Source organism: Acartia tonsa, chromosome 11 (assembly GCF_053477335.1).
Source record: "Acartia tonsa isolate MP-2025a chromosome 11, ASM5347733v1, whole genome shotgun sequence".
Classification (NCBI taxonomy): domain Eukaryota; kingdom Metazoa; phylum Arthropoda; class Copepoda; order Calanoida; family Acartiidae; genus Acartia; species Acartia tonsa.
This window is the reverse complement of record NC_137270.1, coordinates 8923320-9067498: the sequence shown is the minus strand read 5'-3', so window position 1 is coordinate 9067498 and position 144179 is coordinate 8923320. Positions and strand designations below refer to the sequence as shown.

The following is a 144179-nucleotide window of genomic DNA, read 5'->3' as shown; positions in this document are numbered from 1 at the left end:
ATACATTTAATTTTTAAAAGAAAACAAACTTTTTTGAGAAGGGGTTTATTTTTTAATAGGTACGATTTATGTTGGGAGGGTGGAGGTACCAACCCGACAAAGTATTTATAAACCTTTCCAGGTCCTATATGAAATTATACTTTAACCCTTACAGATCGGGGGGGGGGTCATATTGACCCCCCCCTCTAGTTTTTTCAATGTCATTTTTTTTGTAGGTAAGATGGAGAGCTGTGACTTCATGACTTTTTAAGTTTAGTAATTATACGTCGGCAAGAGTTGATTTTATTAGGATATCTGGTCTGTGTCGGTCGTGGTGTCCGGTCAAAGTCGGTTGGGTAGCACCAAAATTAAAAAAATATTCTAAATAAATCTTAATTTCTACATTATGACTTTTGTGTATAAGGTAGAAACCTAAATTTTTTTTGGTGAATACTGAAATATCAATGACCTTATGAGAAATGTGGTGTTATGACCGTTTGACCGCACCCTGACCGACTTTATGACCGATTTTTGTCCGGCTTTTACTACAGACATATATCATGAATATCGTGGCTTCTGTTACAGCTAGAGACCTAAAAATTTTTTTGGTAAATCCTTGAGCAACAATAAACAGATAAAAATATTAATTGGCGCCGCCAACCGCCGTTTTACCGCCGTAACCGCCGAAAATGGCGGTTTCCGTTATTTGCCGTTTTTCGTCGATGATCAGAAAAAGTAATTTTTTTGTTATGAAAAATAAAAGTTCGTCCTAAAATTTGGTCATCCTAGCTGCAAAATTGGCCGCTCTACAGCTGTTTTAAAATTTAGCAGCTGGCCGCTAAAAAGCGGCTAAGGAGCGGCCTGACCGCTATGACTAGAAAAAGTAATTTTCTCTAAAAATACACATGAACCACCAGAAAAAAATTTTACGTCTTTATCTGTAACAGAAGCCGAGATAGAGGGGGGGGTCAATATGACCCCCCCCCCCCCCCCCGATCTATTAAGGTGGGAATAGGGGCCCGATCTGTAAGGGTTAAAGGAGAACCATATCGGTTTAACGGTCAGCGAGATCCTTCAAACAGATAGACACACACACACATATTATGTTGCTTTTATATTGGGATATAGGATACATGTCTTTTTTCCCTCATGACCCTACAAACTATAATGTTTTAGAGTAGCTCCGCTACTAAAAACAGATATTTTCCTCAATAAATAAAATTATGTCTAGCATCGAATTATATCCAGCTTTCTACGAATATAAAAATGTACAATCATAGGATTAAAACCAGTTTTTAAGCCGGTGCCTTCGGCACCTCGGGGGCTTAAAAAATGTTTTTAATCTTATAATTGTACATTCTATATCCGCGGAAAGCTGTTTATAATACGATGCGAGAAATAACTATTAAAATCTTAAAAAGTTTCTAAAGATCTAAAAGACAAATTTTACTCTTTTTTCAAGTAATAAAATAAATATGTAATGTATTTTGTGTAATATTAAATGTCTAAAGTAAATATCTAATCTAGTTAGAGAGATGAAAGAAAGATTTGCAAATATGACATAAGAACAAAAATATAGAAATATGTATTTTAGGCACTTGGGTGAAGGTTTAGCTAAACTGATGGAAAATTGGTGCTTAAACTCAAACCTATTTTTGAACCACCCGAAATCTCTCCCCCCCCCCCCCCCCCTAAATTTTATATTATGTAAAAACCATTTCTAGCAAATGCGGGAGAAACACTCTTTACTTAAGACTACCCCTGCGGGACTTTTCTAACTTTTACTAACCTTGCCTAAAATAAGCACCAAATAAGTTCACTTTTGGTTCATTGTGATATGAGGGGAACCGCCTGAAAGCATATAATAGTGACATAATACAGTGACATTTACTTTGAAAGGGTTGCAAAGATATTTTAATTAATTCAACAAATACAAAATACATGTCGATTATATGTCTTAAGCATTATGGGTAGAAGGGAGGAAGTAAACATTGAAATGTAAATTACGCTGGTATCCAAAATTTGGGTATAGTCCCTTTTGTGGTAACGCTCCTTAAGGGGCGATTCTTCGTATTTTAAGAGTATCTTTTCTCCTATTGCTATCCTCTGCGGGGGGCTCTAACCCTGCGGGGCAATCACCTAACCCGTTATAACCTAGCCTAACCTAAAATAACCTATTAAAGCCATTTTTAAAATACGACGAAACGCCCTTAATGAGCATTGCCACGAAAGGGACTATTCCCCGAAGTTTTATCACCACATTATCTTATTCGTCGGCTCAAAAACTTTCAGTTTTGAAGGGCTGGCATGTATTGTCCAAACTTTTTACCCAATTTTAATCTATAGCAATATTTTTGTCTTTAATGAGTGTTACACCTTTTTTATCGTTCATTGTCTTATCCTTTATCTTTTTCCGTACCTTTTTATTTTTGAAGAAAACCTTTTACTAAAAGTCTGCTAAATTGATACTTAATTAATTTAAACAAGGATGATAATATCCATAAATAACTGTAAAAATTATGTTAAATTTTCTCGTAAAATCCACTGTACTTTGACATATGGTTCAATAAGCTTACAATGTGCAAGCAGTGGCAATTTATCTTTAAAACGCCCAGGATATTAGATAAAGTAACACCTAACAGACAATTAACTTTTCCTTTTAGGAATCTTAGCCTTACAGTGTGTTTAAGTCATAAGACATCTACTACCTCAACAATCAATGTCACACATCTGTTAAAGCAGATTGCAAAGAATAGAGTAAATAGGGACCAACTTAAACTATTTTTTTGAACTTGTAAATAATGTAGCAAAAGTTTCTAAAAACGAAATTATTAAAATTATTGCTTTTCTTTTATTAGTGTCGGTCTGTACGACCTTAATAACTGCTAGCTCATATAGTTTATTTTGGCATGTTAGAATTGACATGTTGATTTGATTATCCTGTTTACCTAGTTTTTGGAACAATAATTCTTGGGACAACAGGGTACACTAAATTATAAAAATGTCCTTAAAAAGTAACAAAATGCAGGCAACAAATTATGGAATTCTTTTCACACCTACTAACATTCTGCTTATTAACTTCTGGCTCTCTACAAGTGTTAATGTTTGTTCAGATCTTCACTTTTATGGATGTTGTTTTATTATGTTTATGTTCATTTTCAATTGATTTAATTTGTCAAAACAGACTTTTCCACTTTAAAACTAAAAGACCTAATTTTGAAAACAAAATGAAAACAAGATGAATAAATAAAAATTAACAAGGATGCAAATAGTCAGAGATCTAAAGGGATAAGACAGTAGCCGATAAATGGATGTAAATCCCCAACGCTTATACACAAATTTACCTCTTCTGTAGATTACAATATGTGGTCGAAACGTTTGGACACTCAACTCAATGAACCAACCAATTAATAACCCAAGATTATGGGCAAACGAATAAGAAGACGTTATCATAAGACTTTGGGGACTAGTTAAACATCCCAATGCCCCCTCCCTCCATGGTAAATAGTACTGCTCAGGGTTTAGGGGTGTGTATTGGGGCGTAGGGCTAACTCCCTTAAATTTTACCACGGAGATGGATATATTCCCGTAAACCTATGCACGGTGCTGGATATATATATTGCAAAACAAGGACATTTAATATGTTTAGCAAGAGTTTCAATAAATAACTTTAAAAAGTAAATGAAGACTCAAAACACTCTAGTTATATGGTATCCGCGCTATTAACAAGTGCTAGAAAAATTGCACTGGGCCTGAAATAAAAGTTTGCATTATAATTTTGATAATTTTGTGTTGCTGCTTGTTTACATTCAACCTGGGACACAGATATGGATTTTAAGAATTTGAGATTTGGATCATTTTGTAACTTGTCCTTTACATTTAATTTCCTAACTAACTAAAAACACAATTGTTACTTAAGCCAATATAAAGTAGTAATTTTTTGACCAATATCATCTGAAATTGAAGCCAATGAAAATACTGCTAAATAAACTAAGCCAATAAAAAAGTGCTGGAATGTGATACAATCAGTAAGGAATAGATTCTGTATAATTGAAATATTGGAATTGTTTTAAAGCAATTTATATACCTATAGCATTCCATTCATTATAGAAAATATTTACCGGAGTCAAATCTAAAACCAAATTTTCAAACTTTATACCACTTTTATTATTTGTTTGTTTTTCAAAGTCTTTATACTAAATGGATGAATACAGCATTAACTAATTGCAAGCCAAGTACAATAATTGAATATTCCTCAACAGATTACTAGGAGCAGCAGCTTCATTGTGGCACAGCTTATTTAGGATAAAAATAAATTTTCTTATCTTTTTAACCTAACATTTGTTTTTTTTTAAATTGTATTCTTATCCAAGGATCTGATTTACAAAAAAAAATTACTTGATGTATTATCTTTATAATCCTATTTTTAAGGCTTATTAAATCATTAAATTTCTTATCATGTATAATACTCAACAATTTCAAATAACAGTTTTTGGAAATTTTAGTTTAATATCATCAATATCATATAAGTTGATTACTGCTCTTTGAGTAGCTTCATTGCAAAAAAAAGTTTTTACCGCGGCAAAGGTAAGTTAATACTTGTTATTCAAGCAAAAATTGATTCATTAAAAATACAGGGTATTCAGTTATTTTGAAATTTTAACAAATTAATCATTTGAAATAATTTGGTTTTATTTTAAGCAATATTGTTGTATACTGCATTAACATGTACCTCACATAATTTATTAATTTCATCCCTTTTATGTTACCATTTTCTTGAAGCATTTCTGATTTTATTATTTAGGGTGCAATTTTACCAGAATAAAAATAAAAAATAAAATTTTTTTATAAATCTCTTTTTAAAGGATTGTTCTTGATTTGAAAAAGTTATTGAACTGCAAAAAGGGGGAAGAGGGAAATTAGCTAATGAACAAATTTTGAAACTTTGTAAATCTATTTGTGCTTATTCTAACTAGACTTCCAGTTTCAAATCATGCAATCTTTCATGATGAATTTATAGAGAGAAATAGAGAAAAAGGGAGAAAGAATTTGAATTTATTTTTTTCTATTTTAAAAAGAAGCAAGATATTTTTAAATGAGGCATGAGAGCTTTAAAGAGATGCAGGTTTGATAGTATAAAAAATAGTATAAAAAAAACACACATTCAATATTTTTTTTGGAATATAAAAATATTCCCTCCCATTATCTTTTTTATGAAGAAAAAAGTTGAAATCGAAAAAAGGTCAAAATCATTTATTTCAATTTACATGAGTTTGGTAGGTATAGAAAGGTTTAAAAGTAGACTTTTAATAACAATAATGTTGTCTCTGACACAAATCAGCAGGAACAATTCCCTTCTCCAGGAGGGAAAGGTAATCCCATTCTGGACTACCATGGTTTTCCATCTTTGCATTCCAGAACACCCAACCTCTACCTGTAAACAAATGTCATTTATACTAGAAAACAATAGAAGTGTATGGAAAAGCTTGATTTCCAGCAAATAAACAGTTCTCAAAGAATTTAGCTTTCTTAGGTAAGGAAAATGTTATATTTTGATAATTTTGAAAATTGTATCATCAATTAAATAAACCACACCTGATTCAAAACCATCTATTTGCGCTAGGAACCAGTTCTTGTAGAAATCAGTGAAGTCAGGATTAAATCCAGTGTTGGACAGGCCCAGGGAGAACTCTCCTACCCAAACAGGTATAGGACTTCCAGGAAGTTTACCCTTAAAATCAATTTACCAAATCTAAGCCATATATTTACATTACAACAATTAATAAAATATATATTTTTTGACTGTCACATTATGTTTGAGATGGCATGTAATAAACAAAATACACATAGTTTTGATTACTTGTTTTGTAATTTTTTTTTCAGATTCAAAATGAGCTGGAAGCTTTACCATTTGTTCACAAGAGTAATCCAAATGTGTCTTGAATCCTTCCTGGTTATTTGGTATACCTCCCCAGTATCCACCAAAACACTGAATTTTTTAAGTTTAGGTACAAATACAATTGAAAAATAATAACATCAGAAGAAAAAAAGGGACACACAATTGCAAAAAAATATGTTTCAAAAAAGTAAATTGTTAGATCTAAACACCTGATAAATGTGATGATCAATTTCAACTTCATTTGGATTTTCAAACACATTATTAAACTCCTGATATATAGATGTTGTATATTATTATCATAAATTCTATCAGATACACCCCTAAAGTTTTCTGAGGGCACTTGAGGAGTGAGGAATATTAACCTTACCCAGTGTCAATAGAATTTAAGGGGGGGGGGGGGTTAATTTAGCAAGATCCTTTGGTAGAAACTGACAGACACAGACAGATATCCTGTTACTTTTATATCAGGATAAGAAATGTAGATATTCTTATTTTTGAAGTATTTAGTATAGGGTTTTCACTTATTTTAATTTGATCATGTTATAACAAGAAGGCAAAAGCTATACACTTACATAATATTCTCTGCCAGTAACATCAACAATAACTTTAGCCTCTTCAGGCTTAAAGTACTGTCTTACAGTATCTAATGCTTTTGGGTAGAAATCATCTCTACAAACAATTGAAATGTCAAACAATTTGAAGTTATGAAGATAAGAACCTGAATATATCCATTTTCAATCTTCCCTACAATTTACACAATATCTTGTTTGTCAGACTTAAGCCTGTCCTATCAGTTTGTCTCTTGGTGTATCTGTTATTGTAATTTTCCCTTGTCTAAATATATCTCTATATCTGTAAATTAAATTTTGGTTAAACAATTGAACTGAGGTGAATTCTCAAAAAACTTTTGCCCCACTAAAATCAGTAAAGCAAACTAAAAATTTAGAGGGGATAATTTTGCCCCACTAAAAATTTTAGTGAGGCAAACTGATTTTAGTGGGGCAAACGTTTTTTTAAGAATTCACCTCTGTTTTGTTTGCTGGTTTGTCTGTCTTACTGTTTGTATGATATAACTTTATCTGTCAGTTGGTCTCCCTGGTAGAAAGTCCTGTTATATGTCTGTTTGTTTGATTTTAATTTTGTCAATCATTAATCTGAATATTCAACTTTTGAAACTAATAATGAATCTGACAATTTCAAAGATTCCTAATATGATTCCAGATCTCATTACCATTGGTATTCCAACTAGCACCAACATGTGGCTCATTCATGATACCAATCCCATAAATGGTATCAATCCTAAAAATAATAAATTTCTTTAAAGATGATATTTTTTATAAGGTTTCAATCCAATATATATTTGAAGATATTAACATAAAACCTGAATTGTTTATTCTACATTTGTAAAAAAATGTTTCAATGAATAATCCTACCTCAATTCACCATTATCTATTAAGCCTCTGAAGTATTTCGAAAAGTCATCCAGAATCCTAGATAGTCATAATTTTAGAAAAGTGGATCAAAAATTACTTAAATTTCATATATAATTAATAAACCTAAACTTACCAAAGAGATCTTACCAAGTTATGTATGTCTTTTGGATAGTCTTTTGTAATCCATTCTGTATCATCTACAGAAGGATACCTAAATTTATTAAAATAATGACTTTTTGCATTACTAACTATATATTAATTTTAATTCATATATAAATGTATTTTTACGATTGCTTTGAATGTCCTTTTTTGAACTTGATACTATCCTTATATTAAAGTAACAGGAGGTCAGTCTATGTGTCTGCTTGTCCAGTAGGATCTTGCTAACTGCTGATATGGTTCTCCTTTACAATGGTGCTTCTCATAGGTCCTGGGAAGGTTCATATCTTTTTGATTTGTTTTAGGGAGGGTGCCACCAACCCCTTAAGAGAAATAGCCCCTAAAAAAAATTAATCATTCCCCCCATAAAAAAATTATGTTTCTTTACAGAGCTAAAATTGTATAGAGGAGTCGACTTTCACCCCTACCAAAAGTGCACCCATTAGAAAAAGAAAGATAGAGAGTAATTTTTTACATACTGATGTCCACTGTTGTCATAACCATTCTGTGAGCCAGGTCCAGTATGTAGCTGCAGGATTACTTGAACTCCAAGTTCCTCCATCCATTTCAGTCCACGTTTTAGGTAAAACAGAGCACTGAAAATTTTATACTGTTCATATGAGAATTTATATCAGCTAGAGAATTAAAATTGAAATATAGCTGAGTTGTATTTTTTCTAAACCTGGTAAACAAATTTTGAATCAAACCAACCTTTCGGGATTGTTATCATCCTGAACAGACTGAGGGAAAGGTTCTCCAGCTTCTACCTGGAAGTACCAGTAGGCCAGAGGAATACGCATATGACTGATTCCAGCTAAAACGAGAATAAGTATTGATTTATTTGAATAATTTGGAATTTTTAAAAAAAAGTACATATCACAAATACAAATATGTGATTTAATCTTATTGTAAACAAACAGTACTTACAGTTTACTAATGTAACAAGTTCATCTCTTGTAATCCAGGTATCCCAATGGTGCTTTAGTCTATCCTATTAAAAAAAATCAATTTAAAGCATTATTAATTACATAAATATTTAAAGCATTATACTTAAATTAGAGTAAAGTCAAAAAGGTTATGATCTTGTTGCCTGTAAAGAACAAAATGTTAATTAGGAACATTACAGGAAAGTTACTTTGATAGGGATTGAGGAGTACTTGACATTTCACCTTGTAAGTTTGTTCATCAGTGTATTTAGCCAGAGTCCACTCATCAACAACCTTATAAGAATGAAATATTTATACACACAAGTCTGAAGTCACAGTAGTTAAACAAGCTGAAGAATATAAACAGATTGTAGTTTTACCAGGTTCTATCACACATAAAAATTCTCAATAGCATGGGGATGCTTCACAAAAAATGTTTAGTCATCAATCTTGAATAGAAGCCAAGAAATGCCCATTTTTCCCCAAAACAGTTTATTTTGCTTTTCTATTTGAACCAATACCTTGTTATCTAAACCATCAAAGAAACTTGGACTCATCCATGGTTCCAGAACAAACCAGTTGCCAAGATTTACTCCCCTTACCTTGTCATCTCCACAACCTTGAAAAATTTTCTCCAAAATTCATAACTAATTTCAAAACTTTTACAGCACATAAGTAATTTAGAAAACTTAATAACCTGCTTTGGTGTAGTTTTGTTTAATGCCTGCTCCATCAATTACTTGAATGCCTGTAGTAACAGAAAACAATGTAGAAAATGTTGTGGATGATAAAGTTTTAAAATAATGCGAGTAAGAGCCCCTATTATTAATGACCCCAAATTATAACCACTTGGTTTCTATGGTTTTAAGTTTTCCATTTTTTTTACATTATTTTGAAATATGAAATAAATAAGATATTACTTATTCACTTTACTAATAATGAATATAAATCTAAATTAACAAAAAAGATGCTAAGTATTTTAAATAAATATTTTTCTTCAAAACTATGAATCTCTCAACTTTTTGAGTGTCATGTTTACAGAGAAGAGACACATTTTTGTTTGTCATTGAACAATAAGGAAGATAGTTGTCTGTATTATACATCTAAACTTTATATAAGATCATATTTATAAAATTATTCTTTTACCTAAGATCAGGTAGAAAATAACTTGAATTAACATCTTTAGCTAAACTAAATATATTAAATATTAGTTCACTGTCTTTTTTGTTTATATTTTGTATGTTTTTTTTATAAAGCTTATCTCTACATACATAACATTACAGGTTGTCTGACTAGAGAAGTTTATTATTATATTATGAGTTTGTATATAAAAAAGTGTTTTATTAAATCGATTTTTAAAAATCCTTTGATATTTTATGTATTACTTTTTAGATCTTGTGCCCGAATTTTTAACCTGCCAACCATCTAAAACATAATTTTAGTACGAACTGATTTACAAATCCATATCCATTTACATTGCAGTAAAATGTTTTTTTTTTCTAAGCTTTTATTTACATCTATTGCATTGAGTGTTTAAAAAATCCACCAATCAATTATTTACTTTATTGATAAACCTCTTTTTTGCAAAACACAGAACATTACATGTACACTGTACAGTATACAATCATTATACAATCACAAATTTTCATGCCTTAGAATTAAATATCTGATTTGAGATTTTATAGCAAAACTACTCATTCTGTCTGTCTTTCCATATATCAGTCCGTCTGTAGCACTGTAAAGGATTTTTTAATTAACTTAGATGTTATCTAAAATCTCAATATACATCCATTAATTTTTATTTTACAGAGGATGTTTAGTTTTTTTTCGACTGTTATCAGTATGTATAGATGGATACTTATTTTTACCAATGAGCATCCTCAAAAAAAACTTACTCGGTCCAATTGATTGTCTGTAATGCTTAGAAGGACATAAAGTATCTATTGGGGAAATCTGTTTATCTCATTTAATACTGAAGATATATAGCTGAATTTTGTTGAAAGATTATTTTAACATCTACATCTTTTGTATATCAATTTCTCTTTTATACAAGTAAATTGTGTAATAAAATTGGTTATCGCTATCCTTCTTTTTTTTATACCTTTAATACAAATTTATCTATCTATACATCTATATCTGATAAATTCACATGGGGGATGACTTTTACTATGACACGTACACAACAACTTTAGTGTGGTGGTAATTTTTAAAATAAACCAAAATTGCACCCAAACAAAGCTGAAACAAGAATTGCAACATCCATGTATTGAAGCTCTTGAAAATTAAAAAAAATATGAAAAGCAAAGAAAATGATAGACCAAATAGTGCTTTACAGACGGACGGACATAGTAATATATGATAGAATGACGGACAATATGATTTATATACACAGTAGACGTGCATTGGTCAGCAAAATTTTCACCAAAAAAGAAAGCCATATATCTTAAATAGCAAAAGAGAAAAACTAATTTTCCCTATAAAAATAATAGGATGTTTGTGAGTCTGTAGTTCTGTGTAAACCGAAGGATCTCGCTAACCATCTAACCGATAGTTTTGTAATTTACAATGTAGCTTTACATAGATATAAAGAGATATAGTCCCTAGATGAAAGGACCCAAGGATTTTTTACTTCAAAGCTGAAACTGAAAGGGAGTAGCGGCTCCCTCTACCCACCCAAATGTCCGTAGAGGCCTCTAAGGAACAGCAGCAGTACATGGATATAATAAGATGGATAAAACAAGGAGGTTTTTTGGTTTTACAACATAACTAAACTTCTGATTATGATTAGAGCCAAAGAACTAAATACAAGAGGAGGATTTCACCAGGAACCATGTTTGTAAATTTGGTTAACAACACCTAGATCTAATTTCAACTTTTGCAATAAAGTCTTTTCCTGTTCTCTTTCATTCTACATTAATAAAACAGCCATTGTAGAGAGTACAAACAAATAGTTGGTTTAATCTCAATGTACCATCAATAGGTTATAAACAACTGAGGGTGAAAGCTGAAGGAGCCAAAATTAGATTCCTATATACATATTTTAAAAACACAATAATAGATGGCTTGAACCATTATCTTTAAAAGGAACCTAAACAGTTCAATCATTAATTATATATTACCTTCAAGTTCTTTGAATATATTTGGTCAAGGGATATTACAAGTGATTAAATAGCTGGATGAAAGCATTTTTTATTAATCTTACCTGGAATGTATTTAATCATAAGAGAAATATACAGGGAATTACACCTATTTACAATTAATTTCAAGTCTTTAGTGTTGGCGAATTTTTTGCAAATATGTTATTGCCACTGCTTATCATCGCTTAATGTTACAGTACATCAAAGAACATGTTTAAAATAATGTTGAAATTTTTTGTTTTTTTATTTCAAGGCAAAACAAATGTCCATTGCAATTTAATTTGTGTATAAAAAAACACATATTTCTCTGAGTATCTGTAGTCAAATTAGAAATAATGCGACCCAGTTTTTTCCCCTGTTGCATTTGTGTTAAAATAATGAAGACAATTTTAAACCATATAAGGCTGGTTATAATTATGTGGCTAAGAATAAGACATTGCATAAGGAATACAAACATAAACATAGGTTTATTTATTCAGAGAGGTTAGTTAAAACACTAGAGTAAAACTTCTAGAGTATTTAATTATTTGGAAAAATTTTTAGCTTCATACACCAATAATTTTGATTGAATTGAACATTGCTTTGTCCTCAAATTGGAATATTAGATAACTTTACATTAATTCTGAAAAGATCAATTGGAAATAAACCTCTCAGATGTTATATCTTGCAGTTGAATTTACTCATGGCTGGAAAGTCTGTATTTTTATAATTATAACAGTGGCGTGCAGTAGGGGGTATCAACAATCAACATCCATCATCAAATTTAAATTTGGAAGGCATACCTTACCCTTTTTGAATCCCAAATAGTTTCACACTCTGCTGGTGAATCACTGGGCAGTGTGCACGCCCCTGGCTAACCATAGTATTTTTTAAAATGCCTAAAATACAGTCAAATCAAATAACTAGTTGTTAAAAGTACTTTATCGGAGAAAAAAATATATTTAAAGACATAACTCTAGTATATGTTTAGAAGAAATGGATGCAGTTGTGGAAAAATAGGGTGCTTAAGAAGTTAAGATTTCAAAAATCTTATTTATTAACATACAGAAACTTTGATAAAACCTTTAAGAATATTGATAAGTCTAAAAAATAATCCTTTTCTAGAAAAATATTATAATTTGACTTTTCTAGAAATATTTGGGGCTACCTACTACATATTCCTTTGTAAATATGTAAAGGGAAATGCAACATGTCAAAGCCACAACCAAAGTACAATAAACAAGAACTTTGCAGTAGATTTAAAAAAAATATATTTATGGAATTCTTGTGATAATATTAATCTATATTTTCAAATGTTGATTATTCAAAACTTTTTAGTTTTCAAATAGATGAAATTGAAATGAATTCTAGAAGTCTGATATGTTTCTGAATAATCATATTTACAGACAATAAAATTTATATATCAGCATTTTTTCTTGTGAGAAATATAATTAAATTTAAAAAAAAAATTTAGGGATCTACTGCAGTTCACGGTAAAATATTGCTGGTAAGCAATATTTCCAAAAATCTATGAATTTTAAAGGCTGCTAGCTGCCACACGGCTGAACGTACAAATCATACCCGCACACCATTTTAAGCGGCATAAGAAGGCCTACAAATAATCTGGAATAGCCAAGATCCAATTATGCACAGGGAAAGCTTCACTGAAGAAAAAACGCGTAAAATAGGCCTTTTCGCGCATTTCTATGCACTGCGAGATAATTATGCATTATTTATTTATGGCTATTCCAGATTATTTGTATGCCTTCTTATGCCGCTTAAAACAGTGTGCGGGCATGATCTGTACGTTCAGCTGTTTGGCAGCTAGGAGCCTCTAAAATTAATAGATTTTTGGAAATATTGCTTACCAGCAATATTTTACCGTGAACTGCAGTAGATCCAAATTTAGAATTTAAAATGGAATTTTTATGATTTATAAAATTTTTTTTTAATTTTGATAATATCAGCTCTTTTATAATCTATTTTTTAATTTCAAAATCAAATCTTTTTTATTTCTCCATAATGCAAATTTCAACAATAGTGAGGTCTATTACAAAGGTCTTTAGGAAGAATATCATGTTTCAGAAGAAAGAGATAATCCCATTCAGGAGCACAATGATCCTCTGTCTTTCCTGTCCAAAACACCCATCCTGCCCCTGAAAAGCACTGATAGCAAAATTCTTAGTAGAAAACATGTCTTAACAGATGATCACATTTGTGTAAGACATACAACTTCAGTTCTGTTTAGAGAGAAAAATTCGAGAAAATCACATTATTTAAGAAAATTTTAATTAGCCTTCCATTTTTACTCTCATCTTATGCTTTCCAATCAATCATATAATTGTCATTGATTTAAATTTGAATTCTTACCAACTTCAAAGCTGTCTATCTGAGCAAGAAAAAAGTTTTGAAGAAACTCTTTGTAATCCCAGCTGTAACCATCAAAATTGCTGTTGTAGTAACTAAATAAAGATTTATTTAAAATTTGTGTCCTAAATTTCATGCTGATGTTTAAAAATTTACTTGCAAACAGAAGGATCAAAGTCAGGTGGGACATAGTTGATTTGATATCCTCCTTGAAGGTACTTCTGACATTCTGTGATGGCTAGAGAAAATTCTCCAGCCCAGACTGGTAGTGGACTCTCGGGTATTGGATCCTACAAACAAAAAATATTTTTTAATTTTATTAAATATCCTTTAGTTATGTTTTAAAGTATTAAAGTAAATAGATTATCATCCATCGTCAGACATTACCTTGTTGTTACAAGATATTTCCAAATGTTGTTGCCAACCATCCCAAGCCTGGGCAACATCATTCCATTGTTTACCAAAGCACTGAATTGAGATAATATATTGAAATTGACAATGCATATTAGTATATTATGAGTCTTATTGTAATAAAACAAACCTGATAATTGTGAGCATCAATCTCAATTCCACTTGGGTCAGCAAAGATGTCATCAAAATCTGTGAAAGCTCTGCCAGCAACATCAATTATGATTTTAGGACCATAATTGTGGAACACACTGCGAACTGTCTCTACTGCTTTTGGATAGAAGTCATCCCTGTTTAATCATAGATTCATTAAATCTTACAGAACAACATGACTGTAAATTTGATAATTCATCAATGTTATATAATCATCACCTACAAATGTCCCATTTTTCTCCATTAAAATTCCAGCCAGCACATATGTGAGGTTCATTAAGAATTCCTATTCCATAAATTGTCTGCTTTCTAAAGGCAGGTATTTTTCAATTTGAATATAGTTCAAAATGGATCGGATATATCAAAATTTATCTTTTACCTTATTACACCAGTATCCATCCAATTCTTAACAAATGCTGAATACTTCTTGATTATTCTAATAATATAAATTACATTTTAATATGTATAAGTTGCTGTTTTAGAAAATATATATTATGATTTTGTATAAGCTTACCTCAGAGTTCTTGCTATGTTGTGGATGGTAACTGGATAATTAGAACCTGTCCACTGAGCTTCTTCAATTCTAGGGAATCTATAAAACATATACAATTTATGTTTATGAGAAAAATGTTGTTTGTAGGTTCATTTTACTTTTGTAAAACTTATAATATACATATATTCTAAGAACTTTTACCTTCTACCACTATTATCATAACCATTTTGAGAACCAGGAGCGGTGTGAAGATCCAAGATGGCTTGGGCTCCTAATTCTTCAATCCACTGAAGACATCTTTTCAGATAAAATAAAGGACTGAAATATAATATATTTTTTCAATACAATTAAATTATATCAAATTGATAATTTTATAATTAGTTTTATTCATAATTTGTTTTTTAAACAACCAAACCATAAAAGCATAAATTAGATTCAGCTTGAAACTTGATTGTATTTCAAGAAGTTCTCGCCTTTGAAAATCGTTATCATTCATATTAGGCTGGGGAAATGGTTCTCCATCCTCTATATCCCAATACCAGTATGCAACAGGTATGCGGAAGTGACTGATGCCAGCTGAAAAATGTGTAATAATTGAATTAGATGCTAAATCAATCTGACTTTAATAAAATAAAAATAGGTTCAATAAAGTACATTTAATAAAAAAGATATATTCATAAATTATTGATTTAAATGATATTTTCACTATTGACTAAGGTTTGTAGGTCTTCCTTGGAGTAGAATGATTCCCAATGTCTGATCATTCTTTCCTAAAATTATGATAAAAATTATAATTAGAATCTATAACTTTTAAATAGTAGTATGTTTGGTAAGGGTAACATTCAAAATATTTGTATGTTGTAAAACTCCCTTGTGTTTTTCAGGGTAGGGGGTGAGGAGCTGTTAAATATTTGTTTAAACCATCAAAGGATGGTCAAGTAAAATCTCTAAAATTACAAATAATCAGTCCAGCAATTAGTAGAATTACAAGGAATGGACCAATAGGATAATCAATACACAATTTTAAATAACAATTTAGTACCTTATATATTTGAGGATCTAAATATTGAGCATAAGTATATTCATCAACAATCTAAGTTTTAAATAATTGTATTACAAGATATTTTGATTTTAAAATACCTTTTAAAAAATGACAGGCATTTTTATCTTAAAAAAATATTTGATAAAACAAATATTTTTTTCAAATAAAATACAGGAAAATAAACTGAAAATTAACTTTTGAAATTATTTTAACCTTGTCCCCTCCGTTGTTGACTTCTTCAAAAAGTTTGGGGGTTATCCAAGGTTCCATAACAAACCAACCACCAAGATTGACCCCTCTAACTTTTCCATCACTACATCCTGAACAAGTATTAACCTATGAGCAGCATAACATTTGAAGAATTAAAATGAATCATTGTATGTAGATTAAAATTATTGGTAAGAACTGACCACCAAAGTTAGATATTAAATATTCTTAAAGGGATAGTTGCACGAAGTGCATTTTAAAATAGTGAACTGTAAGATCTTTTTATATTAAATAAAGTAGTAATGCATAGGCTAAGTTATTTAATAAAATTAAAAGATTTGACCAGGGATTTTCCTCAAAAATTAGTTTTTCATCTTAATTTTTAACTTTATTACATGTTATATATGGCGAAAACTTTTTTGTCAAAAATACAACTTTAGATAGCATTTACTAGTTAATAGAACTTCAAACTTTTTATTCAACAAAATACACATTATATAACAAAGGATGACCAGTACTCAGAGTAATGAACTGTTATATGTCTTAGTAGAATATATAAGGCATTGGATAGATATGATTATGATTAATAGAATTTTAACATTGACCTGAATGAACTTTTTTTATTTGACAATATCTAAAAAAGTTAAAGTGATTTGCCACATAAATTACACAAGAATGGTCTATTTTTTTCCTAATATGTATACCCAAAACACCAGTATTAGAGAATTATTTGCCTTACATAATTGAACAAGAGTTACTTAAAACTTGCCCCAATATATATATATGTATATGTATGTTGTAAGGTTAGTATTTCCGTGTGAGATAATGTGTATATCGTAAGTAAATCGGACGGTTTTCTTTATTTTTAAAAAAGTATCTATAGAAAACCTATCCTATGAAGAACTTGATGTTATTTTTTATGTTTTTTGAGGATCCTGCCCAAAGGGGAACCTCTGTTCAATATTTTTAAAACTCTTGTAAAATATGCGGCAATTCATTCTCTAATACTGGTGTTTTGGGTATGCATATTAGGAAAAAAATAGACCATTCTCGTGTAATTTATGTGGCAAATCACTTTAACTTTTTTAGATATTGTCAAATAAAAAAAGTTTGGTAAGGTCAATGTTAAAAATTCTTTAACACATAATCAATGCCTAATATATTCTACTTAGACATATAAAAGTTCACTACTCTATGTACCTTAACTCTTTAAATACTCTTCTTGGAACTATTCCTTTACCTGTTTTTGGTCTTGTATTATTTACTGAAGCACTTTCACCCACAGAAAGTCCTTAAAATGTGATATATTACTAGATTTCTCTATAATTATGCTAAATATAGAGAAAGAATATATTTTGTTTTACCTAGTGTAACTAGCAATAAAATTTTAAGGTTAGCCATAAATTAGCACAAGAAGAGAATTGTTTAAATTAAGTTAATCAACTACTGTACTGTACTGTTTATTATTATTATGATTAAACTTTATCTTTCTCTAGATAATGATTTTAAAAATATTTTTATTATTAAAAAAATCATACATTTTGTACCTTACTCTTATTTTAAATGTTATATTTTTTTAATGAATGAAGTATAAATACTAAGATTATAAGAATTAATAGATAGACCATTAGAGTCCACTTTTTTAGAGTCGGATTGAATAAAATTAAAGACATAGGCATAATTTTAATGTATTTTTGTGGGGATGCATATTTATTTTTGCAAAATGATAAGTTTGATTTAAAAAACAAAGTTTTCTTATTTACCTTAAAAGATAGAACAATTTTTTATGGGAATGTGTCTATATTGTATATGAATATAAATCTCTTAATCTGTAATATTGCAAATGTATTGTATTTGTAACCTAAAGTGTATACTAATTAAATAGAAGATTTAAAAACCTGATGAAACATGTCCCTTACAAACAAATAACTGATCTAAATGTTCTGAGGTTTTTTCACAAATTTTTTGTCATTGCTATTTTGCCATAAATCTAAAATTTTCAAGAATACTTAAATTCTTAAATATGTAAACCAATAAACTCTCCCTTATTACAGAATTATTTTGATGTTTCTTGACAATGACATGAGTGAGAAGAATTAAGATAAAGTTTATTTATCTTTCATTTATCCCTACCTCCCTGAAAATGATATAAATCCTAAGGCTGCCAATTTTAGGCAATGTTAACAACACCTTTCCTTTTCTTACAACAATAAAAATATTAGAATATAGAGGAACAGAGCCTTAATATAGCATAATGTGATATAACAAAGATCTCATCTCTTTTTCTCCTAAACTAAAATTCTTAGATTCTTAGACTATTTAGAGGGATAACAATTTTTGCTCGTATAAGTTTTAGCAATGTATGTTGTTTTTCTTCAGGCCTAATTTTAAAGTACAGAAAATAATAGGTATAAATTGTTAAAGTTAATACATTGACAAGTTCAAAAGTTAAGAATCCATAAAGACATGTTACAAACACAAAAAATGAGTTTTACGTTCAGAAATAATCTAAATAGATATGTACAAATGTAATATTTTAATCTTTTAACTTTATTTTTGACAACTTTAGATCCATTTAGTTGTTTTTATTGGCAATTTGTTGCCTATTATTGTGCGCTCAAACTGTTTTCTATAACATAAGAGATGGGAGTTACAGAACTAAATTACGTTTTCTAACGCCTAGTTTAGCCAGGCAGATGATCTTTTTTATATATTTATCTCTACTTAGTAGGTAAGTTATATAAGGTATCATTTTCATATAAACATATTTTTAAAAAAACCTTCATAGCGACTTCCTTTTTTTAATGTATCTCATAACTTCCGAGATAGCTTAAGAGAGGAGGGGAAGGGGGGTATAATAACCAATTTTAGATAAGGAATGTAAACCTCTTAAAGTTTTTTTTTTCTTGTTGATTATTCTCGTTTTAACTCTATGTATTATTTATTCCATGAAATAAAATATAGTGAGATATTTATAGACAACTAACATTTTCATCTGCCCATCTTTACATTTCAAATTACGCATACTTTTTTTTATGTTTTCTGACCATGAAATTTTAGAAAAATGCCCCGGTGAAATTTCCAAACTTAAATTTTTTTTAATAACAAAAGTAAATATTGATGCTTTTTTCAACAATCACATCCTCCTTCCTTCCTTAATGTTTCAACTCTTTCAATGTAAGCTTAATCCTTATAATAAGATAACATGATCTGTGTCTGTGTGTGTACCTAAGGATCTAGCTAACCACTGAACAGATATGGTTCTGCTTCTCATAGGTCCTAAGAAAGTTTGTAATCTTTTTTTTGATAGTTAACAAAAGCTCAAGTGCCTCTAGAGGCCTCTAGGTGGTGTAGCTGCTAGCATCAATATATTGTTAATTTGTATTAAAGCTAAAAAGGTCGTAGGAATGTGTTCCAGTTCTTTTAAAAAATACCTGGAGTTTTTGCATTGCTCCTGGATGCACCTCATAATAGTGGATTAAAGTTTAAAGGTAGAGGTGATAAGTTCAAATCTCAACTTTAAGGACGTAAAAATGTATTCCTACTGCTGCCATGTCATGTGTGCAACAATAATAGTTAGAAGAGGGGGAATGCCACCTAAACATACGCAACTCATTACTATGGACAGTTGGATCTTTCTGGAAAAGGTCTTGCAATCAAAGAGTTGGTTGTCTGTTGGGTGTTATTTAACTTATTACCCCAGGTGTTTGGAAAGAAAAGGAGAGATTTGGCTGGCTTCCCTTAGTTATCCTTGGTTGTTCATTGGACCTGACGTTGAAGTGTCTTGGACAGCAAGGTAATTGAGGTAGGTTAAAAAATATGTACATTAGGGTGGGTCGATTTTGGACATTTTTTTTCTGAGGCCAAAGCGGGGATCTGCAAATGATTTGTATGAATATAATGCACCTCTAGATGATTTAAATTCATCCTAAGTCTTAAAACCGCTGACGACCAGACATTCAATTGTATAGTTATTTGTAAATGGGAGTCAAAAATTTATTGAATCAGAACTATGGCTTCATGGTGCTCCCAGGAAAGGCATTGAGGAGTAGAATCAGGAACTTTTGACCGTTTCAAAAAATCTCGTTCCTAGCCTGAGAAAATCTAAAAAAAAACCTACAAATTGGACAATTCTCAATAAACCTTTAAGAAATGTGGTTTTTTAGTGATTTCTAAGGCTAGGAACGAGATATTTTGAAACGGACAAAAGTTCCTGATTCAGCTCCTCAAGGCCTTTCTAGGGAGCACCATAAAGCCATAGTTCTGATTCAAAAAAAAAATTTGAATGTCGTCTTTGCATATTAATAAGTAATCAAATATATTTTTTAGTGGTCGCGTTCTAAAACTCAATTTTTTAAAATTCTTTTTCGGTCAGAAATGTTTTAAAGGTTAATTTTATCTGTTGCATATCCCCTCTTTGTCTAATTCCGATATGAACCCACCCTAATGTACATATATACCTACAGTTCACATTTTCAAATTTCTTTATCTTTATGACGTTAAATATGCAAGAAATCAATTATGTAAACACAATATTAAATTTTAACTGCTTAAATTTATGTAAATGAGATTATTTTATTTATTAATTTACTTTTAAAAATTTAAATAAAGAAAACTTCCAACATTAATAGCTCTTTTAAGCAAAATATATAAAAGTTTTCAAAGAAGAATTTGAATTGAATATTTATTCAAAATATTAATCCTAATTTGTTGATTTAATTTAAGGTTTAAAATGGCCATTTATTACTTATTCTAAGATACGTGATTAATAACTTTCTTACACAAATAACTGTTTACATAAGTTTAATATGAAATAGATTTCAATAATTAAAAGCAGATAGCCTCCTTATTTGTTGTCCATATACTCTAATTGTTATTAATGATTAAGTTATTAGAATATCTTTACAATATATATAGATTAAATATCTAAAAACGATCAGCTGAAAATGGATTTCCTATTCGAGCCCTAGTTTCCTAAAGTGTAAAGCAGATAATCCAATTATTGCAGACCCTATTTTCAGCTACTCCGGTCAAAGAGAAAACAAAGCAATATATACGTTATACATTTAAAATTTTAATTTTTGGAATTTTATTTTTTTTAAGTTTGAAGCTTTTTAAGCTAGTAGCAAATTTTGATATAGGACGCGGACGCTAGGTACACTTTCGGAAACTAAATTTCATTTCATCCTAAAAACACTTAACCCTTGAGGCCATTCCCCCCCCCCTTCCCTTCATTTTTTTCTATCTCACATTTTTTATCTTATAAAAGGTCTATAACTATTTCTATCTTTTTAAAATCTGGTCATCAAAGCATCATTAAGAATTTTTTCGATTATATAAAGAATTTATAGGGCAAAAGTACTAATATTTTCATATAACAAAATGATATCAAAAACTTATAGGTGTGAAGGTCCGGAAATCAAATATTATTAAAATGTACATTATTATTTTGACTATTAACATATCAATAATCTAAATTATTTATTAAATTCTGAAGAATAATTCTATCCCTGAAAGATAAGAATGAATAAAAATGTCATAACTCAAAGATTAGCTTGGTCAGTTAAATCTCAAGCATCGCAATGCTGCGATCTTTGGCTATTTTGGCTCTAGGTAACCTTTTTTAACTTTAACGTTTTTATGTACTCAAAATTGTTCAGCTTTGCTTTTATGGCTGTTGCCATTATTGTTTATTTTTCAAATTAGGTTAATTTAAAAGTTTGATACTTTTTTGAAATATGTTTTAGTTTCTAAAAAGTTATAAAGTTAGATTAATAAGGAAAATCATAAGAAATTTAAACAACAAAACATATTTTTTTTTTAAATTTATGTAATACACTCATTCTTTATCTAATTAATGAGTTTTAGAGTATGTCAAAGTAAAAGAGATCTATGTAAGTACAAATAGAATTTATTTATATTTTCTAAAAATTTTCACTAAGTTGTCATTAATTATTGTTTTTACAACCTAACCCTTCTTTTCTTAATTTACTTTTGTTTTATAAATGGTTTGAGCCATAACTCTCTAACACACAATGATTGACCTACAATAAGATGCAGAACAGCTTTGCTTTTAAATGTTATACAATAATTAGAGATTAGAAGTAAAATAAGTGAAAAAAATCATTTAATTAAATTGAAACAGGATGTCATAATATTAACTTGAAATTAATAATCCTGATTTAAGACTTTACATTTAAATTAATCATGATTATAAGATTTCTGTATTAATCATTTTAGGAGAATAAGTTATTTTTTAAAGACTAATAAAATACTTTGTATCAAAGAAAAAATCTCTTCTCCTTTCACTTCTTTTTTAACACAAAGTTGTTACAGATTTTTACATTTTACATTTTACTACCTTTTTTCTTTGTCATAGCTAAACCTTAAGAGAATATTCAAAATTATTTAAATTTTTTAGCCACAGCTATAGTAAGTGGGGCTAACATCAGAAGTAACAAAACCAGATTAGGTAATTCATTTTTTAATTATTCTAAAAGTGTATGTATCTGTCTATTATAATCTCAGGATTGCTAGGCAATTTTTATTATTAACCCTCTAATATATTAATATCTTTTAAAGAAAAAATATAGACAGGTGTGCTGAAAACTCCACTTTGTAAAATTGTGTTCTTGATTATAATTAATATACTTAGATACTTAAAATACTAAAATAAGGTGCTATAAGGATATTTTGTAATAGGTTGTAGTGATGGTAAGATCAGAGGAGTGAATCTTGGTGGATGGTTGGTCCTAGAACCATGGATCACACCAAAATTCTTTGAGGAGGTCAATGATGGAGGCGATAAGGTATAAAAACTTTACATGATTTCTTTGTATTATTATACTTATACATTATAATGGCCTGAAATAGGTGTTTCAATTAAATCAATTAGAATACTTTAATAGTTGGTATATTATAATCTTATGATTTAGATTGTTGATGAATACACATATGCTCAGTACTTAGATCCTGCTGTTTACATGGTAATATTTAACTTCTAATATTTAAAATCACAATTGAAAAATCTGACAAAATGGGAAGTAATGTTTCATTTTTAAAGGAAAGAATGGTTGGACATTGGGATACTTTTTACACATTTGAAGATTTTGAGAAGCTTGCTAATGGTAAGCATTTTAAAAGATAATTTCTATTAATAAATTTGTTTTTAGAGAATACTCAAGAGGATTACTTATCCATTATACTTTCTAGACTTGAAATTTTAAATTCTATTTAGCTGGCTTGAGCCACTTCAGAATCCCCATTGCTTACTGGTACTGGGATGTCATTGAGGGAGAACCTTTCCCTGAACCTAATATGGATGATACTGACCCAATGAGGTAAATTTTCATTACTTAAACTATTAACTTAGAATAAAACCAAAATTCTCAATGATAATTTTCAGCCCATTGTTCTACCTGAAGAGAGGACTTCAGTGGATGGATCAACTTGGACTTCAAGCTGTTCTTGATCTCCACACTGGTCCAGGATCTCAGAATGGTTATGACAACAGTGGAAGAAGGTGGAGTTTACTTCCCTAACATTGTCATAACTTCTTATTTACGTCTTTCAATGGACTAATTGAAATAAAACTGTATTTCAATAACACCTTATTTAAATTTTTAAATTCTAAGAAATAAAAAATCAATCATTGATTATTCAGAGGTGAGATTCACTGGGTTGATTTTGACTACCCTGGTAAGAGAGACAACATTGACAGAACTCTTCAAATCATTGAGAAGTTTTCCAACACTGCAAAGCAATGGATTACTGATGGAGTAATCAGGTAACTTCTTAAAAGATAACTCTAGAACATTGCTATATTATTCTGAAGTTGTAGAAGTAAACTTTATATGAAATCATTTATATTTAGTGCTGAAACTGTGTATGGTATTGGAGTATTAAATGAACCTCATGCTTGTGGTGGATGGAACTTTAATGGAGAGATGTGGACTGCCTGCAAAGATGACTTCTTCCCCAAGGTATGATGAAATCATTGAATATTTACTAATAATTAAGCCAATTCTTATTTCAATTTAAAACCTAACATGTTATTAACCTTTAGGCTGTTGAAGTTGTAAGAAAAGTGTTTAGCCCAGAAGAAGCAGTTGCTGTAGTTGACATTGCTGGCCATGGATACAATGAATTTGAAGGAGTCTTTGCTGATACCAATGGTGTAGAAGTTGATGCTCACAATTATCAGGTAATGAGAGGCAATGTTTTCTGATATAAAATTAATCAAAATTTAATTCATTAATGTATTTATTGGAATAATTCTCATGAATAATTATATTTTCAGTGCTTTGGAGGTTACTGGAATGATGTAGCTCATTGGCCAGATGGCTGAGGATGGCATTTAGAAGTGTCTTGCACCATCAAGGTAGTTTAACATTTTAACTAATTAATTTGTAATAATATTTAAAGAACTTACAGTGGAAAAACATGCATTCGTAGGAACTATGTTAGCTTATGAAAACTTCTACTGATTACAGGATGAGATTGCTCAGTGTCCATTGAGTACCTACCTTGGAGAATTCTCTCTGGCTGTCACTGAGTGCCAGAAGTACCTGTCTGGCGGCTACATGATTGAGTACATCCCACCTGACAATGATCCTGAACTCTGCAAGTAAGCCAGATATTTTAAGATCTAAAATTGTTATATTTCCATTTTGTTCAATAACCTAATTTCATGATAAAGATATACATCTACAAAACTTTTCAGAAAATAATTGCTTTTTTCTTCAGTTACTACAACTCAGATCCTTCTACCTTCTCTGATGATTACAAACAGTTCTTGGCCAACTTTTTCCTGGCCCAAATTGACAGCTTTGAACATGGTATAAGTCATTTTCTTAGATCAAATATATTGTTTAATGTTGGTAAAGACTCTATTTAACTTTGTCATCTGTTTCTGTTAATAACAACTTTTATTTTGGTTAACTATGTATATTTAAACAAAGTTTGAATACCATTACTTATGAGGCATATATCTTACTATTTTTAGGTAATGGCTGGTTCTTCTGGACCGGTAAGACAGAGGACCACTGTGCTCCAGAATGGGATTACATGTGGTTGTTGGAGAATGACCTTGCCCCCCAAGATATCTGTAACAGAACAACTTATTGTTAATTTAAACATTTTTGTAAAATAAATTTTCTGATAAAACACCTTGTCATAATATTTAAGTAAAGTGTTGACAAAAACTAAACTAATCTGAATTTTTATATACATGCTTTGTTTTTTACATATCATATTATCTATTTGGGTCAAATTAGATGTCTACAGATACAATTTTTTTATGTCTACCTGTATTTCTTTTAATATCATTTATAGTAAAATGTAAACATTTAATAGATATATTTCTAAATACAGAATAGATAATTGAATATTTCAGTTAGCAATGGAGGGGGATTTTAAAAAAAATAAGATAAAATTTCTAAAAACACATTGTTTTAAAAGTTTTTTTAGTGCCAATTAAATTTGAATAGGTTTAGGTTGACATAATTGAATACAAAGTTAGAGATAGAAAAAATATAAAATTAGGATTAGCTGAACCTTTATCAAACTTTCCCATTTCATTAATTAAATTGCTTGTTTTGAAAATTTATCACCATCCAAGTAAACCTTGAAGAATTTTAGCCTGTCACACAAAATTGACAGAAATATGGATTTTCAATTGAAAATCAAACATTCCCTGAGTGTGGCTCATCTAGGAATAGGAACAGTCATAGATAACAACTAAAGGAAAATGATAATTAGATATATTAGAATTGAGCATTGACCTTGCAGCTTAAACTAAAAACATTGTTAGGCCAAAAAGGACTCTACACCAAGGAAAAGCTCCAAGAATGTATTTTTTTTAAATGTAAAGGATGTTTACTTGATTAAGAAAAGGGCTAAAATGCAAAATTAGTCAAGGTTTCCTGTAGAGTCATAAAACATTAACATGTAAAAGGAGGGTGTCTATACCCCACTTATACAATCTATTTTTTCACCCCCTAAAGATTTTAAGAACACCTGGTAAAACCTGCGCATGGGACTGTATACAACTGCCGAAAATTGCAATTATTTTCTATAAAATATGTACCTACTAAAGTGAACAGATAGGAACAGGCAAGATAACAACTGATAAATTTTTACCAAATAAAATATTAACAAATTAAAACAAATTTAGTGTAGATACAATTAACTATTTTTCTTTATTAGTATCTTTATAAATGATAATAATATATTTTCTCGTATTTATTCGAATCCGGTGGATAAGAACCGGTTCTCATCCATACGAAAAAACTATGTCTAGCATCGTATTATATCCAGTTTTCTACGAATATAGAAATGTACAATCATAAGATTAAAACCAGTTTTTTTAGCCGGTGCCTCCGGCACTTCGGGGCTAAAAAACTAGTTTTAATCTTATAATTGTACATTCTATATCCGCGGAAAGCCGTTTATAATACGATACGAGAAATAACTATACCTTTCAATTGTAGGGAGCATTTCAGATTCATGGCTATTCAGTAACCAATTTAACCTAACCTAAGCCAATCCACTAAGTCAAAGTTACCACAAATATGTAAAAAATGTATGTGATGATTTGACCAAGACCCGCCTTCTCAGACTTTACAGTTTCAAAAATTTTAATTTTTCAATTTTCCAATATAACCACTACTGACTTCTGCGTCAAATAGAGACAAAACAGGGAAAAGTATTTGGAAAACAATTTGTGCTCTGATAATATGTTAGATATCTTGATTGATAATGCAAATGCCAATCATGCAGAATGGACAGTAAATTTTTTTTGGTAATTTATAGTCTAATTATCAAAGATGATCAACTCTTTTAATATAACTCATAAGATTGGAATCTGTAATGTAAAGTTATTCTGTTTGAAAGGAATTTCTCTTTTAACAATGCAATCATATCATAAACCAAACAAGCTAGATCTAATTTCAACATCTTTGGTATGACGTTATTAATAAACACTTTCGCATTTGTCAGAAAGAAGGGTGATTCATAAAGATTAGTTCTTAAGATTTTCTCCCCTCCCTTCCCATTTCCCTTGGGTTGCATCCCAACTTTACTTTGACTTTATATCTGGCTGTCAACTCTATTCTCTAAAATGTTCTAAAATACATTGATTTTTATTTAATCTTATGATATATTGCGACAGAATTATGTAATTAGGGTTATTAAAAAATTACTTTATCAATATTAGAATAATCCTTGCATAATCCTATTATATAAAGAGAAAGTTTTTTTTGTCTATAGCTTGAGATTTTGATAAGAAAAGAACTTATTTAGTTATCATTTTTAAGGAAGCTTCACATAGGTCCTTGGATGGTTTTAGGCTATCTTAGTTCTAGATTTAGACTATTTCCTGCCTTTTTCTTACACATTTGAAAATAGAGTCCTTAGATTCTAGGGTCGCAGCCGCTAGTTAATGATAATGAACTGTTACAACAATTGTTTAGATAACTTTAGGAATCAAGTTACACCTCTGCTGTCTGATACAAAAGGACACTCTTCCATTTTTGTTTCGAATCTTTTTTTCTAGCTTTTAATCAGAGGTGAATTCTTAAAAACTTTTGCCCCACTAAAATCAGTTTGCCTCACTAAAATTTTAGTGAGGCAAAATTATCCCCTCTAAATTTTTAGTTTGCCTCACTGATTTTAGTGGGGCAAAAGTTTTTTAAGAGTTCACATCAGATTTTTAAAAATCATCAAATAATCCAAAAATCTTCTTTTATCAAACTAAAGGCTTAATTATTCCAATATCAATGTTTTTTTCTAATAAATTGAAATAAAATAGCAAACATTGTTATTTTAAAGTTTGCTTTACTGAATTTTTCTTTAACTCTACTTGTCATAGCCTGAAAAGTGATTTTTAAAACTTGTTGACAATTGAGGACAACTATATTCTAATTTTATCGTCTTCACTGATCTGAAAATAATTCTTTTTCTCATCTGCATCAAACAAAATAGGTCTTTTCTCTCAATTCTAGGCAAGTAAAATATACGCAATTTCGGTAAACCATAAGACCATACATACATACAGTATATTTCACAAATTTCTGTAGATATGATAACAAATGTAGAATCAATTCCTATTTTGTTTGCTCAGAGGGGCCGTGTTAACTGTAAAGAGACTATAGTCTCTTGATTGAGATTATATTTTAGTGTATTATAATTGTCTAAACCACAAAATTACATGTGTTTTTGTGTATGGACCTGAATCAGTTAAAGGTTACTAGAAGTTTTGTAAATTTTAATGTAGACTTAAGCTAATGTACTCAAGGCTCAACATTTTTTCATCAATTGGTATGTACATCAATCTTTTGTTCATTGTCTAATTTCTTAATATACCACTTTAGCTATAGTATCACACAAATATATAAATAAGTATATCTAAATATCTATAGAAGGACAGATAGACAAGTAGATAGCTAATCTTTTTTTTGTGTAGAGAACGTTTTTTTTCGTTTCTTGCCAGGGATCTAAGGGGATAAGACAATGGCCGATTAATTTATGTACAATGTACATCCCCAATAAAAATACACAAAATTCCCTCTTCTGTTAATTACAATTCTTTGTTGAAACGTTTAAACACTCAACTTAATGAATCAACCAATCAAAATTCATTAAGTCCCCAAGTTGTTTAGCCAACGAATAAGAAAACGGAATTTTATAACTTTGGGGACCAGTGTTATAAACAGCCCATTGTCCCTCCCTTCCTGGTTTCTTGCACAATCAGAAAAAATAAGGCCACTGAGATGATTCAATTTAGACAGAGTAGTGATTGCACATATATTGATAAAAACAAGAATGACTATGCATGACCATCTGTAGATAGCACAGCTGGAATGCGATTAAGTTTTTTATATTTGATGATCATTTAAGCTTTTTTTACGGCTGGATAGATGAAAAGAAGTACAGACAATGAATATTACCCCGTCCCGTTTTAGAATTTTTTTTTTTAATTTTTGCCCCCAGCCATAATATGGTTGATTTATGTAAAATAATGACCCATGCAAAATATTTTTTTTCTGTAATGCAAAAATTGCGATTGTACCAAAAAAAATGGGGGCCATCTCAATTATAACATATGAAGGACAAAGGTGTAGCAAGTAATTTTCCAAAGTAAAAATTACCAAATTTCATACATAAATAATAGGGTTGGGCCGGATTGGACAGATACGGATATCCGGCTGATTTATAATGCTGGATATCAAGTATTCAGGTTTATATTGACACATTAGAATTGAAATTTTGTGAAAATAGTTAAAATTTACATGGAACAAAAGCTTTAAAAATGGTCTTTTTGCAGATTTTAACAAGTTTGTACCATCTCAATTTTAAAGATTTTCACAAAATTTCAATTCTAGTGTGTCAATATAAACCTGAATACCGGATATCCGGCATTATAAATCAGCCGGATATCCGTAACCGTCCAATCCGGCCCAACCTAATTATTTATGTATGAAATTTGGCATTACAAGACACAGACATTAAGCTCAAATATTTTGTAGGTTTCACAGTTTTGTTATTGGGGGGGGGGGGGATTGGGAGCATTATTGATTTATCCAAACTTAAACGCAAATGACAAACAGACCAAAGCTGGATCTTTAAATCATTTTAGTTGTGAGCCAGATCGGAGTGAGACAACTTTCCACCAATGAGAGCACAGCATTAGCTGAAATTCGGCTCACCCCGATCTGGCCCACTAAAATAATTTAAAGATCCAGACCAACATACTTACAACTTACGGACTTATTTTCATGTATAGAAGCTGCAATGATTACAAGAAAAACTTTTATATAAATATTGTGACGACAATGTGACAATGAAAAAAAGAGTCTGATTGGCATTGTTCTGCACAGACGGATTATTTTATCAATAGAGAGGTGATAGAGGTAGAGTAATGTTCCTTATTATAGATTTTATATGTGTACTTTTCAATTGTTTTGTAGTTTCCTAACCTGGTCTGGCCGTTGCTGAAAATCGTTCTATTAATTAAATATTAGTATGTAAATACGAGGGACCCTGTTATCTTATTTATTGGCTCAAAAACTTTTTTTGCTTTTACTGAAATTTAATTGGTTGATTACAAACTATTCAACCAATAATCTTATTTTCTCGTATTCATTCGAATCCGGTTCTCATCCATACAAAAAAAACTATGTCTAGCATCGTATTATATCCAGCTTTCTACGAATATAAAAATGTACAATCATAAGATTAAAACCAGTTTTACATACTATATCCGCGGAAAGCTGTTTATAATACGATGCGAGAAATAACTATTACCGACACGGTTAAATACTAGTGGCTGTGTCCTTGCCACCAATGAACTTCAAAAGATATAAAATCTTCCTTGACAATCAGAGTTTAATTAAACCATTGATTTCCGAGACAATATAAAAACATTAGTTCAAAATATGAATTCTAAACCTTACGAGTCAATAGAAATAATCTAATTACATCATATAAGAACCATTATATTTTTAAAAATGTTCCAAAAAGTGTAGAAAAAATCGAGGAGACAATCGACTGTAAATTAAAATGGTTCCGAAAGTTCTCACATGCGTTGGCTTTGGGTGCTTCAATTTTGATGGTCTTGTTAAAACTAACAACCACTAATTCTAAACATGGATTATTTTGTTTATCATCATTCAGGTTGTACATTAATGTAACGTCCCTTAAGATCCCAGAATAAATGACAGTCTATAACTTTAGCATGTACAAACGGATACACCCGTTTAAGTCTCTAGGGAAATTTAGGCATTTTCTTTTATTATATTGTGTAGCATGACTGACAGACCAACGGACAAAGTACATTATATATTGGATGCTCATTAGTGTAGGAAATCTGTACAAAAAAAAAATCAGCCTTTAATAATGACTAACAGCGGATAATTTTTGTCTTAGTTTAATCTTAATTTAAAATTAATTTGTCTATCAACTTATTTTGCTTTTTAGCTTTCTATCCATTTCGTTCCAACTTTCTATCTGACTTGCAATCTCTTTTTCTATCTGACAGTTTGGCTGGTAAAAAAGATAGAAAAAGTTTGGAAACTTTATGACATTTAGTATCTTACATTCATATAAAACATATTTCTCTTCTCATAGAGGTTTTTAAAACTCGGGTTGATACAAGTATTCTGTTTGTTTTTTATTTTAGATCAGATAAGGTTAGGTTATATAGATAGGTCATAAAAGGTAGCACCGTAGGGTTAGAGTGTCGCTAGAGGCCTCTAGAGGTTACAGGATTTTAATAACTTTTAAAATTTATGAAGGGGTTTACAGTTTTCTACAGGGACTTTATAGGAAAGTAAGACTATCAATTTTCAAATAAAACATCATTTTTTATGGATAAATTCATTTTTTTAGGCATGGAAGATGAATTCTATAGTTTAATATTATTTTACTTAGTAAAATAGTAATAATGTTTACGTCAAAGCATTTCTATGAATGTAATTTGTAATAAGCTTGGTTCTAATTCTGTTGCAACCCTATAAAATTTCTATTCTATGAGTTCATAAGATTTTTATGTATAAAGTTGTATAAATTTTCGACTGTTATAAAATAACTTTACCTAAATGTTACTTTTTGTGTTGGTTCTCTTTTTTTATTTTGCATGAAGATTCTTTGAACAATAAGGTACAGTTTATGATTACCAGAAAGTCCAAAGTAGTTTTATTAATTTGTTGATTTTTGGCTTCTGAGAGTAAATTCTATTCTTAACTTACATTCTTCGCTTGTCCATTAATAAAAGTAAACAGGATTCTTATTCTTTAGTTTTACGGGAGTGTGTATGTATCCTAAAATCTCGAAAATGGCAAGACATTGACGAATTGTTACACATTGACTTATAACTTACTTTGTCCGTCGGTCAATATGTGTAAAGTGTTAAGGTAAAGATCAAAATTTGTGGCATAAAATATGTGGGTCGTATTATTTAGAAAGTTTAGTCCTATCGTTATTTTAAGCTGTGATACTTAAGCAAATTTTAACTTTTCTTTGCTGCAATTTTGCTGTGCTACTAAATGTTTTATGATCTTTAGTTCCAATTAAGTCAACTTTGAGGTTGCTTGTAAAGATAGGAAAGTTTTCTATGATATATTTATAGTCAAGATTTAACACATTTTTTAAAAAGTTTTTTTTTCTGCAAAAGTTATTTCCAGTTTAAGATAAAGCTGTTTTCTTTTTGATAGAGTTAACTAATTTTAGAAGCGTATCTACTCTAGTTTTATGTTCGGTAGATTATCCCAGATAATTATTGTTTAATCCTTTTCTTAAAAATTAATAAAGATTTATTATTTTGTGTGTTTATGACGGAGGGGGTATTGGAATGTAAAGTATACTGGTACACAACACTTTCTTCAAACTTTTCAACCAAAAATGTCAATCGACTAAAGAGGTAAACATTAATTTATTGTCCGTTGTCCTACCCCTGATGTTACTATAACCTTTTAATTGACCGACATTTGTCTGGATGTTATAAGATTTTAAATAATAATACCTTATGTAAATAATCTCACTTTGGTAAGTATGGAAAGTAAGCGTTGTTTGTAAATCTATGAAACCTACGTGGGAAGACTAGCTTTATATCTAGGTTTATACAAGATACAAACATATTATATTCCCGACAACCAACGGATATACAATCTATCCATCCAATATTGTAAGGTGTAAAGAAAAAGAAAAAAATGGCACATAATAAAAGAGTCCATTTTTTATGTTCAATGTTCTTGAAATAAAGCTAAAAAGGTCTGAACTGTAAGTAGCAAATGGTGACACACAGAAAACTGTTCCGAATTTGTATTAATTTTGAGGAACAAGACTCCAGTGACGTCATATTTTTCTTTCCCGAAAAAGGGAAGGGGGGAAGAAAATCTCTTCAAAAGAGATGGGGAAAACCCCCTTTCTCCCATCTCTTTTTTCTTCCCCCTTCCCTTTTTTTCTTTCCACCTTCCCTTTTTCGGGAAAGAAAATTATGACGTAACTGGAGTCTTGTTCCTCAAAATTAATACAAATTCGGGACAGTTTTCTGTGTGTCGCAAATGGTTTGTGTTTGACCGCGCCTAATGACCACTGAGACAAAAAGGATTTAACTATTAGGTTTTTGGTCAGGTTCTAGACCATTTTCTTCTCAATATGCCACCAGTTTGGAAAAATAATCCCAGAATAATCAATCAATCTCCTTTCCGAGATATTTTAAGGGATAAAAAAATCGATGAGAATTCTAAGTTCATATCCAATGATGATATACAAAATTAACCCTATAGATTAAATTAAAGGCTCATTAGTCTCAGTCACAGCCACCTCAGCCGCTTGACTTTCAAAGCAGCCCAATTATCCTCAGCCACATCTTCCATCCTCAGTAACTTCTAAAACTAGAGCCGAATCAAAAACTCATGCATGCACCTTAGATAAAGCTACAGTCAAAGTCGCACATGACATTGCGGATTCGAGAATGCTGGGCTGCTCTGAGATTTAGCTTCATTATCAACCAGCCTAAGTCACTCTCAGCCGCAAACACCATCATTCAACCATAGTTTATTATTATTTTTAGTTATTTTGTATGCATGTCTTATTCATACTAGTGTATATGTACATAATAGTATGGAAAAGACAACTTGATAAATTTTGCCAATTTCTTCAAGAAGGCTCCATATTTTAACAAAAACAATTATGAGCAAACGTGTCGCAGCATTAAATGAGATTGGGAAGTAGGAGAAAAAGAGAGAAAGAGAAAGAAGAAGAGAGAAAGAAAGACAGAGAGAAAGTGAGATAGTGAGAAATAGAGAAAGAAAGTTAGAAAGAAAAAAAGAGAAGGAAAGACATAGAAAAAAAGATTATGAAGATTATGAGAGAGAGAGAGAGATAGAAAGATAGAAAGATAATGTTATTTCTCGTATTCATTCGAATCCGGTGGATAGGAACCGGTTCTCATCCATACGAAAAAACTATGTCTAGCATCGTATTATATCAAGTTTTCTACGAATATAGAAATGTACAATCATAAGATTAAAACCAGTTTTTTTAGCCAGTGCCTTCGGCACCATGGGGCTACAATTGTACATTCTATATCCGCGGAAAGCCGTTTATAATACGATACGAGAAATAACTATTAAATGTTGGAAAAGAGGGTGAAATAGGAGAATTTCACCAAGACCTTTCAGATCATATACCCAACAGAAATTCTGGTATATCGATGAGTACAGACAGAAAAAGTAAATTGTAGAGTACTTTGGATGCTGAAAACAAGGACATCATTTCCATAAATTGAATATTAGAACACTAAAATTATTTATCAAGATTTTAATACAAGGTGAAATATACTTTCATATACAAATGTTTAAAAAACACTTTCATTTATTTCAAAAATGTTTCCGACATTTAATAAAATGAACATTAAAGATTCATATAGCTTTTTACACATTCCTAACACAATTAGAAATATGTTAGGACTAATAATATAGACAAAATTACTTGTTGTTTTAAAAGTAGCTCTGCTACTTAAAAAGCTTAATTCTTATTATCTTGCAAAAGATAAAAAAGTTGGATGAATAAATTCTATGTTTCTTTTTTTTCAGCTGGACACAATGTAGTATGTAGTAATGTTAAAACTTTCACAAACTTTTATATTTTCCAAAGAATAAGTATTATAGAGGACAAATGGATACATTATTACTTGGATCTTACATCAGATTTTCATGTTCTCTAATATAGTGAAACACTCAGCGGGCTAAAATCACGATTCACCCCTTACACTATCTTTATTAAATCCTCACCCCTCCTACTTGATTAACAAACTGACCGGAAGTTACATGTTAACAACCTAAATTGACGACAATTTTCCTGTCATAATATCAACATATATTTCATATCTATTAGAGAACAAAACATTGTTACATTGATCTTAGTAATTTCAGAAAGTCATAGGTGAATCATCATGTAAAAGAGTAAATGCATTAATATTCAAAAATTTAATATATAATGACTTAGAGTTCAACTTATAATATTTTTTCATATTTCAAATGTTAACCTAAAATTAATGGTTGAATGGCCAAGGCACTTCCCCCAATCTCACAATTGAATTGTAGCATAAATTGGCACATCATTATTATATGTTAATATGTTTCGAACCAATTAATTAAGATAGACCTTCATTTTTACTCTTTAGTTTTTGATCAATGGCTATTCCCCTTTTTCTTTTTTTCCAAAAGTTATATCATCCCTTGTTAAAGAAACATTTTTGACATAGTTTTACACGATAGAAAAGACACTTTTAACATAATATTAAACATTTTTTACAATTTTTAGAATATAGAATCTAGAATAAAGGCGGATTTGCCTCTAGCCACAGGAGACTTTTAGAAAAGTTAGAAAATCAGCCTAATTTAAAGTGGGGTGGGGGGAGGTAGATGTGTTTGCATTCCTCCAATTAAAATTCAATAAAATTTTGCAGGTTTTTTAATAAGATAGTATGGTTAAAAAAGATATGTACCAGTGTTCCCTCCCTCCATGGTTAGCAATAAATTTCAAACCTCTTTGAATCTGTTGGAAGTTAACATCCTTGTAAAACAAAATTTAAATCTATAGTCTATTTTAATAACTAATTAAGTAAAGAACTCATAATGAACTATTCTTTGGAATTATGTAAGTAACTCAATAATTTTAAATAGTCTTGGTTAAAACTTTGAAATTACGATATTGGATTAAGATAGGGGCAGGTATTCTAAGAAATAGAATAAGCAAGAATAGTTCTATCCACGACTATATCAAATAGGTGATAGTAAAGTATCTTTAACTAACACATACCAATGTAAAGTCTTATTATTTATTTACTATTATACATTATAGTTTGTAGAGTTGCTTTGCCACATATAAAAGACAATTTTTTTCCTGGTTCAACGACGTCCAAGCTTTTTTTTTGGGGGGGGGGGGGGGCAGAATTTAGGGTATAATTTTTATACGGGGAGGGGGTGGTAAAAACTAACATATTTTCAAAAAAATTAAAAGGGTACGTACACCAACTAAGCCCTGCAAACTCTTGGACGTCCCAATCTTTGTCCTCCCTCCCAAATATTCAAATTTAAATTGTTAACATATTTGAAATTAAATCTTTTATAACAATGCAATTATGAACCATTTTATGAATAAGTAATTTCTACCTCTAATTAAAAATTTAATCCCAAATAGTAGCTGTAAGTTTTATTTGTGAAATTTTTATATATAGACTTGGTTTTGTTGTTACTTTGAATTGTCCGTCTGTCTGTGAGACATGATTTTGGAGAAAACAAATTTTCTTAGCTGCTTTATAAGATTCACACCTATGTCTTTGTTTTTTTGTGTGAAGAATCCTCATTACCCGACATTAACTAACATCAACTAACTTATTTGGTGCGATGATCTGATAGATATGCTACAGAGGATAATGAAGGTTCTTTATCTTTTATTTTTTGTGCTTGCAACACAAATAATAACACCCCACACAAATAATCTTATCAGTTTAACAATAAACACTAGATTTTCTGAATCGATCTATAATGGTTTAGTATTTCTGTTTTTTTTTAGTTTAGTATTGCTTAGTATTGTCTCGCTACTTATGGACAAAAATATTCTTGTTTTCTTTCACCCTTGTGTAGAATTGAAGAAATATTTGGCATAATTGAATGAAAATAGTTTTCTCTGGGAGTGGTACATGGATTTGGAAAACTTATGACCATGGCCTGGGCATAAATAAAACTCTTGGTTGCTTGCTAGGTGTCACAAAGTACACATTAAAAGTATGATGTACATATTTCTTGAAAGGCTGGTAACAATTTTTCCGACCAATGCAAATATATTCTAAAATAATTGATCCGAAGACAGTCTATCGTTTCCGCTCTTAAAACATTTATTTTTAATAAAAAAAATGATTTACTCAGTTGTTATTAAAGAGTGAATGCTTATATTTTGAAGTGGTTGTATTAGGTATTAATACGACCACTTTATAGACGTCCAAGTAGGTTCCCATGATTTTGCCAATCTCAATACTTTAAAATGTAGATTAACCAGCCACGAAAAAATCATAGTTTTGTTGCACATTAAACAGTTTTTAAAATAATAATCAGAATTTATCCTATAGATGACGACATTAGAGCTTATTTCTGTTTTTATCACGAAAGATAAAATTTATGTGACTGCATCTTCTATGCCATTAAATTAATTCTATTCAGGGGGGGGGGGGGGAGAGGCTTCTCAAAATTTCTATTTCAGAGGGCAAGGGTGGCTTATTTGACCCCACATACATATTTACATATTTGAACAGCCAGAACATTCTGTAACTGTAACTTTCACACAACTATAGGACAGGAAACCTTCATACCCCACTTACTTCTCTAAGAATAGGGTTAATAAAATGTTTTTATCAAATCTGGGATAGGGTTTTGAGTCAAATGAGCATTACCTAACCTACATATAACCTTAATACAAATATACATTCGGCAGGTAAACGAAACATATAGTTCACAGACAAGTTTGAAATTGCTTTACTTTATTATTTACTAATGAATACACTAACAAGTGATACAAATCATATTTGTATTTTATTTTCTAAATGATTTATCCTTTACTATTAATACAGTTAACATGGAAGTCACGGGATTCCTCCCACTGGATTCCTCCCAACGGGATCCCTCCCACGGTATTCCTCCCACACGGAACTCCTCCCACACGGGATTCCTCCCAACCGGGATCCCTCCCACGGGATTCCTCCCAAACGGGATACCTCCCATGGTATTCCTCCCACACGGGATCCCTCCCACGGGATTCCTCCCAAACGGTATACCTCCCACGGGATTCCTCCCAAACGGTATACCTCCCACGTTATTCCTCCCACACGGGATCCCTCCCACGGTATTCCTCCCACACAGGATGGTTCCATCGGGATTTCTCCCACACGGGATTTCTCCCACACGGGATTTCTCCCACACGGGATTTCTCCCACACGGGATTCCTCCCACTGAATTCCTCCCACGGGATTCCTCCCAAACGGGATACCTCCCACACGGGATTCCTCCCACACGGGTACTTCAGAGCGAAATTAGAACAACTACAAAAAAAATCATAGATGGACAAACAGACAAACAGTGTGTCTAAAAGCTGATGACCATAATAAATAAAAGAGATAGGGAGGAAATGAAAGAGAGAGTAATATAATGAATAATAGAAAAGAAAATAGAAAATTAAGAAAGTTTATATAACTTACTTTTATATGCCTTTTCATAGCTTAAGGTGAACAGACAGACAGACAGATAAGTTGTATACTAGATGCTCTTTGGTAGGGGATATCTTGACAAAAATTAAAAGTATAGAGTAGCTTCCCTACAAAAAAAATACAAAATTTTTATAAAAATATAAAAACAAAAACAACAGCTTTCTAAATATATTTGAAATTTTATTACAAAGAATACTTACAAATATATATTTGACAATATTAATGAACTGCTTCATATCAATTTACATGAAAACATGTACAAGTACAATATGAATTTTAATTTAAACAATATTATTTATATTTATACTTTTAGAATGATACTAAATGTATTCAACTATTTTTTAATTAATACTTAAGGGGCTTAAATAATTAATTTTGCTGAGATTCCATTTGCTCCTAAATTTAAAAAAAATATGTGTAAAATATTAAATTGGAACCCGGTATTAGTGTCGGACTGATTATGACGTAACAAAAAAAATTAGCCAATGAGAGGACATTATTGACCAATGGTAAAATTCATAGTGGCCTCTTATTGGCTAATTTTTTTTGTTACGTGCACTGTTATTATTGTTGAACAGGTCAAAATTTTAACTTTTTATAGCATGGATTGATACTTATCATACCACACAGAAGACCCATAAGTCTATTTGTATTTTTAAATATTACATATCATACCACACTGAAGACCCATGAATCTATATAATTATATATTTAAAAATATTACATACTGACCTAGAAATTGTACAAAAAAAAGTTTTCAGAACTATGAAAATAAACCTGAAGATTTTGATTAAAAGATTTCTTTATGTGAAAGATTCCACATTGGTCAAATTTTAACTTGAATGTGACTTGGAGATTTAGATTTAGTTAATTTTCTTCTATGACTTCTGTGGCTAATATGACAATATTTTTTTTTTTCAGGCTGGCTTTTAAACTTATTAATATCAACCTAACCGCTTTATTAGAACATGTTCTCAGCCATACTGAAAAATCATGTATAGTATCATATTACAGAAAGTTTTTCACAAATGCTAAATCATAACATTATTACCAGTTAACCTAACAACACATGTTTTGGTATTATAATTTTTCATTTTCATAACTGCGGAAAGCTGTATTATACAATGTAATAATGAATTCCCTTATTTTAGATTAATTTACCACCATAATGCTTTGAACATTAAGCTCTCTAGTTTCAGTGTCTTTTTCTTTTCTTAAATCCTCACCAATATACACTCCTCCAAAAGTATCAATGTCAAATTTCTCAATCTTTTTTTTCTCAATTTCTATATTGAAAACTGGGGCAACATTCATAGTTGTACCAACATTGTTATGAGAAGCATTGCCAACATAAATACCAAATTCATTAAAGTTTTCTTCAGATGTTGTATTGGGACTAACATTGTTAGATGGAGCCAGCTTATAGATAATTTCACATAGGAATGATCTATATCTTAACAAGTACAGTAATTGCCCAAAGAAACATAGAACAGAAGCGCGAATACTTGAAAATGATTCATCAACATTCATAATCTGTGTGAGGTAAAACAACATGGCAACAAAAACATGTCCAATTGTTACTGTTTTAAGTTTGTTCCAGGGTAACAATTTTACTTTGATTCCTATGTATAATTCATTTGCTAGTGATGAAACAATGAGAAGTGAGATCCAAACTATTTCATGAACATGCATCTTACCAGGGTTATTTGAAAGCTTCAGTGTTGATGACAAAAACTGAACATACTCTGTAAACTTTTGATTCTTAAATTTCCAGTAATTGTTAGGAACATCAATAATCATCCAGAATATAAAAGCAATAATCAGAACTGCTCGAGAAAGAATTCTTTTGTCAATTTCTATGAGCAAACTGAACTGTTTGTAGATAAGAAGCCTTATGACCGAATGAATCATGATTATAAGAAGTATGTTAAGTACACATCCATAAACTGGTATTGCCAAGAAAAATGCCACCTGAACTGGTATTTTAGAAATGAATAACCTCCAGATAACAGAGCGTCTGTAGAAGTATTCCAACCTGATTTAAAACAAACTATCACATTTATTGAACATGATACAAAAATGGACAAGTTCGAAAACTTGGAGTTTTGAACCTTCAAATGTTTTGTAGAATATGATAAACATAGGTTTGCGATAATGATAATCAAAAGAAAAGCTAACATTTATGTCACTTTTTAGAAAAACTGTTGCAAGCATAAGTCACAAAAATATCAACTAACATTTAGAATTTTCTATTTTTGGCTCATTTGATGAGTTTTGAATTCAATGCAATGTAAGATACAGGTAACTTTAAAATTTAAGTGACTTTCAAAAAAATTAAGCAAATACCAAATTATAAAATCAAATTTGCATATTATTTATGTTTTTAAAAAGTGATAGTTTTCCTGAAGATAGTTTGTAATTCCAATGTCAAGAAGCACAATTGTTGTTTTCTCATTAGGTCCCAAGCTTTTGTGATATGCTCTAAATTATTAATGGGTGCATTTGAAAAGTCAAATTTAAATACTAAAACCATTTTACATTAACCTATTACATTTTCAGTAAAATATTGTTAAGATGAAAAAGTGTTTTTATAATAACAGAATTTGGATCATGGAAAGAAAACAAAGTCATTCCTAATTAGGACAGAAGTCACTGGAAATTGATCTAAGGAAGGCTACTTATGTCCTTTATCTAACAAAATCTAACTTAAGGAAGGTGACTTATGTCCTTTGTCTGACAAATTCTTACATTAGGAAGACTGCTTATGTCCTTCATCTTGCAAAACATAGCACATTCTTGCAAAACATAGCAAATTCTTGCAAAACATAGCAAATTCTTGCAAAACTTAGCAAATTCTTGCAAAACATAGCAAATTCTTGCAAAACATAGCAAATTCTTGCAAAACATAGCAAATTCTTGGAAAACTTAGCTTTTCTGTCCTTCACATGGCAAATTCTTACAAAACATAGCAAATTCTTGGAAAACTTAGCTTTTCTGTCCTTCACATAGCAAATTCTTACAAAACATTGCAAATTCTTGCAAAACATAGCAAATTCTTGCAAAACATAGCAAATTCTTACAAAACATAGCAAATTCTTGCAAAACATAGCAAATTCTTGCAAAACATATCAAATTCTTGCAAAACATAGCAAATTCTTGCAAAACATAGCAAATTCTTGGAAAACTTAGCTTTTCTGTCCTTCACAAAGCTAATTCTTGCAAAACATAGCAAATTCTTACAAAAAATAGCAAATTCTTGCAAAACATTGCAAATTCTTACAAAACATAGCAAATTCTTGCAAAACATAGCAAATTCTTACAAAACATAGCAAATTTTTGCAAAATATAGCAAATTCTTGGAAAACTTAGCTTTTTTGTCCTTCACATAGCAAATTCTTGCAAAACATAGCAAATTCTTGCAAAACATAGCAAATTCTTGCAAAACTTAGCTTTTCTGTCCTTCACATAGCTAATTCTTGCAAAACATAGCAAATTCTTGCACAACATAGCAAATTCTTACAAAACATAGCAAATTCTTGGAAAACATAGCAAATTCTTGCAAGACATAGCAAATTCTTGCAAAACATAGCATATTCTTACAAAACATAGCAAATTCTTGGAAAACTTAGCTTTTCTGTCCTTCACATAGCTAATTCTTGCAAAACATAGCAAATTCTTACAAAACATAGCAAATTCTTGCAAAACATTGCAAATTCTTACAAAACATTGCAAATTCTTGCAAACATAGCAAATTCTTACAAAACATTGCAAATTCTTGGAAAAATTAGCTTTTCTGTCCTTCACATAGCTAATTCTTGCAAAACATAGCAAATTCTTACAAAACATAGCAAATTCTTGCAAAACATTGCAAATTCTTACTAAACATAGCAAATTCTTGCAAAACATAGCAATTTCTTACATAACATAGCAAATTCTTGGAAAACTTAGCTTTTTTGTCCTTCACATAGCAAATTCTTGCAAAACATAGCAAATTCTGGCAAAACATAGCAAATTCTTGCAAAACATAGCAAATTTTTGGAAAACTTAGCTTTTCTGTCCTTAACATAGCTAATTCTTGCAAAACATAGCAAATTCTTGCACAACATTGCAAATTCTTACAAAACATAGCAAATTCTTGCAAAACATAGCAAATTCTTGCAAAACATAGCAAATTCTTACAAAACATAGCAAATTCTTGGAAAACTTAGCTTTTCTGTCCTTCACATAGCTAATTCTTGCAAATCATAGCAAATTCTTACAAAACATAGCAAATTCTTGCAAAAAATTGCAAATTCTTACAAAACATTGCAAATTCTTGCAAACATAGCAAATTCTTACAAAACATTGCAAATTCTTGGAAAAATTAGCTTTTCTGTCCTTCACATAGCTAATTCTTACAAAACATAGCAAATTCTTACAAAACATAGCAAATTCTTGCAAAACATTGCAAAATCTTACTAAACATAGCAAATTCTTGCAAAACATAGCAATTTCTTACAAAACATAGCAAATTCTTGCAAAACATAGCAAATTCTTACAAAACATAGCAAATTTATGGAAAACTTAGCTTTTCTGTCCTTCACATAGCTAATTCTTGCAAAACATAGCAAATTCTTACAAAACATAGCAAATCCTTGCAAAACATTGCACATTCTTACAAAACATAACAAATTCTTGCAAAACATAGCAAATTCTTACAAAATATAGCAAATTCTTGCAAAATATAGCAAATTCTTGCAAAACATAGCAAATTCTTGCAAAACATAGCAAATTCTTACAAAACGTAGCAAATTCTTGCAGAACATAGCAAATTCTTGCAATAATGGTCCCAAACTCAAAAACGAATTTTCAGTGCAATCCGACCACCGGTTCTAGAGATACCGTGACCTGGTGTCCTTGGTACCGACTGTAAGATTTGGGAAATGGTTTGAATCCTTAGTAAATTTGGCCAAAGTCCAAAAATACCCAGGTGACACGTACTGAGAGGACACCAGGTCGAAAATATTCTAAGTGTCAAAAAATTTTTGGACTTTACTAAGGATTCGAACCATTTCCCAAATCTTACTGTCGGTACCAAGGACACCAGGTCACCGTATCTCGAGAACCGTTGGTCGGATCGCGCTGAAAATTCATTTTTGAAGAATTAGCTATGTGAAGGACAGAAAAGCTAAGTTTTGCAAGAATTTGCTATGTTTAACAAGACTTTGCTATGTTTTGTAAGAATTTGCTATGTTTTGCAAGAATTTGCTATGTTTTGCAAGAATTTGCTATGTTTTGCAAGAATTTGCTATGTTTTGTAAGAATTTGCTATGTTTTGCAAGAATTTGCTATGTTTTGCAAGAATTTGCTATTTTTTCCAAGAATTTGGTATGTTTTGTAAGAATTTGCTATGTTTTGCAAGAATTTGCTATGTTTTGCAAGAATTTGCTATGTTTTGTAAGAATTTGCTATGTTTTGTAAGAATTAGCTATGTGAAGGACAGAAAAACTAAGTTTTCTAAGAATTTGCTATGTTTTGCAAGAATTTGCTATGTTTTGCAAGAATTTGCTATGTTTTGCAAGAATTTGCTATGCTTGCAAGAATTTGCTATGTTTTGCAAGAATTTGCTATGTTTTGCAAGAATTTGCTATGTTTTGCAAGAATTTGCTATGTTTTGCAAGAATTTGCTATGTTTTGCAAGAATTTGCTATGTTTTGCAAGAATTTGCTATGTTTTGCAAGAATTTGCTATGTTTTGCAAGAATTTGCTATGTTTTGTAAGAATTTGCTATGTTTTGCAAGAATTTGCTATGTTTTGCAAGAATTTGCTATGTTTTGCAAGAATTAGCTATGTGAAGGACAGAAAAGCTAAGTTTTCCAATATTTTGCTATGTGATGGACCAAAAACCAATTTTATGCAAGATTTTGCTATGTGAAGGATCAAAAAGCTAGGTTTTGTGAGGTGAAGGGAGGCTACTTATGTCCTCAATCTTGAAAAATCTTTGTTAAGGGAGGCATGTTATGCCCTTCATCTAACAAATTCCCACTTAAGGAAGGCTACTTATGTCCTTCCTAGGAAGGTGACTTCTGTCCTAATTTAGGAATGACTTTGTTTTCTTTCCATGATCCCAGAATTTAACTACAAGCTGTTTGTGAATGTTTAAAATTAGCAGTTTGTGTGTGATAAAAGTTGTCACAAATATAGGTATTAGATGAAAAATGAATATCCAACTTTACTAAGGTAATTTTTTTAAAATTTTCATTATTACTCTAGGTTACCAAGCTAATTTTGAACAAAACCGCATATTACTTTTCATGATCTTCTTTTATATTTTAGGATTATTTATGATATTCAAATAATAATTACCTGATTATAAAACCTGATATAATAGACAGGACAAGAATGGGTATAGATCCATAAGCCCATCTTAAATTAAAGAAATCACTATTAACTTCAGTAATATTAATATTAAACAAAGCTGATGTATTGTTTGAATCTATCATGTTTTATTACTTTTGTAATATAAACAATCACATAGTATTTAGAATATTCACATTTTTAGCATCTAAATTAAATTAATAATTAATACTACTGATTTTGTTATTATTTTTTTTGTTTAAAATTAGGAGTTATATATATGAGTTTGAAAAGTTTACTAAATTTGATAACAGCTAATATGATATTTATGGTATTTTATTTTCATATTTTAACAAATACATCTTATTCAGATTGGACCCCTTTGCTTCTTCAATAATAACTTTTTTCATCAAATGCACAAAAATTAAATGTCTTCAGGCAAACCCTCATTACATTTCATTTTGAATTAACTAATTGAAGCTATAAATCTAATTTATTTCTTAAGTATAATTAGACCAAGCTAACATTGTGGAAAATTTCTTTAATTCTATTCCGGGGGGTGTAAAAATAGAAGAAATTGAAATTAACTAAAGGGCCGTGGCGCAGTTATTTGCGTTACAAATAAGGATTACGGTAGAAAACCTTAAAAAATAAAATATGGAATAGGTGCATAATTTGAAAATGATTGCATGAACTTTTTTAATTAACCAGCTTTATAGCAGTTATCAACATACATTTCAGTTGAACTGTAGGATATAGGTGGTCAAAATATATATGTACGAAACAGGAAAATATGTGGTATATGAAATTAACATTTTGTTATTAATTTTTGTTTAAAGAATTGGATTTAATAGCCATTTATTGTTAGCAGAAGCTTCAGGTACCCTGTTCTTCTGGTCCTAGGTATACCTGTGAACAAGATGCTCCAGGTACCCCGTACTTCTTGTGCCAGTTTTAACTGTCAACAAGATGCTCCAGGTACCCTGTACTTCCTGTGCCAGGTATACCTGTCAACAGGATGCTCCAGGTACCCTGTACTTCTGGTGCCAGGTATACCTGTCAACAGGATGCTCCAGGTACCCTGTACTTCTGGTTCCAGGTATACCTGTCAACATGATGCTCCAGGTACCCTGTATTTCTGGTGCCAGGTATACCTGTCAACAGGATGATCCAGGTACCCTGTACTTCTGGTGCCAGGTATACCTGTCAACATGATGCTCCCGGTACCCTGTACTTCTGGTCCCAGGTATACCTGTCAACATGATGCTCCCGGTACCCTGTATTTCTGGTGCCAGGTATACCTGTCAACAGGATGCTCCAGGTACCCTGTATTACTGGTGCCAGGTATACCTGTCAACAGGATGCTCTAGGTACCCTGTACTTCTGGTGTCAGGTATACCTGTCAACATGATGCTCCAGGTACCCTGTACTTCTGGTGCCAGGTATACCTGTCAACGGCCATACTGAAACAAAAATTTGGGTTCTCTATCTTCGACACAATTAAAATAAGAGAAAAAGGCAAAATTATGAAAATAAACAAATTTAGGATTTTATTTGTAAATTTCAAACACAATATTTTGAAAATTATGTTGAAACCTTTTAATAATATTTTAATATTTAAAATCAAGAATATCCCTACTTTAAACAATTATTCTACACATCATTAAATCACGAAAAACTGGCCAAAACTATCAGAAAAAAATTAAGCTAGGATTTTATATTTTAAAAATCAGGAAAAGAAAACCATATGGAATTTTAACTAACTATTTTATTTGAGAAAATAAAAAATTATAATGGGCAGTGGCCTATACCTGCAGTGTCATAACCTTGCGGGGCTACGAAGGATTCAATATAACCTAACCTATCCTTCTCTAAAGTAATAAACAAACAAACAAAAAATCTTCTCCTTATTTTCAATCTATTTTAAATATGAGGTTCATTGCTTGCTACCAGGGATCTAAATGGATAATAAAATGGCCGACAAAATCCCTCTTCTGTAGATTACATTTATTGGTTGAATCGTTTGGACTTTCAAATTAATGAATGAATCAATCAAAATTTTTAAAAGTCCCCAAAATTGTGAAGTCAACGAATAAGAAAACGTTATTAAAAACCTAGGCCCAGGTTATCATTCGTATAGGTGGAATTTTTTTTTCGTATATCATTTTGTTTACAATAGTATATATGGTCTTACTCTAAAATTGTATCAATTTTGTTATACTATAGTATAGAAAATTTGTTGGTTCTACGAAAGTATACCATCGTTATGCAATAATTCTTACGAGGGTACGAGAAATTTTGTTAGTACTAGAGACATATATTATATACGAAAACCATTTTTCGGCCGTGATCCAGTGGGTTAGAAAATTAGTACGAGGCGGTAAAAATTAATACGAATAAAAATTAGTACAAAGCACAAAAAATGTATACGACAAATTTAAAAGAAAAAATTTAGGACCCCTTGCAAATTTCGTACGACATATAAAAAATTGTGCGAAGGGATGCAAAAGTAAGCCCAAATTGTTTACATTTCTATCCAAAAGTACTACCAATTTTGTAATTTTTATGTGATGCCATCCAGACAGTTTGAACAGAAATATATTTCCTCAAAAAATATTATTGAATTAAGGGATATATTTCCATGTGTTTAACTCTGTTTTGGCATGATAGGAGTACTTCATAATTTGAAGTAGGGTGAAAAATTTTATTTTCAACTCTATCATGACTTGACTTAACTCTTGACTAGATTTGATTGATTTACCTCTATAGTTTAAATTTTGTAACTATTAAAATCAAAATATTTCAAAATATTGAAAAAAACAATTAAAAGGGAAACAAATTTAAATAAGATTTACTTAATGCTTTTTTAAACAACCCTATATTTAAAAAAAAAAAAATAAAGTTTTTCTAAAAAGTAAGAGACATTTAGCGGCGAAAATTTTAACTATATAAGGTAGAAAATTGTTACAATTCATTTAAAATGTGCTTTGAAAAGTGAATAAAAGCCAGCTCGCCACAATTTTATACACAGGGAGGGAGGGGACTTTGGGCTGTTTTTTACACTAGTCCCCAAAGTCTTAGTATTGTTTGGGTACTTTTATTGAATTTTCATTGGATGGTTCACAACTTGAATATCATTTATTTGATAGTTTGTTCTTCCAGTAGGAGGGGAGGGGTGGGGTAAAGTGGGTTCTTTGTTTGTTCTGTTAGCCAGCTACAAGTTTCACTTTATTAAAGTACATGATAATCTGGTGTAAAATCCATTTAATAATAACCCATTATATAATACTAGCAGTTACGCCCCTAGAATCTTGTTGCTCTGTATTTAAAGGGAGAGAAAAAGCCTAAAACCTTCCCAAAACTTAAAATAGAATAGCATAAAACCAATCTACGACTTAAAATAAAATAGCCTAAAACCATCACAAGACAAATATTAGGCTTACCTGAAATAGAAAGCCTGATCAGTAGTTATTGAGATCTTAAGTTTCAGAACATAAAGCCTTACTGCTTTATATAATAGAATTCTTCTTTTATATTTCTCTATGTATATCTTTTTAAAAGAGAAGCTTTTCTATATTTAGCGTCAGTCCGTACGTCCGTCCGTACGTAACAGATAGCTTTTTATGTTAATTTAGGCGAGTTATAATAGTGCTATTGATTTTAAACTTTTCAAAATGATACCTGCGGAGGTACGATTTAGAAAGCGTAGCAACTCTATAATCGTTACCAGAATGTCCGTATGTCCATTTTAAACATTGTGATTTTTAACTTTTTTAACAACAAATATTTATGTTATATAATCATCGGATAGATATGATTTTTGGAGTACTGATTCCTATTACAATAAGGTACCAAGATTTCAAGCAAAGCAATTATGTAATCAAGTCCTAAAAATGCCAGTATGTCCTTAAACAGAATTCTGTATTTTAATAAGTTTTGCAAGAAATATACATATATTTTTTCAAAACTTTTATATTTCTATTTTGTAAATAAAGTTCTGACACTCTACAAGGGTTAATGTTCGTCTGTCCTACCGTTTCAGAGCTTAGCTTTTATGGCTGTTGTCATCCTTGTTATTATTCACTTGCAGCAGGGGCGTCCAAGCTTTTTTATTTGGGGGGGTAAAATTTTAAAAATACAAATTTTGGGGGGGGGGTAATCTTTATTTTATAGAGGTATTTTTTTTTTTGGGGGGGGGTAAAAATTGAAAATCCAAAATTTTGGGGGTGACCCCCAAATTCATTTTGGGGGGGTAATCACCCCATTGCCACCCCCCCCCCTTGGACGTCTATGTGCAGCTGCCCCCCTTTTAGTGTAATAAGGCGACATAAAAATAGCCTCTACCATCTAGGGGCTTAAATCTAAAAATAAGATAACATAAAACCATCACAGGACCTATGTGAACCTTCCCTTAAAAGGAGAATTTAATCAGTTCAGTAGTCTATGTAATCTTAAGCTTTAGGCAAAAAAATCGTTACTACTTTATATAATAAGATTAAGAGTCTTTCCAGGTTGTTCTTAGTATAGGTAGAATTTTTTTGTATTATGAAAATTATACAAAACATAATAAGTACTATTGTATTATTTTTTTGTAATTATGTACAGTCCATTTTTGTACTTAGAAAAAACCAAGAAACAAAATTGAAATTGTAGAGTTAGACAATAATTTAAAAAAATGAAAAATTTCTAAAAAGTGAAAGACACCTAGCAACAAAAATTTCAACTATATCAGGTAGAGTTTTTTTTTATTATGAAAATTATACAAAATATACCAAAGTACTATTGTATTATTTTTTGTAATTTTGTACTGTCCTTTTTTTTGGCTAAGTCCCTTAATCTTTTTCTTGTACATGTTGTATCAATTTTGTCTACAATAGTACTTTTATGTTTAATAGTAACATATTTAATTTTTGTATATGTTGTACACTTTTTCAATTATCAGGCTAAGTCCCAAAATTTTTTACTTAAAAAAAAATTTGTACTCAAAAATAAAATTAAAATTGTAGAATTAAACAATTTTTTTGTCAAATTCTAAATTTTTTTTTATGTTCAAAAAATGTTTTTAAAAATATTTCCTAAGTCCTCAGTTTTGGAACTTATCAAAATTTAGGTTATTGTATGTTTTTGGTTGTCCAATTGTATACATTTTTAAAATTTTGTTAGAGTCAAAATATTGGAATATTGGAAAATATTTTTGAAATATACTATCATACAAAAAAAATTATATAATAAATACTATGTTCATTTTTAGGCAAAGTCCTAAAATTTGGACTTAGCCAAATTTCCAAAACTTTGTACTATTGTATAAAAAAATTAATATAATAAGCATGAAACAAAAAACTGTTTTAAATCCACAAATTATAACCTAATTATTTTTGTTACTTTAGTATACATATTAAAATATTCAGTAAAGTAAAAAATGTTTGGACTCTGCCAAATTTTTGAAATAAATACTATTGTACAAAAAATGAATACAAGATATACAATCAGGAAAATGGTATTAGTACAAAAATAAAAAAAAAGTGTACAACATATACAAAAAAAAATATACTAATTAATAAAAAAAAACAGAAAATATACTATTGTATACAAAATTGATACAACATGTACAAGGTGACTTTGCCAAAAAAAATTTACTGTACAAAATTTTAAAAAAATTTATACAATAGTACTTTTGTATGTTTTGTATAACTTTTACAATACAAAAAAAAAAATCTACCTATACTAAGAGCAACCTGGGGGGGACTTGTGTAATAAACTGCACATTGTCCCCTTCCTTACTGGCTTGCTACGCTCTTTTAGCTTTCATTTTAGCTATGCCAGGAATAGTTATTTCTCGCATCGGTTTATAAACGGCTTTCCGCGGATATAGAATATACAATTATGAGATTAAAACTAGTTTTTTAGCCCCGAGGTGCCGAAGGCACCGGCTAAAAAAACTGGTTTTAATCTTATGATTGTACATTTTTATATTCGTAGAAAGCTGGATATAATACGATGCTAGACATAGTTTTTTCGTATGGATGAGAACCGGTTCCTATCCACCGGATTCGAATGAATACGAGAAAAAGTTTTTTCAGATTTTTTAGGCAAGACAAACAGAGAAATATTATTTAAAGTTTTATAGACAATGTTTTAAATCTAGTAAGGATTATCTCAATTAAAAAAGATATAATTGTTTATTTTTGAATTATTTCGTTGAATATTTATAATTTCAAAGTAGAACGCTGTCTATCCCTCCCTCCGTCCGTCTGTCCGTCTAAAGCTTAAGATTTCGGTAACCGCTAAACCGATTGCTCTCTACTCTTCAGGAAATATACCTACTGGGCCTGCAGTTGGATTAACTATTTTCTGAGGGGGTTGGACACCCGAAACCCTTAATAATAAAAAAACCGACCCCCTATTTTTTGTAAATATATGTATTAATAAAAATTCTATAAATGTAGCTTCAAGATACATGAGGGTGACTTCCCATTAGAGGCTATAGGGGCTAAGCCGTAAATAAACAAATATTATATTATTAATTTAAGAATCACTTTCTCTCAGACTCTTTATAGTACTGACATTTAATAAATAGATTTTTTTAAAAGAGAAAAAAAAGATGACAAAAAGTACACTTTGCTACTTAGATCTTTATTCATTTCTTTTATAGTAAAGATTAATGTGACATATTCTTATTGAACTAAATTACTCGTCCCTTGGACGACATACTAGGTTTAAGTAACACCCACAGATAACCAACACTTTAATGGCACGATCTATGTCTGGAAGTCCTAACTGTGCATAGTAATGAGTCGACCCTTTTTTTGGCCAAGGCGTTCCCCCTACTCTGTGAAATATAATAAAATATATTGATCCCTCTTTATGTAAAACCTTTAGAGGCTGGGGGCTAATCCACTGGAAATTTCAACTGCCTTTATTGTTCCACGTTCAGTACAAAAAAATACTGTCCTATTATTTGAGAGTAGTTATGGAGATTTTATTGATACTTTACAAATCAAAATTCGTTTGAAGTAATTTAATCAAAAAATAAACAAAATGACAACAGGGATAAATCAGAGACTAAAGGGATAATACATTGGGCGATAAATTGATGTATATTCCAAATAGTAATAAACAAAATTACACCTTATGTAGATTACATTTAGTGGTTGAAATGTTTGGATACTAAACTTAATAAACCAACCAACCATATTTAATAAAAAAATGGTTCATATAAAACTTTGGGGACTAATATAATAAACAGCTCAATGTCCAATGCCTGTTGGCTATACCTTATTCCTGACATAAAAGTAATTTAAAAAATGTTTGTATTGTGAATACAAATATATACAAAAAATCGATATTTCTCTTTATCTTCATCGTAAAAGAAATATTTTTAGACCAACAATTTTTACGTTTATTTCAAATATCATTCTTTATTGTTCGATAAAATCGATTAATAAATTAAAAACTAAAAACTCATTTAGGGTCTGTTCATCCAGTAGAATGGGGGGAGGGGGAGGGGATAAAAAAGGGTCTAAGGCGGAATCGTTATTTTAGACTAAATCGTGTTTCACTTTGAGAAAATGATAATCTGGTGTACAATCCAAGTAATAATGAATATATTTATGTATATTCATTATTCCTATAGACCTCAATTTAATTTCGAAGATTACAAGCTTTTAAATTTATATCGTTTCTAAATAAAGCTAAAAATCATCATGTTTAATATGGACAAACGAACTTCCTGGTATTGATTATAGAGTCGCTACATTATCTAGCAGAAAATACAAACAGAAAATAAAAAATTAATCAAATATTATTACAAAACATACTAAAAATTAATAAAATAAACAATATTTATAATATACTAAATATGCATTTTTATAACAATAATATTAATTCATTTTATTTTACTTAAAATAGGATTTTTATCCTTCACTTGATATTAAAAATATATATTAATTTTTTTCATAAAAATGTTTTTTTTAAAAGGGACGATTGTTTACAAAGCTTTTTAAATTATCTGCAAGAAATAAAAAATAGAAAACATAGAAAGTTTTTAAAAAGGAAACAATAAATGAAACTAGGATTACAACATCCATAAAAGTTTAAACAAAATTTTATGAGATCCTGTTGCAAAATTGCATTGATACTGGATTCTGTATAAGGACATATATCCATTTTAGGACTTTATAATAGAGATGCTTCGCTTAAGATATATTTGTACCTTGTTTTGCTAGAAATCATTGTTCCAAAAATCAGACGAATAGGATGAATATATCAAACAAAAAAATTTTGTCAAAAAAGATAAAAAGCAGCAAATTTTAAATGGATATTTGGTCTTTCTGGTATCGATTATAGAGTTGCTACGTTTCCTCAATCTACCTAATTGTGACAGGAACATGCCTAATCTAACAAGTACAGATTCTAGTTATAGGAAAGCTTCGCTTGAAAAAAAAAATATTAGAAATGAGATGTAAATACAACTATAATTATATTTGTGTTGGTATTTCTTGTGTTGGCTCTGTTCGACTTTTTAATCTTATTTTTTAGAGAAAAATAAAAATCATTTTTCTTTAATTTATATAATGTAATAATGTTCAAATGTCTGTCTTTTCTGTGTTTATTTACATTAATGGTATGAGATGTCTGTTTGTTTATGAGGTTTTAATCCTAAAAGATTTATCGCGAGGATTGGGGTATAGTTATTTATCGAATCGTATTATGAACAGCTGTCCGCGTTGTTAAAAATGTACAATTATTAGATTAAAACCAGGTTTGTTATCCTTGAGATGCCGAAAAGCTGGTTTTAATATTATAATTGAACAGTTTTATATTCGTAGAAAACTGGATATAATATGAAACGATACATGATTTTCAGTGTTGCTGAGAACTGGTTCTAATCACCGGAATTTAATAGGTTTCGAAGCCATACTGGAAAATAAAAACAAGAATAAGATTATAAATAGTCTCCTAACTAGAAATTAGTTTCAGTGCCGGGACCAGGATGATATCTCTTTGAAATACTTCCACTCCTGCAATGGAAGTATATGGTTACCTTGATGAATATATAATACCTGGATATAAGGACATGGATAATTTTTTTCGCCAAATTAGGTTCCTCCTACTGTCGTCCTCAATTATTGGTAACTACATTCCTTCAACGTAAGAATGTAGGGGATAGAGATATTTATTGTCATTGCCAGATATAAAAAAGGCTTCAATTTAAAAATGTAGTAGGCTTTTTTCTATTATGATAGGCGTTTTTGAAAAAATGCGTATTTTTGGGATCAGCGTTTTTTTAAGTTAGGCGTTTTTTGAGATGATCCGGCTACTAACCTTGATCTGGAATCATAGTCATACGTGCTAAATTCATCCTCCTATAAAAAAATTAGTTAAGAGTAAGACAATCAAAACAAGGATTATAACATCCATAAGTAGCGAAACCACTTTAGAGTAGGTTCAAATGGATCTGGGATAGTTTTAGGTTATTTTTTTTATATTTAATGATTTCTCCCTTTCTTTTCCCCTTTGATTACGGAGCCATTTGAGGCTAGGGGTAATGCTGCAAGTACCAAATATTTTGCTATAAATCTATATAAGTGATAACTACCTTTAATAACATTTATCTATATTTTTCATTTATCTATGTTTATGTATGTATCTATCTTTGTATATATTATATGTATCAATATTTTTTTCTCTGTATAATGTATCTAACTAAAAACCTGAGTGTAATTAGTAGCTAAACAGCAAGCTAGAACTATTATCATAAGCTGAAGAACGGCCAAGATACCTCCAACACCCTGAAATAGTTTATTTGACTTTAATAACATGTTTGATATTTTAGCAGAAGCAGCTAAACATTTAAATGTAAAAAGTAAATAACACAATTACTATGTGTTTTTTTAACCCGTTCCTTTAGATGAATTGATATATTATTACTTGTATGTTGCAGCAGATTTTAATGTACTCTAATAAAGTGATACTTGGAGCTGGCTAAAATAATCAAACCTCCCACACAACCCTTTACCCAATCTCGTCCCTTCTTACTTCATGGTCAAACTGATCTTTAAGGGAGGTCAACATTAGCAACCTAAATTGACGACAATTTTGAACATGTTAATAATTCACGTATTCTATGGGGGAAAGAAAGAGATAAAACTAAAATTGTGTGTTACAGAATAAAAGGACAAACACACAGACATTATTGGCAAATTATAGAGTTACTTTGCTAATTTAAAAAAAGAAATATCGCCATCAAAATTTACTTACTGCAAAAGTCATGAGAATATAATTAACATGAGTTTTCAGCCTTCTCTTTATGATTGGAATGCAACCATGGATGTTGATTTTAGTTATTACTTCTCGAATGTCGTCATACTAAAATCAAATTAAGAAAAAATAAAAAGTTTAGTTATCCAAAGTTTTTTTCAATATGTTTGTCTGTACTTTAATCAAGTGTTCATCCACAAAAGGGTTAATTTTGTTTATCATTTGTGGAGACAAGCTTGAATTAATCATCCAATGCATTACCCTTCAAGATCTCTGGAAATTAACGACAATGCACAAATTGTGTCAAAAATGATCCACGTGACGTAATAAAATGAGGGAGATGATAGGAGAAGTGGAAAAGAAAACCCTTTAAACAGAGATGGATAATCCCTCATTTTTATTATGTCACATGGATCATTTTTGACACAATTTTCACACAATTTGGGTTTTGTCGAAATTAACCATTTCAAATTTTATAATTCAGCAGATAATAGTGAAAGTATACTATAGATACTTTCATTTTGCTAACTCTAGAAAGCTTAAAACCTGACTATAATGTGAAAAGGCGCAAGTAGCCATTTTGGGGATAATAGGAAACAAACAGAAAAAAATCTGAATTCTTTAAATGTTTAAAAGGACACACACAAATACAAACACCCATCCAACCATTTTATCAAATAAAATAGATTGAAAATATTGAACTAAGATTTATAAATTTACCATGAATAAGTTAGATCCGCAACCAGGGTAGTAAGTCAAACAACATGAATCAGGAACTAAATAAAACCAAGAATAACAAATTTCAGGAAAAAATGAGCCCAAAAGTTAAATTAACAAAGTGTCTCAAAAATCAGCCTTGTGACGTCTTAAAAATGAGGGATTATTCATCTCTTTTTTAGGGGTTTTCTTTCCCACTTCTCCTCTCATCTACCTCATTTTAATGACGTCACATGGCGGATTTTTGATACACTTTGTAACGTTACGCCCAAAAGCTTACAAATTATAATTAACAATCAATCATGAAATCATGAAAATTTAGCTACCTTCAGGGATTATAGATTCTGATCCTTCGGTGTTTTTAAGCTATGTTGTTGGGGAGTGGAGTGAAATTTATCCACTAAAAAGATTTTACATCAAGTAGTACAACTTTTCTTTGAAAAAAAAAAATACAACTGTGACATATTTGTGGCACAACTTTTTTTGATTTCTCATGGGACTAAGCCATAATTCTTATCAAAAAGGAGCTGTCCTACCAAAAATAGGAATACTATTGTGTTATTCACCTGAATTCCATGAAGTTCCAATTAACTCTCTTTTTTTCCAATCTGTGTAACCCTAAAATAATAAACAAATTGATATAAACAAATAGAAAAACAATTATATAAACAAGTAGATAGACACATAGATAAAAAAGTAGATAGACAAGAAGATAAACAAGTAGATAGACAAGATGATGGACAAGTAAATATTCAAATAGATAGACAAGTAGCTAGACAAGTAGATACACAAGTAAATAATCAAGTAGATAGAAAAGTAGATACACAAGTAGATACACAAGCAGATTGACAAGTAGATAGACAAGTAGATAGACAAATAGATTGACAAGTAGATAGGCAAGTTGTCTTAACCTCTTTTCGAGGAAGCTATTATTAAAATATTGATCATTATTTATATGAATATCACAGAATTAATTTAAGATAAACTATGCATATTTTAAATTAACCTTACCTTCATTTTTATCGCAGATATTTAAATAAAAGCGGTTATTAAAAATTATGATTAATAATTGATTCTTATTTTATGAAAATTGAGAACATTTTTTTTTAGTAAAAAAAAGCCACATTTTCATATGCCTATTTTTATGCCTAAAATAAGAATCAAGCGAAATGCGATTAATTTGTATTCTATTTCATATGCTCAAATTTATTTTTATTGAGTCTAATTTCTTTTCAAAAGTACAATTCATTATAAAACTTACCTGAAAAGTTTACCAAAAAAAAAGAATAAAGGTGTCGAGGTTGCGTGATTCGATATTTATTCTAAGAAAAAAAAATCAAGTATTTTTTTAGCAGATTTCTTTAAAATTACATATGAATTTCAATCAAGTAAAACATTTTATTCAGATCAAGGAATGATTGAAAATTCATATTTAAATTCTCATTTTTTTTTTATAAAGAAAAATTGGTATTTTTTTCATAATTTCGATGGAAATTCTAACAAGATATTATTATTATTTTGCTATTATCTAAGTATTGAAAAGTTTTATTGTTGATTAAGATAGTTACAGTTCTTATTCATTAAGTTTGAAAAACTTTCTGCCCAAGGATTTTGAAAAATTTTTTCTTACTACTCTTTTTGATGCTTAACAAATTTAGTTTTAAGTACCTATAAATCTTAATTTTCTTGTCTAAGATTTATTTCGTTATTTATTCTTACCATTATTTGTTTACATTTCAACCAGATTTCGTAGGTACTTATTGATTTATTAATAATGATTTATTACCTATTGATTATGAAATGATTATTAACCAGTATAAGTTGTTATATTTATAACATCATGATTAATAGGATTGTCCATTTTAGGATTTGTGTATGTGATCTTGTGAGTGTCATGTGCCTGGAATATTGTATGGTACAAACCAATCCCCATCCTTCTATCCTAAAATGTGAGGTAATATGAGTCCTAGTGAGGAGTATAATATTGTGTGTGCATTTCACGGGGTTTCATTTAGTTAGGAGCAAAAATTGTCATGTTTTTCGGGATGTGGCCATTCTCATGTGATTATGGTGAGTTGAGTTTAGTGAGAAATGTTGCTAGTGCTCATCGCAAAAAATCTTGAATCTCGTTAAGGAAGTTAATTTGACTTTCAAACGGGGGGTGTGTCTTAACCTCTTTTCGAGGAAGCTTTGTGTTTATCAAGATCAAAATTAATTCCTTATTCATAATTCAAATTCAGCACAAATGTCGTCTTTGTTTGACTTTCCTTTTCTAAAGAGACGCGGCATGGAATTGTTTATGTTTTGATGCGTCCACGTTCTTTACTTTTGAATGATATGTGAGTGGATGAAGATTTCGGAGAATAAAGTTGGGCCTATCATTGGTCTCATAGTGCGTGAACAACCCTAGTATACCAGGGGCTTTAAACCATAAGAACTTCAGGTAGATTTTGTTCATATTATTTAAATTGAATGGCGTATAGGACGAATTTATTAAGTTTAAAAGGCTTTAGCCAGCTAAACATGAAACTTTATTATGATTCAATTATTATGTTTTAGTAATTTTTATGTGCCTTTATTTTTGCATTTAACAATGATCTATTAAACCAAATAATTTTCCTTTAAAGCCAAAGTACCCAAAGATTCTTAACCGTAGAAAAAAAGATTTTTAAAAAGCAAATAATATTACGTGGTTATAAAAACTGGAATTTTGTATTAATTGATTTTGTAATTTCAGGACTTTGAAATAGTTAGTATCAATAAATCTATACTCAAACCTGCTGTTGAAACTTGATGGTTCCTGGTGTTGGGGGATTTGTCCGTATAATTAAGATCTCTAGAACTTCCCGCAAATTCGGAAGTCACACTTAACCAAAGTGTCATGGTTGAGACACAAGTAGATAAAATAGATAGACAAGAAAAAGACAGGTTGAAAATGAAAATGAATAAGCAGAAAAGAAAGACTGTGAAACAGATGGAAAATGAAGAAAATACAATTAATAACTAACCTGGGTATATCCATAGGCTCCACAACAAGTGAATTCAGTCTGTAGGGTATCCCATTTATATTGAACCTGAAGAAACAAAATTACACAATAACTAGCATCATCAAAAATTCACTTAGAATGTGTGTCCATCAGACCGTAATGACATCTGGAAAAAGTAATTTTCTTTGCTGCTAATCAAGATAGCAGGCTGATTTTTTCTGAGAAGATTCACTATACCAATAAGCATCCAAGAAAGGTTTTATTATATTTTCTCCAATAAATATACTCTTGATTTAGCAAGTGCTATTTAGATCTCCTTGGCCATACTTCCCTTTATGATTTTTTGTGTGCTTTACTTTATATAGATGTTGTCATCCTTGTAAGTAGATAATTACCCAAGAATCACTTTCATACAGTTTTAATTCAGACATAACATCAGCATAGAGAAACCCAACTTGAATATCAAACAATAGCCTAAAATAAAATTTAAAAAAATTTAAATTTTTTATAGTAGCAGTTTATTTGTTTGTCTGTTGTGATATCAAACTGATAGCTCCAAGGATAATTTAAAGCTATTATATAAATTAAAGTCTTATGGGTAATTAAGAATGTTTGTCCCATTTACCCCTCTTGAGTGTGGAGTAAAAAATTTGCTTTTAGTTATAAAAGATTTAGGACAAATCAGTCGATGAGTAGAGCAACAAAACCAAGACTCTTGAAGATTTTCATAAAAAAAACGTATAGCAAACAATTATACAACAATAAAAAAGAAAAATATTATATTTTTTTTATTTATAAATGTTATTAATTCCAGTTAATCAATGATTAAAAATACTTTTGAAAATATAATAGCACATTGCCACAAGTATTGGATAACTGGTCACCGCGGGCTAAAAACTTAATTTTAGTTCACTCTAAGACATAATATAATCCCCAGTTCTGGTTTTAGTTGAGTAGCAATTGCTAGTAAAAATTTCCTACCTAACACTAGAAGCAATGCCACCTATGAGAAACAAGAAATCCAGGCCAACCAAACTTGCATATGTATACAGGAAACATGTCTCTTCTCTAAACAAAACGTTTATAAATCTACTTGATAAAGAAGGAGGATGTGTAAGTGTGTGTGTGTGTGACCTATAAAATCTAGAAAATAACAATAGGTTTAGTAATATAATTAAACAAGGATGAAAACATCCATATGGTAGGACAAAAGAACATTCAAAACAAAATGTTATATAAATTTGTTGCAAAACTGCGTAAATACAGAATACGTAAGGTTATACTAACATTTTTAGGACTTGATTGTAGAGAAGATTGGCTTATACTTTGTTGTCCTAGAAATTAGGGGCGTATCCGCTAGTCCTTATACTAAAGTAACAGGATGCCTGTTTGTCTTGTGTCTTTGTGTCTGTTTGTTTGTACAGAAGGATCTCGCTAACCGCTGAACCGACTTGGGCTTCCCCCCCCCCCCAAAAAAAAAATTCTCCCAAATTTTTTTTACATTTTCTTTTAAAATCTAAAATAATAAGTTGGGTTATAAAATTCGACTCTCCTCTAGAGGCCTCTAGGGGCGTAGCCGCTAATCTATAATATTGTAACACCAGACAATTAACCCTTTGATTGCATACTTTCGTCTGGAAGTCCTAATTATGAGCAAAGGCATTATCTTTACCTTTTTTATTACCTAACAACAAAAGGTATCAATTGATAAAATGTCTTACTTCAAAAATGCGGCAAATCCAAAGAAAGAAATGAGTAGGGTAAAAAGTCCACCTCCTGTTAAAACTGTAGGTACTATCACAAAATCTACTGTTAAAACCTAAACAATTTATTTATCTATTTTGACATTAAAATGATTTCTAAATAAAGGACAATTATGTTCAAAAATAGCTAAGAATTAAAAATTACCAATGAATTAGATGTGAGAATAGAAATTGAAAAAGAAAAAGATGAAAAGAGGAAAGATGAAGTTTTTATTTAACAAGAATGACAACATCCATAAAAGCGAAGCTCTAAGTCAAAACAAAATTGTAAGTAAATTTGTTGCAAAACTACTTAAACAGGTGATACTGTTTAAGGACATACTTACATTTTTAGGACTTGATTATAGGGATGCCTCGATTATAAAAGTGTACCTTGTTGTAATTTGAATCAGTATTCAAAAAATCAGATGAATCGGATAGTTTTAACATACAAAAGTTTGTTGTCAAAAAAGTAAAAAATCAGCATGTTTTAAACGTTAAAGGAATCATCATGCAAAGTTTGAAATTGATAGGACAATTCTAACCTACTTAAATTAACGAAAAGAGCTGCCCATTATGGACGTACGGGCCTGCCCTAGTTATAGAAAATTATAGAAAATCTTCGGTTTTAAAAATCACTCACAATTGAAGTCAAATTTATTATAATTGTAGTCAGAAAAGCTGCATTTTAATGTTGTTTCTTGTCAAATAAAACACAAGATTTATATTTTTGATCTTATAGCGTCAAAAACGAATATTACCTAATTACAGAGAAGTTGCGATACAAAAAAAAAGATTACAATAATAGGAATTTGTACAGACAGACAAATACAAACTGCTTAAATTGTAGAATCTATTAAAAACCTTACACTTAACAAATGAAGTCTGTAGAATCCCATCAAACTTGCTCCGGTTCCAATCAATATCAAACTAAAAAGATATATCCTCATAACATTAACAGAATGTCTGTCTGTCTGTCTTTGTGTGTGTCTGATCAAAAGCCATCCGTCAACTTCTGGACCGATAAGGTTCTCCTTTACAGTGAAGCTTGTAGTGAATTCAAGGGATGTTTATAAATATTTTGGTGTAGGTTAACTTTAACCTCCCAAGAGAAATCTTCCAGTTTTGATCCCCCCACAAAAAATAAATGTTTCAAAAACTAAAATTAGATTGGAGGGTCGACATATCCCACATTTTCCAAGTTCCCATAGAAGCCTCTGGGGGCAAATTCGCTACTAATAGATAAAGAATACATTAGAAATAATGTAAATAAATAAATAGATACCTTGAAATAAGCAGAATACCATTGATAACAAAAGCTGCTTGTTTTCGAGATTCTATGGAAGCAAAAAACGTCATCCTAGAAAATTAACAAAAGGTTTTACATAAAGAATATAGAAAGTCTAGATAGACAATTCTCTAATAGGACCAATTAGTTTTTTTAGACCCCATACAAAAGAGCATCCAGCAAGGATCTAAAGGGATAAGACTATGTCAGATAAATTTATGCTTATCCCCAATAATGATACACAAAATTACACTGTAGGTTACAATTATTGGTTAAACCGATTGGAAACTCAACTAAATCAACCAACCAATCACAATTCGATAAAGATCCCTAAAGTTGTTAAGTTAACGAAGAGAAAACGTTATTAAAAAACATAAATATATTTCTTAAAAGTTTTGTGCTTTGCTATTACTGGTTCTCACAATATATAACTGCGAATCTGTTTTATGACCATCAAAGATTTTTAAGTACTTCCTTCCCATCCTTATTTTTATCACAGCAGCGACTCTATAAATATACTTTATCCAAAAATCTTATAATTTTAGTATGTTGTTGTTTATAAGATCTTAATGAACAGACAAATGAATATAAATCTTTACCTCGATTTTGGTTGTTCAAAAATTTTTCTTTTACTCTCCCCACTTTTTATTCATAATTGAAAAAAATAACATTTACTTCTTTAACACTTTTATATACTAGGATGTATTTAAGATTTTTAAAATACTAGATTCATTCTATTTAAATGTCTCAATGTTTGTGTTATATGAAACGTTAAAATTTGTGTTCTTAGGTATTCACTTAATATTATTTAAAAAGTTAAAATTTGTTTATACAATGTTTATCTTTTAAAAATCGTTTTAAAGCATTGTTTCCTTGTTTATTTATAATTAAAACTAAAAAAGTTTACAAAACAATAGAACTATAAAAGGAGAAAATAATGCGTGCGTTTGCATTTAAATAACAATTATATGCTTTTGTTTTTAGTAGCAAAGCTACTCCATAGCTTACAAAGACTGTCTGTACGTTATGTTAAAGTTTATGTTTATTTCTATGTTACAAAGGGGGAAATTTAGAGGGAGGGGGGGGGGGGGGGGCATCTTGACCCTCTGTCGTATCTCAGAAATCATATGAAATTTGGTAGATTTATAACTAAATTTCCTACAAAATTTTCTTTAAGATTTAAAATAAAAGGTTGATTATTTGGCCACGCACTGGAAATCAGGAACTTCTATAGTGCCAAGTATACCTGTCAACTGATTTTCTGTGTAGATTCTTACAATGCGTCTTTACACAAAGAAAATGTGACTTGACTAAGACTTTACTTATCTGTCCTGCCAGACATAGATTGGACTATTTTTTTATTAGGGGGACAAATTGTTTTAAAAATCATCAGCCACGTGACGTCTTAAAAACAAGGGAGATGAGTTTAGAAGTGGGAAAGAAAACCACTAAAAATAGATGTATAATCTTCATTTTTAGGACGTCACAAAGATTTTTTTAAACACTTTTTGTCCCCCTACTTATTTTTGCAAATATTCTCTAATTATGAATCCTGTGCCTAAGAAATGGAGTAGCTTCTCTAGTTTTTGAGTTGTCTGTTACTCGTTGCACTGCATCTATACGTTCTTGTTCATGTAGGAGCGGCTTTGGCTTTAGATTTCTGTCACATTTGCTTAGGGTTACACTGAAACATGGATGACAACATTATCAAGAATAATAAATCTATAATACAAAGTAAAATGATAGATGTCTGTCTGAAGGTTAAGATCTCGGTAACCGCTAAACTTTTAGAGAATATTTTTTTTTTTTTTTGGGGGGGGGGGGGTTGGATCACTTTTGACCATAAGGGCAGAAATAACTAAATAATTAAAAGAATGAATTATTAAATGCTCCTAACTGGGTTCGAACCTGTGGCTTACATATATAGTAAACAACATTCTATTGAACAGATTTGTGATGAGCCAATTCTATTCAATTTGATATTTGCTAAGCTGCAATTTTGTTTAAATTTTAAACTAATTAAATCAAATTGAATATTAATAAATCTATACCTAATCAAAATATTTTAGTTTGTATTTCATAACAATTATATTGTATCAATTAATCTATTTTATATTCACACAGTATTAGATTCAAGAACTAATTAAAAAAACAAATGACTCTCTTTCTTCCTTCTCTCTCTATACTAAGTATTATGCATCTAATGAAATATGAAACCAAGAAATGGCCTAGATTGTTTTTCTTTCAACAGAACAGTTTTTAAACATCTTTTCTCTTTATCCTCAAAATTTAAACATTTTATTTGACAGTAAAGTAAAATACATTGAAGTGTATCTTATGATTTATAATCCACAATGTCAAGACTTTTAATTTTAATTTTTGCAAGCATATTAGATTTTTCAATCTTAGCTAAAAATAATTATTTTGAAGCATCTAATATAGAAGAAAGCATTGAACATGATAAAGCAGCAATAGAAGAAGATAGACACCGGTTTTCACAAATGTATCCAAGACCAATTGGGCAAACTGGGAACAATTTTCCACCTGTGAATGAACCAGAACAAAATCAAGTTCCAATCCTCAAAGCTCACTTGTCCTCTGATCCAAAGCCTGACTTGAAAGACATTGAAACCGGTTATGGTCACCAAACAGCAGCTGATGACATACTTGATAATAAAATAGAGTATGTTAGAGGTCCCCCTAGTGTAAAACAATACTGGACTAATAACAATGCCTATGCTCCAATTAATGTTTGGCCATTGAAGAAGAGACCCAAGTATGGCATTAAACCTGGCCATAACCAGATACCAAACAAGTGGAGAAACACTCTTCCTGATGAAAAGATTCTCGAGATGTTCGATCTGACTGATGAAGAGAAAAATAAAATGAGTGCTGTTCTAGCTGATCAGTCATTGCTTGAGTCAGTAACTCCATGTGTTCTATACCGCTACTGTCTAGCTGGAATATTTCAACACAGTAAGGATAAAATTAATCGAGTGGTTGTTGAATCTATCAATGTGTTTAATGAAGTCTATGATCATGACCATAGTCTTGACAACACCAAGAAACTGATTGAAAGCTTTAAAGAGGGAATTTATACTAAGGATGCTAAGAAATGTTATGCCAAGTATAAATGTAACTTTAAACCAGCTAATCCCTTAAGAATACCAGTTAACCAACGTCCAATCGGAATACCCAAATTTCCTGAACTTCCCGAGTTTCCAGAACGAGAATTTACCAAGATGCCTGTATGCAATGAAGTAGATAATGTGTGTCCCGCTTTGGAAATCTCTTGTGCCCTGTGTACAATATTCCTGCCAGCATCCTGTCCAGGTTTGTGTGCCATGACTGGTACACTCTGCGTTGCTGGCAAATTCTTTTGTACTGTTTATCCAAATCCATGATTTAATAAATATATACTTATTTTGAATCATTATTTAGTTGTTAGTAGCAAAGCTACTCTAATACAAAATGTCCTCCTATCTGTCTGCCTATCTATAAGAAACAAATACGCGACATTGGTAGACAGGGTAGGGAACATCGCTTGGCCCAAAAACAGATGACTCATTGCCAGAAAAGGTTCCTGCAATCAAAGAGTTTGTTGTCTTTTGGGTGTTACTTAACCTTATACCCCAAGTGTTTGGACAAAAAAGGAGGAATTTTCTTCCAAGGGTTATCCTAGGTTATTAAACCTGATGTTAAAGTTAAACAGTGGTTTCCTCTCTATATTTTAAATTTTAAATTTTAAAAAAAATTTAGTAACACTAATGAAAATAAATTAAAATATAAATAAACAAAAAATACATTACCTATATAATCTATGTTCTTTCATAAACAAAATTTATATCTACAAAACACTTTTAAAATTATACATTGAATATAAAACTAATTTTCTGCCAAAATGAAGATGAACCAACATGCCTCTTACCTTTCACCAAACAAAAATTAATTTACTGCCAGATATCTTATTTTTTACAATTATTAAGATTTAAAGGAAAAATTAATTTGTCTTTACTACTTTAAATTATAGATGGAGGCAAGTTCGGAGGCAAAATAAATTAAATATATCTTCTTTTCACAAAACACCTAATATTGCTATAACAAAGGTTAAAAAATGAGAGAAAAAAAATACACATTAACTACTGATGAATAAAACTGGAACTGAATCAAAACTGAAATTAGGCCACTCTATGATTCATGAGATTTTGACAAGGAAAAAATAACATAGAAAAGCGAAGTTATATTTTGTAATTGTTAATCAGTGTAATTTAAATTCTTTTAAATTTGACTATTATATATTTTTTTTACTTAAGTCATGATTGACTGGTTAAAACTATCAGTGTCCAAATATTACAACCGATTTTTTGAATCTACAATAGGTATAATTTTGTTTATCTTAATTTGGGATACACATCAATTTATTGTTCAATGTTTCAGGTCTTATCCTGAAAATCCCTGATATTTTTAACATAAAAATTACTTCCAATGTTAAAAAAAACTTTTAAAGTTGGACGAATTATTGTATTTGAACTTTCCAACTTATAGAATAATAATCATGATAAAAAAAGAGTAAGTACTTTGTAAAGAAAGTCTATTTTAGAATCTTCGTTTTTCATAAACAAAATATAGGTTAAATATAAGCTACTAGAGAAATATTTTACGCATACCTCTCCTATTTCATGTTCGATTGTTAAGCCATTTCTGAAAAAAAAATATTCTTTTTTTTGCAAAAAGACAGAAAACTGTATGAAAAGCGGAAACATTAGAACATAATGATAAAGTAGACATCTAAAGGGTGGGAGGGAACATTGGGCTGTTTATTAAAGTAGTCACAAAAAATTTCTGATAATAATTTCTTATTCTATTGCTTAAGACTTTGGATACTTTCATTTAATCCGTATTTGGTTGGTTCATTAAATTGAGTGGCCATTCGCTTCAACCAATAATTTCAACCTACAGAAGAAGTAATTTTGTGTCTCATCATTAGGGTTGTTAGTAGCGAAGCTACTCTATAATTCGAAATGTCCGTCCGTCTGTCCGTCTGTACGTCCGTCCGCCTGTCCGTCCGTCCGTCTGTCCGTCTGAGACAAAGTGGGGGAAACGTGATTTTCTCGGCCCCTATAAAAGATAGACAGCTTAAATTTTTAGTGAAGATTCTTATAACATATGCCCATCTAATCTATACATTGTTTTGTCCATCTGTCTGTTATTTGGGGTGCTAGATCGATTCCTACATTTTCATGTTTTAAGATAATGAGCTGAAATTTTCAAGGATTGAATAAATTTTAATTCTACCTATTTTCCTTAAGTTTTATTACGATTTCCTTATTAATAGGGGTGCTAGATCGATTCCTAGATTTTTAGGTTTTCTATTGTTTTCTCAATTCCTATTCAGGATTTGCGGCAGAAATTATTAGGGATTGAATATGCTCATATTCAACATTTTTTTTATCAAGTTTCATTAAGATTTGTCTATAAATTGTGGTGCTAGATCGATTCCTAGATTTTAAAATTTTCATGATTTTTAAGGTTGCATGATTTTAAAGATTTTCTGATTTCTCTATTTTACCAACATTAATGTTTATTGTATGACACTGCTTTTTAGTAATTTTTCCTGATATATACTCATAATTTTTGAGCTTCGCTACTTATGGATGTTGTCATCCTTGTTTATCTATTTATCGGCCACTGCACTGTATTGTTTCTTTTAATCAGTGAGAAATAAGAATTTCTTTTGATCTTTTATCTCAATTCAAACAAGGTTGACAACAACCATAAATGCTATAGGGTGTCCCATTGAGTAGTGGTTAGCGCACTACGCTGTGGTTGGGAAATTCCGAGTTCAAGTCCCCTCATAGATATTGTACATGGATGACAAATGCGGTTGCAATTTGTCAGAATTTCACGCAACCTTCCCTGTGATTGTAAGGAGGGAGATTTGTAGGAAGTCCATGCTCCTCATTCATATGAGAGTGCCATTAATTAGAGTGGCTTAATATGGAACACATGCCAAAACTCTAGGCCAGGGTGATGTAATAATTGAGTAGCTTCTACGAGAATTGCGGGTCAGCTTGTAATGTAGCATAGAATACACTCAGCTGTGCGGGAAGCTTACCAATCTAGGATTGGTCAAAGGATTCTCACTTCCAATCTCCTCGTGCATCTGAATCCTAACTTCAGAGAATCAAGGCTACATACATACATACACCATAAATGCTAAAGCTCTAATAAAATGTAAGGAGAAAGAAGAGCCATACAGATAAAAGAAAATAGTAAATATAGAAGAATCATATTATTTGATTTGCTTCTTACTAGTTTTTTTAAAATTATATCTATTTTGACATTTTGATAACTTTTTAGGTGATATTTTCATGATTACAGTTTTGATTGTGTTGATGCCTGACTTTTTACATGGTATTTGCATGATTACAGTTTTGATTGTGTTGATGCCTGACTTTTTACATGGTATTTTCATCTAAAGAGGGCCATTCATTTTAAATGTCTTATTGATTATTTAGAACAAAAATCAAATACGTTAATTAAAAAATAATAAAGATAATAAATCGTAAAAAAGTGTTTCTTTAGATATTAATTTCATAACAAAACAAATGTAAAATAGAAATTGAGTTCAAACCTCACAGGGGGCAATCAACTTTTGTGATACTAAAGTTATATCGTAGCTTCTCTATTATTTTCCGTTTAGGTACGCAATACATGTTCTATATAATTTAGCTTCTCCTACTTATATATTTCTTCAATTTTAAATGTATTTAATACTTTGTGGTTGATGAGAGACACTGAAAAAGTTATGCAAAAAAAAAGATTTATACATATTTCATTTTTCATAGTATTTTTAAATTAATGAAAATATTTAAATTAAGATTTGGGTAGGGGGGAGGGTGTGTGTGTGTGTGTGTGTTTATTTTGAACACAAATTATCCTAATATGTTTTCTAACAAAAAATTTAAACAGCGATGTATTTTACTTTTTAAAGTTGGTTAAAAAAAGGTATGTAAATTGCAATAAATTTTCCTTTATAATATGCAAAAAAATCTTCATAATCTTTAAGTACTCGATAGATTGAAATAGTTAAATGATTATCACATATCATCCGATTTTTTTTATTTTACAAAGATGCTTACTAAAATTGATTTTATTTTAGAAACTGCAATTATTATAAAAAAAAAATGTTTCTTTATCTTTATCATTATGTTATACAATTTCTGAATTTATAAGCAATACATCATTCACCTGTTTAACCTCTCTTTAAACACTGGCTACATTCCTGATAACTATAAATGTGCAAAAATTATACCTATTTACAAAGCTGGTGAAAGAGATAGATTTGACAAATATCGTCCTATTTCCATACTTCCAGCCCTCTCTAAATTACTTGAGAAAATTGTTGCTTTTCAAATGATTAGATATCTTGAGGGAAACAAAATGTTATATCAACATCAATATGGCTTCAGAAGGTCAAGAGATACACAACAACCACTGATACATTTAATCAACAAAGTTTATGACTGACTGAATAAGCCCCAATCAGAATACAGTGCCTGTGTGTTTCTTGACCTTAAAAAGGCATTTGACACGTGTGATATACCAATTTTACTATCCAAACTAAAACACTATGGTTTTAAAGGTGTATCTGTAAAATGGTTTGAAAATTATCTAACTAATAGAAAACAGTATGTTGAAATAAATGGTGTAAAGTCCGAAGAAAAAGTATTAACCCATGGAGTACCAAAGGGCTCTGTCATTGGACCAATTTTGTTCTTGTTGTATATAAACGACCTTCCAAATTCAACAACCTTATTTTGTAGCCTTTTTGCAGATGACACAATCTTTTGTAAAACCTCAAGTAATTTAGAAACCATAAAAACATCCTTAAATGAAGAATTAGATAAGGCATCAGTATGGTTTAGGGCAAATAAACTTTCTTTAAATGTATCTAAAACAAAATACATGGTCTTCAGACTTAGCAGTATGCAACCTGTCAATAATAGCTTTAGAATCTTCATTAATGGGGAGGAAGTTGAGAGAATCAGCAATGAAAATGAAACAAAGTCTTTTAAATTTGTTGGGGTACATCTTGATGAATTTCTCAATTGGAATGAGCATACAAAAATGGTAAAAAACAAAGTTTCTAGTTCTCTATATGAATTAAATCAAATAAAAAATGTTCTCCCATCAAAAACTTTGAAAACGATTTATTCCTCAATGATTTTGCCTCACTTAAATTATTCTAATATCACATGGGGTCTCTCTAAAAGTAAAGATATTGATCAAATAAGAAAACACCAAAAAAGGGCAATAAGGATTATTGTAGGTGCTAATTATAATGCACACACTGAAATTTTGTTTGGACAATCTAAAATCTTAAAATTTGATGATTTGGTAAATTTAAACATTTTAAACTTTATAAGTAAATTTTTTCATAAGAAACTCCCAGAAAGCTTTGATAACATGTTTAAAGTTCTTTCTTCTCAGAGATCAAAAAAGTTACTGATAAGTATACCTAAAACAAAACATCTTGAATATTTTCCAGCAGTGTCATTTCCAAAACTTTGGAATAACTTGAGAAATGAAATAAGGCTTTCAGACTCTGTAAAGAAATCATTGTCCATGATTAAAAAAGATTATTTTTAAATTATAAATTATTTCATTGCAACAAAAGAAAATGCTTTTCCTGTAAGAAATAAAATCTGTACCAACTTCTGTAACTGTAAATAGTTATTTAGTCAACCCACTTAATTATTGATCTATTAAATTTGTGTAAATATCTTTATATAATAAATAATTTTTGTAATTCTCGCTATAAATAAAATAATAAATTAAATCAATTAAAGGGGTAAATTTACGGCCTACTCCAAGGCTTAATTACTCCTTGCTATGCAATTTTTAAAATATGATTTTATATGTATAATTAATAATTTAAATGTATTGCATTAGTTAATAAATTCTATTCTATGAATCGATATATTATTACTTTGATGTTGTCCATATTTTCATGTACTCTGATAAAGAAATAATCTCAGCTGGCTAAAAAACAATAACCCCCATACACCCCCTTTAATCCATCTCTCCCCTCTTATGGGATATATAAATGAACTGGCCAATAAATGAGGTCCATAATTTTATTAACAAATTTTCTTTTTTTTAATATATCCACATATTCTATTATATAAAGTGGTAATATGAAGCTTTTTATTGGTCCAGGGAAGGTTTGTATTTTTTAGGGGGGAAATGTATCTTTTCCCTCCCCAAAAAAGATGACCCCCAATTTAAATTATTTTTGTTTCCCTTAAGTATTCCTAGAGAGTATGTTGCTGGATAAATGTCACTTAAACTAATACAGAAAAGGAAAGAAATGGTCCCCTTAGCTATCCAGGGTTCAACAATTAGCGCATCTGCTTGTCATCAGGGAGGTGGAGTAAGAGAAATGCCTTGGCTCATAAACAGGCGTAACTCAATACCATAGGACTTTCAGGCAGGTAGTTCAATAAAAAAGTAGGTTGCTGGATAGATGTCACTTAAACAAATATAGAAAAGGAAAGAAATGGTTCCCCTTAGCTTTCCAGGGTTCAACAAGTAGCGCATCTGCTTGTCATCAGGGAGGCAATAGGTTCGAATCTCGGCCAGACACTGCGTTTTAACTGAAGACATCAAATGGTTCCTACTGCTGCTATGCCAGGTGTGCAACATGAAAAGTTAGAGTAGGAGGAATTCCTTGGCTCATAAACAGGTGCAACTCATTACCATGAACGGTTAGGACTTTCAGGCAGGTAGTTCAATAAAAAAAGTTGGTTGCTAGATAGATGTTACTTAAACTAATACAGGAAAGGAAAAATATAGTTCCCCTTAGTTATCCAGGGTTGTTGGACATGTCATAGAAACCCTCGACCGTGGCTTAACATGTAGCGCTTTTGCTTGTCGTCTGAGAGTTGATAGGTTCAAATCTCGGCTTTGCACTGGATCATAACTAAAGATGTTAAAATAAGTAGGTTCCTACTGCTACAAAACTTGTATAAAACTTTGGGTACCAGCATAGAATAAGGAGGAATAGAAATGAAAACCTCAAATATTTTAGGGAATATTGAAGAAAAGTTGCGCTTGCGCAATAAAAACATAATATGAAACTTGAATGGTACACATGTCAAGTTGGGACAAAACTGAAATAATATCTTTTTAATGAAAATATATCAAAAAAGTATTAGATTTTTCCTCTAACTTTATGTCTCTACTGCATAGAAATTAAATTTATGTTTATCTAATATTGTTTACATTTCACCACTGTCAATGTACTTTATGGCGCAACTTGCGTAATCACTCGATTACCAAATGTAAACGTAACTTGCGTATAACTGAACAATCAATAAAATAATTTATGATAATAATTGAAATTAAAATACTTAAAAATATATAATTGGATATAAACATCTTTTACTCTCAGGCCTTGAAAGAATTAAAAATCAGCTGCTAAGGATTTTTTGTAAACAAATTCATGCGCAACCCTAATACAAATGCCGTGATCATTATTTCTTAACCAAATATTTTTAAAGTAATTTTTTTACTAAATTCATGTTGAAATGAATTTTTGTTTAAAGTTTTGCTAATACTATAAGGTTTTAATCCATTGTGAATAGGACAAATATGGCTGGACGATTGGCTGTATGGCTTTTAGTATACTATTAAAAAAGGCATTTATTTTTCATATCATTTCTCGATAATATCTGAAATCATATGATTTTACTACAAGCCTTGTAGCCATTTAGGGCTTTCAAAAGTTCCAATTTTATTTCAGGCTAGCCAGGCAGAATCTTCTACCTGGATTCTATTCTATACTTTATCTTCTTTGGGTACCAGTATAAAACTTTGGGTACCAGAATAAAATTTTGGGTACCAGTATAAAAATTTGGGTACCAATATAAAACTTTGGGTACCAGTATAAAACTTTGGGTACCAGAATAAAATTTTGAGTACCAGTATAAAAATTTGGGTACCAGTATAAAACTTTGGATACCAGTATAAAACTTTGGGTACCAGTATAAAACATTGGAACCAGTATAAAACTTTGGGTACTAGAATAAATTTTCGGCTATTAGTATAAAATTTTAGGTACCAGTATAAATCTTTGTGTACCAATATAAACTTTGGGTACCAGTATAAAACTTTGGGTACCAGTATAAAACTTTGGGTACCAGTATAAAATTTGGGTACTTGTATAAATTTTGGGTACCAGTATAAAACTTTGGGTACCAGTATAAAACTTTGGGTACCAGTATAAATTTTGGGTACCTATTTATATTAAACTACGGCCTCAGCCGCACGGCTTAATTAAGCTTAAGCCTTAGAATAAGCCGCGAGGCTTATGTTTTCTTCAGCCTCAGCCACTATAAGCCACAGCCGCAATAAGCTGCGCGGCTTAATTTTCCCATCAGCCACTGTAAGCCGCAGCTGTACTAAGCCGCGCGGCTTTCAGTAAGCCACAGCCGCACTAAGCCGCGCGGCTTTCAGTAAGCCGCAGCCTCAGCCACAAATCTTTCAGCTACTGTAAGCCTCAGCCACCCTCAGCCACTGTAAGCCTCAGCCGCATGAAGCCTCAGCCACAAAATTCACATTCAGCCACTCTAAGCCTCAGCCCACCTTATTCTTATTCAGCCGCAGCCGCATTCATCCGCAGCCACACCCAGCCGCATTAAGCCTCAGCCACGCTCAGCCTCAACCACGCTCAGCCTCAACCACGCTCAGCCTCAGCCACTTCCATCACAATAAGCCTCAGCCACGTCAGCCGCAGCCGCAAACTAGGATTCAGCCGCAGCCGCGCGGCTGATAGCGCGGCTTCCGAACCCTGAATAACATTTCCTTGATATGATAAATGTTAAACTCTGATAATAAGAAATGATATAAATATTGTGTTCCCAAGTGATATTATTCAGACATCTCTCTGATGCCGAGCAGAGATAGAAGGGTCTTAACCATGATTTTGGTAAGTATTTTACAAAATATTCCTTTTGTACATTGATAAAAAAATTTAATTTATTTTAAAAATCAGCAAATTTTACCAAAGCTAAACTTTTACATTATATTTTTTATTAATTTGGTCAAAGGACTATTCGCGAATTTGAAAAATATATTTTTATCATTTTACAAAAGAGATGTTTATTTTCTTTTATGATAACAAAAAAAACAATTCTATTAATGTTTTTGTATATATAATCCTTATTTGAAAGTAATGGGATGTCTTTTTTTATCAAGGGATCTTGCTAAATGCTGAACCGATATGGTTCTCCTGTATCTTCTAATAGAAAGTTTATAACTTTTTTTGGGGAGGGTTTCACCAAACTCTCAATAGAAATGGCTCCTTTAAAAAAAACTCTCCCAAATTTTTTTTTTTACTTTTTTTGTTTTACCAAAAGTTGAAAATTACAAATATACAAATTAATGAAATAGTTTATATTTAAATGATTTTTTATCATAAATTCTTCTTATGTATATCAGCAGAAAATACATTGAGAACCAAAAAAATTGGCAAATCCGAATTTTTAGAATGACAGCCTTCGGATGATTTTACTATAAATACAAATTAAAGATGCATAATTTGGTTACTAGTTTCCACTATTATTTTTTTTTACTAATCAGCACCAATGAAGCACAAGATCTCAATCTGCTTTGACTACAAAAATTAGACCATAATTTGATATACAGGGCCGGGTGGGGCAAATAAGACCGGACAAATTCTAACTTCTAAACAAATGAACATAAAATCGTCAATTTTAAAGATTTTATTGAATTATAAAGACTGGCAAGTAAAATAGGTATATGACTATTGGATTATTCAAGAAAATCGCCGCCAACCTTAATTACCGCCTGTACCCGCCTCCTCAACCGCCGGCTGGTCCAGGTCAAAATGTACCTGTCCAAGTTGGCGTAGTTCTCCTTAATAGTTGCAATGAGGGAGGTCTTTGTGGTATGGGCACGTCTATTGGTGCATGCTTCAAAGTAGCCATAGACCCAAAAGTCCATTGAATTAAGATCGTGCTGCTGGGAGACCACATTTCCTTAGGAACATGAGTAACCGCTAAAATGACAAAATCCATGTTTTTGCTCTCATTTGGGTTAGAATTTAGCTACAGTGAACTTTAAGTACTCAAAATGCGTGTCTCGATGAGCTTAAGACACACACAAAATTTTGAGTCAAATTTTCAACTCCTTCCCTGTCGGGCCCTACTGTTTGTGATTTCTTAAGGTTCAAAATTTTGAAAAATCGACCTCATTTCGGCTAGGATTGAGCTAAAATGGATTTAAACACGGCAAAATGTGAGTCTCAATGAGCCTAAGACACCCTCAAAATTCGGGGTCAAGATTCCAACCCATTTCCTGTCGAACCCTACGTTTTATGATTTTGCATATTAAACCACCGGCGCATTTGGAATCTGCCATGTTGAACATATGCGCGGCCAGCTCGTTGTACACGTCCATCTACGTCCAAAGATTTTTTTTGCTAAAAGGTCATTACTTAAGCTTTTTATAGTGGGGTCAAACGTCCTGATTGGTCAAGTAGTTTTGGCGCTATGGCCGATTAAAGTTTGTCCGGTCTTATTTGCCCCACCCTGTATAAGTTGCCATCATGGGTATCCACTTTGACTTTTGTCCATTTTGTGGAGCCGTTTGATTTTGGTGCGGCTCAGGCTCCGGCTCCGACCTAAAATCAAGAAAAACTCGACATATATTTTCCCACGTTTATTTTTGACTGTTGAAGGTTTTAGAAGTTCAATTTTTGATAAAAATGGACTTTAAATACTTAACGGCATTTGCAAAAAAAATTATAATTTATAAAAAATGTTTTTGTTTATCTATTCTGGAGTCGGAGCCGTTTTTTAACTAAAATTACGTCTCCGGCTCCAGCAAAATATGGCGGCTCCACGGCTCCCGGCTCGGGCTCCAACTCCGCAACACTGCATTTGGCTCATCATCACCACCAGTAGGAGCATCTTGAAGGCAAAGATTTTAAAATTGATTTTTATAACACATCATAAAATTTTTTTTGTATACTTTTGAGGGTATTTTTTATCTTTAACATATATTTAGCTTCATCCATGTTACTGGAGGTCAGCAGTGGTTCTCTAAATTGATAGGAATCGAATTTCTTTTTTTTTTGTAAATTCATTAATTTCTACCTTATTCTATATTTCATAATAATTATTGCATGAATCCCTTAAAAAATTGTTAATTTGTCAGAATCAATCTTTAAAGCGGAGAAAGATGAAGAAAAAAACGTTTTCCCAACAATTTTATTTGGATTTGCACATCTTTTTGGTTCACCAGTATTTCTCCCAAATACTGTTTTTGAGATCTTGTGCTTCATTGGTGCTAATTAATAAAAAGACTAGTAATCAAAATATGCATCTACATTTTATATATATAGTTAAAATTCTGATTTGTCTTTTTATAATTCTCAATGTATATAGTATTTATATTTAGAAAATGATCTTGATAAGTCTACTTTTTTCTGCCACTGGTGCAGAAAAAATGCTAAGAACATTCAATTTTGTGGACAACGAGGTTTGTTACATGTTTTTTATAGCAAAGCTACTCTATAATTCAAAATGTCCATCCATCTGTTATTTATAATCATATTATATGTACAGGGTGTGCCACATAAATCCGGACTTTTTCTTTTTTTTAAACAAATAAACATAAAATCATCAATTTTAAAGATTTTATTGAATTTTAAAAACTAGTAAGCAAACTAGGTATATGACAATTAGATTATTCAATAAAATCGACGTTAGCCTCAATCACTGCCTCTACCCGCCCCCTGAACCGCCCGCCGACCCTGGTCACCATGTCCCTGTCCAAGCAGGCGAAGTTCTTTATAATAGGAGCAATGAGAGATGTCTTTTTGGTATGGGCGCGTCTATTGGTTCTTGCTTTAATGGCGCTCCATGCCCAAAAGTCCATTGGATTAAGATTGGGGCTGCTGGGAGGCCACATCTCCTTAAGGACGTGAGTTACCGCAGGATCCAAATTAACCCATCTTTCAAGCTACTCTTTGACACGGCGGCTCTCATTTGGGCCACAGTTGAGCTAGAACAACGTTTTATACATTTTTAAAAATGGCATGAAGATTAAGATAGGGTTGTCAGCGCAACACATAGTCTAAAACGAGTTTCAAGGTTCTATATGGACCCCTGAAGTCAAGAACCGAGAAATTTTCAAGATTTTTAACGTTTTGGACATCTTAAAATCTACCACGATTCACTTTGTCGGAGTACTACAGCCAAGTCAGCTGGGATAGAGAGCTCTAGTCTTTTCTAGTGTTTTCACTAGGTATCTGATAGTATCTCCAGCAAGTTTCATAATTCTTTCTCACCTACAGATGGGCTGAGGTCAGATTTAGTAGGCCCAAGTAAAAAAATCCACGGTAATCTATGCGCGGTTCGAATCTGTCTTGTTGAACATATGCGCGTCTAGCTCGGCGTACACGTCCTCCATCGTCCAAAGATTTTCATGGGCAAAAAGGTAATTTCCTAAGCTTTTTATAGTGGGGTCAAATGTCCTGATAGTTCAAGTAGTTTTGGCGCTATGGCCGTTTAAAAAAAGTCCGGATTTATGTGGCGCACCCTGTATATGCGTGTGCAATCTATGGCGGTCATCCTGATTTTACAACTGATGAATTATTTACTCTTTATGTTACTTTGTTTTATATTTTTGTGCTTGGTTACTTGAAAAACAGATATATATGATTATCAAGAAATCCTTAATAGCTTTAGTCCAGTACAGGTTCTTAGCTATTTTTACAGAGAAAGGTAAGGATAGGAAGAGGGTAATTAATGAAAATACATGAAAATAATCAAAGCCAAATCTTTCAAAAAAAAACCTTGTATTAACATTATACTTTCTTTTAAAATAGCGTCTGCGTTCTAGTATCTAAAATCCTTGCATTCTAGTAGAGCTCAATCGGTTCAGCGGTTACCAAGATCTTAAGCTTCAGACGGACAGATTATAGATAAGAAATATTTCAATGTTGTCCATTTTCATTAGATGGATGTTAGATTTGGTCCTGATAATGGTCTTATGACATACAACACTGGAAAACCCATGTTTGATGAGGTAATGGATTTATTATTACTTGGATCTTAGACCAGATTATTATATACTCTAAGTAAACTTATAGCTGGCTTAAATAAAAATCCCCTCTTCTAACACCTTTACCTTCTCCCCTCCTACTGAATGAACGAACTGACAGCATATTTTCAAATTTTCCATAATTCATTAATCTTTTAGCTTTATTTCTTTTATAAAAAAAATGGTAATCTTAATGTGATGACTTTATTTCAATCATTTTTAAATCTTATTTTAGGTGTCAGCTTGTGTAAGAGTTTTTCCTCTGTTTAACAGGAATACAATTTTTATCAATTACTTAAATAGCAGGGAAAAGGGAATGTGATTCTGACAAACAATTCTATTGAATATTTCCCCACAACCTCTTCTCTTTTTTTCTCCCCCTTCAGTTAAATGGAAAAACAAGTTTTACTCCAACTTTACTAAAACAAAATATAAAATTTGTCTGAATTTTTAATTTTAAATGATTATCTGAATAGCAGCCTTTGCTTTAATATTTCTATCGTTTATGACTTTATTGATGTTTTTATCCATGTTTACTATTATCTAGCCAAATTCCCTCAAGTTATAAAGCCCCTAGAGGCTTAGGATGACGATTGACCAATGTAAAGTCAGTACAATAGGAAAACTTGTAGGAAATAATTCTGGTCTTGAAAAAAAGTTTTTGTTTGTAGAAAGAAATTATTACTTTTTGTTTTGGGTAAATGCAGGGGCTGATATTCAGCCAATTAATTCCATTTGAAATTGTCGTAAATTAAATACATATGTTGTTGGCGTAGAGTTGGTTTGAAATTTGATTTTATGTAACTGAATGGAAGTGGGTAAGTAGGGAGGAGAAATAGGGAAAGGGGATTTGTTGGCAAATTTTCACATAGTATTGTTTGTCAGAATCACATTCCCTTTTCCCTGGGTGGATAGAAATTAATATAGATTCAAAACATGAAACTGAATTTAAATCCACTGCCTCTATGAAGTTTTATCTTCATATTTGAAAATAAAAGTTTGTAATAAGATTTGGAGGGCAAATACCAATGCTGGAATTTTACAAAGTGGATGAAACTGTGGATCCAGCTATTTCTCTGATGCTAAAGTAAGCAAAATTATCAAAGTATTAATACTTCTAAATAATCAATTTGTAAAAATGTAAATATGCCCTTAAACATTATCCTGTATTTAAGCAATTTTGCAACACACCCACATTCAATTTTGGTTAGACAGATTATTTATATTCTGTACATAAATTCTGACACTCTGATTTCCTACAATTGCATTGTATGACACTGTTAATTTCAACAATTTAGGAGACTTTTATTGAAACACTATTTTTAATCTGAAGAAGGGATAATTTTGTGTATATTCAATGTGGATGCACTATATAAATTTGTCTTATCCCTTTAGATCCCTAGTTAATTATAACTTTTTTTGCAGGCCAGGTTTGTGAATATAAATATTAGATTTTTGTATTACATTTGTAAGTATCAGTAAGTTTTTTTTATTTATCAATAGCTAAGCTACTCCATAATTCACTTTGTCTGTCATCATGTCAGACGCTCAGTCCATCAGTCAGTTCTTTACACTAAATAATATGATAAATGTAATTTTTGTAAAAGCTTTTGAACGTGTTTCTGTAATTGATAGGTCAACTGCCTTGAAAAAAGTAGAGAAAAAAATTGTAAACCGCCCAATTCTTAGTTTACAATATGATCCACGGTTGCCACATATTTCAAATATTATGTTTAAATTCTGGAAGGTCATGACACAAAATCCTTTATTAAAAAGATTTTTCCAGAGCCACCTATGGTTTGCTGGACAAACCCAAAAAAATTGAGGGAATTTCTCATAAGAGCAAAGTTGCCAAAAAGTTTAGTTCCTAAAAGACCTTCCAGAAATAAGAAAGGTTTTAAACATTGCGGTAATGATTGTATGTTATGTAAATTTTCACCTAAATTTGTTAACAACATTGTATCTTCTGGAACAAAAGAAACTATTCCCATTTTATCTAACTTGACTTGTAATTTGGAAAAATTATATATTGTATAACTTGTACTAAAGATAATGGAACTTGTAAATCTCATCCACAATGTATTGGACAAACAGGACGTAAAGCAGTGGATAGATTCAGAGAACACAAAAATTCAATTGAACCAAATTCTGTAAAAACTGTAGGACAACATTTTTCACAAAATGGTCACAACCCTTGCCATTTACAATTTGTTCCTTTTGAGCAACTTAAAAGTAATAATCCTTGGATATGATTAGCCCGAGAAAAATTTTATATTAGAAAATTTGAACCATTGTTAAATCGTAGAACTTGATTTAAAATGCAGTTGCAATTGTTTTTAAAAAATATTTGTTTCAAACTATATACCCTTCCCTTTCTCTCTCTTATTACACAGCCAGTTTGACCGGTTCTCCTTTATTTGTTTTTTGGTTGTGTTATAGTAAAGATCTAAACAGTAGCTGTGAATTTAAAATTTTATTTTTTATGATAAATTTTAACATTTTGACTTTTTTTGTATAATTCTTAATGCTTTTTTTCATTTATTTATGTTGTTGTTTTCTATTACAGATGCGATTGATAATGAAGGTTTTTTTCTTTGAAATATATTTCGTTATGAAGCAGCAGTAGTTACTAATTTATAAATGTTATGGTTGAGATAGATTTATAACTGTTAAAAGTAATTATTTCACTTGTTATTCAAGATATGCGGCTGATTTTAACTTTAATTACCCCCCCCCCTTGGACTTTCTTGCCTGTATGATAAAAAGATTACCCTCCTACCCCTGAAATAAAAAAAGCTTGGACGTTCTTGTTCCCATGCATGTTTTTTGGAAGGCTTAAAATTCAAACTCCTTTAACCAGTACGGCTTCGAAACTGATTGATATTATTATTAACCCTTAACAGTTGGGCCCCTTGCCGCACCTTAAACAGTCGGGGAGGGGGGGGGATCTAATGCCCCATTTCTCCTATTATCTCAGCTCCTATTAGAGCTAGAGGGCTAAATATAATTTGTGCATGTCCCCTGTTTAAAAATAAATAACTGACTATAAATGGGTCAAAGTCAATTTTCCCTTCCTTCACCCTTTTATTTAACAACCTTTGTTTTTAGGTCTTTTTCTACTTAAGAATTTCAAAAAGCTGCCATTTTCTTATTTTTGAAGCTAGAAAAAAAAAACAATTTTTTACAGAAAATGTTAATTTTTATGTAAATTTGATGTTAGAAATCTCAAAACATAAATTTCAACGGAATTTTAGGAAGCATAGTGGTTGATGGTATACACTCATTCGGCACTCACTTTGCTTGGAGATACACAAGAAAATGGAATCATTTGTGTATTGCAATTTCTTTTCCAAAAAATAAACTTGACATATTTATTGGTGGAAAAAATATGGATAGAATTGGAACAAGAAAAAAGTTAAGGTTGGTCTTTAATACAAAATCACAACATGTTTATGTATAGATGTATCTTGTAAAGCATGACTGTCATATTTAATTTGTTAAACAATTGTCCTGTCACTCTACAAGATATGTCCATGGGAGAAAAAAAAATATTCTCTGAAAATACTTAAATGTTGCTTTCACAAGCCAATAAAAAACGTTATGACATGCACACTTGCTTAAAATTAAAATTAAAAGTTGTCTCAAAGATAATTTAGTTTTTAAAAAAGAACAAGTATGCCAACATCAATAAAAGCTAAGCTCTGGAAAGGTAGGACAAACAAATTTTAACACTAGTGTATCAGACCTGAAAAATCAGAATAAAAATTTTTAAAATTTGAAACAAAATTGTTAATAAATTTATTGAAATCTGCTTTAATACAGTATACTGTTTAAGGACATACTTACATGTTTTGGACTTGATTAAAGAGATGCAACGCATATAACAATATACTTTGTTGTCCTAGGAATCAATATTCCTAGAATCAGATCAATCGGATAATCATAACTTGATCATAATCATAAAACTTTGTTGTTAAAAAAGTTTAAATATTAATATGTTTAAACTGGACATACGGACATTCATGTATCGTATATAGAGTTCCTACGCTTTCTAAATGCATAGTATGATTAAACACATGTTTAAAATAATTTGACCTATTAAGTACATTTGACTGGAATCAATCCCTACTCGGAATTTTGCCAATTCTGGATGTATTTATTAGGGTTGGGCTGGATACTTTTTTGGCCGGATACCGGATATCCGGCTGATTTCAAATGCCGGATATCCGGCCAACGCCGGATATCCGGCAAATATCCGGTTATCCGGCCAAATTACCGGATACCCGGCCGGATAACCGGCTAAATTACCAGATATTAAAGTAGCAAAAAAAAATTATTAATAAACTTTTGAGATTTCATATATAAAATTTACATAAAGATAAACATATTCAAAAAATGTTCTTCTAGCTTCAATAATAAGAAAATTATAGCCATTTAAAATTTTATAAAGCAGAGATTTTTGGTGTAAAATACAAAAAAAAGTTATAGCCGGATATCCGGCCGGATAGTTTCAATATCCGGTATCCGGCCGGATATTGAAAATGGCCGGATATCCGGCCGGATATCCGGCCACACCGGATATCCGGCCCAACCCTAGTATTTATGTCACATGTTTAATAATATTGGATGTATTTTTGTCACATGTTTAATAATATTGGATGTATTTATGTCACATGTTTAATAATATTAGATGTATTTTTGTCACATGTTTAGTAATATTGGATGTATTTTTGTCACATGTTTAATAATATTGGATGTATTTTTGTCACATGTTTAATAATATTGGATGTATTTTTGTCACATGTTTAATAATATTGGATGTATTTTTGTCACATGTTTAATAATATTGGATGTATTTTTGTCACATGTTTAATAATATTGGATATATTTTTGTCACATGTTTAATAATATTGGATGTATTTTAGTCACATGTTTAATAATATTGGATGTATTTTTGTCACATGTTTATTGTTTAATAATATTGGATGTATTTTTGTCACATGTTTATTGTTTAATAATATTGGATGTATTTTTGCCATATTTGGATGTATGTATGAAATGAGAAAAACGAAGAAATTTTTTTGTCAAAAATACATCCATTGTACACTTAGTAGGTTGAATCCATTTTTATAGAAGCAGAAATATAATCTATGATTACGGTTTGGACCCTCTAAAACAAGTTATGTATGATTCCATTTTCCCCTCTCATGGTAATGATATCATCAAGGCCGATATGATTTTTGTAATCTACCATTTCATTTTTGCCTCTCTTGGTAATGATATAATTAAGGGCAGTTTTTGTAATGTACTATTCTACTTTCAAGAGACTGATAGAATGATGGTCTACTATTTTGATATCGACATAATTGAAATCATGCTATTTTTAAATTATGTTAAAAGTAAAAATGCGTAAAATGTTATGTTTAATTGAAAAATTTTATGTAAAATTTAAAAAAAATAACTAGTAAATACCATGTTAAATCTAAATAAGGAAATCAATATTTATGAATACTCTGGTAATGTACCAATGTAAGTTTTGCCTCCATTGAAAGTCGAATGGTACATTACAAAATGATGTTGTGAATTTGCTGGATGAGTAAGTAAATAGCCCCATTTTTGATTGTCATTTATACATTTTCGCATAAAATGCGACAATATTATGTATTGCATTTTTGTATTATTGCATGCATGTTCATGGGGTTTCAAATTATTCTGTCAATATTGTGAGCACGTGGACAAATTTGTAATTTCTACCTTCTTCGTCCATGAAGGGGTGAGAGAAATTTCAAGTTTTGAAATACCCATATTAGCATTATGAAAATACTTGTCTGCTGCTATTAGTGTAAAGGCCTTAAGGAGAGGATCGGGAGCTTTTTTCGTTTCAAGAACAGTTCTATAGTATAGATCTATGAACAGACAACTACCTCCCTTCATTTAGACCTCTTTCTTCTGCTTATAATTATTTTCTGCTACTTTGCTGTGTTAATATAAGCGACACCATTGGTTGATTTTCAATGACCCAATAGAAAGGTTGCACAGGATGGTTGCGATTGGGAGATACAGTTATTTAGCCCTTTCTCCCTCTAGTGTTTTACTCGTTCCTTGCCTTAGAAATGACTTATGATTGGGGTTTCTTGAGAATATTCCAATTTGCAGAGGTTTAGGAACAAGTTATTTAGAAATGAACAACAGTTCATTATTCTACTCCTCAAGCTTTTTCAGGGAGAACCATGAAGCCATGGTTCTGTTCAATAGATATTCACAAATAGCTGTGAATAGCTGTCGATTTTGGACATTTTTATCTGAGACCATAGCGGGAACGTGCTCATGATTTTTATAAGTATAATACACCTATGTAAGATTAAAAATTTATCTTAAGTCTAAAAACCGCTGGCTACCACACATTTAAAAGTATAGCTATTTATGAATGGGAGTTAAAAATTTATTGAATCAGAACTAGGGTGCTCCCTGAAACGGCCTTTAGTAGATTCAGGAACTTTTGTCCTTTTCAAAATATCTCATTCCTCGCCTTAGAAATTACTGAAAAACCTCTTAATCATTTAGAGGTGTATTATACTTATAAGAATCATGTTGACGTTCCCGCTATTGACCCACCCTATTATATAATTTAAGTGCAAGTTTCCGCTTAGGTCTCAGAAAAAATGTCCAAGAAAGACCCACCTTAACCCTTTACAGTCGGGCCCCTTGCCGCACCTTAATCGGTCGGGGGGGGGGGGGCGTTCAACGCCCCCCCTAATTATCTCAGTTCCTATTAGAGCTAGAGGGCTAAATTTTTTTGTGCAAGTCCCCTGTTTGATAATGAATTTCCGACCTTTTATAAGTCTAAGTCAATTTTTGCTTCCTTCACCCTTTTATTTAACAACCTTTGTTTTTAGGTATTTTTTATTTAAAAATTTCAAACGGCTGTAATTTTTTTATTTTTGAAGCTAGAAGAAAAATTTTTTCCCAGAAAAAGTTTATCTTTATGTAAATTTTACATTAGAAATATCAAAATATAAATTTCAGCGACCGCAGCTGTACTTGGCAGCTGCCAGCCGCCGCAGTCGGTGGTCGGCGGGAAAACGGCGGCGGATCTTCATGAAATTTTAATACGTTATGTAGACATGTAAGAAAAGCTTAAGTTTAAAATTTGAAGTCTCTAAGTCAAAAATTGCGGCCACAGGAGCCTTTTAAAGATTTTTGGAGACCTGGAGGATCAGGACCTGCAGGATCATACCTGGAACCTGAAAGTGACTTGAACACCTGCATTTCATATAAGGATGTACTACTAGAGGATTTTTTAGTATTTTGGTATGATAAAATGTTTTGTTTTAGTCAAAAAAATATTTTTGCTCTTTACTCTCTTCACACACAGAAAATGAGATAGAAAAAACCGGATGGGGGGGCGTTCAACGCCCCCCCCCCCCCCCCCGACCGTTAAGGGTTAATTGTCAATGACAACATCTGAGCTGAATCTTTAAATCGTTTATAGGTGCGCTAAACTGGGGCGATTTATTTCAGCGCACCATCAGATTATTAACACCAATCTTTAAATTGAAATGGCATGGGCTATTCAGTGCGGTCAGTTGGGCTGTACCAGCGCGTCAATGGTACTCAACTAGTGGCATTATCGTGCCAAATCGGGGTGAATCATAAATAAATTTAAATATTTTTTAAAAATTAGTTTAATATTCTATTGCAAAACTATCGTGAAAACATTTTTATAGTTATTTTTAAGATAAATTATATATTGTTTTATATAAAACACCGTACTGACCCAGCCTAAGTTAAAAAATTGTACCGGCACGTATGGATATGTTATTGAGTGTCGCCAGCGATCTAGCAACACAGCACCAAAAATCTTTTTAAAGATAAATGTTTTATAGCAGTGGCTGTGGTGCACCATCAGCGCACCTCCGGGTTACCTCTGAATCACCCTGATTCAGCGCACCAAAAAAAACGATTTAAAGATCCAGCTCTGTTAAAGTTTTAAAGTGGTTAAATTTCTTTTAATCTTCAAATTACTTTTACTTTTTGTATTCACTCTCTGAACATTTTCAACTATTTAAATGTTTTAAAATGTTTAAGGGACGTAAATGGAAGACTGACAAATAGCACAAATTCCATGATGATTAAAGTTGGCCATTACTACTTTGATAATAAACCATTGATTGGTCTATTGTCTGATATTGATGTTTGGGACAGATATCTAAGGTAAATTCAAATTGTTAATTTATAATCTTGATCATTAAAATGAAGTGCCTTCATTATTTCAGCATTGAAGAATTGACAAAGTTTTCTTCCTGTATATCCCACACAAGAGACCCTGGAAATATTATAAATTCAACCACAACTTGGAATATAACAGGTGGTGTAAATATACATTAGAAATATTTCCTCAACGCTCATACTATTATTTTATTGATAAGCAGTTTTTATAATAATGAATGATTGTTGTTGTTATCCTTGTGATTTTCTAAAGAAGCTGTCTTAACTTTTTTGCTTTTTATTTAGAATAGCTAGTTGGTGTTTTAGTAAGTAATAGATGTAAAATGGTCCATAGAATCGGGTTTTTTTTTGTAGACATCTTATTTTTGAAGTAATTTAAGTTTTTTTTAAAAATAATTAAGTCAGTTTTAAGGTACTAAAACGCAACAAAATAAAAGAAGAAAATTGCCAGTATGAACAAAAATAGTAAGATCTTTAATTTGACACCTTACTTTTTAAATTCTGTTGAGGAATTATTAAAAAAATCAATTTTTTTAACCTCGGTTTAATCAAAACTTTAAACCTAAATAATTTCTCTCACAGGCATAAAAAATATGTGTTTATATATGACTTTAGAATGAGAGAAATATTACGAATCCATTCTAAGCAAAATTGAAAAAGTGTTATAAAACTATAATAAAAAATATAAGTTTGTTGTAAGAATCATAATTTTCGGCTTTAAAGGGTTGAACAAAACCTGAACAAAACCTAAACAAATGTACATACACTGTAACTGATATTTTTTAAACACAAGAAACAATAATGCATTTTTAACTGCATTGTTTTGAAGTTTATAAACAGACTGAAGCATATTTATTCATAATTTTTCATTCTTTACATGTTATGTAAGTATCATTATTTTGATTGTAGTATCTATTGTATATATTATATGAACATTATCCTTTTTTTGTCAATTCTATTGGTTAAGTTTTGAGGTGAAGCTTCTTGATTTGTCAATTTTTGAGATTTTTGATTGGCTAGTTTAATAGTTACAATTAAGTGTTGCCTGTAAAAATATAATATTTTAGGCCATTTTAATTTTTTAAGTTTTTACTTTTTTTCAATTTTGCTTAGAATGGATTTGTAATATTTTTCTGATTCTAAAGGTATATATGAACCCATATTTTTTATGTCTGTGTGAGAAAATAATTAAGTTTAAAGTTTTTATTAAACCGAGGTTAAAAAGATAGATTATTTCAATAATTACTCAACAGAATTTAAAAAGTTAGGTGTCAAATTAAAGATCTAACTATTTTTGTTCATACTGGCAATTTTCTTCTTTTATTTTGTTGCGGTTTAGTACCTTAAAACCGCGTTAAAAGCAATAAAGTTAAGACAGCTTCTTTGAAAATATCATGAACTGCTGAAACAATTTGTCTTTACAAAAAAGAAATAGGTTTTATTATGCAATCTTTGTATTCTATATTGAAGTGGTTCATTAAAAAATCCCATCTATCCACTTGATAAATTATTGTTTGATCTATTTAATTATTATTTCTTTTTTTAAATATCCTAAATAACTACTAGGAATAATGATAAGTTTTAAAAATATCATACATTGAGTTTTAACACTTTTTAAACAATATTTCTAGGAACATTGATCAAGGAGACCACACATGATTGGGAAAAAATGGCCTGTCCCAGAAATTATTCTATAGTAAACATTCCTGTACTGTATAAAACTTTTGATAAAGCAGAAGAAGCATGCAATAAGATTACTATTGGTAGTATGACTGGTATCTTTCAGGTAAATAATATATTTTCTCGTATTCATTTGATAGGAACAGGTTCTCATAAATACGAAAAAACTATGTCTAGCCTCGTAATATATCCAGTTTTCTACGAATATAGAAATGTACAATCATAAGATTAAAACTAGTTTTTTTTAGCCGGTGCCTTTGGCACCACGGGGCTAAAAAAACTAGTTTTAATCTTATAATTGTACATTCTATATCCGCGGAAAGCCGTTTATAATACAATACAAGAAATAACTATTCCTGTATCGCTTCTAAACCTTTTAATGTCTAGTGGATTAGAACTGATTCTCAGCCATACTGAAAATTGTCTAGCATCATATTATCTCCTGTTTTCTATGAATATAAAAATGTACAATAATAAGATTAAAACCAGTTTAATCTTATTATTGGACATTTAATAATCCACGGAAATCTGTTTTTAATACGATGCAAGAAGTTAATATTATAATGTTTTCGATTCTAATGTATTAATTACAGTACATTTGTGTACTGTAATTCAAAAACGTTAAATGTAGTGAATAGTTTAGAACAAACATAAAAATGCATTTGTAACCATTTTTACCAAAAAAAAGAGAGGAAATGTAATAAAGAAAAAGTGTTTGTTTAGAAAAAAAGATTTTGATATTTACTGAAATGTCTGATTAAGTTGATTTATCTATTATTATGCATGGAAGCTTCACAATATTTTTTTATTTAAATTTTTTTCTTTAATAATTTCTTAGTATTTTACTTCTTTGAATAGACATTGTTTTTTTTTCATGGTCCAGAACTGTTTAATCTGGTGAAACTATATCGTACTTGATCAAGAACTTCCAAGCATTTTCATTTTTGGGGTCGGTAAAAATATATCCAGTTTTCTACGAATATAGAAATGTACAATCATAAGATTAAAACTAGTTTTTTTTAGCAGTACATTTGTGTACTGTAATTCAAAAACGTTAAATGTAGTGAATAGTTTAGAACAAACATAAAAATGCATTTGTAACCATTTTTACCAAAAAAAAGAGAGGAAATGTAATAAAGAAAAAGTGTTTGTTTAGAAAAAAAGATTTTGATATTTACTGAAATGTCTGATTAAGTTGATTTATCTATTATTATGCATGGAAGCTTCACAATATTTTTTTATTTAAATTTTTTTCTTTAATAATTTCTTAGTATTTTACTTCCCAGCTGTTTAAAAATCCGCATGAAAACTAAAGGAACGACGCATGCATACGACGCAATACCATTATTTTCCTCGATGTAAAAAAACGGCTCATGTACACGCATTTGAGCTTATATGATGCTTTTTTATTATTTTTCTCGATATGCTCATACGACGTACGTGTTTTTAAATGCATCGCAATTTGGACCAGTTTTGCGATGGAAAAATGAAAAATGCGTTGGGTTTTATTTAATATTTATTTAGGGAAAAAAATAAAATTACGCCGTACGCATCGTATGAGTAAGTCATTTTTTTTTATAAAATTGGTTGGTGTTATATTATAAAACACCAGGTTTATTTATTTGAGACAAAAAAAATAAAATTAGCCGTTTGCATCGTGTTGGTTTGGGCTAGACGCTACAAAATATTAAATAATATTTAACGACCAAACGATACAAATTATTAGGAGGGGAAACTTTATTCCCTCCCATTGCATTGGCATAAAATAAGAATTAGAAAGAGGGGGGTAGGTTTCTGGTAAAATCCGTAAAGGTGTATTTTATAAGCTTTAAAAATAGTAGTAGGACGATCGATAATATTCACTAAATATGTGTATTTCTTATTGAAAAGAACTATGACAAAAATTTTGTTTAAAGTTAACATAAATTTTTATTGTTCAACTACTGTTTTTAACTTATAGCACATAACCTTTACGGATTTTACCAGAAACTTACCCCCCTCTTGAAATTGTCATATTAATAAAATTCTTACCTTTAAAAATGATAAAACTTTTATTTAAGATATGACGATTAGAATTCTCCTTTCAAAATATAGCAACAAAAGAAAGATAAATGTTATTAAATCCATTTACCTTTCCCCCATCGCGATTTTGAACGAAGCTCTTTAATTGATTTAATCTTCACACAAATTACATTTGACATCTAAGGTTGTATTGTCTGTTTCTTAATTTTCATTTTTATATCACAAACTATTTTTGTTGTTATTTTGCTGGTTGAGTAACTCACGAGTGTATACTACTGTCTACGACTACCTGTGTACTTGTAGCTAGTAGTGGCCACAGAGGTACCAGATTTTTAATTAGAAATATATATAATTATACTTTAAAAACACTAGTTTACAAATTATTCGGTGTTTTTAAATAAAATGTTTTAGAATTTGAATTAAAATAAAACTATTCAATTATTTTAATGACATTTTATTTTATTTTTATGAGGTTACCCTGTTAAGCTAGCAGACAAATTAACTCACATAGTGTACACTGGGTCCCGCAACACCCATGCCACACTAGCAAAACAATAACAAAACAGGGGTAAACGCGGGAAAGTGTTGCGCAGCCCTAGCTTTGTTCATAACCACCCCCATCCCATCCCATCCAATTGGTGTCCCCCCCCCACACATGTTTCCCCTCCTCTTTTTTATTTTTTTAAGGCTATTTCCCCCCCTACAAATCCTCCCTTTTTATCGACGCAAATTACCGGTTGAGTATAAGAAATTACACAATTTTTTGTAAGTAAAATCCCTATTTAAATAATATTGCTTGCATCATTTCATAAAGTCACGTCATATTTATTTCAATTTAACGACGTCATATACGACGTAGAAGTTGTTATTTTTTTAAAATTAAACTACACTAACAAATTAGCTACATTTTTTAAAATTTGTCAACGGTTCTGTGCGTCGTGTGTGTTGTTATTTTTATGGAAGAAAATGGAAAGATGTAACAAGTACCAATTTTATCAAATTCTCAACGTGTTAATAAGGCAATAGCGTTACATTTTCTTATAAACCGACGCATTTCTCATAATGTAACATATGAATGTGTCGTTCAGCCATCCTCGATGCGGCTTTTTGAAAAGCTGGGTTCTTTGAATAGACATTGTTTTTTTTTCATGGTCCAGAACTGTTTAATCTGGTGAAACTATATCGTACTTGATCAAGAACTTCCAAGCATTTTCATTTTTGGGGTCGGTAAAAAATTTTAATAGTGGAAGTAAAAATTTACTCCCCCCCAAAAAAAAAATTGGGGGGGTAAAACCCCTCCTAAATAGTTGGGGTTGCCTACGGCATCTCCAGGATAGGGGTAATTTTATATTGAGGAAGGGGTGGTAAAATAAAAAAATTTCTAAAAATTTTGAGGGAGAAATGGGGGGGGGGGGGGTACTAATCATCCCTTTACCTTGTCTTGGACGTCCTTGGTTCATTTATTTATAGATACATATTAAAATTAAATAAACATTTAAAATTTTATGCTTATAGACGTTTGAAGATTATGAGTTTTATCACACAAGTAGTATTCTAAAGCCAGCAGTAAAAGAACGTTGTTGGCAGGTAACTTGTAACTAAGATTGTTATTAGATCAATTTATTTATTAGTAGGAAAGCTTCTCTATAATTTACTTTGTCTATTCATTAGTCCGCCATTTTTCGGCTGCCATTGAAGATAGACAGCGTACTGAACAACTTCTCTATAGTTAATTTTGTCTGTTTGTCCTTCCATGAATTTTTAGCACTTCACTACTTATAGATATTGACTTCCTTTTTTTTATTATTCATGTTGTCTGATTCATCTCTTTACATTTACACTATTTGTTCTTTTCTTTGGTATGCTAGAAGCTACTCTATACTTTTTTTGTCTGTCTGTTAGAAACCGTTTGAGAGAAACGTTAATTTCTCTGCTGCTCTGACGGTCATTCGATAATTAAAGTAGGTAGGAGAAATCTCCATTTGCTAAAGTTTATATGAAACTGGGATGGCCTAAGGCTTTTCAATTTTAGATAAGGGTTTTTAAAATTTTCTGCCTACTCCATCCCTCCTTTAAATAAATAGCTAGTTTTGTGATAAATAAACATGTACAATAATATATCTTACTTGCTCCATCAGTCTGTCGGCAATGCTCTAGAGAATATAAAATTTCTATAGATAAAACGTGTGTTTGTCTTTGGCTATTCAACCACTGAACATAATTTCTCATTATATCCGTCTGTCTATCTGTTATGCACTATTTTTCTCTCAATTCTTTTGCTGTCCTTTCATCAACAACAAAGAGCTTTGCTACTTCTTGCTTTATTATTAAAATTACTATATAATGTAAAATATCCATCAGTCGGTTCCAGGACAAACGCAGGAGTGTTAAGATATTAATTTTATGAAGTATTTCTATACATATTAGGTTAGGTTAATATATGAATGAAAAAGTAAGCCACCCGCAGGGGTTAGGCATTTTAAAAAACCTATAAGATGGTCTGAAATAGTTTAGGTTAGGTTAAGTGTCCACTCCAACGTTTGTCCACTCCGACGATTGTCCACTCCGACGTTTGGGACTCCTGCGTTTGACGTAGGACCCATCAGTTTATCTGTCTGTCAGTAAAAGCGTAAATTTATCTTCTAATGTTAAAGATCAACAGCTAAAAGTTTTGAAACAAATTCTCCATGTTGCAAAGTATCCATTATATAATTTACTTTTTTCGACGGTGTGTTGCAATGTTTTGATAGACATTATAAGTATAAAAAAAATATTGACTTCAGCAATATCTTAGATAGACGGCTAAACTATTTGTAATAAAATTACCATATATCTGGTTTTGAAGATATTGAGTTAGAACTCTAAAATTGAATTAATTGCCCACCCGTTGTCCCTTCCCTTACTCCCTGGTGAAATTATTATAATCGGATTTAACTAAGCAGTCAATGAGAGAAATTACAGAATAATTGGACCACTATTAGTTTTAAACACTTAACACTTGGAAAACATGAGCTCATTTATAGACATTTATTTCCTATTTTGATCTGACATAGATCTTGAAGCAATTAAGCATTTGTAAATGTAAAACATTCGAAGATTCTATAAAACAAAAGTTGTCACAAATATAGGTATTAAATAACTATCTTTACAGGGTAGTCGCTTGCTACATTGGATGCCCTACAAATCTTTCAGAACTGAGGGTCAATATGAAAAACTTGAAGATTTTGTCCACATCTACACTAATACAACACTGGCCATTGACCTCTGGAGAAAAGGCCAACCTAATGCCAGTAAAGCTAGTGGAGAAAAATGCATTAGATCATATTTTGGTAATAAGTTTAACAAAACTCTTAAAAATATTATTATTGTTATTTATAAATGAGAAAAATAAAGGGCTAGAATTAAAAATCAAATGAAAAACTTATTCTTACATAAAGATTTTGTTTAGGTTTAGAGGCTGGTACTAGTTGGTAAGATGATACACAATTTTTTTTTAATAAAAGAAACAAAAATGTTAGACATAGACTTTTATACAAAGTATAAAGGCTTATATGCATACTTTCATCGCTTAACCTAATAGAGCTTAAGGATTAATGCAATTATTTTGTTGTATGGGCGGGCAGGTTACATATCTATGTTTTAAAGTACTAATCATTGAACATTACAAGCTTAAAACATTTTTAAAACAAGTTAATTTGAATACATATTTTCAATAAATCTATCAAGACTAAACTTGAATAGCAAATCAATTCTGAATTGAAATTTTGATGTAGTTGAGGGTAAAAATAAGTAATTTTAAAAGGAAATAGTCAAGGTATTCAGCTTTTCTTTTAGTGAGGTTAAAGTCTTTAATAAAATGGCTCATGAAACACACCAAAAATTAAACCCCCAACCCCTTAAACAAACAAATTTCCTAAATGTAGGTATGATTTTGGTTGCAGCACTAAACATTGGGATTGGGCTGGATGTGTAGCTGCAAATGTACCTAGGTATCATTCACATCAAGATTTTAACTTAGTTTTCTTATCAGTTCTTAATTAAAGAAACCCTGCAAGAAATACACCACTTTAACTGCTGAAAGCCTTCCACTAGTAGACCCAATACCCAAAATTTGAAGCCTCCAGCTTCAATAACAAAAAAAAGTTACAGAAATTTAAAATGATTTTTTAGTACCATGAAAATTTTGAAAGATTTTCATTGCTTATGATGGAAATTTCAATATTAAATTACGTTGTCTGGAAACAAAAGCTTATTTTCAGAAACTTAGACTGCCAGTAACACCCTTTTTCATAGTCAAAATCTTTTTTTTTTAAATTCAATTTAAATTGCATTTGTAAGCATAAAGTCAAAGCAAGAAAAAAACTAATGTAAGTAAAAAAGATGCTGAGCTGTGATTGGTTGTTCAGCAGACTTAGCCCGGACTCAGACTTCTGGTTGGCTGGAAATCCTAAAAGCTAGCATTCTCAAACAAAACGTTATAGACATTTCAAAATGATATTTTTGTACAATGAAAATTTAGAAAGTTTATCATTGCTAATAATAGAATTTTCATTATCAAAATGCGTAGCCTATAAAGAAAATTATAAGCTTATTATTAGCTTCCAGACGAAATACTTTAATGTTGAAATTTCCATCATGAGCAATGAAAATTTTCATTGTACTAAAAAAATCATTTTGAAATGTCTGTAACTTTTTTGTTATTGAAGCTGGAGGTTTCAAATTTTGGGTATTGGGTCTACTCGAGGCAGGCTTTCGGCAGTTAAAGCGGTGTATTTCTTGCAGGGTTCCTTTAAGATATATTGACTTTGATCTAAGTTGCCAGTAAGATCTTTTCATGCACACTTTACTTATTTTTAATTTGTTTTAAAATCAAGGACTAGAGAAGTACTCATATTCTCAGTCCAGGATAATCAAGCAAGTTTTTACAAATTTTTTAGCAAGAGAAAATGAATTTGCTTTTTTTAAAAAAATTATAAATGCTTGGTTCTTTTAAAAGCAGTGTTTAAGTGTTTATTAGAACTCATTTAAAGATGGAATCATAAATAGGCAAATGAACAGCAATGTCGTGTTTACTTTTAAAGGCCTTTGTGAAAGATCTGAGTTTGATAAAGAATTTGAGGTAAAATTTTAAGTATTTTTGCTCCACGTGACATTCTTTTATATTATCTTACTTTGATTTTAATTACAAAACAATGCATAACTAAAGATTTCAAATGTAAATCCTTTTTTTTTAAGATTTACAATGATGAGATGGGATATATTACCTTTATTGGTGCCAAAGGAACTATCATAAGATATGACCCTGAGGTAGATATTGTTGATTTTTATATAAGGAGCGCACATCTATAAATCAATATACACAATAAATAGGTTTGGTTTGGTCATTTTTAGTACCAACATAAACCTAAAAAAATTACACCCAAATTAAACTTCATTAGAATAAATCTCAAATTTGACCGATTGATCATTCATTTCTATGTCTTTTACAAAATAGGTTCAAGTTAAAATTACATTTTTTACAACACAATTTATTCATTATAAGGCTGAAATCTGGCATATGGAGATTGCATATAATAAGAATATTAGGGCTGAAACCAATTCTTCTTTTGCTAGTATGGTCCTGGGTACTAATATGTGGAAAATCAGGTAATATACTTAATTACAGGGATACCATTATAATTTAAATCATGTAAAAATCTCATTAAAATTATCTTTCAGCAATGACAGACAATGTAGCAAATTTACAGAAACCAAATTGTTAACATTATCATCCTGTACAGATAATCAGTTTACATGTCAGAATGGATTATGCGTACCATTAGGAATCCAACAGATTCTTTTTTTATATACAAGTATTTTATGATGGAAATAACATTCTTATTGATTTTATGTTTGGCTGGATACATAATTATTCTCTTTTCTTCCTAATTTAAAAAAAAAGTTGCATAACAATGACAATAGTTAAAAATGGCCCAAGAAAAATTATCAGAATTAAATGTTAACCTTAGTATTATTCACTGGTACAAAGTTTTAATTTAGAACATGGCAAAAAATGATGTTAATTATATTGATCATAAAGTTAAACAATAAACAAAAGTCAAGTTTTTATTTTGGATTTTTTATTTCTTTCACAATTGCTTTTTAGTCTTAGTGGCAAAAAAAAATGCTGCTTAAAAAAAGCTATTCTGTAAGCAAAATAATTTGTTGAAATAAATGTAGAGTTAAGATGCAACAGTAGACCTGATTGTTCAGATAGAAGTGATGAAATGGGATGTAACAGATTGAGTCTAGACTCTGCTTATCAGAAATACATTGCTCCACCTGTTCTCAATAAGGCTTTCATCTTTGCTTTTTATACAGAAAAATAATTTAAGTTTTCTTGATTTTAAATAATATTTAGGTTTTTAATATAACTCCTTTTTTTTATTTTCTGTAGAATGAGTCTAAACTTATCATCAAAGTATCTGCTGATCTGGTGAATATCATAGAAATCAATGAAATAGCCTCAATATTTCATGTTCAGTTTTTCTTACATTTTACTTGGTATGATGCAAGGTAAGATGTGAATACATTCACCAATTATTCCCTGAAAACAAAAACCTGTATTTAAAATGATTTAGGCTAAACTTCTATGATTTGAGAAATGATCCTGGCTTAAACAGTTTATCACCTGATGAGAAACAGGAAAGATCTTTTTTTGTGACTTATAACTTTATGTAAAACTAGCAGCTTCGCCCCTAGCCTCTTGGGGCTTAGCCCTATGAAGTAATGGGAAGTCAACCCTCCTTAATAGAAATATTCAAAAAATTTCAATTCGTAAAAATTAAAACCAGGTTGTTCGCATAAAAAAAAAATTGTAAAAAAATATTTAAATTTTTTTTTTTTTGAAGGAAGATTTTTAAAAATAAAAATATTAAAAATTTGGAAGTGGAGATTTTTTATTTTTTGTGAGGTTGGGGTGTCCCATCCGAACACAGTATTAGTGTCTGAATGATTATGATGTAACAAAAAAAATTAGCCAATGAGAGGTCGTTATTGACCAATGGTAAAATTTATGGTGGCCTCTCATTGGCTAATTTTTTTTGTTACGTCATAATCAGTCAGACACTATTACTGTGTTTGTCCCATCCCCCAAGAAAATAGCTTATAACCACCAGAGGACCAGTAGGTATATTCCTTGAAGGTTAGAGCCCAATTTTTTCAGCAGTTACTGAGATTTTACAAAAACACAAATTTTTTAAAGGTGTTTTTTTTTTTTTTTTGGGGGGGGGGGTAGGGAATCCCCCTAAAAAGAAAGTAGCTTAAAACCACCACAGGACCAGTAGGTATATTCCCTGAAGAGTAGAGCCTATTCAGTTCAGGGGTTACCAAGATCTTAAGCTTCAGACGGACAGACAGACATTGTTCTACTTTGGTGTAAGCACCAAAGCTGTAAAGATTTTTTTTATTATTATTCATAGAATAAAGATCTAAACCAATAGTCTATATGGATTCCAAGCCTTGTATTAGATAACACAGAGGAAAAGCCTACCACAGTTGCAGATGATACTTCTAGTGGTACTATAAAGGTACTATTCATAAATACAATTATATCATGTATTGTTTTTAATTAATAAAAGTCTATAGTAAATTTATAAAGTTTGAAATGTTGACACTTTATAATTTATCCAATTAAATTGTAGAGAGATGGTGAATATACTATTTCACCTGAAAGTGAGCCTGCTACAAGACAAATCTACGAAGGCAGTGAAAATCCAATAACATTGTCAAGGTTTTACAACATAAGGTATTTATTTTTTTTGTAAAAAAAACTTCGTAGAAATTTAATGTTATTGCCAAGTCTAAACCTTAGTTAAAACAAACCTAGTTGACTGATAAATTGTAGTTTACTGATTACTTCTAGATTCTACAATAAATGATTTATGCACTTTTAAAGGTTTCTCTGTACTTATCGCTTACAGTGGTATCCATTTGACCTTCAGAATTGTCAGCTTATCTTTAGAATGCAAGGAAAATCAGGAGATTTTGCAGAATTAGGTAAAATTGGCTACATTATCAAATTATTTAAATTCAAATTTTAAAAAAGTGTTGTTCTATTTTATGAAATTATACCATGATGCTCAATAGTTTTTATATATGTTATAGAGGCAATGGTATTGAGTTTTCTGGGAGAAAAGGAACAAAATGAATATGTTGTTGAACATTATTACATGTCTACAACAGAAGAAGAGGGAATTACCTATCTCAAGATCAATATAATTCTGGGCAGAAGGCTGATGGCATTAGTGCTAACAGTATACATACCAACTATATTGCTAACAATTATTAGCCATGCCACTAATTATTTCAAACCATTTTTCTTTGAAGCTTCAGTCACTGTAAACCTGACCTCTCTGCTTGTATTGGTTACACTTTTTGTCAGTGTAAGTCTGTGTAATTTTTGAATGATTCTTAACTTAAAATCTTTACAGTATTTTAGAAAATGCAAGAAAACTTAAGTGTCTTAATGTTAATTTTGGAAATTGTTTTGTAAACCTAAATCTGATCTTAAGTACCGAATCAGTTTATATATTTTATAGTTTAGCAATACCTTACCTCCTACATCCTACATAAAGATGATAGATGTCTACCTTCTCTTCTGTCTATTTGTGCCCTTCTTGGAAGTTCTTCTTCATATTTATATGGATTACCTTCGAATGTAAGTAAACTCCATTTATTTAATTAAGTAATAATCATATTTACTTCAATAACAGTATGCGATTCATCTGTTTAATCTAAAACATTTTGAGAAGAATTTACATAAAGAAGTTGTATCAACTTTTTTGCTTTTTATTTAAGATAGCTAGCCGGTTCTTTCAGTAAGTAGTAGATGTAAAATTTTTGATAGGATTCAGATATGCAATCGGTTTTTTTGTAGACCTCTTATTTTTAAAGTAATTTAAGTTTTTTAAAAAAATAATTAAGTCGGTTTTAAGGTACTAAAACGCAACAAAATAAAAGAAGAAAATAGCCAGTATGAACAAAAATAGTAAGATCTTTAATTTGACACCTTACTTTTAAAATTCTGTTGAGTAATTATTGAAAAAATCTATTTTTTTAACCTCGGTTTAATAAAAACTTTAGACCTAAATATTTTCTCAAACAGACATAAAAAACATGGGTTCATATATACCTTTAGAATCAGAAAAATATTACGAATCTATTCTAAGCAAAATTGAAAAAGTTTTATAAAACTATAATAAAAAAAATAAGTTTATTTTAAGAATCATAATTTTCGGCTTTAAAGGGTTAGCTTGAACCAAACCTGAACCAAACCTAAACAAAAGACAATGCAATGTAGCAGATATTTTTTAAACACAAGAAACAATAATGTATTTTTAACTGCATTGTTTTGAAGTTTATAAACAGACTGATGCATATTTGTTCATAATTTTTCATTCTTTACATGTTCTTTAATATCACTATATTTATTGTAGTATCTATTGTATATATTGTATGAACGTTCTCCTTTTTTTCTGGCAATTCTATAGGTTAATTTTATAGTTTTAGCTTCCCGATTCGTCAATTTTTGCGATTTGTGATTGGCTAGTTTAGTAGTTACAATTCTTAAAATAAACTTTTATTTTTTCTATTTTTATTACAATTTTTTTAAACTTTTTTAATATTGCTTAGAATGGATTCATATTATTTTTCTCATTCTAATGGTATATATGAACCCATATTTTTTATGTCTGTATGAGAAAATATTTAGGTTTAATGTTTTGATTAAACCGAGGTTAAAAAAATTGATTTTTTCAACAATTACTCAACAGAATTTTAAAAGTAAGGTGTCAAATTAAAGATCTTACTATTTTTGTTCATACTGGCTATTTTCTTCTTTTATTTTGTTGCGTTTTAGTACCTTAAAACCGACTTAATTATTTTTTTAAAAAACTTAAATTACTTTAAAAATAAGAGGTCTACAAAAAAAAACGATTGCATATCTGAATTCTATGAAAAATTTTACATCTACTACTTACTGAAAGAACCGGCTAGCTATCTTAAATAAAAAGCAAAAAAGTTGATACAACTTCTTTAATAATATCTATGGAGAAAATGAGGGGAGGTGTAATTGAACCCACATTGTTAATGAAAAAATCTTATGGGGATTATTTTTTTCATTGGGTGATATCTCTTGGAAGAGTAGTTTTACCCTCCCCCAAAATAGTTATAAACCTTCCCAGGACCAATGAAAAGGTGCATTGTAAAGGTGAAACATACTGGTTCAGCGGTTGGCAGACATACATACAAACATAGACAACCTGATACTTTGTAATAATGATTTATGTTGTAGTGACACTCAAGATGATCCTCATGGAGATGTTAAGAAGAGTTCTTCTTCACATAGTCTAGTAACTCATTTTTCCTCATCAACTGCAATTTTTAATATTTTTTCCAAACCTCACACAAACAAACATAGATATATTATATTTTCTTATTCATACTTGTAGTTCTTAATTTTGAAAGCCTTTCCTTATTAGTCCAAAACTCAGAGAGAAAGGGGACAATGGGTCCCTAAAGTTTTATAATAACGTTTTCTTATTCTTTGACTTCATAAAGTTGGGAGTTCAAACGTTTAAACCACTACAAAGGGGGTAATTTTGTATATCGTCATTTGGAATGTACATCAATATATCGGCCGTTGTCTTATCCCTGTCAAAACTAAAGTTTATTTAATTCTTGAGAAGGTGCAAAGAGATGAACGTGAAATCAACCATCATGGCAAAAAGATGAAAGTGTCCAAAAATGGTAATTTAAATTTTAACGTTTAAAGAGATCATGAAGCAATTTTGAAAAAAATTTCTTTGGACATTTATTTTTCTATATATAACTAGCAGATATGCCCCAACAGGTCTGTAGGAAGTTGGAAAATGGGGGGGGGGGAGGTAACCCTTTTTTTAAATTCTAATTTTAATTTAACCCATTAGTGCCGAGCGCCACTTTTATGGGCCGATCGAGCTGAAAGTTTCAGGGAAGCTTTATAATGGTCAAAACGGAATTTGTATTTTTTTGTTTTGCTCTAGTGGCGTGCACAGGAAAGTTGCAAAAAAAACCCGGTTCAGCTTGGCCATAAATACCAACCAGGCATTATTACCCGTTTTTGGTGCTTTCCCCCGGCGTTAAAACCCGGTTTTCCTGTAAAAACCCGGTTATTTTGACCAAAAATCGAAAAATGTAATTTTTGAACGCCAAAAGTGAGATGAACACTTTTTAGAACTTTGATACGATCCGTAATTGAAAACTACACAACCTCATGTAATCTATAGAGCTACAAGTATAATACGAAGCGATTTATTTCAAATTTAGTGTTTAGCCGGCGATTTCGGGTTAAAAAACCCTGTTTTGTTGTTGTTGTCAAAAAAGATCTATTAGTGAAACCGGGTAATAAAAATTTCAGACTCCAAATGGAAATGCCGAACCGGGCTTATATAGGGCGTAAAAAAATGATAAAAAAATCATATAAAAAATAATAATTTAACTAAAACGAATTCACAAATAGATGTACTTGTCAATAAACTTTAGATTTAACGAAAAAAATCAGCAACTTTACTATAAAAACAAAAAAGTTAGATGGGGTATTTTGAATTTTCATTATTTTCAAACTTTGTTGATCTATACCGGCAAACGGAAGTAAGCAAAACTACCTGCTCCAGGGGGAAATGAAAGCCAGGGGGAGTAGAGGGGGGATTCATACTGAGAATGATGCAATTATGAAGCCGAAAACCGGTTTTTTTACATTTTCAGGAACCGGGTTTTAAAACCCGGTTCGGCACTAATGGGTTAATTCAAGGAAAAGTAAGAAAAAATAAAAATTTTCCTATGGCACTTATAAATTCATTTGGGGGGTAATCACCACTTTACCCCCCCCCCCCTCCTCCACCCCTTGGATGTCCCCTTTCGATTTTATTTTTAAAAATGAAAAAAAATTGGGAAGGTATTTTTTAAGGAATAATTTCTCTTGTGATGGTGTTGGTACCCTCCCACTAAATAGTTACATTGTAAAGAAGAACCATATGGGTTTGGCGTTCAGCAAGATACAGACAGACAGATAAACTTGCAAACATCCTGTTACTTTTATACGTGGTTTATTTTATCAAAATTTCTATTAAGGATTTTTTAAAAACAAGGTGAACGATGTGGAAAATTTCTTTCAGGTAATAATATATTTTAGAAAAAAATAGCTAAATCCATTTTCAATAATGTAAAAAATAGAATAATTGTTGTATAAAAATTTAGATATAGATTTAAACAAAGTTCGATTATAGACAAGGATGACAATGTACAGACGGACAAACATATTCCCATAGGAGGGAAGGGAATGGGGAAAAGGGGGTGTTATTTGGGGAGTATCACTTCAGTTGAGTACATGAAAATCTTGTGAAACATCCAAGTGCTGATAAATATTTGAAATAACAGGGAATATATATCCAGAACCACAATAACCGGATTGCAACAGTTGAACAAGTTCTCAAGGAAAACAAGATCAACCCAATGGATATCATCTCAAGAAATGAAACTGTAGGATTTTTATACATATTAATTTTTAGTTTGGTCAAAAATTTTATGAAGTTCCATAAATTTAATATCTATTTTAAAAGATTGTAACCTTATTAAATTCCATCTAAGATATGAATAGCAAAAAAAATTATATTTCAAGTATTTGTAACAATATTAAAATTAGGAGTTGGGAAATGTAAGGGTTGTAAAGCTATATATACAAATAATAATTGAATAATTCTCCTATAATTAGACTGAAGTCCTTGCCAGAGATAGGATGTACAGAGGAGCTAATAATGAGGAGAGAGACATGCTTGTCATGTGCAAGATGTTTGCCAGAATTGGGATTCCTCTCATTGTGGTACTCTTCCAGTGTATCTACTGGACAGTTGGTATATATATCTTTCTACCTTTTTTATAGTTATGATTGATAGAGGCCTCTAGGGCCATTTGAAGTTGTGGGAGTTATATTTTTTGAGGTGGGTTGGGGGGTAGTAGTACTCACCCCAAAAATAGTTAAAAACCTTCCCAGGACCTACATTTTAAAAGAGAACCTTATTGGTTAAGCAGACAGCAAGATCCTTCAGTACAGATAGATATTACAAAGACAAGCACAGAGATCCTGTTACTTTTTAAAAAGGATACATTTAAAAATAATTGATTAAGAATTTTAAGAAAATTGTATCATACAAAAACTTTCTCCAATATAAATTGAAATTTGATAAGTATTAAGATTATTACTAAGTCTATTTCCTAAATTATATTAAAGTGAATAAAATTGATTATTTTTGCAGGTATGGTTCATATTAACAATGCCGTTCAGGATTATTGAACAAGAACATTCCCTGATTGCAATTTATAAAATTGTAATATAAGTTCATGTTAAGATCTTCATGAAATACATATAACAGTTAAAAAAGATTTATTAAATTTTTCTATTCAATTATAATTTTTAAAATGTTTGTTTGAACCTTACATCGTAAGGGCGGGATTCTTCTTCAATTTCAAAGTGATTATCTTGAGAATCCAGAGTATCATCTTCTTGTGATGGGAAGTAATATTCTAACACCCAAAGATATTAGTTTAAGTAACATCTAACAAACTCCCAAATCTTTGATAACACGACCCTTGTCCGGAATTCCTAACTGTGCACCTGTTTATGGGCCAATTCATTCCTCCTGCTCCCACTATTAGTGGAACGAACTAGACATAGCAACAGAACAAAATTTTAGAAATCTTACCATAAACACCAAGGATAAGTAAAAAATACATAAATAGCCAAAAAAAAAACTGCATTCTGACCGCTTTGGATGTTATATACTTGATTATGCTTCTTAATAAAGGGAAGCTTGTTATAAAGTTTCAGGCTTCTATCTTTTATAGAAGCTGAGAAAATCACGTTTCCACCACTTTGTCTCTAACAGACGGACGGACATTTGGAATTATAGATTCGATACTAAAAAAAGGGGTTTTCCCTTTTGTGGCAACGGCCCTTAAGGGTCGTTTTTTGTATTTTCACATTAGATTTTGACAGGTTATTTTAGGATAGGTTAGGTTGATTTGGGTTAAGTGATTGAACCGTGGGGTTAGGCAATTGTCCCTGCAGGGTTAGAGCCAATCGTACAGGCTAAAAATAAGGGAAAAGTTACTGTGAAATACGACGAAACACCCTCTATCTTGTTCCTAGCCTGAGAAAATCTGAAAAAAACTCTACAAATTGGACAAATATCAATAAACCTTAAAAAATGGTGTTTTTGGTCTTTTCTAAGGCTAGGAACGAGATATTTTGAAACGGACAAAAGTTCCTGATTCTACTCCTCAAGGCCTTTCCTGGGAGCACCATGAAGCCATAGTTCTGATTCAATAGATTTTTTACTCTCATTTACAAATAGCTATACAATTGTATGTCTGGTCATGGTAAAAGGTTGATAAATAAATGGTAAGGAATATATGGTTCTCCTTTACAATGTAGCTTCTCATAGGTCTAGGAAAGGTTTTTAATTACCCCCAAACAATATTTATTCTATCCTTATTTCAATTTTCAAAAAAAAATTAATTTGTGGGGTGAAGATCCCTTCCCCCACCTTAAATGACCCTAGGGGTCTCTATAATTTCTTATTGAATTATATACTTTTTATATTACTAGCGGCTACGCCCCTAGAAGCCTCTAGGGGCACTGCACTGGTAGGAAAAGGAAAAGTCGTCCTCATCCTATTCTAAATTTGAGTTTCAAAAGAGTTATAAAAAATATTTTTTGGGGGAAAGGGGGGTGAAGACACCCTCTCGAAAAATAGTTTAAAACCTTCCCAGGACCTATAAGAAGATTCACTGTAAAGGAGAACAATATCGGTTCAGCGGTTAGCAAGATCCTTCGGGACAGACAAAAAACGCTTACTACTTTATATAATAGGATAGGTCAAACAATGTTAAAGTTCCTTTTCTGTCCACGCATCCATGGTATATGATTTATTAACCCTTAACAGTCGGGCCCCTTGCCGCACCTTAATCGGTGGGGAGGGGAGGACGTTCAACGCCCCCCCCCCCCCCCCCGCCTATTATCTCAGTTCCTATTAGAGCTAGAGGGCTAAAAAATATTGTGCAAGTCCCCTGTATTATAATGAATTTCCGACCTTAACCCCTTACAGTCGGGCCCCTTGCCGCACCTTAATCAGTCTATTATCTCAGTTCCTATTATAGCTAGAGGGCTAAAAAATTTTGTGCAATTCCCCTGTGTTATGATGAATTTCCGACCTCAAGTAAGTCAAGGTCAATTTTCGCTTTCTTCACCCTTTTATTTAACAACCTTTGTTTTTAGGTCCTTTTTTACTTATAAATTTCAAACGGCTGTAGTTTTTTTATTTTTGAAGCTAGAATAAAATTTATTTTTGCAGAAAATGTTTATCTTTATGTAAATTTTATATTTAAAATATCAAAATATAAGTTTCAGCGGCCGCAGCTGTACTTGGCAGCTGTCAGCCGCCGCAGTCGGCGGTCGGCGGGAAAACGGCGGCGGATCTTTATGTAATTTTAATATATTATGTAGACATGTAAGATAAGCTTAAGTTTGAAATTTGAAGTCCCTAAGTCAAAAATTGCGGCCACAGGAGCCTTTTAAAGATTTCTGGAGACCTGCAGGATCAGGACCTGCAGGATCATACCTGGAACCTAAAATTGACTTGAACACCTGTATTTAATATGAGGATGTACTACTAGAGGATATTTTAGTATTTTGGTAAGATAAAATGCTTTGTTTAAGTCAAAAACAATATTTTTGCTCTTTACCTGGATGACCCTGCCAGGTTTGCTGGCATCCTGTGCCCGCTAGGATGAAGATATTCAAAAAATTTCAACTCTCAGTTATTTGTCATACCCACACTTAAAAAGTTAAGGGTTAAGCAAGTAAGGGTTAAGCAACCGTTAAGGGTTAAGTAAGTCTCAGTCAATTTTCGCTTCCTTCACCCTTTTATTTAACAACCTTTGTTTTAGCTCTTTTTTACCTAAAAATTTTAAACGGCTGTAATTTTTTTTTTAATCTTGAAGCTAAACCCCGAACAAACATATTATGCAAATCTGAATTTTCAAAATAGCAGCTTTATTATTCATTTAGGATGATTTTACAATAAATATGAAATGTAGATGCCTCTTTTGCTTACAAAATTCCACTATTATTTTTTGATTAATCAGCACCAATAAAGCACAAGATCTCAAAAACAGCATTTGGGGGTAATACTGGTGAACAAATATATTATGCAAATCCAAAACAAAGCAACAAAAAAAAAGGTTTTTTGGCACTTTTCTCCTCTTTTAAAGATTAATTATAATAAAATAATATTTTTTTAAGGGTTTTATGCATTAATTATTATGAAATATAGTATAGGGTAGAAATTAATGATTTTCTAAATAAGAAATGATTGAAAAAAATAAATTCGATCCCTATCACTTTAGAGGACAGCTGCTGACCCCCAGTCTTGTGGATGAACCTAAATACATGTTAAAGATAAAAATTACCCTGAAAATTATACAAAAATGTTTTTTTATGTGTTAAAAAAATTCATTTTAAAATCTTGATTTTGAGGATGATGACCTTTCAGATGCTCCTGTTGGTAGTGATGGTGAGCCAAATGTTATCTAAGTACATGCCCATTACAACAACTTGTCTATTAACCTATGTACCATTTTTTGTAGTCATAGCAGCCTTTAATGGAGCCTTCCGACAAGAAATATAACCATCTTCTAAAAACTACAGTATTCACCTTATGAATTGAAGTAAATAAAATTGTTATTCTTTTCTTTTTTAATAATGCTGGGCTGGAGGATGCTATAACTACAAAAATTGGATCATAGTTTAATATATAAGTTGTCATCATGGACATGCACTTTGATAACATTTGGCTCACCATCACCACCAATAGGGGCATCTTAAAGGTCATCATCCTCAAAATCAAGATTTTAAAATAGATTTTTTCAACACACCAAAAAACATTTTTGTATAATTTTCAGGGTAATTTTTATCTTTAACATGTATTTAGGTTCATCCATAAGACTGGGTGTCAGCAGCTGTCCTCTAAAATGATAGGGATCGAATTTATTTTTTTCATACATTTATTATTTAGAAAAATTATTAATTTCTACCTCATACTATATTTCATAATAATTAATGCATAAATCCCTTAAAAAAATATTATTTTATCATAATCAATCTTTAAAAGAGGAGAAAAGTGCCAAAAAACCTTTTTTTTGTTGCTTTGTTTTGGATTTGCATAATATATTTGTTCACCAGTATTACCCCCAAATGCTGTTTTTGAGATCTTGTGCTTTATTGGTGCTGACTAATTAAAAAATAACAGTGGAATTTTGTAACCAAAAGAGGCATCTACATTTCATATTTATTGTAAAATCATCCTAAATGAATAATAAAGCTGCTATTTTGAAAATTCAGTATTGCATAATATGTTTGTTCGGGGTTTAGAAGAAAATTTTTTTTGCAGAAAATGTTTATGTAAATTTTATATTTGAAATATCAAAATATAAATTTCAGCGGCCGCAGCTGTACTTGGCAGCTGCCAGCCGCCGCAGTCGGCGGTCGGCGGGAAAACGGCGGCGGATCTTTATGATATCTGTAGACCTGGAGGATCAGGACCTGCAGGATCATACATGGAACCTGAAATTGTCTTGAACACCTGTATTTAATACAAGTGGCAAAGCGGCCTGAGGCCGCCTTAGGGTCCGAGTTATTAGAAAAAAAACAGAGGGATATTTCAAATTATATAGTAGCTTCTCTACTAAAAAATATTTTAGCAGAAAATCTTACATCAACTTTGTATGTCTGTCTGGTACACAATCAGAATTAGGTTTTACTTGAAAATAAAAATAGAAAGCCAATTTGTCTGTGAGGATTTCGCTGACTAAAAAGCATCATATATTCAATTAACTTTGTCAGTCAGTCCGTCCATTATGCTAAAGTTTTAGTAATTAGATTTTTATGGTTTTAGAGATGTATGTTTAAAGTTTACTGCATATATTTCTATTGACATCTAATGTTTTAACCACATTTTCTATCTTATTAGATTTTTATTAACTTCACAAAGTTTATGGATGTTATCATATGTTTCTTTGTACTCTAATTGAAATGTCTGTCTGTCTGTAAGAAACCGTAAAGGAGTAAACGTGAATTTCTCTTCAGTTAAAAAAGATAAATGGCTGGAATTAAGAAAACATCTCATGCTGATGATCATCCAGTATAAAACTTACTTTGTCCGTCCGTTTGTTGGATATGCATCTACTATCAAAGATATTGTATAAATTCTATTGTAAACCTTACCGTGTTTTTTAGCTTTACTGAGGACTTATAAATGATGTCATCTTTGTTAAGCTTTAAAATTTCTTAGAAATTCTATATATTCTATAATTAATCCTATCAAGAGTAAAGACACATCAAGTGTAAACCTCGGTGGGTTAGGGCCCCCTGCAAGAGTTAGGCTTATGGGAAAAACCTATCCCTTCTAATTTACAATTTATTTATAAATTATGGAAGTGTATTTTCAATGCTTGATAAGTACTCGATATGGGAAAGCACCCTAAACCTTACTTTGGCTGTCCTTGCTTAATTATTATTTAATATATTTTTTAACGCGAAGCATCTCTATAATTAGAAATGTCCGTCTGAGGGTCAAACATAATTCTTCATCTGCTATTAAAGATAGACGGATTTAATTTTTGAGAATATACTCTATACCTTTGAGCATCCAATATGTGATTCACTTATTCCGTCAGCCTGTCGGAAATACCCTGCAATGCATTTAATTTGAAATGTAAAAATTTTATTTATCAAATGCTAAATTAGATAGACGATAGGTTTTTTTCTAGAGAAGATTTTCCTGATAAATGAATATCTACTCTCTACCTTATTTAGTCGGTTAGTCTGTATGTAACCCTCCATATGACATCAATTTCTGTAGGGAATTGTGCCTTTTCTTTTATTGAAGATTCTAGCCTCTAGTCCATAAAATAAAGTAACAGGATCTCGCTGTGTGTGTGTGTGTCTGTCTGTATTTAAAGATCTCTATAAACGCAGAATCGATATGGTTCTCCTTTACAAATAAGCATCCATTATATAATTTACCTGGTCTGTCAGTCTATCAGTAATGCTCTGATGGTCATTTGATTGATAGAAAGATGATTTTTTCCCGGGTAAAATTTTACAGGGCGATGAGCACCTACTCTACATCTCAATTGGCCGGTCAGTCAGTCTGCAGTAGTCTAGAGGGCCACACATATTTACCGTCGGCCTGTCAGTATAGTTTGTATAGTATTTGTAAATATATTGTCAATTTGATTTCAATATCTCATTCTTTATATCTAATCTACTTAACTGATTGGGTTCTCTATTTTATATAAACTTAACATCGGTCCCGTGATGGTTTTAGGCTATTTAATTTTTAGATTTAAATCTTGGGATGTGTTTAAGCTTTTTTTTCTAGTCCGTTGATAGTAAAGGGGCAAACGCTAATAATATATAAAGTTTTTTTGTCTGAAGGTTTAAATCTCAATAACTACTAAAGCGATTGGGTTCATAATTTTAGGTAAGCTTTAAATAGGTCTCATGAGGGTATAAGGCTATTTCATTTTCAGATGGTTTTAAGCTATTTTTTCTAGCCATTTTCTGCCCCTTTAATTACAGAGCCCCTGGATGCTAGGTACGCATCCGCTAGGTATGCATTTTTTTTATTCAGAATTAGAAATATGGATTTTGTTAAAATTTCTTTGACAATTCCTATGCCCTTTTTTTTTTGGGGGGGGGGGGTCACTGTATATTCACAGGGGAAATATTAGAAAATAAATATAAATATATTAACTTGCATATAAAGATTACTTCAAGTTCAACTACTTACGTTAGAATTTCTGTCCGGCTGATTTTAGTTATTTATTTTATAATAAAAACCTTTGATACTATAAACGTAATAACATTCTGCCTTAGCGTTTTCTTGTTTTTTTTTAATCTCTCTCACACTTGCTTTTTCTTCCATTTTTCTTTTGATTTCTTTATTTAATCTTCAAATACGTATTTATAACAATGCTTTTTTCATTCTTTCAAAAATGCAATTTGAATTATGGAATTTATTTTCCAATATATATTTTTTTATGTAACCGTCATGAAAGGGTTAAAATGTTTTTAATTTTTGTTTGTAAATCTGAACACATTAAAAGTGGCGCTAGAATCAATTTATTTTAAAACTAAGTTTTCTTAAATTTACTATATTATGAATTTAAATTTTCTATTTTAAGAATAGTAATTAAATATTTCAATATTATGTAAATAGCAACATGAAATAAAAAAAAGGAATTTATTCTTAATAAAGTAAAATATTGGGTCTTATCGTTCTGGGCAATGAGAGTTTATTATGGATTATTGGAGCACTATGAGTTATAAACATTCATCCCTTGGAAGACTTGAGCTCATTTATAGACATTTATTTCCTATATAGATCTGACATGGATCTTGAAGCAATAAAGCAGGCCGTTTTGTAAATGTTAAAAATTGGAAGAATCTATTAAATAAAAGATATCGCAAATATACTTAGTAAATGAGGATGTACTACTAGAGGATGTTTTAGTATTTTGGTAAGATAAAATGCTTTGTTAAAGTAAAAAAAAATATTTTTGCTCTTTATCTGGATGACCCTGCCAGGTTTGCTGGCATTCTGTGCCCGCTAGGATGAAGATATTTAAAAATGTCCAACTCTCAGTTATGTGTCATACCCACACTTAAAAAGTCAAGCAGTTTGGGCTCTTTGTCTTTCACACACAGAAAATGAGGTAGAAAAAACCAGAGAGGGGGGGCGTTTAACGCCCCCTCCCCCCCGACCATTAAGGGTTACAGCCCAACTGACAACCAATCATTTTATGAACTACTATTGTCTATGTAGATTTCCTAATTTGGTAATAATTTGTGCCTCGGGGCAACCAAACTGGTTTTAATCTTATATATTTTCGTTTTAATATCCATGGAAAGTTGTATAGGATACGATACAATAAATAACTATAGGTACTTTTTTTTATTTTTTTCATTGTTGGATGTTTCATTAATGTCTGTGTTAATATTTGAGAGATTATTATTTGTAATATAAAACATCACATGTCAACCTTTGTTGATAAATGTTAACTTTTAAATAACTTTTTTGTTTGTCGTAATTCCAAACCTTTAAAAATTAGAAGAGCAAGAACATATTAAATGAAACAAGGAATATTTTGTCCATAAGTAGAGCAACATCAGGGCAAGTGTCAATTAGGGATTAAGACTAGAATAAATTGTATTACTGTAAAAAAAAAAGAGTAATAAATTTCAAATAAATTTAATATGTTTAAATACCAATGCATTAATACTTTTATAAAAGTAACAGAATCTGTGTCTGTTTGTATATGTTTGTGTACCGAAGGTTCTTGCAAACCACTAAATTAATATTTGCAGTGTAGCTTGCCCTTTATAACTATTTATTTATTTTATCTTTTTTTTCACTTTTTCTTTTAAAACTAAAATTATAAGTGGGGGAAGCGTCCACTTCCTAACTCCCCCCATTTCCATGTACTCGTAGAGACCGATAGGGGTGTAGCCGCTAGTTTTAACAAAAAATGACGACACATAAGATTTACTACAGACATATTTACTTGTTTAGGGGACATTGGACTTATTTATTTATAAACCTTTCTCTTATTCGCTGACTTGAAACCTTTGGGTACTTCTCAAAATCTTAAGTTGTTGGTGAAAAGATGTTGTATTATCCATTCCTTTTAAAGTCTATCTTACAAAAATATACTTGCGCTCGGACTTAGGTCACGCAGTTCGACTCAGATGGACATACAGACAGTCATTAAAAGTCACTAGTAGCTGCATTACAAAAAGAACAAAGTTTGATATTTGTAAATGGTACAAAGTGGCCGAAAATGTGATTGAATAAAATATCATTAATGTCAAAATCTGGTATTAGGACATCCATTTGGTATTTTGAAAAAAGCATGTATTATAATAAAAAGCATTGATTTTATTTTGTCTGTGCGTCAATTCCTGTAATGATGTAACAGGATTTCTAAATGTCTGTCTGTTTGTTTGTACCGTATGATCTCGTTAACCGCTGAACCGATATGATTATCCTTAACAGTGTAGCTTCTCATAGGTCCTGGAAACGTTTTAAAAAATTTGGGGGAAAGGTAACACAATTCTCCCAAGAGGTCACCCATAAAAAATTACCCTTTCCTAATTTTTTTTGGTATATAGCATTTTTTAAAGCTAGATTAGGAAAGTTAATATTCAAATAAAATTCCAAAACCGTGAAACTCATTTTGAAGACTAATGTCCACTAGTCCAAAGGATATATAAACTGATGTACACAATGTCATGTAGAATAGATGCTCATTAATTAGGAAATTTTAGGATCCAATCTCAATGAGCAGCGAGCAGAATACCTCAAAGTCATGTTTTGCTTTCTTTATCCCTATATTAAGAAACCTTTGTTATTATGTTCTTTTAGCTTAAAAACGGCTGTATTTTTTTAAAACCAGACAAAAAATGTTTTAAGGGAATACTTTATGGCAACAGAAAAAAATCAATGCATACATTTTTAATAAATAATCCAAAACACTGCCTGCATCCATCCAATAATCCCGACATCATCGTTGAAAAAAGCATGTTAAAAAAAACTTGGTTTAACTTGTGGACATAATTGGTCTTGTTTACCCTTAAACTCGCCCCAACACTATTGAACATGAAATGTAGAAATCCTTCATTGCAAAGAATTAATTGCGATTTAAAAGTCTTGGATTCTTTTCCGACAAGGTTGATGACGTCCAAAATCGATATCTTTAGCGTTTTAGGACCCATGAAAGCAATGCAAAAAGTAGAGATAGCGCCTGAGCATTTTAGGAAGTGATGGGTTCGATTCTTGGCCTAAATAAAAGACCTAAGCACTACTTAATGTTACACATTTTGTAACACCCCTGAAAAACTTTTAGATACCACAACCGAGCACAACTGAGCGCGCAGAAAAAGATGATACGAACGGGCGCGGACAACCAGACCAAGCAGGAAGAACCATCTACCTTTGAAACACTTCAGTCTTTTATAAATATTTATACATAAACCATCTTTACATAAAATGTCTAATAAGTGAAAAATATAGTTTGTTGATAAATAACATCGTTTTTAGTTGAAGCGTAAAAATTGCTATACTAAATAGTCATAATTCGTAGAATGTCTTGGCAAATAATAAGTGTTATTCATACATCCACAGTTAGGATATCCAGTCAAAGGTCGTGCAATCACAGAAATACTAATAGCTTGGATATAAATGACTGAACAATGCACTGTTTATTACACAAGTCCCCATAGTTTTATAGCAAGTTTTTCTTATTTGTTGTGTTAACAACCTTTCATTTTACCCCCCTCAATGTAAAAAAAACTTGAACTTCCCAGGAAGTAAATAACATTAAAAGATTTAAGATAAGATTAAAAGTTAAAGAAAAGCTTTGCTTTCGAAAATACGCGGGTAATTCAGATCAAATAGTTGAAATGCTTCATGTACTTTATACAATCCAGCAATCATTTATTTTTTTTATAATAGAAAGTGTATCCGCTTATAATAGATATTTTGTTCGTATAATTATGTGGACGTCTGATCATTCTTTTGTGTTTTACTTGTTTTGACCTGAGACATAGATTTTGAATAGTTTTTCTATAAAATAAGATCTCGTCAACGGCTGTATTTGCTTTATTGGAGAATAATGTTTGTAGATATGTTTCTTATTATTTTTCTCATTTTCTAATTACCTATTCATCATCACATTAGCTATTAATTTTACTATTTATAAATCAAACTATAAAATTATTTATTTACTTTTTATCTCCCTATAAAAATATACATTTTTTTAATTTCAAGCTGTTCCTAATGCTTTAATTGACGCGCCTGACATAGCAGCAGTATGAGTTATTCAAAAAGAATATAGTCAACATTAAAAACACCATTACAAATTACATGTCGCATTATTCTTCTTTTTGAGACTGTTTATCCAAATTCTTAAGACAGCCATAAAAAGAAATAAAGTTGTTATTTTGACAGAACAGCGCAAATTTCCTGATCTTTCTAGTCATTGTATAATGTATAAACTTATTTTAAATGGATAAAACAACTATCAATTATCTTATGTTGAATTTGTGTTCATTTGACTTTATTATAACATTTGACATATAAATATGGATTGGGATAAGATAAGTCAATGGCCTATAAATTGATATACATCCCAATAATAATACACAAAATTACTCCTTCTGTAGATTACAATTCATGGTTGAAAGTGTGGACACTCAACCAAAAATTTAACCAAGGCCTCCAAAGTTACTAAGCCATTAAAAAATTAATAAAAAAACAACAAGATGTACCCTCCCTCCCTGTATTAACATTCCAGAAAAAATAGATTTGCCCCTTGACGGCTGCAGTTGATTTTTAGAGGAAAGTAATGTCCAAAATTGAAAATGCGGCTGTCGATCCTTAAAGTTTCTATAAGATAAGGAACAGATTTAAACCACATACCTCATTCTAAATTAGTGGATGTTTATCACTATTCATTACATATAAAATATCCACTATTATTAGATCCAAGTAAAGGAAGTATTTTTGCAACAACAAAAAAAAAGAATTAAAATGGGACAAGGTTATGAGTGATACAGGAAGGCGCGTGCAAGACGTAGGGGGGATTTGGGGTAACCCCAAACTTAAAAATATTTGGGGAATTCCCCCTAACCATCCTAAGATCATTTTGAGTGAAAGGCTCCCGTAAAAAAACAAAAACAAAATCAGAAAATGTTGCTGAACAACGAAAGAAATACATTTTGTGAAAATATTTATTTTGGTTGGGGCTATTTTTTCAAGTGCGATTTTTATTGAAAAGTTAGATTCCCTTTCTCTAAAATAGTTATCAAACTTTAAGTGATATCTTATGATACACAAATACATACATCTTCATACTTTTATTTAAGGATAGTTGAAACTTTAAAAATAATGCAACTTTTACACAAAGAAATAAAACATTTATAGAAAAAATACATTAAAAGCAATAGTCATTAGAATTAAAGTATTTCAAAAATTTCTTGTAGAGATTGTTAGGGTTATCACGAATAAATAAATACATTGTAACAAGAATAATTACATCCAAATGTAAGAAACCCTTTTTTTAAATACACAATAAAATAAAAATAATAAAAATAAATTAATATTTTTCGAACCCGCGACTGTAGTGTAACACAGTAGACAGTAAAAGGTTAGTACAATTTTCAGATTTGCGTCATAGCTATTCATTTTTAATGAGTTTACTTTATATATAAAATGAAGATGAATCTTTTTGTTACTAGCTTAAATTGTAAATTTACTCTTAATTAGCACCAAAAAAAATCAATGGGAAAATCATCCTTAATGATGGAGAAGGTGCTATTCTGAAAATTCGCCTATTTATTTGGTTAACGGTGTACATATATGTTTTTTTTCTATTTCAACTCTGGTGATTTTTAGAGTAGCTTTGCAGAATGTTATGTATAAACAAAATATTTTATATTACAATTTAATTTAGTTTGTGTGATGCTAAATTGACTTAGGTAGGAAAGGGTATGTACCCTATATCACTCCATAAGTAGGGATCTAAAGAGATAAGACAATTGCCGACAAATAGATGTATATTCCCAATAATGATACATAAAATTACCCCTGTTGTAGGTTACAATTAGTATTTGAAACGTTTGGACACTCAACTTAATAAACAAACCAATCAAAATTCAATAAGAGTCTCCAAAGATGTTAAGTCAACTGATATGAAAACGTTATTTTAAAACTTTAGGGAGTAGTGTAATAAACAGCCAAATTTTCCCTTCCTCACTGCCCCCCCTCCCCCCATTGTCCACGCACGCCCCCAAATTGATTAAATACAAATAATTTAAAACGTTCTCTTCGGCCAAAATATTTAATCAGTCTGAACTGCTATGTCGTGGTGATATATTATACAAGGGCGAGAGTGTCCATAAGTAAATTAAATGTAATTCATTTGTTTTACTTTATTGTACTTAAGAATTAGTAAGGAAAATTTAAAATTTTACCCATTAGCATGATATTAAAATTTACATTGATAGTTTAGTTTAATCGAGTTACCCCATTTCCCCCCTTCGCCTCACCCCCTCCTCTCCTACTGAATGAATGAAATGACCAATGAATATGATCTATTGTAGCAACCTTCACTTTGTCTTGAAAGTAAAGTTCTGATGGTTCTGTATTATTGTTCCCTGCTATTTTAAATAGTGAACTTTCATCATCGATATATAATTATTATGATTTTGTACCAGATTTCAAGTACTCTAAAAAAGTGATACTTTTAGCTGGCTAAAGTAACGATACCTCCCATCCACCATCCTTAAACCATCCACTCCCCCTCTAGGGGAAGAACAAACTGACTAATTTATGAGGCCCATCTTTGCAACCTTAATTGACGACAAATTTTCCCCATGTCAATATAACCACGTATTCTTTAACCATGTTTATATCAAGATTTAAATAAAAATATGATATTAATTTCCTATGCTAAGAACTTTTTTCTTTCCATTTACTTTTTCAAAAAAATAACAGGAAGATCATTAAAGAAAGACAAACACACATTTTAATTATATATAGAAGCTTCACTTGACTTTTCTTACTAGAATTATCAAAATGGTGGTTTCTTACCGCGACGATCAGTTTGAGTTAAACACTCTTAAAATTTCTTCAGATACTAAACAGAGTGTGAGGTAATAGAAGTTTTACTTTAAAAAAGTAACAGAATGTCTGTCTGTGTGTAGTGAAAGATCTTGCTAAAAACTGGAATGAATTCACACTTGGAAAATAAGTCCAAACTTTAGTCTAGGGGTGAAGCTACCTGTAGAGAAAGATTTTAGCTCTGCAAAAACCGATTATTCAGTAACATAAAAGTGTTTACTATATTCCAAACTTTTTTTCTTACTAAAAAATCAACTGCACATAAAAACGCACTGAATGATTAAAATGTTTGCTACTAAGACATATCCAATATATTTTTAGTAATATTTGTCTATTTAAGTTTATTATTATAAGACGGCGACATTTACAAGAATTTCAAAATATTTTTCAAAAAAGATTTTGAAGATTTTTTTATAAATAATTCGTTCCAATTCTGTTAGGAAACCCTATGTTTGGGAGAAACCTAGCCCAAGACTTTATGACTATCATTATGAAATCGGGGGCTTGTATTACCAGGTATTATCAATCTATTTTTTTTTAAGGCATATTGATTTTACTACTTCCATTAATTCAAAAAATTTACAGCCATAAGGAACTCCAAATATTTTGTCCTCAAAAAGTCTTTGTGCATGTGTATAACGCTTTTTTAGTACCCTGCTACTTTGCCATATATAATTAGCATCTACTGGATTAGAATCGGTTCTTAGCCATACTGAAAAAGCATGTGTAGCATCGTATTAGATAAAAACATAAAACTAAAACCAAGTTGTTAGCCCAGGCTTTCGACCACACGGAGCTAAAAAAAATTGTTTTTTTTATTTTAATATTCACGGAAAGCTATCTATAATACGATGCGATATTAACTATTCCTATTTGAACCTAGTAATAGTGTCTAACTTTTTATCTTAAGAGATGGATTTTTGTTACGTCACACAGATAAAAAGTTAGACATTATAACTAGGTTTTTCCTATTTTAGCCCATGATCAAGTATATAAAGAGTCGAAAAGATGGAGAAAGAAGGGCTGTGGAAATTCCTGACAGAATTCAATCCAATTTTGATAGAAGAGCATAGTAAGCATATGTAGATGTTGTAACTGGACAAAGTGTCTCAAAAATCAGCCATGTGACGTCATCAAAATGAGGAAGATAAGAGTAGAAGTGGGAAAGAAAACCCCTAAAAAAGAGATGGACAATCCCTCATTTGTATGACGTCACATGCCTGATTTTTTAGACACTTTGTCCAGTTACTAAGATGTTAAACTTTATTTTTTTATGGTACCCTTTAATGACGTCCGAGCCTTTTTATTTATGGGGTAATAACAAATCTCCATAAGAAGGGGGAATAAACTTCTTTTACTCACCCTTAATTCCTTTACATTAGGGGTCAAATTTACATGGTAAGGGGGACAGACCAAGAATTTAACTGATTTCTAAAAGTCATTAGCTTTGAACTATGACGCAAAGGAACAATAAAACAAAAATGTATCCTACAATTTTTATTTTTATTTGCTGAAAACTGTCTATAACACAATATGATGAATATCTATCCCATTTTATTTTTCTAATTCTCCAATTTCTTGAAGTAAGTCAATTCTTAAAATCTTTCTGTAGTGAATTGAAAGCTGATGAATCCGAACTGGAAGAATTTCTCACAGAATCCTACAGAAGAAGAATGAAAGATATCAACTCTAAGTTCGGTAAGTATTCCAATTCAACTTTATATTTCTTTTAACTATTTTTACATCCAATATTTTATTGATCTGTGGGAAGGGAAATTTGACTGTAAATACCAAGGTACCCAAAGTTTCATAAGCATGCTCTCTCTCATTTTGGCTTAAAACTTTTATCTTGATTGGTTGTTTAAAATTAACAGTGTCCAAACCTCTCAGCCAATAATGTTAATCCACAGAAGGGGTAATTGTGTTTAATACCATTGGGAATGTTAGCCAATTTATCCCAGAAAATTCCAGAGTTTTGTAATCATCTGATAATCTATAGCTGCCTTTCCCTACATCAGTTTTCTGTAAACCAATCTACAATCCATTTTTACCCAATATTAACTTAACCCCTTTCAGTCGGGCCCCTTGCCAAACCTTAATCAGTCAGGGGGGGGGGGGGGGCCTATTATCTCAGTTCCTATAGAGGGCAAAAATTTTTTGTGTAAGTCCCCTGTGTTATGATGAATTTCCGACCTTAAGTAAGTCAAGGTCAATTTTCGCTTCCTTCACCCTTTTATTTTACAACCTTTGTTTTCAGGTCCATTTTTACTTAAAAATTTCAATCGGCTGTAATTTTTTTATTTTTGAAGCGAGAATAAAATTTTTTTGCAGAAAATGTTTATCTTTATGTAAATTTTATATTTGAAATATCAAAATATAATTTTCAGCGGCCGCAGCTGTACTTGGCAGCTGCCAGCCGCCGCAGTCGGCGGTCAGGGAGAAAACGGCAGCGGATCTTTATGAAATTTTAATACGTAGACATGTAAGAAAAGCTTAAGTTAAAAATTTTGAAGTCTCTAAGTCAAAAATTGCGGCCACAGGAGCCATTTAAAGATTTCTGGAGACCTGGAGGATCAGGACCTGCAGGATCATACCTGGAACCTGAAATTGACTTGAACACCTGTATTTAATATGAGGATGTACTACTAGAGGATATTTTAGTATTTTGGTAAGATAAAATGTTTTGTTTAAGTCAAAAAAATATTTTTGCTCTTTACCTGGATGACCCTGCCAGGTTTGCTGGCATCTTATGCCCACCAGGATGGAGATATTCAAAAAAACTCTCAGTTATGTCTCATACCCACAATTAAAAAGTCAAGCAGTTTGGGCTCTTTATCTTTCACACACAGAAAATGAGATAGAAAAAACCGGATGGAGGGGCGATCAAGCCCCCCCCCCCCCCCCGACCGTTAAGGGTTAATACAAATGACAGATATTTTGATTTATTACAATCATTATTTTGATACTTTATATACTGGAAACAAATTACTTTCAAATTCAAAGGTAGAATTAATCTAAAAGCCAGTCATGATCTTTTTTTGTAGTTCATGTTGAGAATGAGAAAATTCGCCGGTCCAAGAAAAATTCCGCCCTTAATATGATTCGTGGTGCTGCTAATACCAGAGACCAGTAAGATTTTTTAAGTAGCAAAGTAACTCTATAATCAAGTATTTCTTTATGTTGTTACGTTAAAACATATCTTTGTTAACTAAACCATTTTCAGTTGTATAAACCTTGTTAGAATGAAAGTCTAGCACTATTAGCAGTTAGAAAAGGCAGTTAAAAAATAGTTAAAAGACTAAAACAGAAATATAAACAGTTGAGGGCAGTCTGTTGGGCAGTCACTATTTTTTTAGTAGCGAGGCTACTCTATTATATGTGTCTGTCCGTCCGTCAGTCAGTCATTATGTACCGCTGAGGAGAAATGTGATTTTCCACTAATTTGTGAGAAGGTTTGTCAGCATGCTACAAAATACAAAAATATATATAAGTTTTCCGGAATTTTAATGTTAGGGGGAGATTTGAAATGTGCATCAAATTTTAATGATTTTTTTATAAAATCCTTTTTTTTGTATAATTCTTTACCTATCTAAAATCGGAAATGCATTTTAAGTTAATTAATTTTGACCAATAGGATAGGTGGATTTTAAACTACCTGCGCTCTAATTGGTTGAATGATGTACGCCATCCAATCAGAGCGCAGATTTTTTAAATCCACCAATCACAGATGCCAAAATTAATTAACTTAAATTGCATTTCCGCTTTTAGATAAAGAATTATAGAAAAAACGAATTTTATAAAAAAAAATCCTCAAAATTTGATGCAGATTTCAAATCTCCTCCTAACTTTAAAATTCCGGAAAACTTATATATCTTAATATATATATCAAAAACAAAAAATCTCTTTGTCCGTATTCCCATCCACAATCATTTTGTGATTTGTTTTCATCCTTGTTTTCTTAGATATTTGTGCAAGCTTCAGCTGTATTACACTGGCCAGGCTGCCCATAGAAATGATGATGAACTGGTAAAAACATTTAGTATTGTAGCTACTTTATAGAAATCTATTTTAAAGTTGGTTGGCCTGTCCAAATTACATCTAATATTCAAACTATTACTATTACTATTACTATTACTATTACTATTACTATTTCTAAAATATTTTACTATAAAATCTTTTTACTTGTAGCATAGTTTCAGGTTAGGAATAAAATGGATGAAAATAAAAATTTTGGCTCTTAAATTGTTTTTGTTTTAATTATCAAAAAAAATAATGATTGAAATTTTTTTTAGATTGATACTCGTAGCATTACATCTGAAAGGTAAATCTTTTTTCTTTTGTTACTTATTTACTTTTAATTAAAAAAGTAAAAATTATATGAGTAAAAATATGTTAATATTGTTTAGTAAATATGACGAGTACTACTCTCCTGGTTTTCAAAGAGCTAAAAGGTAAAATTATTGAATCTTAGCTACTCTTCAAGTATGACATAACAGTCTGTACATCCAGTAGGTCCAAATGATAATTACAGTTCCTTTTCATTTAATTAACAACAATTCACAAAGATTTCATAATTTTCATTTTCAGTAATTGTTGCTTTGCTTATGAAGCTTTTTATAGTGACTATAAAAGGACGTCATACTGTCCTCTTGTTAAATTAAAATGTATACTGGCCTGCCATTGGTAATTTAGAATATTTATCGGCCTATCATACGTCATTTGTATCGTATGATGTTATTTTTTATCAGCACAATAAAGAGATTCCTTGCTTATCTTTCCTATTTGTTTTTCTTTTCAATTAAATTAATTACATATGATTTTATTTTGAAATTTTATTTGTAGAAATAGCTATGATCCGGAATCAAGAATTTCTCAGGTTAATTTTATATACCAATCAGACAACAACAAAAAAGTTTTGTTTTGTAGTTATTTGTTTAGATAAAGATATGTAAGAACTTGTTTTAGAAATATATTCATCAGTTTCTAGAAGAGAAATACAGCCAGGAGGACAGACAAATTAATCAGAAAAAGTTTCAACAACATCTGGGAAATTTAAAGGTTTCTACTGGACAGGTAAAATTTAGGGATGGAGAGGATAATAGAAAGTAAATATCAATCTAAACCCAAACCTCACCTACTATATTTACAGCCAAATATAGTTAGTTCTTAATTCAGCCTTGATTTACTTCCATAATTGTCCAAGGAATCTTAATGAGATTAGGCATTTTATGACTATTTAGAGTTTAGACTTGCTTAAATTATAAGTAATGTGATTGTAATTTTGAGATTAAAAGTGATTAGTTAATAACTACAAAAAATCCTCGAATTAAAAAAATCTATTAATTTTTCAGTTACTAGAGCGATCTTCCGAGATTAAGAAACTTACAAGAGAAAATTGTAATGAGGACGACATTCTTCCACCCAGCACTTTTATGATTGCTCTATCTGATGTCAAAAAGAAAGTGGATGAAAAGAAGAAAGAACTTGAGGTAGATTTACATCTGTTTTGGTAGCTACTCCACATTTTTTCGTTTTGATCATGCATATTTAAAGCCATTGAGTTCTTAGTTTGTTAATTTTTTCTTACAAAATTTGCTATGCAACAATGGCCTATAAATTATCCCTTCTGTAGATTACAATCACGTTTTGATTTCAAATTTCAATAAAAGTCCCCAAAGTTGTTGAGCCAACAAATAAGAAAACTTTGTGTAATAAACAAATCCATGTCCCCACCCTCCCTGATTTACTAGATTTTTATAATTTTCTAAAGATGCCTTAAATTGTTTAAGTACTATTTCTTTTAACTAAAATATTTCTTAAATATTCATATTTTAATTTTTTTGTTTTGTTTAGCCTGTCAAAGTTCATCCATCACAGCTTAAATTTATCTACAAGTAAGTAAATTAAATTAATCAAATATTTAAATGTATCTAATTTTTCTACTGTAACAAATTAAGAGTATTTTTTACAAGTTTAAAGAGATAGAGGAATAGTTATTTCTCGCATCGTATTATAAACGGCTTTCCGCGGATATAGAATGTACAATTATGAGATTAAAACTAGTTTAAATCTTATGATTGTACATTTCTATATTCGTAGAAAGCTGGATATAATACGATGCTAGACATAGTTTTTTCGTATGGATGAGAACCGGTTCCTATCCACCGGATTCGAATGAATACGAGAAAACTCTTTATAGTGCCTATAAAAAAATGACTTTATACAATACAAAATACCAATGATAAGCCAATACACAAACTAAATTACCAATGGCAGGTCAGTATACATTTTAATTGACCAATGGTGGGCCAGTATGAAGTCATTTTGTATAAGCACTATGAAAAGCTTCAGATAGAATAGTGACTATGAGTTGAAGGTGATTAACCAATATAACAACCAAACTTTGTGATGTATGCTTGATCTAAAATATTTTTGTTAAGTGGTGTTGCTATAAATGAAGTTGGAAGTAATGTAAAATCTTATCTCATGTCAGAGCAGTACCGACCAAGGTAAACCTTTTGTTTATAAAAGGAGGAAAAAAGTCAGGGAGGAGGGGGACATTAGAATATTTATTACACTAGTCCCCATAGTTTTACAATAAAATTTTCCTATTTGTTGATTTTAAAACTTTGGTGACTTTAATTGATTTTTATGGTAGGTATATTAAGTTGAGTGTCCAAACGTTTCAACCTTTAGCAGTAGAAATAAGTTCAATCTAAAAAAGAGAATAATATTCTGTCAAGTCTTAGTCATTCGGAAAGTACCATTACCCAGAGATCTAAAGGAATACGACAATTAATAGATTAATGTAGATCCCCAATGATAATACACAAAATTAGCCCTTCTGTGGCGTAAGATTAGTGGTTAAAGCGTTAGAACACTCAAACTAAAAAAAAACAACCAATCAAAATGAAAAGTCTCAAAGTAGTTAATCCAAAGTTGTTTGGGACTAGTGTAATAAACAGTCCATTGTCCCCTTTCTCTCTGCCCATTACCTCACATATATCAAATTTCTTAAAATCAATAAAAAAAATTTACGTTGAAGACGATGGAGGATTACTTTAAAAAAGTTCTTGTCACCGTTTTTTATAAATCCGTAAAATTATTAATTTTAAAATCAATAAACTTTTTTTCATTTTAGAGCTCTTCCTGATTTTGACCTCGGTGATAATATTGTTATCAAAAGAATAGATTAAGTACCAATTAAATGACTAATTGTATATTATTTTTGCATCAAAGGTTTTGTGCTATCAACAAAAATATTGTTTTTTCCAAGCCTAAGTAACAATTTTGGTCAATCATCAGAAAATTTATATTTTGATAAGTTTCTAGAAGTTTAAGTTGCTTTGCCACCATTAAAAGCCCCGATTCTTATATAAAAAATATTGTAAATGGAAAACATAAAATGATCATGAATATAATTTGTACAATTTGATCAGTAACTTTTTTTATAATAGATATATTTAGTATAATTATGCAGTCTTTTAAAGCAAAGCTTTTCATATATTAAGGTATGTACGACGTAACGGTTAGCTCTTTAATGAATTTAGGCATGTTAAAATCGTATTATCGGTTTCAAAATTTGAAACAATATGGTACGACCTAGAAAGCGTAGGATCTCCATAATCAAGTCTTAATGTAAGTATTTCCTTCATGGAGGGGGGGGGGGGGGAGTTGTATATACTTTTCTCTACCATGGCAAGGAATGAATATTTGAATATTACTCCATTCTTTATTCTAGAGAAATTTCATTATTTATTATAGAGATTATCTAAGATGCTTTAGTATGGGAGTAATAAACTAATGTTTTAATCTTTTATTTCAAACTTTTTCAGTTGTCATCTGTATTTTATGGTGATACCTAGGATTCAAAATAATTTGTGACATTGTTCTTTCTATATAAATGTATGTTTAATATCTTTGATCATATTTGCTGTTATCTAATGTCTCATACCTATATTGTTTTAGACAAAATGAATTGAAAATGATTGCTAAAATCGAAATATATCTTCATGTCTTAGAATAGTGTAATTTTTTTAAAATAGGTTGAAAAACATACTAACTTTAAAATAAAAAAGTAATAAACTATTCAAAAACAATTCTTAGAATGCACATTGGGGCAACAAGGGGCATCAATTCACCACCCCTAAATCAAGTTTTAAACATTCTATGAGTATTATCATACCCAATGTACATCAGATTTCAAAGGAATCGTAAAAATACGCTTTTCAAGTAAGCATTCTAAAGCATGGAAGTCAAGAAATGCAAAAATTTTCTTACAGAAAAAGGCATACTTTTTGTGTTTCACCAACAATTTTATAAGTATTATAAAATATCTTAGAATTAACGTAATTAGACAAAATAACTTTTGATGAGTCATGCATTACATATATTTTGACAGTATAAAAGAAAAAAACACAAATTGAAGAAATTAGTCCTAAATAATTCTAGTTGAAGTCAAGATTTTAGTTTTTTTTTGTTTGTTTTTTAATCAACTTTTAAGTAGACAGTAGAAGGAAACAGGTTTTTGCCAGGTGTCGCCGGCTAAAAAAACGATATTTGATTACCCAAAGACATATTTTAATCGCCAGTACTGGTTTCACTTACCTCCATCGCGCCCCCGTAGGGGTTTTTAGTCCGTTTTCTGAACGTAAGTGCACGAAAAGTTTGTAAGAAAAAGCGTTTAAATGCACTTTTAAAGTCAAAACTTAAGATATAATTCAAATAAATAAAAGACACAAAATCATAGACAAATTGGGAAATATTTATTCTGACTTAGAACTAAAGTTAATAATAAATATTTTCAAGTTCTATTGCACTAAATGATGAGAAGGAGAGGGGGGGAGGGGCTGAACCTGAATCTAAAATTCTATATGTTTGATGTTTTAATGTAACTAAATAATCTTTTCTATAGATTATTACAAATATCAGGGATCTAAAGGGATAAGACAAAGGTCAATAAATTGTTGTACATCCCCAATGATAATACACAAAATTACCCCTTGTGTAGAATAAAGTTAGTAGTTAAAACGTTTGAACACACAACTGTAAAACTTTGGGGACTAGTGTTATAAACAGCCCAATGTCCCCTACCTCACTGCGGAAAGGCAAAGTTAATATGCAAATAACGTGAGGTTCTTACAATCATTCTAAATTGGAATTAGCAAGTAGTCTATCTGTCTGTCTATTGGTAATGCTTTGTTTTTAAATTGTTTAGTTACATGATATTCATGTTTAACATCAGCAGTTTTAATAAGAAAGGGAGGGGACTGTTAATTACACTAGTCCCCAACCTTCAAAGTTTTATAATAATGTTTTTGTATTTGTTAGCATAAGAACTTCAGGAAATTTAATTGATTTTTTATTGGTTGGTTCATTAAGATAAGTGTCAAAACTTTTCAACCACTAATTGTCATCTACAGACAAATAATTTTGTAATATAGTTTATTAAATATGTATCAATATTGGGGATGTACATATTAATCGGTTATTGTTTTGTTCCTTAGATCCCTAGGTGTTAATAAATAATACAAAGTAGCTTGATGTCTGTTTGTCTGTCTCTTAAGATCTCGCTAACCACTAAACCGATTGAATTCTACTCTTCAGGGAATATATCTACTGGTCCTGTGGTTGTTTAAAGCTCTTTTTCAAAAATAAAAATCCTCCTCAATTTTTTCATATTTCTATAATTAGGGTCGGTCCGTCCGTACGTCTGGTACAGATAGCTCTTTTACTTAACTTAGACTTAGAAAGCACAGCAACTCTATAATCGTTACCAGAAAGTCCGTACATCCATTTATAACAAGCTGATTTTTACTTTTTTGACAACAAATAATGGTTTTGAATGTTAAAAATATCATATTCATCTGATTTTTTTAATTCTGATTCCTATTTCAATAAGGTGTAATGTTATAAGCGAAGCATCTCTATAATCAAGTCCTAAAAACGTCAGTATGTCCTCAAACAGTAACATGTATTTAATCAGTTTTAATTACAATTTTGTATAGACATGCATTAATATTCAGTTCTGACACTTCACAAGTGTTAATGTTTGTTTGTCCTTCCAATTCAGAGCTTCACTTCTTTCATGGATGTTGTCATCCTTGTTTAATTACCTCTTGGGGCAAATCCCCTAGAGGCTAGGGGCGAAGCCGCTAGTATTCATATGAACAGTAAACAAGAATCATAATATCATTATAAATATAGATATTAGTTTATAAAAATTTATGTTAATCATGCCCACATAAAAATAAACATAAAAATAAAAATAAAGTGAAACTTGTAGCTTGCTAAAATAAGGATCCCCATCCACCCCCATTTACACCATCCCCTCCCCACCTACTGAAATGAATTCCATGACCCCAAATTTGACACTTTGAACACTAAAATCGGACTACAATTGACATAGTTACACTTTTAAGTGCCCAAAAAGCTAGTACTAGGGTACTGCGCTACTAAAAAATTCTCATATTGCTCTGATAACCAAAACCCCTAATTAGACATTTTAAACACGAAATTCAAGATAGTTGATGGATAGATAGATGGATAGATAGATGGAAAGGTAGATGAATAGATATATGGATAGATAGATGGATAAGTAAATGGATAGACAGATGGATAGATAGAGGGATAGATTGATGGATGGATAAATTGATAGTTGATGGATAAAGAGATGAATAGTTGTTGGACAGATAGATGGATCGATATATAGATGGATAGACAGATGGATAGATAGATGGATAGATAGATGGATAGATAGATGGATAGATAGATGGATAGATAGATGGATAGATAGATGGATAGATAGATGGATAGATAGATGGATAGATAGATGGATAGATAGATGGATAGATAGATGGATAGATAGATGGATAGATAGATGGATAGATAGATGGATAGATAGATGGATAGATAGATGGATAGATAGATGGATAGATAGATGGATAGATAGATGGATAGATAGATGGATAGATAGATGGATAGATAGATGGATAGATAGATGGATAGATAGATGGATAGATAGATGGATAGATAGATGGATAGATAGATGGATAAATAGATGGATAGATAGATGGATAGATAGATGGATAGATAGATGGATAGATAGATGGATAGATAGATGGATAGATATATGGATAGATAGATGGATAGATAGATGGATAGATAGATGGATAGATAGATGGATAGATAGATGGATAGATAGATGGATAGATAGATGGATAGATAGATGGATAGATAGATGGATAGATAGATGAATAGATAGATGGATAGATAGATGGATAAATAGATGGATAGATAGATGGATAGATAGATGGATAGATATATGGAAAGATTGATGGATAGATAGATGGATAGGGTAAGGGGGGGCTATTTTCGGGAGGGGTTAATCTGGTAATTTTCTATCTACCTTCATAAAATGACCTTTATCTCCATGTTTCTTTCAAATGACAGAAAAAAACATAAAAGCAAATTTGTTTGTTGTTAAATTACCTACAAAAAAGTAGAAAATGAAATTTTTGTGAGATGAATTTTTAAGGGTACTAAATAATTAAATCCCCTTTTGGGTTGATTTGCCCCAATGTGGAATGGGTTAATTTTGTATAGTTACGGATGGACGTATGATTACATTCCGATTAAAGAGTAGCTTTCCGCTTAAAAAAAATATATTACAGAATATTCATAAACACAAATAGATTTATCTTTAAATTAGTTATAATAGTTTTTGTAGTTTTATTTTAATTGCACGACATTTCTTTTCTTTACCACATCATTTCTAATCAAAGATAATAACATTTTAAACCTTTAATATATATTTATAGACAGCTTTCCGTGGATATTTAAGTTAGGATCTAGAGCAGTTCATGGTAAATGTAAGTGGTAAAGATTATCTCCAAAAATCTAAGAACTTTAAAGGCTGCTAACGACCAAACGGTGAAACGTAAAGATTTTGCTCGCACAAAATTTTAACCGACAAAAAAGGCCAACAAATAATCTTAAAGAGTCATTACTCAATAATGCACGTAAATACGCGAAAAAGACTGACGCTTTTTTTCTTCAGTGAAGCTTTTCCTGTGCATTATTTGATACTGGCTATTTCAGATTATCAATCTATAGTCCTTCTTATGCAAACGTTAACTGCTTCTGTCAGTTTAGATTGAGAAGAAATAAGAATTGCAACGAATCAAAAAACTATGAATTATATTATCTTGATGCCTGACAAACAGATGGTCTTGTACCCGTCCAAATATTTCTGATTCTTGATTTCTGTGGTGAAACATTGTATACCCAACATCCTAGGGGTTAAAAAAGAGCATAAATGAGGGTGATTTTTTAAAGAAAAAGTGGACAAAATTTAAATTAAACGGTTGGTAGACATCATCTTTAAAGACATAACATCACACACTTTAATAAGATATTTTGTGACTTTTTACACACTTCTTATTTACTACACTTTAATAATATGTGTTTAAATTGGAAACTTTCTATAATTAGAGTCTATAATTAACGCAATTTTGCAACAAGTTTTTGCAAAGACTTTAAATTTTTATTCTGCATATTAAGTTCGCTTTTATGGATGCTGTCATCCTTGTTTTTAAAACTTATATTTGACTTACCTCCATGTATTTTATAATCATTTCTGGAGATGATTCTTTCTGGATTAGTCCTGCACAATTTTTAAATAAAAATTCGTTTCAGTGGCAAAACCACTTTGCAATTAACTTTGTCCGTCCGTCAGTCTTTAATGTTAAGGGGGAAATATGATTTCCTTGGCCGCTATTGAAGAAAGATAGCTATAACTTTTGGTAAAGATTCCTAATACATATCTAATCTATATTTAGTTTGGTCTGTCTGTCCGTCTATCGGGTATGCTTTGAGTTTATAATATTCTCTCCCTTTCTTTTCTTTGTAATGACAACTGAACATCTGCTCACCAACTGACATCCAACCCATGATTTTCTTATGTTCTACTACTTATGGATGCTGCCATCCATGTTATAATAAAGGCTGTTTTTAGCATTCCACTAGAATTTCTAGCTTTGTATATTGAAACAAAACCCTTTTTTGGGTTTGGAGGGGGGAGGGAGAGGTTATAGAAAAGTTAATATCTCCTACAAAAATAGCATGAAACATGTCTTGTACAATTACAATAGATTCATGAAAATAAAATTTATTCAGTCAAGACACCTCCATTGATTCATGAACAAGTGGGGACTTCACCCCTAGGATCTAGAGGTACAACACTGCAACAAAAAGAGAAAAAATCTCTTGTTTTGGGGGGAGGGCCCAAGTCCATGACCAATACTGTGCATCTCTGGAAATTTTGGACTCATTGGTTAAGTCATTTCCGAGATCAGAATCTTATTTGTAATTTGGGGAAATTTGTCATAAATTTTGATTTTTAATTGGCCTCACTTATTGGTCAGTTTGTTCATTCTGTAAGAGGGGATTAGTTAGGGTAAAGAGGGTGGATGGGGGGTTTTGTTATTTTAGCCAGCTGCGAGTAACACTTTATTAGAGTACATGAATATCTAGTGCAACTTCCATAATATCTATAAATAGAATAAATGAATTTTTATTTCCTGCTAATGCTGTTTCCACCGATAAAACTTCAATGTCTACTTTGTCCCAGGGAATTGTTCTGCAAGCAAAATTTGTTGATGCTTTGATGACAGATATCTGGTGCTCCAAGAATGTACGATGATTCAATAGTTACGATGGTTATATAATAACTGTATAAGGTGAATAATTAGATGGTTTCAAAACTGTGTTCATGTTTTAATATTTTTTTTGTCAAACTGGAGAGAAAGCCATATATACAGAAAATATACTGTACAAAATGTGACCCTGAATAACTTTGCATCGCTAATTTGTATTAGGTTTACAATTTACATAACTCTATGTATGATCATATGATGAAAATTTTGAATTACAAATGTAAATGTCTTCTTACTTAAAACTTATTTTACAAACATATAAACAAGGTATTCCATTTTGAAATACCTTCATCGTGCAGCAACAAAAAACCTAAGAATATCAAGCTCATATCCTTCAATATCTAGTACAAACAAATTGACTGTCGGATTTCCCATGGCTTGTAGTAAAGAATACACTGGATAACACTGGAGTAAAATTAGTTTGAGTAATTTTATAGAATTTAACGCATTGCCAATGAAACTAAAGATGTTGTTTCCTTAAGTTAGCTTTTGTTATGAATTTACACAACATAGTAGGCGCACACAACATGTACGTTTAGCCGTTTGTCATGGCAGCCTTTAAAGTTCACTGATTTTTGTAGATACTCGATACCAGGAACATTTTACCGTGAACTACACTAAGTACACATTTTTAAAATAAAAGCTTTTCTGCAATTAAGGTCTGTCTGTTCATCCGTCCGTAACGGTAAACTCATTTGGTTAATTTAAACATGTCCCATTGATTTAAAACATTGCATGGTGATTCCTATAACAGTTAGGTACAATTTAGAAAGCGTAGCAACAATCTAATCATGACCAGAAAGTCTGTACGTCCATTGAAAGCATGCAGATTTCTTAACATCTGATTTTTGGAATAATGATTCTTAGGACAACAAGGTACAGAATTATAAGCGAGGCATCTCTATAGTCAAATTCTAAAATTTTGCAACGAATCAGCGTTATCCTCTTATAAATTTTTTTTTTCAATTTTGAAAATTTGAGTACCTCCACCCCCCTCCCCCCCGACAACGACTAACAACTATTTTAAGTTAGGTTAGGTTTTATGCTAGGGAGCCGAGCGCTGCGGCTAGGCAGGCAAGGGGGCCGAGCGCTGCGGCTAGGCTGGCAAGGGGGCCGAGCGCTGCGGCTAGGCAGGCTAGGGAGCCGAGCTCTGCGGCCAGAGTTCATAGTTCGCTGTCGGAGGGGGGGGGGGGATACTCAAATTTTCAAAATTGAAAAAAAAAATTCTAAGAGGATAATACCAACAAATCTATGTACAATTTCGTTTAGACTTAGAAATTAATGTTCTGTGTATTAAGTTCTATTACTCTTCTGATTTTAGAGATTCGTTTTTATGGATATTGTCATCCTTGTTTTCTGTTGCGCGTGCATGATGATTCCTAAAACTATTTTCCCTGAACAAGCAGTGTGTGTTGAGAATGGTTTTCTTCCTTGGCAAATCCTCCCATAACGCCGCCTGTACAATTGTGCTCATTAATCCTTATGTAAAAGTAACAGGATGTCCATCTGTCTGTCTTTCTGTGTACCGAATTATCTCGCTAACGGCTGAACTAAAATAATTCTCTTTTACAGAGTAGCTTTTGATGGATCCTGGGAAGGTTCATAACTATTTTTTGGGCGGGTACAACAACCCTCCTGAAATCGCCCCTAGAAAAAATGTTCCCTCTAAAAGGAAAAAGAAATAATTTAATAATTTTTCTTTATAAAACTTAAATTGAAAGTGGAGAAGGGTCGACTCATCCTCCCCCCCCCCCCAAAAAAAAAAAATGAGAGGCCTGTAGGGGCGTAGCCACTGGTTAGTTGATTAAATGTATATTAATGAATAAAACCTGTGAAGTTATTGTGGGTCACTTGTCCAGCACTACAAATATACAAACACATATCTGACCAAATTATTATCACTTTATATAATAAATTCATTTCCAGTATGGCCTCGGAAACCTATTGATATCCGCTGAATTAGAACCGGTTCTCGACCTGGGACTTCGGCCTCTTGAGAACCTCGTAAAAGTGTCGGACTATGACGTCAGAAAAAAAATAACAATTAACCAATGAGAAGCCAGTATTCACTGTAATTGACCAATGGTAAAATATATAGCGGTCTCTCATTGGTTAATTGTTAATTTTTTCTGACGTCATAGTCAGACACTTTTACTGGGTTCCCTCTTGAGGCTAACAAAACTGGTAATAATCTTATAAATTACTTTTAAAATGTAATGCGTTAGTTGATAAAACAAAATTTAAAGTTCGGAGTTTCTTAACGCCTAAATTGTAATAATAATCATTAATATAGTCTTAAGTAGGGAAGTTACTTCATAATTCGTAATGTCAGTAATGTTCGTAGGAAATGATAAGGGCGAAACATGATTACCAATGATGCCAATGAGCATTTAGTAAATAAAATACTTGGTCCATCGGTCTGTCTATCAAGCTTTAAAAGACATTGAAAGTTATTAGGGTTTTTTTATTTCCTCTATTTTTTTTTATTGCTACTGTATATATGCAATGTAATTAACTTTTTCCGTTTGTCTAATGATAATATTTTATGCTTTTATATTTGCTCAGATATGAACCTAGAGAAGTCAAAATGGATAAAATGTGGTGACTTTTTTGCTCCTAATTTATAAAACTTAATATATACTACAAATATTAAAGTAAAAGAATAGAGGGAGCACGAGCTATTAGTACCTCTATCCACTGGGTAGGGACCATTTGCCGACTTTCAAATGTGCCTATAAATATCAGCCAATAGCGTCAGAAATATAAACACAGACAGGTCACTACAAAAGAGCAGAAAGCAATTTACTAACAAACAAAGAAGATTTCCTCCACTTGGGACAGGTTGTTGTCTGGGTTATACATTTATACTTTTAAATTTATTCTACAAAAAAGGAAACACTTAATGTAGAACTTATCAGCCGCAGCCAGTACTTTGTATCTGCTACTGCAGCCGTCATACAGTTGCAAACAGCCGCAGTTCAGCTACAATATAATTTAAATTAATAGTCACAGCTGTACGTCTATTAGTTAAAGGCTGGCTGCCTCGTAGTCTCCTGGATTTAAAATATTAAGTTATATTCCTAGACAAGTATTAATAATGTGTGATCTTCTGCCGACTGTCAGACATTCATTGTAAAAATGAGGATTCGCTTCTACCAATAAACCTAAAAATAAAATATATTTTGGTAACTACTTAAACATATGAATAATTTTTAGTGGCGACAAAAATGTTTTTTTTTTTGTAGGTTTGTTAGCCAAAATGTAAGGTTTGTCTGTCAGCTTGAGGGGAAAATGTTGTTTACTTGAATGCTATTAAAGACAGGCAGCTGAAATTTTGTGGGAGGATTTGTCTTTTGCATCCAATATAAAGCTTGCCTTGTCTTTAATTATGTTGGTTATGATTTAAGAATCATTGAAAGGCCAATGTGAATAACTTGGATATTATCAATTTTAAATTTTACTTCATAATTTTGGTCCGACGGTCTATCTGTAATGCTCTGAAAGGCATACAAGTTCCTTTAAAAACGTATTTGGTTATTATTTACAAAAGATATATGATTGATCCTCTTACCATTGAACATTTACTCTTCAACTCACTTTGTCTATCTGTCTATAAATGCAAATTGTTTTGTTTGAGAGCCTCTCTAATATGGATGTTTTCATATGGTATGAGGAATATTGTTGAATTTTGATTTTTTGATTCCTTAAGTTTAGTGTCCAAACGTTTTAACCACTAATTGTAATCTACAGAAGGAGTAATTTTGTGTATCATCATTGGGGATATACACCGTTTTATTTGCAATTGCCTTTTCACTTTATAACCCTGCATTGAACCATCCATTCAATTACCAATGTGCGAAGGTACCTTTCCATCCAAAGTTAGCCTCCAATGGCAAAGTGACTGACCATGCACAGTTTTGTGCGCCAGCCTCCAAGAAAAATCCTCCAGTCATATTGTCCTAAGAAAAATGTATTCTTAAAGAGTTCAGGAATAACAACATCTATAAACGAAATGAGTGTAAAAAATTAAAATCACTATTAAAGAAATGTTTTAGTAGCATGAACTGCATACAGACAGACAAAGTAAGTTGAATACTTCAATTGAATACTCCAGTAAAGTTTTTTTGTTGATTACCACCCTCAAACTTTGAAACTACCCATTTTACCCCCATACAAATTTTTAAATACATAAGAAACAATCATTTTGGCCCCCTTAAAAGCTTAGACGTCCCTGGTTGCTATGTCAGGGATTGAAGCAAATTAAAAATTGGTTATGCCTTACATAGACAAACTCATTACTATGCAAAGTTAAGACTTAGACTAAATAAAAGTTTATGCAATCAAAAGGCTATTGTCTGTAATGGTAGTAATGTAATGGTAGTAATGTCATGGTAGTGCATGAACTCTAGAAGAGTATGATTAAGAAACATTCCTTATAAATCATTTGCATTATATCAAGGGCTTGCTGGTCATGCTGAAAAATTCGAAAATTCACATTTCTTCAAAAAAGCAATAAATTACATATAAATCTTTCAGGACCTATGAATTGTAGCTAAATTGTAAAGGAGAACCATATTGATCCAGTAGTGAGCGAGATCCTTCGGTACAAAGAGAAACACAGACAGACATTGTCTTACATTTAAATAAGGATATCTTACACTATGAGTCCTATTTTTGCAACAAAAGACCAAATATGACCTTGTAAAAAGGCCCAAAGACAAAATTCCTAATAGAAAAAGGACATACTTACAAAAGATCTAAGAGCAAAGAACCTAAAGACCAAAAAAATAACCTAAAAACATAAGACCTAAAAGACAAAAGACCTATAAAAAAAAAAGGAACAAAAGACATAAAATATAGACGTTCTTTGGGTTAAAGGTCCAAAAGTATAGAAACTTTGCAATTGGAAATGGACGGACCTATTATAGACAAACTCGGCTGTTAGTGTTTTTAGAAGATTTATTCTGTTTGCGTTTTGAAAATCAATTTAAACTTTAGTTCAAGAAGTTGTCCAAAATAAAATGTGAATTTTCCTCAATTTTAAGATGATTCATCATACTTTGTGGTAGATAGTAAGGTTCTGCAGGAGTTTCAGGTTCAACCCAGGAACTTTTAATTGCTGCAAAATGGAACCACTATACTTTAGCAAATATTTTTGCGAAATTTTTATTTGTAAATTATTTATTGGGTATTCAAACAAAACTAAAGATGTTGAAAATAAATTAATTGTATGTCTAATATTTTGTGTGCAGGGAATGCCTATGCTCAAAGTAAGCAAGTAAAAACGTGGATCTACATAATTGAAGCTCCTTATAAGCCAATAAAGAATGACGTCATACAATACAAATGACCAATGATATGCCAATACACAGGCTATATTACTAATGTCAGGCCAGTATATATTTTAATTGACCAATGGTAGGCCAGTATGACCTTATTTTTAAAGGTAATATAAAAACCTAAAAAGGTTCTACAGAATTTGTACAAGTATTTGTAAAAAGTATTTTACTCCTTTATGACAGAACTTTTTAATTGTCGACTTCAAAAACAGAAAACAAACAAAAATATAGTGGTTTCCTTGGATAACATATGGATGGTCGGGTTCCAGACAATTCAATAAAGGCCTACAGTTAAAAGAACATGGCTTCTAGTTTTTGTTGTTGCGGTTGTCAGTTACTTATGTATTTTTAGTTTGTCCGTATGCTTGTTAATCTATTATATAAAGTAGAACAATGTTTGTTTGTCTGTCTGTTTGTTTGTAGCGAAGGATCTCGATAACCGCTGAACCGATCGGGTTCTCCTTTACAGGGTAGCTTCTCATAGGTCCCGGGAAGGTTTATAACTATTTTCTTGGGGAGTGGGACACCCGCAACCCCCCCCAAAAAAAAATTGTTTCTTTTAAATCTAATATACGAAAAATTGGTAGAGGCTAGGGGCGAAGCCGCTAGTTATATAAAGTAGAACTATGTCTGTTTGCCTATCCGTCTTGTGATTTTTCCATATACCCTGATCATGAGAAAAAATTTATATACCGGTTTTCGGGGGGGGTTGGAGGTATTGCCTATCATTTTTGGGGGGGAAGGGGGTGACCTAGGAAAATGGGAAAGGTGTCAAAAGCTGCGTATTTACCATACGCAGATAGCAAAAAAAAGTTTGGGCCGATCGGACCAACGGTCCGCGCGTGGCGGGCGCGCAAGCGCCCAAAAAACACCTTAAAAGTGACCGCGGCAATTTTCCATCAAATAGTGACTTATGTGAAAAAATAGCCATTTTTCAAAACCTTCGATGGGGCAACATTAATACCGCCAAGACCGTGATAGATAGAGACGAATGGTTTTTTCAGGGCAATAAATCTCCGTCATGGCATCCCGAAAGTTTTATTTTGGTGACCCCCATCCCCCCCGAAGGGGGGGATATGGGCCCCCAAAGTTTTGCAATTTGGTGTTTTTCACAAAAACCTGTTGGGACCATTTTGGACAGGAAAGAGTCATTTTGGTGGGGTCTGAACATCAGGCCCACAAAACAAGTCCATTGAGACGTGTTAGAATCTGAAAAAAAATTTTGACCCGCCAATGACCGTTTTGACCGTTATTGACCGTTAAACGTAGCGATTTTCGGTTTTTCGGCCAAAACTGGTGCAAGGAGTCGTTTTTTTGGATTGACATACATAAGCAAGTTTGTCCAACTTTTTGAAGCGGACATTTCATTACTTATGCATTATCCGCCTCGGGCGAACCGTTTGGCCGTTAGGCGCCGCCGAAGGCGCGCTTTTTGACGTTTTTTCGAAAAATCTCGATTTTTGCCCCTTGAGGGGGTGACGGAGTCGTTTTAGCGACATTGACCTTTTCTTCACTTTTGTAGAACTTTTCAAGGCGGACATTTCTATACTTATGCATCATTTACCTCCGGCGGACCGTTTGGCCGTTATTCGCCGCCGAAATCGCGATTTTTGGCGATTTTGCCGTTCGCGAGGTTTTAACGGCCATTTAGGAGGCAAAGGGGCCCTCCAATCAAAATGACTCTGAAATACTTTTCTGTTGCAAATTAAATTTGCTACATTTCATGTGAAGTTAATTTTTTGGTACGTTTAATCGGTTTTGTTCCAGTTGAAATTTAAAAATAGATAACAACTACTGTTATTATTACACCACCCCCCGAAATGTATTTTTTTGGAGCCTTCGGCTTAAAAAATTATTTCATCCAAACTTGTTTCTTGCAGGGGGGTATTTAGGATCAGAGGTAACTTCAATTATGATACATTCTATCTCTATCTCTCATTGACTAGGTATTTACTTAAGCATCATTCACCTCCGGCGAACCTTTTGGCCGTTATTTGCCGCTGAAATCGCGATTTTCGGCGATTTTGCCGTTCGCGAGATTTTAACGGCCATTTTGGAGGCAAAGGAGTCCTCCAATCAAAACGACCCTGAAATACTTTTCTTTTGCAAATTTAATTTGCAACATTTCATGTAAAGTGAGTTTTTTTGTACATCTAACCGGTTTTGTTTCAGTTGAAATTTAAAAAAAAATAACAACTACTGTTATTATTACACCACCACCCCCCCTAAACCAATTAATTCTATTTTATAATGTAGTAATTATCAATTAAAATATCTAACCAATTAAAACTAATTAAAAAAATACTAATATTAATTATCTTTATTATCTTATTACTTATTAATTAAACTATTATCCAACTTATTACAAATCAATCAATAATATTTATTATATTTGTCTTTTATCTTTTATTGTAGTATTATAATAATCATATTACAATTATAGCCATTTCTAAATTACATCTTTCAAATTATAAATTAACATACATATCCCATTACAAATCTAATACTAATTATTATTACTTTACAATTATAATTATCTTTTTTTGTAATTATAAAACTAATCAATCACTGAAATTGATTACTTTGTGATGGTAATTGAAATTTGTAATTATCTTTATATTTTCTAATATATCTCTAATGATTATTACTTTGTAAATATAAATTGCAATTAACTATTATTACCTTGTAAATTTGAATACTAATTATTATTATCTCTTGCAATCATTACTTTGTAAATCTGATTACTAATTATTAATCCATAGCAATTATTACTTTGTAAATATGAATACTAATTATTAATCCTTTTACACACATTTTGCTCTGCAACAGGCTGATGCCTTAGGTATATATGACTACTTACAATTTCTTTCATACAATTAATTACTATTTTCTTTTCGGTCCCCATACCTTAAAGTAACTTATTTCCTCATAATTTTTCCGTGTGCCATAAATGTGGTCGATAACCAAACAATCGACTTACAATTTATGGCGATCCCAGCATTCCGTGTGATGATCAAGATATAATCGCAGAACCTTAAAAGGATGGTTTAAGGGTATTTTTGGAGTGTTTTGAAATCACCCTTAAAAAAACAATTTTCGGTACTTGCTTACATGTGGTAGACTGGAGCACCGAAACCCCCCCCCCCCCCCCCCGCTTAGTTTTGACAAAAATCAAAAATAAGGGGGGGGTAGTTTTTTAATGTCTGGAAAACGGCAAGGAGGCAAAAAGCACCGCAAGGCAAAGAATTAACCCCCCCCTTAATTTTGAAGAAAATCAAAAATAAGGGGGGGTAGTTTTTTCACTGTACAACACGCCAGAAAGTTGAGTGAGGTAAATCAAGTAAATCCAGTATACCAGAGGGGAAACCTTATTACGAGATATTCATGTTTTGGGGCGTAATTTCCTTATTTATTGACTTTGGCCAGTAAAAGGTTTTAATTTTGCGCAAAATTAAAACCTTTTACTGGCCAAAGTCAATAAATAAGGAAATTATGCCCCAAAATATGAATATCCCTGTAATAAGGTTTCCCCTCTGGTATACTGGATTTTCTTGATTTACCTCACTCAACTTTCTGGCGTGAAAAAACTACCCCCCCCCCCTTATTTTTGATTTTCTTCAAAATTAAGGGGGGGGGGGTTAATTCTTTGCCTTGCGGTGCTTTTTGCCTCCTTGCCGTTTTCCAGACATTAAAAAACTACCCCCCCCTTATTTTTGATTTTTGTCAAAACTAAGCGGGGGGGGGGGGGGTTTTCGGTGCTCCGGTCTTCACATGTAAGCAAGCACCCAATTTTCCCCTCTCCCCTCCTAAAACAATTATAAACGACGTTCCCTCTCGTAAGAACTAATAAGTTTTATTTTTTTATTTTAACACTAACATTTTAACAAACAATAATCATACCCTTTTTACTTTGTATATTGTTTCATTTAATGAAATAAATATTCTAAATATAAAACAATTATAAAATGTGGGAAGTTGAACCCACACATTTTTAAAGGCCATGATTTTTTTCCTTCTCGATAAATAAACAACGTCACCTAAAAACAAATGAAATCTGTTTTAGTTTAGTTTTTTGCAAAGATAAATAAAAATAGGAATATAGGTATTAAATTTTGATTGGTTTGTTCATTAAGTTGAGTGTCCAATCGTTTCAATACATAATTGTAATCTACAGAAGGGTTAATTTTGTGTATCAGCATTGGGGATGTGCATCAATTTATCGGCCTTATTGTCTTATCCCTTTAGATCCCTGTGCTTCTCTAAAATAAAGATCTTTATTGGTTCAGTGGTTAGCGGATTCTTAACGAACAAACATAATAGGATAATAACGAAATTTTTATATATACAATAAAATATTTATAAAGAACGTGTCCTAACTTTTGTGTTTTTTAAACTAGCTAGTCGGTGCTTTTAGTAAGTAGTTGAAGTAAAATGATCCATAGAATTTAGATATGCAATCGTTTTTTTGTAGACACTTATTTTTGAAGTAATTTCAGTTTTAAAAAATAATAAGTTGGTTTTAAGGTACTAAAACGCAACAAAAATTGCCATTATGAACAAAAATAGTAAGATCTTTAATCTGACACTTTACTTCTTGAATTATGTTATTATGAGTAATTATTGAGAAAAAAAATATTTTGTTGAAGCCCGGTGAATTAAAACTTTGAACATTGTTGAGCTTGTCACGAATTGGTTAAAAAATTCACAAAAGTTAGGACACGTTCTTTTCTAAATGACCAAATTCGCTGTAGTGCATCTACTCTATAATACCTACAACTTCTTCGCCTGTCCGGCCGACAACTGTTATGGCTATCTTATTATTTATATCAGGATATCTAGGAATGATATTTTCATACAAAAACAATAAATTTTTGAGCATTAACATTTATTAGCAAAATTTCTTTAAAAATATATTGTTAGATAGCTGGTTCTTTTCCAGAACAAAACATCCCCCCTCCCCTTATTTTCTTTCGGGGGGGGGGGGTAGGGTTAATTTTTAATCTGTTTGTTAAAAAAAATATAACTCTTAGTCAGATTGGGTAGTATTGGTAACTGTATTGCCCCGCAGGATTAGGGCACCGCAGGGGCTAGGCATAGAGGAAAACAGTACCCAACCTTCGTTATTTATAATGTATATTTAAGGGGGTGGGAGGGATTTCAGTGCTTCAAAGGCACTTTGTGTGAATATATTTTTGTATGAAAGTCCCTTCTATCCAGTTCAGCATAATTTTTTTCGTCCAACAACCTGAAACATTATTTTGTTAGATTTTAAATATTGGCCTATGTTGATAAAAGAGAATAAAAAGAGTTAAAAGAAATATACAAGAAAAAACTTTAATCCTAAATGGCGATAAAGGGACACCAAGAAACTTGACGATAAGTGTATATCCCTATTCTGTAGATTATTGGTTTAAGGGTTTAGACACTGCTAGTTTAAATCAATCAGGTAATCAAGTTGTAATAAAAGTACCCATAGTTTTTAAGCCCAACAAATAAAAGAGAATAATCATAAAGCCATATTATCTAATTCTTATCTTTTTTAGTCATTTATTGGCTAAAATGTTGTTTTACCTTTTTAAATCCTCGCAATCATAATCCATTTCTGATTCTTTTATTCTTTCTGCCCAAGAATTAAATCTAGATAAAAGTACATTTTTATTCATAAGTTGTGTTTATAATGGCGCACCCTGTAACTCGCTTAGAAGAGTCTGCGTTTTAAATTACCCACAATTTTTGGTATTTTAGGTGTTTTCTCTTGGTAGGGTGGTGATACCCTCTCCCAAAATAGCTATAAACCCACCCATGACTATACTGGAAAGCGTTTAAAGGTATCCTTCGATGCAGAAAGACACACAGACAGACAGACCCATAGATACCCAGTTACTTTAATAAGATAAATATATAAGAATGCGTTGAACCCAAGTTTTACAAGCGAAGCTTTTCCATAATTAGGGTCGGTCCGTCCGTACGCCCGTAACGGATAACTTTTTCGTTAATTTAGGCATGTTAGAACTGTCCTATCGATTTCAAACTTTGCATGATGATTCCTGTAGTAGTTAGGTAAGATTTAGAAAGCAACTCTATAATCGTTACCAGAATGTCCGTACGTCCATTTTAAACATGTTTATTTTTAACTTTTTTAACAACAATTTTTTATGTGATATAATCATCCAATTTATTGGAATACTGACTCCTATGACAACACAGCATAATTTTATAAGCGAAGCATCTCTATAATCAAGTCCTAAAAATGTCAGTATGTCCTTAAACAGTATTCTGTATTTTTGAAATGAGAAACTAAACTAGAAAGAAAAACAATGTCGGTTCAGCGTTTAGAGAAATGCTTCGGTGCAGAAAGACACACGGACAGACATACTCACAGATATACAGTTACTTTAATTTTTGAATGTATTTCTTCAAAACAAAGCAAAAATGCAAATAAAACTATTATGACAATGTCATTTAATTCTCCTTCCATTTTTGCCCTTTATTTTAAGCAAATGCACAAGAAAAGATTTGGTCAGCACATCCTCCTTTGAATTCAAGAAAAATTGACAAAAATTATTTCCATACTTAACTTGCCCATAACTATGAACTTTAAGGGTTTTCTTTTTGAACAAGTTACTCGTACATTAGTAAGCTCTAACATGCTTTTTAAATGGAATATTATTGAAAGCAATTTATGCAAATCATGCAAAGTTATAAATGACAGTGAACATGCAATTTTTTAATGCAAGTTTGCAAAATATTTCGCTCACTGTATGGCCACATCTTTGGATAAAACATATAATAATGAATGCCCAGAATTTTTTTTATATAAGAAAATTTGTATTTATTTAATATTTATTATGAATGTTTTAAAGGGAATGACTTCCCACAAATAACTTTACTTATACTTATAGCAAAGGATAGGGCTCTAAAAGCAAGCAAAGAAGAATGCATTATAAGGTGGAATGAGGATAACTTTTTCTCCCAAACTTTAGCGCAATTTACCATAAATCTTGATTCCATTGGATTAAATTACAGTTTAGTAACTAATTTTATAGATTTGTTTTAGGATATAAGGCCAATACAAACTATTTTAGTTGATAGATAACGTCCGATCTCCATTCTTATAAAAAAGTAATAATATGATATCAATATAAATCAAAATATAACATTATGTTTTAACATGTATATATAAATATGTGTAATATGTAATTATTTATGATTTTTCTAATAAGAATAATAAATCATTTAAAACACAAGAATGCGTTGAACCCAAGTTTTTAAAATCGAATCTTTTCAATAATTAGGGTCGGTCCGTCGTAACGTATAACTATTTCGTTAATTTAGGCATATTAGAACTGTGTTATCGGTTTTAAACTTTGCATGATGATTGCATTGATGATTCCTGTAGTAGTTAGGTACGGTTTACAAAGCGTCGCAACTATATAATCGTTACCAGAATGTCCGTACGTCCATTTTAAACATGTTTATTTTTAACTTTTTTAATAACAATTTTTTATGTGATATAATCATCCAATTGATCTGATTTTTGGAGTCTTATACCTATTTCAACAAGGTACAATTTTATAAGCGAAGCATCTCCTTAATCAAGTCCTAAAACTGTGAGTATGTCCTTAAACAATTTTTGCAACAAATTTACGTATAATTTTGTCCAAACTTATTTATTTACATTTTGTTTATTCAATTCTGACACTCTACAAGAGTTAATGTTCGTCAGTCATACCGTTTCAGAGCCTCGCTTTTATGGATGTTGTCATCTTTGTTTTTATAAGGATAATGGTGGTTTGAAATCAGAGTCTAGGTTACTAAATATCAAAAAAAGGCTTTCACCAAAAAGTTACCTTTTATTTTTTTCAGAAATATAGGCAAAGGTAGAAATCAATCCGCAGATTGATAAAATTCTTAGCAAATTTAGTAAATTTTTTCTGGAATAAACTTGATAAAAATCTTTGCCTAATTTCGTATCCAAAAATTGCTGAAATCGAGTTTTTTCTCCCATCTTTTTTTTCTGAAAAAAAAGTATTTTTCGTCCCTCAGTTGCTAATTAATAATATAATAGCAATTTATTTATAGGGAAGCTCGACATAGATGCAAGGTGGTTTTAGGCTATTTTTCTAAATAGACAATACTCACAATGTCTTAAGTTTGATAAATCTCAAGGGATAAGACAATGGAAGAAAATTTTATATACATCCTCAATGATGATAAACAAAATTACAACTATTGAAGATTAAATTATTTGTTTTTAAGTTTTGAATTCTAGTTAGAGATCATCCAATAAAAAATTCAGTTGAGGAACTCAAAGTTTTAAGTTACGATCATGCTACGATAAATAAGATAACGTGGTTATAAAACTTTGGATACCAGTGAGATCGAAATATAAAAAGATAAAAAAATATTTTCTTTTTAATAGTAGACAAAATTTATGATATGTGATATACAGACATTGTCAATAA

General features: G+C 31.1%; 10 protein-coding genes and 1 long non-coding RNA gene across 15 annotated transcripts; 6 read left to right on the top strand and 5 right to left on the bottom strand.

Moving 5' to 3' along the window:
- Nucleotides 1-5218: 5218 nt before the first annotated feature.
- On the bottom strand, nucleotides 5219-9648 carry LOC145332750 (uncharacterized). The gene is made up of 15 exons (XM_080177801.1): nucleotides 9543-9648; nucleotides 9094-9144; nucleotides 8918-9015; nucleotides 8640-8690; nucleotides 8398-8461; nucleotides 8182-8284; nucleotides 7950-8066; nucleotides 7445-7522; nucleotides 7312-7368; nucleotides 7088-7177; nucleotides 6451-6550; nucleotides 6088-6147; nucleotides 5888-5968; nucleotides 5575-5710; nucleotides 5219-5413 (listed from the first exon to the last, which is right to left on the bottom strand). Exons 1-15 carry the CDS (start codon nucleotides 9574-9576, stop codon nucleotides 5286-5288), a joined length of 1248 nt encoding a protein of 415 aa, XP_080033927.1. The 5' UTR covers nucleotides 9577-9648; the 3' UTR covers nucleotides 5219-5285.
- Nucleotides 9649-13494: 3846 nt separating this feature from the next.
- On the bottom strand, nucleotides 13495-17679 carry LOC145332521 (uncharacterized). The gene is made up of 15 exons (XM_080177522.1): nucleotides 17547-17679; nucleotides 17423-17473; nucleotides 16189-16295; nucleotides 15976-16026; nucleotides 15640-15703; nucleotides 15407-15509; nucleotides 15135-15251; nucleotides 14955-15032; nucleotides 14820-14876; nucleotides 14660-14749; nucleotides 14421-14577; nucleotides 14267-14347; nucleotides 14036-14169; nucleotides 13883-13974; nucleotides 13495-13668 (listed from the first exon to the last, which is right to left on the bottom strand). The coding sequence occupies exons 1-15, from the start codon at nucleotides 17581-17583 to the stop codon at nucleotides 13544-13546; spliced, it is 1344 nt and encodes a 447-aa protein (XP_080033648.1). The 5' UTR covers nucleotides 17584-17679; the 3' UTR covers nucleotides 13495-13543.
- Nucleotides 17680-21697: 4018 nt separating this feature from the next.
- On the top strand, nucleotides 21698-24808 carry LOC145332749 (uncharacterized). Its single transcript, XM_080177800.1, has 12 exons — nucleotides 21698-21795; nucleotides 22604-22654; nucleotides 22885-22991; nucleotides 23118-23168; nucleotides 23246-23309; nucleotides 23420-23522; nucleotides 23588-23704; nucleotides 23846-23968; nucleotides 24056-24164; nucleotides 24248-24385; nucleotides 24482-24562; nucleotides 24675-24808. The coding sequence occupies exons 1-11, from the start codon at nucleotides 21765-21767 to the stop codon at nucleotides 24527-24529; spliced, it is 942 nt and encodes a 313-aa protein (XP_080033926.1). The 5' UTR covers nucleotides 21698-21764; the 3' UTR covers nucleotides 24530-24562; nucleotides 24675-24808.
- Nucleotides 24809-52567: 27759 nt separating this feature from the next.
- LOC145331002 (CD63 antigen-like) lies at nucleotides 52568-65638 on the bottom strand. Of its 4 annotated transcripts, none has more exons than XM_080175592.1 (16): nucleotides 65586-65638; nucleotides 63335-63460; nucleotides 62376-62417; nucleotides 61774-61848; nucleotides 61358-61418; nucleotides 60468-60565; nucleotides 59728-59814; nucleotides 59142-59220; nucleotides 58768-58833; nucleotides 56326-56377; nucleotides 55763-55818; nucleotides 55043-55150; nucleotides 54496-54573; nucleotides 54107-54147; nucleotides 53746-53802; nucleotides 52568-53308 (listed from the first exon to the last, which is right to left on the bottom strand). In XM_080175592.1, coding segments are annotated over exons 1-16 (1050 nt in total). In that variant the 5' UTR covers nucleotides 65609-65638; the 3' UTR covers nucleotides 52568-53307. The 4 variants fall into 4 exon arrangements, with proteins under 4 accessions (XP_080031718.1, XP_080031716.1, XP_080031717.1 ...); XM_080175590.1 differs by having other exon boundaries at nucleotides 52568-53299; XM_080175591.1 differs by having other exon boundaries at nucleotides 52568-53291.
- A 20370-nt stretch (nucleotides 65639-86008) lies between these two features.
- On the top strand, nucleotides 86009-87905 carry LOC145332559 (uncharacterized). Its single transcript, XR_013884201.1, has 3 exons — nucleotides 86009-86124; nucleotides 86187-86278; nucleotides 87771-87905. It is a non-coding gene; the product is annotated as an uncharacterized LOC145332559 (long non-coding RNA).
- A 2-nt stretch (nucleotides 87906-87907) lies between these two features.
- On the top strand, nucleotides 87908-94972 carry LOC145332520 (uncharacterized). The gene is made up of 6 exons (XM_080177521.1): nucleotides 87908-87925; nucleotides 91357-91428; nucleotides 92993-93170; nucleotides 93290-93311; nucleotides 93765-93830; nucleotides 94888-94972. Exons 1-6 carry the CDS (start codon nucleotides 87908-87910, stop codon nucleotides 94970-94972), a joined length of 441 nt encoding a protein of 146 aa, XP_080033647.1.
- Nucleotides 94973-97383: 2411 nt separating this feature from the next.
- Nucleotides 97384-98543, top strand: LOC145332519 (gamma-aminobutyric acid receptor subunit theta-like). The gene is made up of 5 exons (XM_080177520.1): nucleotides 97384-97398; nucleotides 97524-97627; nucleotides 97778-97878; nucleotides 97987-98264; nucleotides 98421-98543. Exons 1-5 carry the CDS (start codon nucleotides 97384-97386, stop codon nucleotides 98541-98543), a joined length of 621 nt encoding a protein of 206 aa, XP_080033646.1.
- A 1932-nt stretch (nucleotides 98544-100475) lies between these two features.
- On the top strand, nucleotides 100476-103271 carry LOC145332886 (uncharacterized). The gene is made up of 5 exons (XM_080177988.1): nucleotides 100476-100629; nucleotides 101992-102035; nucleotides 102313-102399; nucleotides 102632-102770; nucleotides 103173-103271. The coding sequence occupies exons 1-5, from the start codon at nucleotides 100611-100613 to the stop codon at nucleotides 103208-103210; spliced, it is 327 nt and encodes a 108-aa protein (XP_080034114.1). The 5' UTR covers nucleotides 100476-100610; the 3' UTR covers nucleotides 103211-103271.
- A 13335-nt stretch (nucleotides 103272-116606) lies between these two features.
- On the top strand, nucleotides 116607-124133 carry LOC145331501 (uncharacterized). 2 transcript variants are annotated; one of them, XM_080176195.1, is made up of 14 exons: nucleotides 116607-116692; nucleotides 117101-117176; nucleotides 117638-117732; nucleotides 118273-118358; nucleotides 119705-119789; nucleotides 120623-120686; nucleotides 120953-120981; nucleotides 121067-121111; nucleotides 121503-121536; nucleotides 121641-121733; nucleotides 122012-122149; nucleotides 122514-122554; nucleotides 123101-123169; nucleotides 123802-124133. In XM_080176195.1, the coding sequence occupies exons 1-14, from the start codon at nucleotides 116616-116618 to the stop codon at nucleotides 123854-123856; spliced, it is 987 nt and encodes a 328-aa protein (XP_080032321.1). In that variant the 5' UTR covers nucleotides 116607-116615; the 3' UTR covers nucleotides 123857-124133. The 2 variants fall into 2 exon arrangements, with proteins under 2 accessions (XP_080032321.1, XP_080032320.1); XM_080176194.1 differs by having other exon boundaries at nucleotides 121626-121733.
- A 4227-nt stretch (nucleotides 124134-128360) lies between these two features.
- On the bottom strand, nucleotides 128361-132988 carry LOC145332757 (uncharacterized). The gene is made up of 8 exons (XM_080177810.1): nucleotides 132949-132988; nucleotides 132205-132236; nucleotides 131773-131831; nucleotides 130686-130783; nucleotides 130245-130299; nucleotides 129275-129328; nucleotides 128874-128953; nucleotides 128361-128433 (listed from the first exon to the last, which is right to left on the bottom strand). The coding sequence occupies exons 3-8, from the start codon at nucleotides 131821-131823 to the stop codon at nucleotides 128391-128393; spliced, it is 381 nt and encodes a 126-aa protein (XP_080033936.1). The 5' UTR covers nucleotides 131824-131831; nucleotides 132205-132236; nucleotides 132949-132988; the 3' UTR covers nucleotides 128361-128390.
- Nucleotides 132989-135132: 2144 nt separating this feature from the next.
- On the bottom strand, nucleotides 135133-143727 carry LOC145332518 (uncharacterized). The gene is made up of 7 exons (XM_080177519.1): nucleotides 143565-143727; nucleotides 141286-141351; nucleotides 140923-140959; nucleotides 140485-140551; nucleotides 139729-139751; nucleotides 135936-136001; nucleotides 135133-135147 (listed from the first exon to the last, which is right to left on the bottom strand). The coding sequence occupies exons 1-7, from the start codon at nucleotides 143720-143722 to the stop codon at nucleotides 135133-135135; spliced, it is 432 nt and encodes a 143-aa protein (XP_080033645.1). The 5' UTR covers nucleotides 143723-143727.
- Between the last annotated feature and the right edge of the window lie 452 nt (nucleotides 143728-144179).

What these genes read in the sequence shown, in the direction of transcription:
- LOC145332750 (XM_080177801.1), bottom strand. Translation starts at nt 9,576, where the DNA reads ATGTTAATTCAAGTTATTTTCTACCTGATCTTAG. An exon ending in ACTTGTTACATTAGTAAACT is followed by an intron (nt 8,285 to 8,397) that starts GTAAGTACTGTT and finishes TTCTCGTTTTAG; the next exon opens with CTGGAATCAGTCATATGCGT. An exon ending in TATGACAACAGTGGACATCA is followed by an intron (nt 7,523 to 7,949) that starts GTATGTAAAAAA and finishes TAATAAATTTAG; the next exon opens with GTATCCTTCTGTAGATGATA.
- LOC145332886 (XM_080177988.1), top strand. An exon ending in ATGTGGAAAATTTCTTTCAG is followed by an intron (nt 102,036 to 102,312) that starts GTAATAATATAT and finishes ATATATATCCAG; the next exon opens with AACCACAATAACCGGATTGC. An exon ending in GTGTATCTACTGGACAGTTG is followed by an intron (nt 102,771 to 103,172) that starts GTATATATATCT and finishes TTATTTTTGCAG; the next exon opens with GTATGGTTCATATTAACAAT.
- LOC145332519 (XM_080177520.1), top strand. An exon ending in TCAAGGTTTTACAACATAAG is followed by an intron (nt 97,628 to 97,777) that starts GTATTTATTTTT and finishes GCACTTTTAAAG; the next exon opens with GTTTCTCTGTACTTATCGCT. An exon ending in TGGTTACACTTTTTGTCAGT is followed by an intron (nt 98,265 to 98,420) that starts GTAAGTCTGTGT and finishes TATATTTTATAG; the next exon opens with TTTAGCAATACCTTACCTCC.
- LOC145332749 (XM_080177800.1), top strand. Translation starts at nt 21,765, where the DNA reads ATGCTGCGATCTTTGGCTATTTTGGCTCTAG. An exon ending in TCAATGATGGAGGCGATAAG is followed by an intron (nt 22,992 to 23,117) that starts GTATAAAAACTT and finishes CTTATGATTTAG; the next exon opens with ATTGTTGATGAATACACATA. An exon ending in TAGATCCTGCTGTTTACATG is followed by an intron (nt 23,169 to 23,245) that starts GTAATATTTAAC and finishes TCATTTTTAAAG; the next exon opens with GAAAGAATGGTTGGACATTG.
- LOC145332520 (XM_080177521.1), top strand. An exon ending in TAAAAGAACGTTGTTGGCAG is followed by an intron (nt 91,429 to 92,992) that starts GTAACTTGTAAC and finishes CTATCTTTACAG; the next exon opens with GGTAGTCGCTTGCTACATTG. An exon ending in TTAGAGGCTGGTACTAGTTG is followed by an intron (nt 93,312 to 93,764) that starts GTAAGATGATAC and finishes TCCTAAATGTAG; the next exon opens with GTATGATTTTGGTTGCAGCA.
- LOC145331501 (XM_080176194.1), top strand. Translation starts at nt 116,616, where the DNA reads ATGGTGGTTTCTTACCGCGACGATCAGTTTGAGTTAAACACTCTTAAA. An exon ending in AATTTTGATAGAAGAGCATA is followed by an intron (nt 117,733 to 118,272) that starts GTAAGCATATGT and finishes ATCTTTCTGTAG; the next exon opens with TGAATTGAAAGCTGATGAAT. An exon ending in GGTTTTCAAAGAGCTAAAAG is followed by an intron (nt 121,112 to 121,502) that starts GTAAAATTATTG and finishes TTTTATTTGTAG; the next exon opens with AAATAGCTATGATCCGGAAT.
- LOC145331002 (XM_080175590.1), bottom strand. Translation starts at nt 65,608, where the DNA reads ATGAAAGAACATAGATTATATAG. An exon ending in GGATTTGCCGCATTTTTGAA is followed by an intron (nt 59,815 to 60,467) that starts GTAAGACATTTT and finishes CGTTTTGTTTAG; the next exon opens with AGAAGAGACATGTTTCCTGT. An exon ending in TAGCTACTAATTACACTCAG is followed by an intron (nt 54,148 to 54,495) that starts GTTTTTAGTTAG and finishes ATTTTTTTATAG; the next exon opens with GAGGATGAATTTAGCACGTA.
- LOC145332518 (XM_080177519.1), bottom strand. Translation starts at nt 143,722, where the DNA reads ATGGGAGAAAAAACTCGATTTCAGCAATTTTTGGATACGAAATTAGGC. An exon ending in GACAGGCGAAGAAGTTGTAG is followed by an intron (nt 139,752 to 140,484) that starts GTATTATAGAGT and finishes ATTTGTTTTTAG; the next exon opens with GTGACGTTGTTTATTTATCG. An exon ending in ACGTTGTTTATTTATCGAGA is followed by an intron (nt 136,002 to 139,728) that starts AGGAAAAAAATC and finishes TCTTTTAACTGT; the next exon opens with AGGCCTTTATTGAATTGTCT.
- LOC145332757 (XM_080177810.1), bottom strand. Translation starts at nt 131,823, where the DNA reads ATGGGAGGATTTGCCAAGGAAGAAAACCATTCTCAACACACACTGCTT. An exon ending in TATCGGTGGAAACAGCATTA is followed by an intron (nt 129,329 to 130,244) that starts GCAGGAAATAAA and finishes TTTAAAAATTGT; the next exon opens with GCAGGACTAATCCAGAAAGA. An exon ending in CAAGACCATCTGTTTGTCAG is followed by an intron (nt 128,434 to 128,873) that starts GCATCAAGATAA and finishes ATCTTTGATTAG; the next exon opens with AAATGATGTGGTAAAGAAAA.
- LOC145332521 (XM_080177522.1), bottom strand. Translation starts at nt 17,583, where the DNA reads ATGGCTAACCTTAAAATTTTATTGCTAGTTACACTAG. An exon ending in CCTACAAACCTTAGTCAATA is followed by an intron (nt 15,510 to 15,639) that starts GTGAAAATATCA and finishes CACATTTTTCAG; the next exon opens with CTGGCATCAGTCACTTCCGC. An exon ending in ATGGATACTGGTGTAATAAG is followed by an intron (nt 14,750 to 14,819) that starts GTAAAAGATAAA and finishes ACCTGCCTTTAG; the next exon opens with AAAGCAGACAATTTATGGAA.